General features: G+C 43.4%; 1 protein-coding gene across 1 annotated transcript; it reads right to left on the bottom strand.

Moving 5' to 3' along the window:
• Positions 1 to 32583: 32583 nt before the first annotated feature.
• LOC126252629 (prolactin-releasing peptide receptor-like) lies at positions 32584 to 137819 on the bottom strand. Its single transcript, XM_049953530.1, has 3 exons — positions 136785 to 137819; positions 32736 to 33073; positions 32584 to 32692 (listed from the first exon to the last, which is right to left on the bottom strand). The coding sequence occupies exons 1-3, from the start codon at positions 137115 to 137117 to the stop codon at positions 32584 to 32586; spliced, it is 780 nt and encodes a 259-aa protein (XP_049809487.1). The 5' UTR covers positions 137118 to 137819.
• Positions 137820 to 144179: the final 6360 nt, after the last annotated feature.

Below are 144179 nucleotides of genomic sequence, written 5' to 3'. Positions count from 1 at the left end.
CCACGAAGATGACGGACTACAGACACGAAATTTAACTGACATGAAGAAGATACTGTCATATGCAAATGATTAGCTTTGCAGAGCATTCGCACAAGGTTGGTGCCGGTGGCGACACCTACAACGTGCTGTCATGAGGAAGGTTTCCAACCGATTTCTCATATACAAACAGCAGTTGACCGGCGTTGTCTGGTGAAACGTTGTTGTGATGCCTCGTGTAAGGAGGAGAAATGCGTACCATCACGTTTCCGACTTTGATGAAGGCCGGATTGTAGCCTATCGCGATTGCGGTTTATCGTATCGCGACATTGCTGCTCGCGTTGGTCGAGATCCAACGACTGTTAGCAGAATATGGAATCGGTGGGTTACGGAGGGTAATATGGAACGCAGTGCTGGATCCCAGCGGCCTCATATCACTAGCAGTCGAGATCTTCTCCGCATGGCTGTAACGTCACGTGCAGCCACGTCTCGATCCCTGAGTCAACAGATGGGGACGTTTGCAAGACAACAACCATCTGCACGAACAGTTCGACGACGTTAGCAGTAGCATGGACTATCAGCTCGGAGACCACAGCTGCGGTTACCCTCGACGCTGCATCACAGACAGGAGCGCCTGAGATGGTGTACTCGACGACGAACCTGGGTGCACGAATGGCAAAACGTCATTTTTTCGGATGAATCCAGGTTCTGTTTACGGCATCATGATGGTCGTATCCGTGTTTGGCGACATCGGGGTGACGCACATTGGAAGCGTGTATTCCTCATCGCCATACTGGCGTATCATCCGGCGTGATGGTATGGGATGCTATTGGTTACACGTCTCGGTCACCTCTTGTTCGCATTGACGGCACTTTGAACAGTGGACGTTACATTTCTGATGGGTTACGACCCGTGGCTCTACCCTTCATCCGTCCCATGCAAAACGCTACATTTCAGCAGGATAATGCACGATCGCATGTTGCAGGTCCTGTACGGGACTTTCTGGATACAGAAAATGTTCGACTACTGACCTGGCCAGCACATTCTCCAGATCTCTCACCAGTTAAAAACATCTGGTCAATGGTGGCCTAGTAACTGGCTCGTCACAATACGCCAGTCACTACTCTTGATGAACTGTGGTATCGTGTTGAAGCTGCATGGGCAGCTGTACCTGTACACGCCATGCAAGCTCTGTTTGACTCAATGCCCAGGCGTATCAAGGCCGTTTTTACGACGAGAGGTGGTTGTTCTGGGTACTGATTTCTCAGTACGACCCAGTACGAAAGCGGCTTCCTTCTGTACGCCAGTGCGAACTTTAATTTGGCAGCCTTATGTTGCTCTTTCAACATTTCCTTAACGGTCGATATTCGTCCATACCTTCCTTTGAGACGACAATGTATAGTCAAGCTGCTCATGCACAGCTGACGGGTGTTCCTAATTTCTGTGCTGGTCGTAAACGAGTCTTCATAACTGCACTGGAATACACTAGTGTCTTGATCCTTCATCCAACATCCTCTTTGTGCAGTCCTAAAGCATCGACTGCACACAGACCAGTGCAGCGCCACGAAACGGCATCAAGAAGGCGGTGACCCACGCGCCACTAGAAAGAGCGGGCACCGCCACACCTCCACGAAGACAGAGTTCAGCGCCCCCTGTCAACACTGATGTCATCAACCGCTCATCGCTGGTCGGCCCCAGTTCAGTCGCAGACTTCGAGAGCGTCAGTGCTGAGTAATAGGAAGACGTTACGTAGCTGCGTAGTGCGAGTAGAAATGTGAGTGATGCTGCATGTAGGAGGCACAGGAAACACAGGAGAAGTTAAGCTCTTTTCTTATTAGAAATAAATTGTTCATTTCTTCAAGTGTTATGTACAAATATATATATATATATATATATATATATATATATATATATATATATATATTCACGGTGTTCTTATTTCAATTTCCAGGAGTATATATATATATATATATATATATATATATATATATATATATTCATACTCCTGGAAATTGAAATAAGAACACCGTGAATTCATTGTCCCAGGAAGGGGAAACTTTATTGACACATTCCTGGGGTCAGATACATCACATGATCACACTGACAGAACCACAGGCACATAGACACAGACAACAGAGCATGCACAATGTCGGCACTAGTACAGTGTATATCCACCTTTCGCAGCAATGCAGGCTGCTATTCTCCCATGGAGACGATCGTAGAGATGCTGGATGTAGTCCTGTGGAACGGCTTGCCATGCCATTTCCACCTGGCGCCTCAGTTGGACCAGCGTTCGTGCTGGACGTGCAGACCGCGTGAGACGACGCTTCATCCAGTCCCAAACATGCTCAATGGGGGACAGATCCGGAGATCTTGCTGGCCAGGGTAGTTGACTTACACCTTCTAGAGCACGTTGGGTGGCACGGGATACATGCGGACGTGCATTGTCCTGTTGGAACAGCAAGTTCCCTTGCCGGTCTAGGAATGGTAGAACGATGGGTTCGATGACGGTTTGGATGTACCGTGCACTATTCAGTGTCCCCTCGACGATCACCAGTGGTGTACGGCCAGTGTAGGAGATCGCTCCCCACACCATGATGCCGGGTGTTGGCCCTGTGTGCCTTGGTCGTATGCAGTCCTGATTGTGGCGCTCACCTGCACGGCGCCAAACACGCATACGACCATCATTGGCACCAAGGCAGAAGCGACTCTCATCGCTGAAGACGACACGTCTCCATTCGTCCCTCCATTCACGCCTGTCGCGACACCACTGGAGGCGGGCTGCACGATGTTGGGGCGTGAGCGGAAGACGGCCTAACGGTGTGCGGGACCGTAGCCCAGCTTCATGGAGACAGTTGCGAATGGTCCTCGCCGATACCCCAGGAGCAACAGTGTCCCTAATTTGCTGGGAAGTGGCGGTGCGGTCCCCTACGGCACTGCGTAGGATCCTACGGTCTTGGCGTGCATCCGTGCGTCGCTGCGGTCCGGTCCCAGGTCGACGGGCACGTGCACCTTCCGCCGACCACTGGCGACAACATCGATGTACTGTGGAGACCTCACGCTGTACGTGTTGAGCAATTCAGCGGTACGTCCACCCGGCCTCCCGCATGCCCACTATACGCCCTCGCTCAAAGTCCGTCAACTGCACATACGGTTCACGTCCACGCTGTCGCGGCATGCTACCAGTGTCAAAGACTGCGATGGAGCTCCGTATGCCACGGCAAACTGGCTGACACTGACGGCGGCGGTGCACAAATGCTGCGCAGCTAGCGCCATTCGACGGCCAACACCGCGGTTCTTGGTGTGTCCGCTGTGCCGTGCGTGTGATCATTGCTTGTACAGCCCTCTCGCAGTGTCCGGAGCAAGTATGGTGGGCCTGACACACCGGTGTCAATGTGTTCTTTTTTCCATTTCCAGGAGTGTATATATATATATATATATTCTGCAAATCACATTTAAGTGCCTGGCAGAGGGTTCATCGAACCACCTTCACAATTCTCTATTATTCCAATCTCGTACGGCGCGCGGGAAGAATGAACAATTATATCTTTCCGTACGAGCTCTGATTTCACTTATTTTATCTTTGAGATCGTTCCTCCCTATGTAAGTCGGTGTCAACAAAATATTTTCGCATTCGGAGGAGAAAGTTGGTGATTGGAATTTCATGAGAAGATTCCGTCGCAACGAAAAACGCCTTTCTTTTAATGGTGTCGATCCCAAATCCTGTATCATTTCTGTGACACTCTTTCCCATATTTCGCGATAATACAAAACGTGCTGCCTTTCTCTGAACTTTTTCGATGTACTCAGTCAGTCCTATCTGGTAAAGATCCCACACCGCGCAACAGTATTCTAAAAGAGGACGGACAAGCGTAGTGTAGGCAGTCTCCTTAGTAGATCTGCTGCATTTTCTAAATGTTCTGCCAATAAAACGCAGTCTTTGGGTAGCCTTCCCCACAACATTTTCTATGTGTTCCTTCCAATTTAAGTTGTGTGTAATTGTAATACCTAGGTATTTAGTTGAATTTGCGGCTTTTAGATTAGACTGATTTATCGTGTAACCGAAGGTTAACGAATTCCATTTAGCACTCATGTTGATAACCTCTCACGTTTCGTTATTTAGGATCCACGGCCAATTTTCGCACCATAGAGATATCTTTTCTAAATCGTTTTAAAATTTGTTTTGATCTTCTGATGACTATTAGTCGATAAACGACAGCGTCATCCAAGCAACCGAAGACGGCTGTTCATTTTGGATTCCTGCATTTGGCCATTGCAACTTTTCTCCTCCCTTGTTTGTGTTGGTGTGACTCCCTCAGTAGCCAACATAACTCTTCACCCAGAGATGAATCACAGATTTGCTGTGTTCTAGGGGACGGCAAATGCCACTGATACAGTATCCATCTTCATAAAGCGCAAGAATGCGACCTTAATCAAATTCTTTCAAGTGTGACATATCGCCATGACGCATGTAAGTACCTACTGACGAAACAAGAGGAAACGCAGTGCCGCACAAGGTGGAGAGCAGTTTCTTTACTGCTGAAGCCAAATTCATTGACTACTACGCACTTCGGAAAGATTCATAAATACCTTCCTCGTAAGTATTACTTCAAATGTTGTGTAAATGTATTTTGTCTTTAAACATCACAGCTAGTAATAAAGTCAGGCTTTTCAGAGACTGAAAGTGAAATTTAGTGAATCAGGTCATATTGCTAGAGCTATCGCATGCTTTTAGTCAACTGTGTCACTCGATGTTTCAGACCATACAAGTCGATAACAGGACCGGACTTAAGTGAAAGAATGGAGTAGTGAATTAAGCGGTAAGTCGAAACCTATAACTGTTGGGTTCGAATTCTGCTAGTTTTAGAAATTTTTATTCGTTGTAAACAAAGAATTATTAGTTTAAGAGGAGAACGTAGTTGTGGCATTCAAAGTATTCATAGTGTTGTGTACATTTGAGTGTATGGACTCCAATTCTCGCTCGAGCAATGTGTACACAAGTAGTCTCCACTGGCTTCCATATTTTAAATACGCCTCAGTTTGAGGATGAACTCAGCATTCAATTGATTATCTTATTCTAGTTTTAGCAAAACCGTGGGGGTGAAGCTGATTCCTGCACGTGGTGCCCCTGCATAGGTATCTGAAATAGGTACTAAACTGAACATCAGCATTCCAGAAGCACTTATGAGTTCAAACAAGACACGTTTAAATAATCGGTTCTTTTTAGAACCTGTTCTGACAGTTATTTCAGTAAATACTGAAGGTGTGTCACAACCTAAGCAACAGCTGCTTCAAGAACTTTGTCGTGAACAGAAGTGTGACGTACTGTGCATACAAGGAACTCACAGAGATACCCAGCAAAGACGACCGAAAATACCTGGTTTGCACCTAGCTGCAAAAATACCTTATGCTAAATATGGATGTGCTATTTTGGTCAGGCCAGAAATCCAAGTCTTGTGTGCCTATTGTACACATGACAATAATATCGAGGTCATCACCTTGGAACTCAGCAACTATGTGATCACGTCAATGTACAAGCCTCCTTCCGAACAATTCTCCTTTGTTCCCCCTAAAAACTTTGATTCGCGGAAGATATCTGTGGTAATAGGGAATTTTAATAGCCACACCCATGCCTGGGGATACACTCGAGAACATGAGAATGGTGAAGCCGTTATAACTTGGGCTGAAACTAACTCCCTCTCCCTCATTCATGATAGTAAACTACCTCCATCCTTCGACAGGGGAAGGTGGCAACGAGGGTACAACCCTGACCTTTTATTTGTGAGTGAAAATGAAGCGCAACAGTGCCACAAATAAATGTGTCATCCCATACCTAACACACAACATAGACCAATAATGTGCCGACTTCTTCCCATCATAGGACCCCGAGAAATTGGTTTTAGACGAAGGTACAATTTCAAGAAGGCAGATTGGCCGAAACTTTCTAAAATGCTGGACGATAAAATTCATACAATTAAGCCGGCGCCTGAAGAGTATGAACACTTTGTTGAGCTTGTTAAATTTTGCTCGCGAGCATGTATCCCGAGAGGCTGCAAGACAAACTACCTGCAGGGCGTAACTTCAGAAACAGCTACATTGCTCGAGAAGTATTATACCCAATACAATAAAAACCCATTCAGTGAGGAAACCTCCCAAATAGCTAGTTGTGTCCTCTCCTCAATCTCCGAGGCAAAGAGAACACAGTGGGAGAAACTGATGGAAGACTGTGATATGAGTAGAAGTAATCACGAGGCCTGGAGGCTTCTAAAACGCTTGAATAATGACCCTTCACAGGCGAATATGCACGCGAATGTCCAAGCTGATGAAATTGCACACCAGCTCATACAACGAGGCCTGGTAAGAAGACATGTGAAAGACGACCTGCCATTTACCGAGACTGAGATGGATCTCGCTCTGAGTAAGTGCAAAATGGGAAAGCGGCACGCCTTTATGATATAAGAGTTGAGTAGATAAAGGACTTTGGGCCAATAACAAAAGCATGGCTGAGAGACCTAATGAGCAACTGTGTCCAATCCTGCAAGATTCTTAAACTCTGGAAGAAAGCCAAAGTTATAGCTATCCGCAAGCCAGGCAACGACCAAAATGATCCTAAAAGCTACCGCCCTATATCTCTCCTATGTCATCTGTATAAACTTCTTGAAAGACTTATCCTACACCGACTATCGGAGAAGCTAGAGACAATATACACTCCTGGAAATGGAAAAAAGAACACATTGACACCGGTGTGTCAGACCCACCATACTTGCTCCGGACACTGCGAGAGGGCTGTACAAGGAATGATCACACGCACGGCACAGCGGACACACCAGGAACCGCGGTGTTGGCCGTCGAATGGCGCTAGCTGCGCAGCATTTGTGCACCGCCGCCGTCAGTGTCAGCCAGTTTGCCGTGGCATACGGAGCTCCATCGCAGTCTTTAACACTGATAGCATGCCGCGACAGCGTGGACGTGAACCGTATGTGCAGTTGACGGACTTTGAGCGAGGGCGTATAGTGGGCATGCGGGAGGCCGGGTGGACGTACCGCCGAATTGCTCAACACGTGGGGCGTGAGGTCTCCACAGTACATCGATGTTGTCGCCAGTGGTCGGCGGAAGGTGCACGTGCCCGTCGACCTGGGACCGGACCGCAGCGACGCACGGATGCACGCCAAGACCGTAGGATCCTACGCAGTGCCGTAGGGGACCGCACCGCCACTTCCCAGAAAATTAGGGACACTGTTGCTCCTGGGGTACCGGCGAGGACCATTCGCAACCGTCTCCATGAAGCTGGGCTACGGTCCCGCACACCGTTAGGCCGTCTTCCGCTCACGCCCCAACATCGTGCAGCCCGCCTCCAGTGGTGTCGCGACAGGCGTGAATGGAGGGACGAATGGAGACGTGTCGTCTTCAGCGATGAGAGTCGCTTCTGCCTTGGTGCCAATGATGGTCATATGCGCGTTTGGCGCCGTGCAGGTGAGCGCCACAATCAGGACTGCATACGACCGAGGCACACAGGGCCAACACCCGGCATCATGGTGTGGGGAGCGATCTCCTACACTGGCCGTACACCACTGGTGATCGTCGAGGGGACACTGAATAGTGCACGGTACATCCAAACCGTCATCGAACCCATCGTTCTACCATTCCTAGACCGGCAAGGGAATTTGCTGTTCCAACAGGACAATGCACGTCCGCATGTAACCCGTGCCAACGTGCCAACGAGCTCTAGAAGGTGTAAGTCAACTACCCTGGCCAGCAAGATCTCCGGATCTGTCCCCCATTGAGCATGTTTGGGACTGGATGAAGCGTCGTCTCACGCGGTCTGCACGTCCAGCACGAACGCTGGTCCAACTGAGGCGCCAGGTGGAAATGGCATGGCAAGCCGTTCCACAGGACTACATCCAGCATCTCTACGATCGTCTCCATGGGAGAATAGCAGCCTGCATTGCTGCGAAAGGTGGATATACACTGTACTAGTGCCGACATTGTGCATGCTCTGTTGCCTGTGTCTATGTGCCTGTGGTTCTGTCAGTGTGATCATGTGATGTATCAGACCCCAGGAATGTGTCAATAAAGTTTCCCCTTCCTGGGACAATGAATTCACGGTGTTCTTATTTCCATTTCCAGGAGTGTACATTCCACAGCAGGTTTGATTCAGACAGGGAAAGAGTTGCACATCTCAAGTGTTGAAACTTACACAGCACATCGCAGATGGTTTTGAAAGGGAAGAGATCACAGGAGCTGTATTTATAGATCTAACAGCAGCTTACGACACAGTTAATCATAGAAGACTTCTTATGAAGCTGTACAATGACACTAGAGACTACCAGCTAACCCGTTTCATAAGGAATCTCCTTGAAAATAGAAGATTTCTTGTTTAATTACAGGGCAAGAGAAGCAGATGGAGATAACAGAAAAACGGATTACCCTACGAAAGTGTGCTTGCCCCAGCTTTGTTTAACATCTACACAAATGACCTGAAGGAACACAGAGCTTCATCTATGCAGATGATTGTGCTATCACCGCCCAAGCCCACTGCTTTGAAACTGTTTAAGAGAATCTGTCCAAAGCATTGAGAGAACTGTCAGCTTACTACAGGGAAAACCAATTGAGACCAAATCCTGGAAAAACAGAGACTTGCGCTTTCCATCTTAAAAACTGGCAGGCAGCTAGAGTCCTCAAAATCACCTGGGAAGAAACATCACTAGAACACTGTATGTATCCCAGATACCTAGGGGTCACCCTTGACCGTGCATTAACATATAAGAGGCACAGCCTAAATACCAAGCAAAAGGTGGCAGCCAGGAAGAATATCATCAGAAAGCTAACAGGCACAACGTGTAGAGCACACGCCAACAGTGTGAGAACCTCTTCCCTTGCATCGGCTTACTCTACCGGAGAATACGCAAGCCCAGTGTGGTTCAATTCTTGCCACGCCAAAACCGTAGATGTCGCTCTTGATGCACACGGGTGCCTGAAGCCTACTCCTCTGGATAAACTGTACAGCCTCGAGGGAATTGCACCCCTCGACATCCACAGAGAGGTAGCAGCAAAAAGTGAGAAGAAAAAATCAGACACATCTGAAACTCACCCCCTATATGGTTATCAACCAGCAAACCTACGACTAAAATCGAGAAAGATCTTCCTCAGATCTACCGTGGCTCTAGTTGGGGCACCACAGCAATGCCGAATACAACTATGGCGTGCAAGGCTTACCAGTACTGTGGGATGGATTACATCAAGCGAAAGACTATCACCCGGCTACACAGGGAATTGCAGTACATGGAGATCCCTCAACAGACTACACTCGGGTGTCACGAAAAGTAAGAGCAATTTGCCTAAATAGGGTTTCCTAGAGGAGCCGCCACCCTGTGAGTGTGGAGCAACGCAGACGACCTTCCACCTGCTCCAGTGTGCCCAATGTCCAGCAAATGCACAACAGAAGGCCTGCTACATGCAACGCCAAATGCTGCAGAGGTCGCTAACTTCTGGACGGCAAAAGTGTAAATACACTACTGGCTATTCAAATTGCTACACCACGAAGATGACGTGCTACAGACGCGAAATTTAACCGACCGGGAGAAGATGCTGTGATATGCAAATGATTAGGTTTTCAGAGCATTCACACAAGGTTGGCGCCGGTGGCGACACCTACAACGTGCTGACATGAGGACAGTTTCCAACTGATTTCTCGTACACAAGCAGCAGTTGACTGGCGTTGCCTGGTCAAACGTTGTTTTGATGCCTCGTGTAAGGAGGAGAAATGCGTACCATCACGTTTCCGACTTTGATAAAGGTCGGATTGTAGCCTATCGCGATTGCGGTTTATCGTATCGCGACATTGCTGTTCGCGTTGGTCGAGATCTAATGACTGTTAGCAGAATATGGAATCGGTGGGTTCAGGAGGGTAATACGGAACGCCGTGCTAGATCCCAACGGCCTCGTATCACCAGCAGTAGAGATGACAGGCATCTTATCCGCATGGCTGTGACGTATCGTGCAGCCACGTCTCGATCCCTGAGTCAACAGATGGGGACGTTTGCAAGACAGCAACCATCTGCACGAACAGTTCGACGACGTTTCCAGCAGCATGGACTATCAGCTCGGAGACCATGGCTGCGGTTACCCTTGACGCTGCATCACAGACAGAAGCGCCTGCGACGGTGTACTCAACGACGAACCTGGGTGCACGAATGGCAAAACGTCATTTTTTCAGATGAATCCAGGTTCTGTTTACAGCATCATGATGGTCGCATCCGTGTTTGGCGACATCGCGGTGAACGCACAACGGAAGCGTGTTTTCGTCATCGCTATAGTGGCCTATCACCCCGTGTGATGTTATAGGGTGCCATTGGTTACACGTCTCGGTCACCTCTTGTTCGTATTGACGGCACTTTGAACAGTGGACGTTACATTTCAGATGTGTTACGACCCGTGGCTCTACCCTTCATTCGATCCCTGCGAAACCCTACATTTCAGCAGGATAATGCACGATCGCTTGTTGCAGGTCCTGTACGGACCTTTCTGGATACAGAAAATGTTCGACTGCTGCCCTGGCCAGCACATTCTCCAGATCTCTCACCAATTGAAAACGTCTGGTCAATGGTGGCCTAGCAACTGGCTCGTCACAATACGCCAGTCACTACTCTTGATGAACTGTGGTATCGTGTTGAAGCTGCATGGGCAGCTGTACCTGTACACGCCATCCAAGCTCTGTTTGACTCAATGCCCAGGCGTATCAAGGCCGTTATTACGGCCAGAGGAAGTTGTTCTGGGTACTGATTTCTCAGGATCTATGCACCCAAATTGCGTGAAAATGTAATCACATATCAGTTCTAGTACAATATATTTGTCCAATGAAGACCCGTTTATCATCTGCGTTTCTTCTTGGTGTAGCAATTTTAATGGCCAGTAGTGTAATTCTTTTGTAAATATATATACACACGACATGTAAATATTGTACGTTTATTTTATACATTGTAAATGCTTCTGATACGAATAAATAAATAAATAGCAGAACCGTACCCACAGGTATGAAACATGGTTCCAGCTAATAATTTCCACAGCAACAGGGACACGACTATAGTCGGTTTAAAATTACTTGACAGTTGATGTCTGTCACTTTTCGCTACAGTGTTGCCAAACCGGCTGTCGGCTACTGCTCGGTTACAGGTAACACACAATCACGGCAAATCACTTCAGAAATGCTGTTGATGCGGAGCAATGTTTGAAGTGGCCGCCGCAAGGTAAGTCGGAAACGCGAGATGCTCTGGCAATAACTGACTTCAAGTCGAATGACCGAACTGCGACAAGAGATTCATTTTGTAGCCCCGAATTTAAACTCTCGTCCTAAGCTAACAAAAACCTCGTGATGTGCGTTGGAACCGCAAAGTGGTGGTCAACAATCCATGAAGAACTAAAATCACGTTCGCTTTGTTCGCGGCTATGAAAGCTAACCTCTACGAACAAACCAAGACAGAAAAAGGTCAGTTTCAGCTTTAAAAGCGAACTGTAACTCATTGCTTTCATTTGTTACGTAAAACTGGCTACACGGCCTGTCACGTTACCAACTGATGAGCCGTTCTCGTTGGCACTTGGTTGCAGATTATAGACGACACAGGCAGAATCCAGACGAAAGAAGAACGATAGGTAGAAAAAAAAGTCAGTATGATGAAGAAAATTGTGGTGTCACCGCTAGACACCACACTTGCTAGGTGGTAACTTAAATCGGCCGCGGTCCTGTAGTACATGTCGGATCCGCGTGTCGCCACTGTGGGATCGCAAACCTAGCGCCACCACAAGGCAGGTCTCGAGAGACTGAGGAGACCTCGTCCCCAGTTGTACGGACAACATAGCTAGCGATTGGACGTGCTAAGCCTTGCTCTCATTTGCCGAGAGATAGACAGTAGAATAGCCCTCTGCTAAGTTAAATGGCGACCACCTAGCAAGGCGCCATTTGTATCAGTGCCAATAGCTTACGAGTATGCAGGAGAGATGTATTCCAACAAGAGAATAAAGTTAAGTATTAAAAAGGCTACGTATTTTTCTTTAGTGCATTTATAAGTCTCATGTTCCAGACTTCACGCCCGTCTGCGTTAGCCTTGCGTGCCCTATCGGCTACAGCATTGTGTCTGGGCTGTATGGTCTAGACACAACATTATTGGCGACGAGAAAAAGAGTTTGTATTGATTCGTTTGTGTCATGGCTTCGCCACAATCTCCGGATGTACTGTCCGAATTTTTTCGCTTGCAGAATCAGCAGTCGCAGGCGTTATTGGATGCCCTGGGACAGCTCGTCCAGGGTCAACGTGTGCTGCACAACGATGCGGCGGCCGCCGCTTCATCGCTACCGCAGCCACAACACGCCATTGCACCGCCGTTCCGTCATTTTGACTCATCCTTGGAGTCCTGGCCGGAATGGTCCCGCCAGTTCAGCTTTCATCTAGCCGCCTACAGAATTCAAGGTAATGAGCGGCAGCCGTTTTTGCTTTCTTGTGTCGGTGTGTGCACCTACCGTGTGATAGTGCAGTTGTTTCCCCGGCGCGACGTAGCAACTCTGTCCTACGAAGAAATTTTGTCGGCGTTAGATGCCTATTTCAAAGCAACAGTAAATGTTGTTGCAAAACGGTATACGTTCTTTCGTACAACACGTACGGCCGGTCAGACTAATAGGGAGTGGGTTGCGACATTGCAAGGACTTACTAGGGAGTGTGCGTTTGAATGTGAATGTGGCCTCCCTTATTCGGATACTATGGTGCGTGATGCAATTGCACAGAACGTTTCTGATGTTCGCATACGAGAACAGATTTTGAAACTAGTAAATCCCTCCCTTCAACAAGTGATAGACATATTGGATAGGCAAGACACACTTGACTCTGCTCAGGACTCATTTGAAACTTCGCCAGCAGTGTGTCACATTAACCGGCCCGCCGGGCCCGCTGCACGGGACGCTACGCGGCCCTCGCGCCCGTCACAGCAGCGGCAGCCTACCTTGCAAACACGTGCGCCGCGTAAGCAAGCAACTGTAGTGAAATCATGCCCGCGGTGTGCAGCTAGACATTCACGTGAAAATTGCCCGTCACGCCAAGCTATTTGCTTTTACTGTCAAAAGAAAGGACATGTTCAAAGTGTTTGCCAGAAAAAGCTTAGATCAGACAATCACAATAATTCCAGGCCCTTTGCTTCGCGCCGGAATCGAACCCAGGACAATCAGGCTCGTGGACCTTCGCCCATGGACATTCATGTAGTTCATTCCCACCCGTCCAGTGACACTTTAGCTAACGGTGACTGTGTTCGTCCCACAAACAGTGTGCGTCGACGTCGCCGAAAATCCCGTGAAGTCGCAAGTGCTTCTGTACCTGTATCAGTTCAAATTGCACGTGACAGTCGCTCTTGTCGTCAGCAGGACAATAAACTTTTTGTGGACTTAGACTTTGCAGGCAAAGTGATACCCTTCCAGCTCGATACCGGAGCTGCAGTTTCATTGCTCAATCACGACACGTACAAACAACTGGGCAAACCGCCATTGCGTGCCGCAAATGTTAAGTTACATAGTTACTCTGGACAGCATATACCTGTGTTAGGACAGTGCAGCCTTCTTGCCACATACATGGGACAGACAAAACTTGTATCATTTTACGTTCTTCGTTCTACTTCAGTGAACTTGTTTGGTTTAGATTTATTTCAATTGTTTAATATGTCTATAGTAAATCAGGTCCTATCAGTGAATCAGACTGTGCCTTCCGCCAGTGTTTCTAGTCTTTGTGAAGAATTTGCAGACATTTTTGCACCGGGCCTTGGTTGCGCTAAGAACTATGAAGCGCATTTGGAACTGCAAGAAAACGCGCAACCGAAATTTTTCAGAGCGCGCAATATTCCCCACGCATTGCGTGATGAGGTCGCCAGAACATTAGCCGATTTAGAATCTCAAGGTGTAATTGAACGTGTGCAGGCTTCTCTCTGGGCCTCACCCTTAGTAATTTTGCCAAAACCTTCCGGTAAACTGAGACTTTGTGTGGACTTCAAGGCAACAGTGAATCCACAACTTGTGACTGCCACTTTTCCTTTGCCCCGCCCGGAAGATCTTTTTGACAAACTGTGCCCGGGAAAATATTTTTCCAAATTGGACCTAGCAGATGCGTACTTGCAAATACCTGTGGACGAAGAATCCCAGCGCGTCTTAGTGGTTAACACGCATCTTGGCTTGTATCGCTTCAAAAGACTACCGTTCGGGTGTGCATCCGCCCCTGCTTTGTTTCAGCAATATTTACAAACTGTGTGTGCGTCGGTCCCTACTGCTGCGAACTATCTGGACGATATTGTGATCTCAGGAAAGACAGAAGCCGAACATTTGCAAAATCTCCGAACATTATTTCAGGTCTTGCGTCAGAATGGTCTTCGCTTGAGGAAGGACAAATGTGTGTTTTTTGCTCGTGACTTACCCTACCTGGGGCATGTCATAAATGCCCAAGGTATACATCCGAGTCCAGAGCACCTCCGTGCCATACAGGATTTACCTGCACCGCGGAACTTGAAACAGCTACAGAGTGTGTTGGGTAAAATTAATTATTATGCAAAGTTTGTGCCGCGCGCTTCTTCCATTTCAGCTCCGCTTCATCGCTTACGCCGTAAAGGTGTTCCGTTCGTCTGGACGACGGAATGCGACCGCGCCTTTCGCCAGTTGAAATCGGCGTTACTTTCAAATACGTGCCTTACGCCATTCGATCCCCGAAAACCTCTTTTGTTGATGGTAGATGCCTCGGATTTCGGGATCGGTGCTGTGCTTGCGCACAAAGATAGTTCGCATGATCGCCCTATTGCCTTTGCGTCCAAATTGCTCTCATCTGCGCAAAGAAATTATTCCCAGATAGAGAAAGAAGCTTTAGCTCTCGTGTTTGGTGTTACAAAGTTTCATGATTTCTTGTATGGTCGTCACTTTACAATCGTCACGGACCACAAACGTTTGACATCGCTTTTTCATCCGAACAAGCCTGTACCTCCACGTACAGCGCAGAAATTCATTCGCTGGTCTCTTTTTCTCTCGCAGTACCGCTACGATATCTTGTATCGGTCCACTGCTAAGCACGGAAACGCTGATGCGTTGTCCCGTTTGCCTGTTGCTGAGGATAAAGCATTCGATTCTTCCGAACTTGCTTGCATGTTCATTGATTCGGAAACCGATGACGTGGTCGAATCGTTTCCGATTGATTTTCGTCGTGTAGCTACAGCCACAGCTGCTGACCCTGTCCTTGCTACTGTTTTGCGTTTTGTTGCTACGCAATGGCCCTTGTCAAAGTCATGGATCGAGGATCCTTTGGTTCGCCGTTTTTTTGCTCACAAGGAGAGACTTTTTGTACGACGTGGTGTTTTGTTGTTGCGTTCCGATAATGATCAATCCAGAGTCGTGGTCCCCCGTTCGTTACAGTCCTCTGTCTTAAAGCTTCTTCACCAAGGACATTGGGGTATAGTGCGTACGAAACAACTTGCTCGTCAGCACTGTACTTGGTTCGGAATCGATGCTGAGATTACGAATATGTGCTCCTCTTGCGTGGCGTGTGCCGAACAGCAATCCGCACCGCCGCGGCAATTCTTTGCATGGCCGAAAGCCACTTCCCCTTGGCAACGCTTGCACATCGATTTTGCTGGTCCATTCTGGAATGCTCGATGGTTGGTTGTGGTCGATGCTTTCAGTAATTTTCCTTTTGTTGTCCGGATGTCTTCCACGACGTCTTCTGCCGCAATCCAAGCCTTGTCTGCTATCTTTTGCATTGAAGGTCTTCCGCAGACTATTGTTTCCGACAATGGCCCACAATTCATGTCCGCAGAATTTCAGTCCTTCTGCGAGGCCAATGGTATTCAACATCTGACATCCGCGCCGTTTTCGCCTCAGTCAAACGGTGCCGCTGAACGATTGGTCCGGACTTTCAAGTCACAGATGTTGAAATTGAAAGAGTCGCATTCTCGGGAGGACGCTTTGTTGCTCTTTTTGTCTTCGTATCGCTCTCAGCCCCGCGATGGTCGCTCGCCGGCTGAATTGCTCCATGGTCGTTCTCATCGCACCTTGATGTCTTTGCTGCATCCGCCACATCAGGTTCCTGTGCAGCGGCAGACTCCTGCTTTTGCTCCTGGCGACGTTGTCTATTATCGCACCTATCGCGGTTCACGGCGTTGGCTCGCAGGGCGCATTCTTCGCTGCCTCGGCCGCGCGATGTATTTGGTTTTGGGGGCCTCTGGTGAGGTGCGTCGGCATCTCAATCAGCTGCGCCTCTGTCGTCGCCTGGGTTCTGCCGCTCCCCGTCTGCTTTCAGCGACGGAGCCGTCCGGTCAGCGCCTTGGGGACCCATCTACTGGCTCGTCTCATCCCCAGGTGTTACCGACGCTGCCTTCCCTTTTGCCTCATGGCGTCGCGCCGCCGCCGCAGCCGCCGCCGGCGCCGCCCGCAGTGGACGCTTCGCTGCAACCGCCCGGCGCCTCCCAGGGTCACGCGCCGCCGCTCGCTTCCCGTGACCAGCCGTCCTCCGCCATGGACCTCTTGCCCGCTCCGGACCAGATGTCGTCATCGCGTGTCGGATTCCCCGACGCAATGGAGGTCGACCCTTCGGCCCATCCTGTCTCATTACGTGCGCATACACCGCATGTTGACGTGCACCCTGGACTAGGTTTTCAGGCGTTTCCTAGCTCCCCTCGGACCGAATGGCCGGGTGCGGGTGGCACAGCCTCGCCTGTTGTTAGGCTCCCCACCTCATCGCATACGTCCACATGCGGTCCTCCCCACGGCGGGCGGAAGCCTTATCTCACGACCGTTCGCCGATTTGCGGGGGAGGAATGTGGTGTCACCGCTAGACACCACACTTGCTAGGTGGTAACTTAAATCGGCCGCGGTCCTGTAGTACATGTCGGACCCGCGTGTCGCCACTGTGGGATCGCAAACCTAGCGCCACCACAAGGCAGGTCTCGAGAGACTGAGGAGACCTCGTCCCCAGTTGTACGGACAACATAGCTAGCGATTGGACGTGCTAAGCCTTGCTCTCATTTGCCGAGAGATAGACAGTAGAATAGCCCTCTGCAAAGTTAAATGGCGACCACCTAGCAAGGCGCCATTTGTATCAGTGCCAATAGCTTACGAGTATGCAGGAGAGATGTATTCCAACAAGAGAATAAAGTTAAGTATTAAAAAGGCTACGTATTTTTCTTTAGTGCATTTATAAGTCTCATGTTCCAGACTTCACGCCCGTCTGCGTTAGCCTTGCGTGCCCTATCGGCTACAGCATTGTGTCTGGGCTGTATGGTCTAGACACAACAAAAATGACGTGGCAAGGAATTAGAAATAAAAAATTACATTTAAATCGATTAATTAAATAAGAATGATGATCAGAGTCGCTTGATTAGATTTAGAAATAAAAAAGAAACCCTGGCATTTGATGACATTCGAACCTACGACCTATAACATTAAAACTTTTTACGCTAACCCTTTCGCTTTAGTACAGCCCTGAGTGATGCTATTATATTTTTGACTGTAACCATGCAGTTCGCAATGATGAACTGCAGCCTCATATAACACGGTTTCACCCAGTGTCGTCCGAAATTCATCTAATGTAAGCCATCTCTGTGATTATGATAACCGCATAGGTGACGCTGAATCGCGTCTTGTGCGGAAGCATCCAATAGTGTTTAGTTAGTGCCGTGTATGAAACGTATGTATTTCATTAGCATCGTTATTTGTGTGTGTTGTTTGTGGCGTGATTATCATTTATGATGAACTACGAAGTAAAAGTGCCAGACCCATGATTCGGGACCCAAACGCATCAACAAAGAATGCCGGACAAGGAACTGGTAGTGAGCTGACGAATTATTGTGGCAGTTTGGCAATGGTGAACGGTCCGTGCATGACGCTGAGCGCTCTGATTGGACGAAACCAGTTCCAATGCTTCAAGTGTCCTCGAAGGAGAGTGTTCATCGGAGGCGAGGGTATCATCTGGAGTGCCCCAGGGAAGTGTGGTAGGTCCGCTGTTGTTTTCTATCTACATAAATGATCTTCTGGATAGGGTGGATAGCAATGTGCGGCTGTTTGCTGTGGTGTACGGGAAGGTGTCGTCGTTGAGTGACTGTAGGAGGATACGAGATGACTTGGACAGTATTTGTGATTGGTGTAAAGAATGGCAGCTAACTCTATAGATAAATGTAAATTAATGGAGATCAATAGGAAAAAGAATCCCGTAATGTTTGAATACTCCATTAGTAGTGTAGCGCTTGGCACACCTAATTTTCAATATTCGTCTGTTGCACCACATCTCAAACACTTCGATTCTCTTCTGTTCCGGTTTTCCCACAGTCCATGTTTCACTACCATACAATGCTGTGCTCCACGCGCACATTTTCGCAACTTTCTTCCTCAAATTACGGCCGATGTTTGATACTTGCCAGGAATGCCCTTTTTGCTAGCGCTCGTCTACTTTTGATGTCCTCCTTGCTCCGCTTATACTATTTGAAATAGGTGACGTCAAGAGAATCATCTGGAAAGAATGATCATAGCAATTAACGGAAGACATTAACATCGTGTAACCTTTGATTCGGCATTTACCAGCAGTTTCAGCGTTCGACAAGCGTCATTTCTAAGTGGAAGAGACTGAACTAATGCAACGCGATTTCTGCTATCAAATAACGTCTTCATCAGTTAATTTAGTTTTAATGTAATATTAATGAACAGTTAAGAGACGTCCGATACTAACTCGAAAAGTTAAGATAGATATGGAAAGAAATTACTTAGATAGATTAGTTACTTGCCAACGGCCTTGCCGCAGTTGTAACACCGGTTCCCGTCAGATCACCGAAGTTAAGCGCTGTCGGGCTGGGCTAGCACTTAGATGGGTGGCAAGTGGGGTGCACTCAGCCCTTGTGAGGCATGTTGAGGAGCTACTTGATTGAGAAGTAGCGGCTCCGGTCTCGGAAACTGACATACGGCCGGGAGAGCGGTGTGCTGACCGCATGCTCCTCGATATCCGCATCCAGTGACGCCTGTGGTCTGAAGATGACACGGCGGCCGGTCGGTACCGTTGGGCCTTCATGGCCTGTTCAGAAGGAGTTTAGTTTAGTTTTAGTTAGATTAGTTACTTAGAAATGGAAAGAACTAAATAATTTAACTGTTTAAGGGCAGTTGCTTCTAAAAATGGCCAAGAAAGAATTAAATTCAATTTCACGCCCTTCTGGGCCTAAAATTGAAACTGGATGACATTTGAAGAATATGTGTACCAGGCTCCCATCATGGGGTGACAGCAACAGCGGACGACGACGATCGACAAAGGCGAATTGCGCTCGGGTATTCGAAACGTGTGACGTCACGCCATTGTGCGGCAGCACGCCTAAACGGAATTTTGATGCAGTCAGTAGAGAGCCAGGGTGAGAATCGGACACTCGAAAAAGCTACTATCCCCGTTGAAAATGTCCTCTGCAGATGGGAACGAAAAGTTGGTCATGAATGCGAAATCAATTCGACCACGGCATAATAGCTCGAAACATTTTATTGTCAACACCTCTCCTACAGATGCCAGCTACCGGAACTTCATGAAACTACAGGGACTGCAGAGGGTCACGATGCCCCACAACAAGTTCTTTCATTTTTCAACAGCAACTGGATGAGGAAAAAAAAAGTTGGTTTACTTATTGAGTGCCCCTCGTATTATACGGTCCTGTCACGTTAATGTGACCACCAGCCTTCAATGTGCAACAGCCACTCACAGGCAGCAAGTGGCAGCACTAGCAGTGGAGGGTATACAAAGCGTGTCGGGGGATCGCGGAAAACAATGCAGTCGTTGTTGTAATGTGGAAACAGAGCGATTTATCGGACGTCCAAAAGGACGTGCCGAGGGCGGAAGCATTTCCGAAATGGTTAAGTTTGTAAACTGTTCGCGTTCTGCCATGGTTAAGGTATATTGTGTATGGCGCTATCGAAAACTGGTGCCGATGCAGCTGGGTTGCACCACAGGCCATAGGTGACAGGGGTGAACAACAGCTGTGGAGATGTGTACGGGCGAGTAGACGAGCAACTGTTGAGCGACTGACTGCCCGGGTGAGACAAGGGGCTGCTAGCAGTGTGTGCTCAACGATCGTTCAACGAACGTTGCTGCGCATTGTAACGCTGCGCATGTGTAGGTGAGTGATTCGGTCATCCAGTATTGGTACGGCGTAGGAATGAAATTGTTGCACCACTGAACGGTACCAGGCCCAGGGTTCAGGGCGCGCTGCAGGAGGTTCGGCTAGGCGACCGGTACAGGCGAGTCCAGGTACAAAGATGAGCAGCTTTGCCAAAAATGGGAAGATAACAAAGCTGGAAATTTGGTAGGCTGTTGCTCGCATGGCCTTTGTGCAGACGATGCTTCAAGAAATGGCGGATGTCAGACAAGCTGAAAGATGGCTTTTTGTAGCTTCATAAGAATCTACAATAACTGACAGTCAAGTATTAAAGCAAATCTGAATACATCAGCGATCTCTGATAAATGAGGCACATTCAATGACACAACAATGTTTCCAATATCTTTAAAACTACAGGAGTTAATATTTCACAGTGAATGAACATTTTCACAATGAACCTCTGAATTAACAACTTTTAAGCGGTTCAGGTGATTATAACATACGATACTCACAATCAGATGATAGCATAGCTGTCATCTCTGAAAAGTATGGATCTGTATCTATTTGATTTCTTGATTTATTAGATTTTTATATCTCTTCATTATGCAAATATTTGTGAGAATTTGTAACATTTTCCTCTTGTGTAAGCCGACTATATGTTTGAATTACCTGTCTGACAGACACAATCTGGACTTGTACGTATTTGTGGCATGAGAAATTGTCGGGACATGTATTTATTAGCGGATTCTGGGTTAGTCTGGATCTGTGTTTATTTTGTGGCTGATGGGTCAATCAGGACTTTTATTTATTGATGGTTTAGCAAACAGGTCGGATTTGTAATTTTTCGTGGATATTTAAACTGGGGCTTATTTTGAGTATCGGCGCAGACGATTTACAAACTTTACGATGTATGTGGACTCGTGAGTCAGTCTACAGACGTTTAAATTTTTTTAAGCACGCTTGGCGCTGGTTTTTACTAGTGGGACCAAACTGACAATTATGGTTTACAGTATGTAACAGTAGCTAACGTTGTGATACTTACAAATAAACTCAGGTATTCTATCGCAAATAGTTTTTCTCGACTAGAGTAATTTATAATAATTTGTTGTCCCCATCATAGCATTTACTTATTGTACACTTCCAGGAAATTGCGTGCTAGTATTTTATTTATTATTCTGCCTGTAGCTGATGTAATTACCCTATAGACAATGAAGAACTGAGAAAAAATAGTGAGGTTGCATTTTATTTCTAACAGCGTTATGATAGCCGTACATTAGGTGATATTTTTATTATTGGCAGCCACAGATGCATTACAAGGTTCAGACGGAAAATGCATTGCTGTTCACCCATTCTCACGATCCATAGCTGTAGGTTTACATTGTTGCTGGTAAAAGTTAGGTGCAAGTCTTACATAGACATCAACGATGGAGTCTTCCCCACTTCAGCCACTATAGCGCCATGGAGCACAATTCAGTACACACCTCAAAGAACAGTAGTTTGAGCATAAAGTGCCAACGCATCGCACAACCAAGTCAGGTACCTGCATTGCTTAGCAAGACGCTGGACCACCGCATGTAACTCGTGATGTTTACAGGTAGCCAACGGTGTCGCCCTGAGAACCACATTTATCGAATACGGAAGTGGCCGGACTAGCATTCACATAACCTCTGTCCCACGCCATGGTTTTTGTTATCATAGACACTGTAACGCCGGAAATGCATATCCTCCTATTTCCATCTATTGTACTATAAATTATATATTTATGCTTTTGTGTCGATGTATAATTGGTTAGTTTTGTAAATACTATTTCTATTTTTACGCTGGGTCTTGCCTAGGGATAACTATGCTATCGAACGACTACATCGATAGGTCGTGTGGAGAACCAAACTGTTTAGCATCTTTGGTAGTGTTAACTCTGCCGCGTGGAGCGCGGGCAGAGCAGAGTCTGGCTAGAGTAGGGCGGTGGAGCAGGTGTGTTTTGTGACGCTCCCGCGAGTTGCCGCGCTTTCGGGGTTTGGCAGCATGTAATTGCGCTCGACTTGCTATGATAGTTTCTGACACGGTGTCGCGGACGGGAAGCATTAGCTGGCGCACATCAAGAGCCCGTTTCGCCTGGTGACCATGTCGAGAAGAAGGCGCGCCAACATCCAGCTTCTGCAACAGTGACGGCCGACAATGAGTCACTGTCGCCACCTTCTCGACAGATGACTTCAAACCTTCAATCAACCAACAAGGAAGACTGGAAGCACGTAAAGTTTTAGAACTGTATGGCAGACCTCAGCTTTTCAAACTGTTCAATTTGCCTCACAAAATTACAGCAACGTAGCATGAACCTTTGTTGCTCATTGTCCCAATTGCATTACCAAGCAGGGTCCCTTCCTTTTCCGGAATGAACCCGAGTGTCGTTGAAATTCAAACACCAGCATTAAAGTAATATCATTCCATTTCACTGCTTTAATTTCAAAGTTCAGTTAAAGTATTCATAGCTGGCTACAATATTTAGATTACACAAGCACAAATTAAGAGTGCGAATTTTGTTACCATATTTTAGCTTACCTGTGACTGCAGCTCAGCTTGGTACGTACTAAATTTTACTATTGTTAATTGTTCAGAATCATTTAATTCAAGTTCAAAGTTAAACCTCTTATTTCTAAATTGCGTAGATTCAAGCAGCTTTAGAAATGATTGTTGAGGTAGCCCAAGACTAACCTTATTTTATTGAATTTCGTAGTGCTTCAGAAACAAAGTTCACTATAAATATGTCACTAAATTAACTTTCAATTTTCCGGTTTTATTAATTCTTTTGCTAAATTAAGTCAGAGTGTAGCGAAATTTATTACTTATGACTAACATTCAGTTTTCACACAACACGTGTCAACCTTCAGTTGCCACGCTTTTAGTACTAATTATATGTGTATTAATCTTTCATCTTCAATTATTATAGCAGTTGTCCATAGGACTGACAACCGTAATTTTCCTCAAATCTCAAATGTCTAATTAACGCCAGTTAATTGTTAATGTAACGACCGCACATTTACTTTCTTTATTAATTTTACCCTTTTCGCAAAATTAATTTCCACCAATTTCATTTGCATTTTCCCTTTCATTTAGATGTAACCCTTTTCTCCCTCTTTACCGACAAATTAACTTCTGTGACGATTGCTTTTCCCAAATTTCCATTAGGTGCACGTGGTTTAATTTTTCACTGTCATTAAGGTCGATAAGTGAGGTGGAGGTTACAACTCCCCAGTCTCACTTGGCTCCAAACACTATCCTGCGTTCCCAGTAGGCACCCCTATGTTTGACAAGACCCTGACATCAGCAGGATGTGCCTAAGCAGGCATTGACAGTAGCGCCAGCAATAGCAGTCAGCTTCGACACAGAGGCTCCTACTTTCCTATCAGGCAGTTCCAGCAGGTGACAGTCCCCATCTACAATATGGGGTTGGAAGGTTACACCACTGCAGGTGCTAAGTCCGTGGTTTGACTGAGTGGGGTCTTCCGTTGGATGGGCCATGATAAACCTAGAGCCGCCTGATCTGGGCCTAGTTCATCAGCAGCCCTCTCCTTGACTTCCTATGGACATCATCCTTCATAGCCACCGACGATAAATCTTCTAGTCCTTCCAAGCTCAGACACAGACCTGTACGTTCCTCATTATAGCCGGCCGCGGTGGTCTAGCGGTTCTAGGCGCTCAGTCCGGAATCGCGCGACTGCTACGGTCGCAGGTTCGAATCCTGCCTCGGGCATGGGTGTGTGTCATGTCCTTAGGTTAGTTAGGTTTAACTAGTTCTAAGTTCTAGGGGACTGATGAACACAGATGTTAAGTCCCATAGTGCTCAGAGCCATTTGAACCATTTGAGCCTCATTATACTATGTGTCACTTTTACCTTGTGGCAGAAAATCTATTGTAGGAACTGCTTATTGAGGTTGGGTTGTCATTAACACAGCGTTTAATCTTTACTTCCTGTTCTTTCGAAGAGAATCATTTCATAATACTGAGTCCAAATATTCCGATAAACTGTAGGAGGAGTGGCTAATAAGATACTCTTTTAATCTGGTATTGAATTCTAAGGTTTCCAATTTTGTACTCAATGTCTATCTTCAACCCAGAGCAAAACTTTGTACCATTATGGGAAACGATATAAAGAGATTTCTAAGTGTAAAGCAGACAGAACTGACGTTTTTGATCAATTTATTCACTTTCTGATGCTACACTAGTTTTATGTTCTTCTGGGTGGCTGTAAGTTTCTCACAGTTTCATCTATTGTGTGCCCAACGATCTCTGCATCTGCTCAAGCTGTTCTTTGTGAACCAGTTGCAAGCCTCATGTACTATTCTACTGGCTGTATCTGGTATGGATGTGTTTGGGCCCTTTATCGACATATACCTGTTTCAGCAAACATGACAGCTTTTGAAGAGTCCTCCGAAGGCAATAGTAAATCATTTATATACTTTGAGAGAAGAGAGGACCGAGCGCCAGATTTTTGTAGAACACGATATTTGATGTTTCCCCATTCTGGAACTAGTTTCATTCCTTTTGTATCATTTGCTAATATGACCCTCGTGATTCTATTGCTAACAAGGGAACCTCCCCATCGCACCCCCCCTCAGATTTAGTTATAAGTTGGCACACTGGATAGGCCTTGAAAAACTGAACACAGATCAATCGAGAAAACAGGAAGAAGTTGTGTGGAACTACGAAAAAATAAGCAAAATATACAAACTGAGTAGTCCATGTCCAAGATAGGCAACATCAAGGCTGATCTAAGCTCAGGTGCGCCGTGGTTCCGTGGTTAGCGTGAGCAACTGCGGAGCGAGAGGTCCTTGGTTCAAGTCTTCCCTCCAGTCAAAAATTTAATTTTTTTTCAGTTTATGTGACAAACTCTTATGTTTTCATCACTCTTTTGGGAGTGATTATCACATCCACAAGAAAACCGAAATCGGGTAAGGTAGAAGAATCTTTTTACCCATTCGCCAAGTGTAAAAGTTAGGTGGGTCGACAACATATTCCTGTCATGTGACGCACAAGCCGTCACCAGTGTCGTATAGAATATATCAGACGCGTTTTCCTGTGGAGGAATCGGTTGACCTATGACCTTGCGATCAAATGTTTTCGGTTCCCATTGGAGAGGCACGTCCTTTCGTCTACTAATCTCACGGTTTACCGGTGCGGTCGCAAAACACAGATACTAAACTTATTACAGTGAACAGAGACGTTAATGAACGAACGGACAGATCATAACTTTGCGAAAATGAAGAAATTAAAATTTTCAATGAAGGTAAGAATTGAACCAAGGACCTCTCGTTCCGGAGCTGCTAACGCTAACCACGGGACCACGGAGCTCCTGATCTCACGTTAGCCTTGATGTTGCCTATCATACGCATGGACTACTCAGTTTGTATATTTCGCTTATTTTTTCATAGTTCCACACAACTTCTTCCTGTTTTCTCGATTGATCTGTGTTCAGTTTTTCAAGGCCTATCCAGTGTGCCAACTTATATCTAAATCTGAGGGGGGTGCGATGGGGAGGTTCCCTTGTAAGATATGACTCCTTTTATGCAACAGGAACGGCTGCAAAGAAGTAATATTTTTCATACCAATGAAAAAGTTCGTATCCAAAGTTTCCTAATGAGTATGAGATTATTCAACAAAATAAGCAAACAGCATAACTATTTATAATAAGTTAACGACTCCGCGCAAAGTGTTTCGCCCACGTCCAGAAGACTCATTGAGAACAACTCTTTTCTACTCTGCCGAGTTACCTGCTTCGTTGTTTGCTGGTAAAGGGCATTAGGGTGAATTTCTCCTCAGTTGTCTAGCGTACTGACTTCCTCAGTCTGGAACGGATGCCCTCCGCAAGACAATAAGCTGAGGGCAGATTACGTAGCCGCAATTTGCATCGTGACGTAGCGTCCGCAGACACTTGCCGGGTTTCTGAGCTTGTGCATCGCTTCAGCATCCTCTTACGTACTCAGGAAGGGAATCACATGTCTCGTATCGCAGATAATGTCACCTGAGTTAATCGGAGCCGGTAATAAGAACGGATGGCACAGAAACACTCTGCACTCCTCAAAGAGGACGAACATGACCATGAACTGCAATAACACAGGAAAACAAAGCTGTTTACACGAAAGTTTGTGAAGTTACCCCGGTAACAGGATAATATTAGCTTCCACCTAACAATTTTCTCAGTTAATACCGTTGTCGATGACAAATTTAAACAATATGAATGGCAACGGTTTCCAGTTACACGTTCACCAAATAGCACACTGGTGCCGGCACGTGTGACCGAGCGGTTCTAGGCGCTTCAGTCTGGAACAGCGCGACCGCTACGGTCACAGGTTCGAATCCTGCCTCGGCCATGGATGTGTGTGATGTCCTTAGGTTAGTTAGGTTTAAGTAATTCTAAGTTCTAATGGACTTATGACCTCAGATGTTAAGTCTCATAGTGCTTAGAGCCATTTGAACCATTTGAAGCACAATGGTGCAAACACAAACGGCTGGTTACGTTGCAGTGAAAGGTAGTGCCGTGGGCTCGACGAAACGCAAAATGTAGCAATATTTCATCGCACGTACGGTTGTATGGTGATATAAGGACGCTGTTAAGACTCGTACATTTCTACCTACACTACTTGATCCAAAGTATCCTGACACTCCTGTGTAATGCGGAATTGACCACTAGATGTCACGAGTGTTGACCCACCAGTATATAATGAGGCGACGAGTGTTGTGTTGTCAGTAGAGAAGCAACAGTAGAGTGAGTCCTTCAGGAGAGCTCAGTGACGTGGAACGTGGACTACTCACTGGAAGTCTTCTGGGTAACAAATCCACCACGGACATTTCAACCATTCCAAAGCTACCCAAATCCGCTGTTGGTGAAGTCACTGTGAAGTGGAAACGTGGAGGAACAACGACAACAAAACCAAGACCTGGTAGACCAGATGTACTGATGAACGGGGACATTTAGTAGTGCGTAGGATGGTTGAGAAAAATCGCATGAAAACAGTGGAAGGAATCATTCATGAGTTACAGATTACTACCAGCAGGCCAGCTAGCACAGTGACTGTACGTAGGGAGTTAAAAAGGATGGGCTACAATGGTGAAGCAGCTCCTCCTAAGCCACACATTTCTGAAGACAGTGCTAAGCGACATTTGAGGTGGCGTAAAGGACGACCACACTGTACACTGGATGACTGGAAAAGGGTGAGTTGGAGTAATGAATTACGCTATAGCCTGTGACAATCCGACTGAAGGGCTTAGGTTTGTCGAATGCCCGGAGAACGTTACAAGCCACCATGGGCTGAGCCAACAGCGAAGGTCGGGGGAGATGGTGTTACGGTATGGACGTGTTTCGCGTGGTTAAGATGTGGTCCCCATACTGCGCTTAAGCAAATACTAAATGCAGAAGGATATGACCACACTTATGTACTGTGCACAGTAGAATAACACTTCTGAGATGATGGCTGTATCAGCATGCCAAGGAACAAGGTCATCAAGCAGTATCCGTGATGCAACGGTTTGTGGACAATAACATTTCTGAAAAGGACCAGCCTGCATAGATTCCCGTCCTGAACCCAACAGACCATCTTTCGTTAGAGGCAGAACGCCGACTTGGCTCCAGACCCAAGCGTCCAGCATCATTACCCTCTCTGGTTTAGGCTCTTGAGTAAAAATGGGCTGCCATTCCTTCACCGACATTCAGACACCTCATTAAAAGCATTCCCAGCAGAGATCATGCCATTACTTATTAACGTCCACTGCTAGGTGTCCAGATAATTTTCATCAGACAGTGCATACACCGTTGCCCACATTTGAAAGAATGTAGAACTAATCGGACAGACAAGTGGCCAATAATTTTCCGTTTTCAGCATACTCCCTAAGCTGCATAAGTCCGTGTGAAGAACAAGCTGGACCCTTCAGCGTCGAGCTTTACACTTTCCACCTTCTTCAGCACAGGACTAAAAATTATCATTTTATGTCTATAGAGTGACACGGTGATTGAAAATTTATACCAAGGCTGGGAATCGAACTCGGGTCTCCTACTTACAGGGCAGCTGCGCTAGCCGCTAAGCCAGCTTGGCACAACAGTTCGCACAGCTGTACAGATTCTCCTTCGATATTCTCACTGCCGCCGCGGTTTACTTTAAATTCCTCCTTAGACACGAACGGAATTACCGAGGCTCCCCACGTTCTGAAACAGCACCTCAGCACCGAACGAAAATGAGGGATCCAGCCTGAACACTGGAGCAGCTACTTATACAAATGAAATGACACAGTTTCATAGACTTCAGTTGTTTCGTGCAGATGTGATTTTATCTACCGGGTGATCAAAAAGTCAGTATAAATTTGAAAACTGAATAATGTAGAGAGAGAGGTACAAATTGACACACATGCTTGGAATGACATGGGGTTTTACTAGAACCAAAAAAAAAAAAAAAAAAATACAAAAGTTCAAAAAATGTCCGACAGATCGCGCTTCACCTGATCAGAATAGCAATAATTAGCATAACAAAGCAAGACAAAGCAAAGATGATGTTCTTTACAGGAAATGCTTAATATGTCCACCATCATTCCTCAACAGTAATTGTAGCCGAGGAATAATGTTGTGAACAGCACTGTAAAGCATGTCCGGAGTTATGGTGAGGCATTGGCGTCGGATGTTGTCCTTCAGCATCCCTAGAGATGTCGGTCGATCACGATACACTTGCGACTTCAGGTAACCCCAAAGCCAATAATCGCACGGACTGAGGTCTGGGGACATGGGAGGCCAAGCATGACGAAACTGGCGGCTGAGCACACGATCATTGCCAAACGACGCGCGCAAGAGATCTTTCACGCTTCTAGCGATATGGGGCGGAGCACCATCCTGCGTAAACATCGTACGGTCCAGCAGGTGTTTATCAGCCAAGATGGGGATGATGCGATTCTGTAACACATCGGCGTACCTCTCACCCGTCACGGTAGCAGTTACAAAACCATAATCACGCATTTCCTCGAAGAAAAAATGCCTGATAACGGTAGATACCGTGACTTTCTCGTCGTGCAATGGAGTTTCCACGACAGTTCTAGGATTTTCGGTAGCCCAAATTCTGCAGTTGTGGGCGTTGACAGACTCTCGGAGCGTGAAATGAGCTTCGTCTGTCCACAACACGTAACTCAACCAATTGTCATCTTCCGCCATATTTTGAAACGCCCACACCGCAAATGCCCTCCGCTTCACTAAATCGCCAGGTAACAGTTCATGATGCCGATGGATTTTGTACGGATAGCATCGGAGGGTACACCTAAGTGCCAACCAAACAGTAGTGTATGGAATGCCGGTGCGACATGCGACTGCACGACCGCTGACTTCCCCGTACATAGACGAACCCGCTACAGTCTCCATTTCTTCCTGAACTGTCTCAGCAGCATTACGCCTTGTGCTCGGTTGGCCACTACGGGTCTATCGTCTAAACAACCCGGGGCTTCGAAGTTCGAAATCATTCTCGCCACAGCTGCATTTGTCAACGGACCTTTACCCGTTCGAATCGCCTTCCTATGGCGATAAGATCGTAACGCTGAACTAGCACATTCCCCATTCTGATAATACAACTTAATTAAAAGCGCCTTTTCAGGTAACGTCAACATGCTGCGACTGCTGGCGCGTCTGATTCTCTCTCTCATTACAGCTGCTTTTATACACGATTGTCATACAGAGTCACTGACGTTTTGCTGTCCAGCACAATCTGTCGGACATTTTGTGAACTTTTTTTTTGTTCTAATGAAACCCCATGTCATTCCAAGCATGTGTGTCAATTTTTACCTCTCTATCTACATTATTCCGAGGTTTATTAAGTTTTCAAGTTTATACTGACTTTTTGATCACCCGGTATATAGACTGAAGCAGCGAGTGAAAATTTGTACCAAGGCCAGGAATCAACTGCGACGGCAGAGAGAATTTGGATCGAGGAGGGAGGTGTGCGAGGGTAATCGGCGCAATTGTGCGAAAAGCCGTGTCAATGTAGCTTAGTGGCTAGCGCGCCTGCCTAGTAAGTAGAAGACCGCAGTTCGATTCCCGGCCTTAGTGCTAATTTTCACTCACAGCTTTAGTCTATATAAATAAAGTAATATGTGTACGAGACCAGTGAAGTGTTTGAAACGGTGTCATTTCATTTAATTAATTCTTTTCTGTTATGATTTAAGTGTTATGTTTCTAATGACACTGGTTCTCTCCAGTTAGAATTGCCTACATTTTTTTCGTCTTGGTCTAGTGAAACGGCTAACAACGCACAACCCATATACATCGGTAACTATGATACCCAAGCCTTGAGAGGTTATGTGAAATGGTATTTCGTATATAATTATAATTTCCTCGGTCTTCTGCTGTACAGGCGAATGGTACAAGGGCTGGATGAGTGACAGCAAGGTTTCGGGCGAGTTCAAGTTTACTGTCGGGACTGTATCATGATGTGTCTGGAATGGAGCCAAATACGTTGTCCCGTGCCTCTTTAGACGGACACGGAATTCTAACACTAAAGCTCTCCGTGTTAAATGACGCCTCTCCTGTAGCGCCTGCCACTGGGGTCAGATGAGCATCTCTGTAACGACCTCGCACTTACTAAACGATCCAGTCACTAAAATCGGTGCTCTTTTTTGGATCTTCTCTATTTCTTCCGTTAAACCTAGACTGTCTCGTGAAGTCAAGAACAGGTCACACGAGGATTTTTCTTACATCCAAAGCTCCAGATGTCAGACACTCAGCTCAGTACCAAACGTCGTATGTCGCTAGAGGATCAACCAAAACACCGATTTAGTTCGTACTTTGTGCCGTCGTCCAGTGGAACATGTGTAAATGGTAACTGAAAGTAACATCAGAACTACGGAGCACAGGAAATGCATGCCCGTGCTTCCAAGATTGTGGCTCCTCCATTATGAAGAATATGACAGACAAGAAAATCATTTATACTGTTTTTTTTGTAATCAGTACATGCTACAGAGGTATTACGACATTATGGTTTCGCAAAGACTTTGTGTGCAGTCAGAGGTGTTGCTCTTTGTGTGGATTATATTGTATATACGAAGGTGTTTATTATAAAATTTATTTTGCCATCATTACACTCTCTCTCTGTCTCTCGCGCACTCTCTCTCTCTCTCTCACTCACTAAGAAAATGTACATATTTATGAAACTTAGTACTGTGACCACATATAGGGAAAACGTTTTAAAAAATTACTGATCTGCTATGTAGTTTATCACTGAATCTTTTTTCAACTTACTTTTTGTTTTGTACAATAATTTCGAGCTGCATCATTAAACACCTTTGACTGCGGGCAAATTTTTGTGAAACCATAACGTTGTGATATCTCTGTAGCTTGTTTTGATGGCAGAAACAAACAGTGTAAATGATGCTTTGCTTGTGTGTGCTATTCTGAGTAATGATGGAGGCACAATATTTGTGAGCAGAAAAACAAAAATACCATCTCAAACACAGCACATAGGAAAATTCCATTTTGTCCTACTTCGCAGTTGCACTATAGCCTCATAAAGACAACTACAACGCGAGACAGGCAGAAAATCAGATATGAGAATGTCACAAAAACATTTATGTAAAAAAATACATTTGGAAATGAGAATCGATTCTCGAAACGCTTTGTGCTAAGCATTAAAAAATTAATGACAGGTGCAGTTTTTCCTTCTTTAGATTCTGAAGATTTCAGTATATGAAGAATACCAGATCTACATCCACCCCTGGCAGCCGAAGAAGGCGCATGAAGGAGAGCGAATGGAAGGGCTAGAAGGGGAGATGGGAGGCCCTAAGGAAAAAAAAAGTGGTCAGTGTGACAGAATGTCAATCCTAAGGGCCCGGGTTCGATTCCCGGCTAGGTCGGAGATTTTTTCCGATCAGGGACTGGGTGTTGTATTGTCCTCATCATCGTCATTTCATCCCCATAGACGCGCAAGTCGCCGAAGTGCGTCAAATCGAAAGACTTGTACCTGGCGAACGGTCTACCTGACGGGAGGCCCCAGTCACACGATATTTTTACCAGATCCATGAGGAGTAAACTGTGCAGTTTTTCATTATGTAGATCACGAAATTTTCGATATATGAAGAATACCAGATCTACAAGGAATGTCAGTTATGGAGACTGACCTAGATGGAGGGAGAGAGGTCCAGCAGGTTCTCGACAGTCGAGAAGTGGACGACCTCGCCAGAGGCGCAGTAGGAAACGACTGGGACCGCGACGACGCCGACGTCGGACTCTGGCAGCAGCGTCTGCGCCGACTGGCCGGGCTCGCAGGCGCCGGCGACGACGTCGTCGGCGTGGGCGCCGCCCGCGACCCCGCCCCCGCAGCAGCAGGGCAGCAGGCGGCGGAACTCGCGCCGGAAGTTGTCGTTGAGCCAGGCGTAGAGGAATGGGTTGTAGCAGGCCGAGCTGGTGGCGAGAACGTGCGCCACGAAGAAGCCGAGGTGGAAGAAGCGCCAGCGCGTGGCGCGCGCGCTCAGGTCGGCGGCCAGGTTGAGCAGCGCCAGCGGCAGCCAGCAGGCGGCGAACACCGCCACGACGGCCACCAGCAGGCGCAGAGTGCGCCGCGCGCGCGCGCGCGCCGCCTCGCGCACCGCGACGGGCGGGCTGGCGGCGCTGGCTGCGCGCCGGTCGCGCTCTCGCGCGCGCAGCCGCAGCCAGACGCGGCCGTAGCAGAAGGCGGCGACGGCGAGCGGCACGGCCAGCTGCGCGCAGAAGGTGGCGGCGCCGAAGGTGGCGCGCGCGCGCGCCGACGGCCAGTGTTCCTCGCAGGCGCCGTCGGCCGGCCGGTGCTGCACGTGCAGCGCGTACGGGAGCGCGCCCGCGCACGCGCACAGCCACACCGCCGCCACGGAGAGCAGGCAGCAGGTGCCGCGCGGCCGCGCGCGCAGCGGCTGCGTCACCGCCACGTACCGGTCCGCAGCCACCACCGCCAGCGACAGCGACGACACGTACACGCTGGTGCCCTGCACACACACGCACACACATAACAGGCACATGCGCGCGCTCCACTGTCACGACAGCCACTCTCCTCCCTGCTCCACATCAGCACTTGACATCACAGTAACATCCACCACACCCAGAAGCACAAGAAGGACTGGAAGCATTTTGGGCCGCACACAGACCATGAACGAAGCGCTAAGACACAGATGTAGTCTTTCGACCCTACTGTTCCATCTCTACACCGAAGAAGCAATGATGGAAACAAAACAAAGCTTCAGCAGAGGAACTGAAGTTCAAGGTGAAAGTATGTCAATAATGCAATTCGCTGATGACATTGTTATCCTGAGTCAAAGTGAAGAAAAATTAAATGATCTGCTGAATGGAATGAACAGTCTAATGAGTACAGAATATGGACTTGAGAGTAAATCGAAGAAAGACGAAACTAATGAGAAGTAGCAGAAATGAGAACGGCGAGAAACTTAACATCAGGATTGATAGTCATGAAGTAGATGAAGTTAAGGAATTATGCTACCTAGGGAGCAAAATAATTAGACAGATGGAGCAAGGAAGACATTAAAAGGCATTCCTGTCCAAGAGAAGTCTACTAGTATCAAACATAGGCCTTAATTTGAGGATGAAATTTCTGAGAATCTACTTTTGTAGCACAGCAATGTATGCTAGTGAAATATGGACTGTGAGAAAACTGGAACACAAGAGAATCTAAGCATTTGAGATGTACTGCTACAGACGACTGTTGAAAATTAGGAGGACTGATAAGGTAAGGAGTGAGAAGGTTCTGCGCAGAATTGGAGAGGAAGGAATGTGTGGAAAACACTGATAAGGAGAAGGAATAGGGTGATATGGACATCTGTTAAGACATCAAGGAATTACTTCCATGGTACTACAGGGAGCTGTAGAGGATAAAAACTGTAGAGGAAGACAGAGATTGGAATACATCCTGCAAATAACTGAAGATATACATTGCAAGTGCTCATCTGAGATGAAGAGGTTGGCTCAGGAGAGGAATTCGTGATGGACCGCATCAAACCAGTCAGAAGGCTGATGACTCAAAAAAAGAAAAACCACACAGTGGGCACCAAATTTATTCTGGCAAGATTACAGTCAGCTCGCTGACATGTCTGTTATAGATCAGAAATGACGTCTGTTTCTCGTTTTAAACTAATGAGTGCCACCTACAATGTTACCGCGCAGGGTAGCTGAGCGGTCTGAGGCGCATTGTCACAGTCTGCGTGGCTCCCCCCGTCGGAGATTCGAGTCCTCCCTCAGGCATGGATGTGTGTGTTGTCCTTACTGTAAGTCAGTTTAAATTAGATTAAGTAGTGTGTAAGCTTAGGTACCGATGACCTCAGCAGTTTGGTCCCATAAGACCTTACCACAGCCAGCCGTGGTGGCCGAGAGTTCTAGGCGCTTCAGTCTGGAACCGCGTGACCACTACGGTCGCAGGTTCGAATCCTGCCTCTGGCAAGAATGTGTGTGATGTCCTTCAGTTTGTTAGGATTAAGTAGTTCTAAGTTCTAGGGGACTGATGACCTCAGATGTTAAGTCCCATAATGCTCAGAGCCATTTGAACCATTCTGAACCTTACTACAAATCTCCCTTCTTTTTTTTTTTTGCCTGCATTTTATCTCTGAACTCACTGCTTTGGTATATTTGGAGACTCCACTGACCAGTCCTTCGCCACTGTCCATTTAACCAAAAACTAGTCACTTGAGTCTTACGTTGGGTGCAAGTGGCCCATACTAGTGTAGAATTGCGTTTTATTGGCAGGGCACTTAGAAGATGTAACAGACCTACTAAGGAGAGTGCTCACACTACACTTATTCGTCCTCTCTTAGAATACTGCTGCGTGGTGTGGGAACCTTACCAGATAGAACTGACGGAGTACATCGAAAAAGTTCAAAGAAGGGCAGCACGTTTTGTATTATCGCGAAATATGGGAGAGAATGTCACAGAAATTATGCAGGATTTGGGCTGGAAATCATTAAAAGAAAGGCGTTTTTCGTTGCGACAGAATCTTCTCACGAAATTCCAATCACCAACTCTCTCCTCTGAATGCGAAAATATTTTGCTGACACCGACCTACATAGGGAGGAACGATCACCACGATAAAAAACAGATATCAGAGCTCGTACGGAAAGATATAGGTGTTCATTCTTTCCGCGTGTTATACGAGATTGGAATAACAGAAAATAGTGAAGGTGCTTCGATGAACCCTCTGCCAGGCACTTAAATGTGATTTTCAGAATATCCATGTAGATGTAGATGTAGAATGGAGAGCGATTACTCGAGATTGCAACTGAGGAGTTATAGTATTGCCACTCCATACACAGCTGTTACGAATAACTGTTGTTATTTATCAATATGCTCACCAGTCACCATTGATGAGTTCGGGTCTCAGAAACATGTTTGCTGTTAAATACGCCATACTTTGTGTCAATGCATTTTCACTGTACACAATGTGAGCCCTTTATGTATCTTCGATAACAACTGTATTGCAACAATTGGTCTATAAGACCACAAATATGTTTTTTGATGATGACATGTCACAGACCACTCTGACATATTTTAACATTTCAAGATGTACTTGAAAAGGCTATAATGATGAAAACATGATTGTGTAAAATATATGAACAATTAAGTCAAATGGTGGAAATTTCTCTCAAAAAATCTATATATCTGTGGTCCCCCAGGAAGGATAGATCATGTTGTTTGTCTGTTAGCACTGACAACTCTACGAAAACGCTGCTGCTGTGGGTCATTAAGTGAAGATCGTCGGCCACTGCGCTGCCGTGGTGAGAACTAATGCCCGAAATTTGGTATTCTCGGCACACTCTTGACACTCTGGATCTTGGAACATTCAATTCCCTAACAATTTCCGAAATGGACTGTCTCATGTGTCCAACTCTAACATTACGCGTTCAAAGTCTGTTAATTCCCGTCCATGCAGCCATAATCTGCTCAAAAAACTTTTCACATGATTCTCTTGATTACGAATGACACATCTGCGAATGCACTGCCCTTTCATACCCTGTATACGCGATACTACCACCATCTGCATATGTGCATATTATTACCCCATGACTTTTATTTTCTCCTGCGGCCTTTTCCTCAAAAAAAAAAGCTCTGAGCACTATGGGACTTAACATCTGAGGTCATCAGTCCCCTAGAACTTAGAACTACTTAAACCTAACTAACCTAAGGACACCACACACATCCATGGCCGAGGCAGGATTCGAACCTGCGACCGTAGCAGTCTGTGGAATTGCATCACTGCCACTGATTTCGTATTCTTTGATTTATAGTGTTTTTTTTTAGAAGTATATGTCGCGTCAGTTCTTTCGGACATGTCTCGAAGGACAGGCACAACTTTGATCCATGTGTTATTACTAATTAGACCCAAAAAAATTACAGACATTAGCTGTGAGCGGGAATTGATTGAAATCGGTTAGGAGAATTCAACATTAGTGTCAGACTGGGATTCGAACCCAAACCTCTTGCTTACTAGGCAGATGTTTTGACCACTAATAATCCGAACACAGTAGTCATTGCAACTGCGTGGACTACCCTAGCACGCCAATCGATTTCAATGAATTCCCGCTCGCAGCCAATGTCTGTCATTTATTTGTGTCTTTGTTTACAAGTGCTTGCAACGCAGTAAAGCTTACGAAAGTTGTGTGTAGATCTATTACTACAATCTGCGCAAGCCTCCTTCCAGTAAAGTATAATTACTACACTTTAATAACATGAGTTTAGTTGCGATCTAGCAGTAACGTCATCCAAGGTATCCCGTAATGCGGCGTTTGACTGACATGGACCTTACGGTGGCTGGGTGCGAAGTGAATTCAAGTCACTGCCTCTCCGGCTGTATTTATACAGGGTGTTACTACAAAAAGGTACGGCCAAACTTTCAGGAAACATTCCTCACACACAAAGAAAGAAAATATGTTATGTGGACATGTGTCCTGAAACGCTTACTTTCCATGTTAGAGCTCATTTTATTACTTCTCTTCAAATCACATTAATCATGGAATGGAAACACACAGCAACAGAACGTACCAGCGTGACATCAAACACTTTGTTACAGGAAATGTTCAAAATGTCCTCCATTAGCGAGGATACATGCATCCATCCTCCGCCGCATGGAATCCCTGACGCGCTGATGCAGCCCAGGAGAATGGCGTATTGTATCACAGCCGTCCACAATACGAGCACGAAGAGTCTCTACATTTGGTACCGGGGTTGCGTAGACAAGAGCTTTCAATGACAAATGAAAGTCAAGAGGGTTGAGGTCAGGAGAGCATGGAGGCCATGGAATTGGTCCGCCTCTACCAATCTATCGGTCACCGAATCTGTTGTTGAGAAGCGTACGAACACTTCGACTGAAATGTGCAGGAGCTACATCGTGCATGAACCACATGTTGTGTCGTACTTGTAAAGGCACATGTTCTAGCAGCACAGGTAGAGTATCCCGTATGAAATCATGAAACGTGCTCCATTGAGCGTAGGTGGAAGAACGTGGGGCCCAATCAAGACATCACCAACAATGCCTGCCCAAACATTCACAGAAAATCTGTGTTGATGACGTGATTGCACAATTGCGTGCGGATTCTCGTCAGCCCACGCATGTTGATTGTGAAAATTTACAATTTGATCACGTTGGAATGAAGCCTCATCCGTAAAGAGAACATTTGCACTGAAATAGGGATTGACACATTGTTGGATGAACCATTCGCAGAAGTGTACCCGTGTAGGCCAATCAGCTGCTGATAGTGCCTGCACACGCTGTACATGGTACGGAAACAACTGGTTCTCCCGTAGCACTCTCCATACAGTGACTTGGTCAACGTTACCTTGTACAGCAGCAACTTCTCTGACGCTGACATTAGGGTTATCGTCAACTGCACAAAGAATTGCCTCGTCCATTGCAGGTGTCCTCGTCGTTCTAGGTCTTCCCCAGTCGCGAGTCATAGGCTGGAATGTTCCGTGCTCCCTAAGACGCCGATCAATTGCTTCGAACGCCTTCCTGTCGGGACACCTTCGTTCTGGAAATCTGTCTCGATACAAACGTACCGCGCCACGGCTATTGCCCCGTGCTAATCCATATATCAAATGGGCATCTGCCAACTCCGCATTTGTAAACATTTGCACTGACTGCAAAACCACGTTCGTGATGAACACTAACCTGTTGATGCTACGAACTGATGTGCTTGATGCTAGTACTGTAGAGCAATGAGTCGCATGTCAACACAAGTCAACATTACCTTCCTTCAATTGGGCCAACTGGCGGTGAATCGAGGAAGTACAGTACATACCGACGAAACTAAAATGAGCTCTAACATGGAAATTAAGCGTTTCCGGACACATGCCCACATAACATCTTTTCTTTCTTTGTGTGTGAGGAATGTTTCCTGAAAGTTTGGCCATACCTTTTTGTAACACCCTGTATACAGGCGCAGAGGACAGCCAAGGGAACGCCTGTTGTCATCCGCCTTATGCCACCAGTAGTAGCCCCTAAATGGCCGCTTCCACGGACACATAATATTTTATAACAATGCCATGAATCAATTTAGAATCTTCGTAATTTTTGTATGAACGGCTAAAATCATAGAAAAAGTTTTAGCTCGCCTGCATTTAAACTTTCCAGTCCAGAATTTTTTGAACGGAACTGACAATAGAACATGAGCTCTGAACTATGAGTTTAAGTGAACTTACATTTGTTTTTATTTACATCCAAGTCTTGAAACTTGTCATAGCGCTCTTATTTAATAGGTCTCATTACGTGTTGTAATCAGAACTTTCTAGCATTAATATAGCAGATACATAATTTAATACAAATAAGGACGTTTTTGTTCCAAATTTAGTTTTCAGTAAATTATTCGAAAACCATTGGAGGTAGCTTAATGGGGGTCACGTAGTTCCTGTTTTTATGCTAAACTGAAGCGTCATACAAATTTTCATATTTCTAAGTCTAATATTTAGCACCTTCAATTTTTCTTAAAAACGTGGATTCTGACCAAAATATTGCTTTAATCACGTTGACACTTATACCAGTTAATTTTGACATGCATCTGCACATTATAGCTTTATTATTTAGCACCACTTATTTTTTTCTTAATGCCATGTATTTAGAGAAAGATACTTATCCGATTAATCTCAGATTTGACAGTTTAAACATTAATATGCTAAAACACATGCTGACAATATTAGGAAAAGCAATTTTAACTTTTAATTTCATTCTTAAAATATGGGGCAATGCTCATGTACTACGCACAGACGCTTATAGTGACGTGGTGCTACTAGCAGTGAACTGGGGTAAGTCCCGGCACACTCGCTCGCCTCTGTGTCTCTCAAACAATACAGCGCTTGTTTCGCCACAGTATGAATGTAATGAGTTTTAAATTGTGTAATTGTGAATATTTTTAAGGAACGTGTTCATTGCATCACTAAAGCGAATAATCTTTCCAATGACACATGTGCTAGAACATCCTACGTATCCGTCTGTGGCAGCTTTCGTAAAAAGCTAAGTGACAGCTGACCATGTAGCCGAAACAGGTCTGGTTCAGCCGTAAGGCAGCTGCTGGTGGGATAGAAACAGGACGGACGTATCATATTGTGAAAACGCAGAAAGATCGCTACGTCGCTATCTTCAGTTATTCAGATGTAAAGAACATATTTACCGTCTCCAGGATAAGGCGCATTCAAGCCAACGTTGCGGGATTCCGTAGCTAATGGATAATAATAATGACTTAAACAACAATAAACATTCTTGTCGGTCGCTTTTAATGCAGACATAGGCGAAAATCATAGTCTTGACACTATTTAATTTTTAACTACTGTGAATCCCCGCAGGTGTACTGTCGGATATCCGCATCTGCGCCGATTTTTGTCCTCAAACTTAATAGGAACGTTCTATGTATAGTTGTTCACAAAACGCTATTTCAGCGCTGTGGTATCCTACGGTGGTCCGATGCATGTCCCTAGACTTGATTCAGGTACCAAAAACTGGAGAGTCTTCAAATGGTTTAGATATCACTGAGCACTATGGGACTTGACATCTGAGGACACCAGATTTTGAATTTTGGACAGGTCAGTATCATCTCAATTGCTTTTCCCGAAACTTGCATATAATTTTATACACAGTATATTATACTTCAAGCTAAACTTTATGAAAATGAATTACTAAAATAAAATGTTTTAGTCTCGATGTTATAATCGACAAGTACTAGTTCTAAATGTAGGGTTAAAATTATTTTTTATAGAAACATTTGAAATTACGAACTACTGGCACACTTAAAATTTATTTATTAATTACGCAATGCTGTACTTGTTACTATGGTTATTTCTGGATTAATTTATGAAATAATAATCGAAAGTAATAATATAACAGAAACTAGTAGAAATTCATTTGTTAAGAAAAATTGTAAATCCTTTGGAATATAGTTATTTTCGCAGAGTGTGAGAGTCGAAAGCATGCCTCTGATGTGATCGGACGCATTTCTGTATTTTGTGCGAACAATGTGCTCTCGGCTTTGTTAATGTGAAAAATCAAAAGACTCTACTGTATACTGAAATGTGAGAAAATGTAATTACGTAAAAACAAAAATTCTGTAACAACGATCTTAAAATTTTAGATCAATCCAACCGCAAGGACCTAAAATGTGACATTTTGAGTTTCGAGAATTAGACTCCTAGACAAAAAGAATTGGAGCCAACTTTGCGTGACAAGCTAAGTAACCTAGAAAGCTTATTCTAGTCTTCGCTCCTCTCAAATCTTCATAAAAGACTAATGCGGACAATAGATGGAATTAGCAAGGAGGGGGGAGATTAAACCGGTAACGGCGCTGTTTATGTAAATGCGACGGCTATTTTGTTTTTCAAGGTCCGATCTGTCGCGGAATAGAAACCACAGTGACAATTTAAAATGTTTTATTTGTAACATTTTATACCACCCACCTACTTCTCTACGAATTAGCTACTTCGACTTAGACATTTGTCCAAAATCGACATCACAGAAGACAGCCGCCTGTGCTTTCTGCCAACTCTCTACGCTGCTCTGCACCTCTTTCGTTGTCTGTGTGCTCAGAACTGAAAAGTGCGACGTGACGCGATCGACAGGCGTATCAGAGCTACTGCGCAACACATCTGCGCAAAGCGTCATCGGATTTTCAATGTGGTTTAATTTTGCGACCGTTCAGGCCTTGAAAAACGAAATAGCCCTCGTAAACAGTAGTATCAGCAGTCGCTTGTTGTTTTCTTCTTCCCAACAATCAGGTTGTAAAAACTTTCTTATTGGTAATTAGAACCGGTCAGTTTTCTGAAGTGGCGCTTAGAACGGTCTTAATAAAGTATTTATTTTCTACTTTGTTTCAGCGTCGATTCGGGAAACAGCATAATCCTCAATTTTTGGAAACAAATCAGATATGTTCAAACAGGGATATGTTATTATTATTATTATTATTACTCGAAAAGCTCCCAGAGTGGAAGACGCTAAGTAAAGATGGTTCATTTCCCGTTCTTCTTGTTCTTCTGGTTCTTTTTATTTGCCCATCAGTTTCTCATTGTTTGCGAGAATTTAGCTCTTCTTTCATCGCTCCATTTTGTTCCGGTTCTTCGGGCTTTTGTCTCTGGTTTAACCTCCCATTTTTCTACTTTTATTCTAAAATTGTTCCTTACGTCTATTTCTTCTTTGGTGATATTGGCTAATTCCAAGTCTTTGTTAACATTTTAGATCCATTCTCCTCCATTAGCGAGGGAATCTACGTATTTTACTATTCTTTCTGTTAGTCTGTGTTCGGGAAGCCTCGTTATCTAGCCATAGAATATCAGGCGTCTTTTCCTCATATCCGTCTCTGTATTAGACTATTCTTCAATTTTGGACGTTTCCTGTAGTCTATATCCATTCTCGGTCTATCTTGGTTCCAAAATTTTTCTAATTATTTTTCTTCCTTCTTTCTTCAGATTTTCTATATCATTTTTCCTGTTTAGTGCCAAGGTTTCGCTGGCGTATAGCATTGACGGTTTAATTACTGTTTTGTAATGTCTAATTTTGGCATATGAGGATAAGCATTTTTTATCATAGAGTTTTTTCACTAATCCTATACCTTTACGAAATTTTTGTATTCTTTCTTGTTGTGCATATTTTCAGAGATAATTTCTGCTAGGTATTTAAAGTGTGATGCTATGTTAATTTCTCCATATTTGGTTTGTAATTGTAAAATTTCTAAATTTGTTGTTTTAAACACTGTATTTTCAAACAATATCTCCAGGTTGACTTTCTCTGCACATTTTTTTAGAGTTTCTATATGTTTTATAGCCATCTCACAAGAATCTGCCATTATTGCGAGATCGTCCGCAAAGTCTAAGTAGGGGATTAGTAGGTTATTTTTTTGGTTCGTAATGAAATTGGTTTCCAGCAATTTTCTTCTTCAGGTTTCTTTTCCCAACCTTCCACGATTCTATCTAGAACTACACTGAACAGCAAAGGCGATAATCCATTACCTTGTCTAACCCCAGGTTTTATCTCGAATGGTTTTGAAAGTTTTCTCATAAATTTCACTTTGGATGTTATTATTCATTCTCCACACAAATGTCAGATTTTGAACTTACACTTTTTTTTTTTTTGAGTCCTGTCCATACCCCACTAACTGTCGGTCAACAGTGAAGATTTAATTAAAGAAATAGACAACATACTTAACCCAGTAGCATGGCTTAAGAAAAAACAAAGCAATGAAGTATACTACTGGCCATTAAAATTGCTACACCACGAAGATGACGTGCAACAGACGCGAAATTTAACCGCGTTGACGGCACTTTCAACAGTGGACGTTACATTTCGGATATGTTACGACCCGTGGCTCTCCCCTCCATTCGATCCCTGCGAAACCCTACATCGCTTGTTGCAGGTCCTGTACGGACCTTTCTGGATACAGAAAATGTTCGACTGCTGCCCTGGCCAGCACATTCTCCAGATCTCTCACCAATTGAAAACGTCTGGTCAATGGTGGCCGAGCAACTGGCTCGTCACAATACGCCAGTCACTACTCTTGATGAACTGTGGTATCGTGTTGAAGCTGCATGGGCAGCTGTACCTGTACACGCCATCCAAGCTCTGTTTGACTCAATGCCCAGGCGTATCAAGGCCGTTATTACGGCCTGGGGTGGTTGTTCTGGGTACTGATTTCTCAGGATCTATGCACTCAAATTGCCTGAAAATGTAATCACATGTCAGTTCTAGTGTAATATATTTGTCCAATTCTTCTTGGTGTAGCAATTTTAATGGGCAGTTGTGTAGTAAATGAAGAACAGTTGCAATTCTAGTAATGATTTGTTCGACACTAGAATCTGGAGCGCCACAATAACCAAAGAAGTGGAAATGTTCTCTTATCTTGTAAGTGAGATTACAAAGAATGGACGAAGCAAGGCAAGTATCAGAAGTAGATCGCCGTAGATGAAGAAAGCTGTCTTCGGCAAAAGGTGTACTGGTACCAGATAACTGTGTGCAAATGAAGAAGAACCTGCTGAAGGCCTAGGTCTGGAGATCGGCGTTGCACTGTAGTGATAACCTCTGCCTGTGTGAGTTGTGGTCAGCCGCAACCTTGTCATAACAAGCAGACGTTAAGGCCAGTGCGTCTGCCGCTGCAGAGCCACACACCTCTATTAATTCACAACATAATCTGCGGCTAAATTCTACAGAGTGCCGTCCACTAGTCGCGCTTATGCTCGGTAAGCAGCAGACGTCGCCATTGCGTCTCGTTGTCAGTTTGGAGGCAGCCAATGGGATACCACAACATGCAGTAAATTTTTGTGCTTACGACAGTTTGTTCAAGAGTGTGGAAGGTGTTTCAAGGCTAAAGAAAGCACTAAGTGAACACTGCCCCAAGAATTACGTGTAAGCAAACTATATATCACAACTACAATATGACAATATAAATGTACTTATTGTTTCTCTTGTTTCTGACAACGTAAGCATTGTGATTGAAAAATTTAAAAAAAACTTTTCCGAACATTAAGAAACTAATGCTGTTATGAAAAAGCAAACCGTTTGGCAATTGACGTATGTTGTCAAGGTTCACTTTTGTGTTCGCCAATATTTCGAACGAAACACGTTTTCTTTTGTTTCCACATAAAAACAACTAACAGGTATTACGGAAACACAACCACGCTGACAACGTTAAACTAGTGTACCAGAGTAACGAAGGATTAAAGTGGTTGTTACGTTAGTACTCAATATTTTCCCACGATCGAACGAAAACATAGTTACGTCACTGGCAATACAAATCAGCTCTTTCGCCATCATAACTTCCCCGATCGGTCGCAAGGAACGTTAACAACATAGAGCGCTAACGACACCTCGTATACTTTAACCAAATCAGCATACATTTTGTAGGAGTTTCGTATATGTTCCACAACAACTTTGCGAATTTCAATTAAAAATGCGCTATTATCTACCACGAATTTACATTTCTGTTGCGCTGACATCACAATGAAAGTTCGTCGGAATGCAGTTGATGCCGTACAGAGGCAACTGTAGTTCCGAATTTACACTGACTGATGACCTCAGAAGTTAAGTCCCATAGTGCTCAGAGCCATTTGAATCATTTTACACTGTTGAATTCCTAATTTTCCTTCAATTGGCTCAGCAGCGCAATTGTCTGTTTACAGCAAAATGTTGTCAGCTAAGGGGCAGCGCGAGTGTAGCTGCGGTGTGCTGAGTGGGAGTCTGTCCTAAGGGCGTGAAAGGCGGTTTGTGAACGAGAAGGCGGCACCTGGCGCAAAGGGCAAAAAAAGGAACGGCAAGGCAATTTTCTGGTCGCAGGTCGCTTCTTGAAAAGGCACAGTGGGGGCGGAGTTTCACCGCCACACATTCACTGGGACTTGGAAGTCTCTTCTTTACATTTCCAAGAAACGCTAGAGCCCACGAAGGGCTTTATAACCTTCTCGGAAAGCGGCTGCCGAAAGTACGTAGCTGCCACACATGCCACTGGACAAACTTACAAGCTTAAACCTAAGTGTGGAGTGGTCGTGCGGTAGCGTTCTCGCTTCCCACGCCCGGGTTCCCGGGTTCGATTCCCGGCGGGGTCAGAGATTTTCTCTGCCTCGTGATGACTGGGTGTTGTGTGATGTCCTTAGGTTAGTTAGGGGACTGATGACCATAGATGTTAAGTCCACCTAAGTGTGGAGTTAAAATTTTGTATTTGTTGGGATCCACAGGCTCCAGATGTTTAATATGCCCGTAGAAGAAATTTGCGTAGTAATATTTTATCTTAATGTGAGGTGTGGAGTTAAAATTTTGTATTTGTTGGGATCCACAGCCTCCAGATGCTTAATATGCCCGTAGAAGAAATTTGCGTAGTAATATTTTATTTTAATGTGAGGTGTGTAAAGTGTTAGTTATACGTTCAAATGGCTCTGAGCACTATGGGACTTAACAGCTTTAGTTATACGTGGACGCATGCAGACAACGTAGTGCTTTTCCATGTTGGTCTTACAAGTGCTGCATGGTGACAAGTAGCCGAAATTAGCTAATCGCACAATTAAATAAAAATCACGTTACAGCTTACTAGGGACCGTGTTTACGTTTATTAACTGTGAACTGCTGGATCACTTTCGCAGTGACAATTAAACGACACATTTTAGCATAAGTGCATATACCGGTATGTTACACGTTAGTTTTGAAGTTCACGTCTTTAATATCAAAGAAAAAATGCATATTCTGTCATATTTGTTTCATCCTTTGAGTGAAAATAGAAAAAATACAACGTTTACAAAATGGAAGCCTAGTTGATACCAGTCTCTTCCGTGCAGTTCTGCAGTTTAGACCTTCGCACTTTTACTCGCTATTTATCGATCTCTTCTTCCGCTGTCACTTAGTAGGAATATCTATGTAGTGAGCATAGTGGACTACACATGTCGGCAACATTAAACTGCGATTGTCACGTGACTTCCGTATAACGCTGTTTACTTACATTTTGCACCAAGACAAAAACGTTTGCCCTGTTTTTACACATTTATTTATCAGTAGCAGCAGTCGTGAATCACTGTTGTTACTATAGATGCAAATCCACATACGCCATAGGGGGAAACAAATATTCGTAGCCAAGCACAACGAAGGTCTAATCACGGTTATCATACTAGTTAGAGGCGGTATACGAAATGTATTGACACACAGTCTATAAATAGTTAATACTGTAGGGTTAATTTATATGACTGTAGCCGGCCGGTGTGACCGAACGGTTCTAGGCGCTTCAGTCTGGAACCGCGCGACCGCTATGTTCGCAGGTTCGAATCCTGCCTCGGGCATGGATTTGTGTAATGTCCTTAAGTTAGTTAAGTTTAAGTAGTTCTAATTTCTAGGGGACTGATGACCTCAGATTTAAGTCGCATAGTGCTCAGAGCCATCATCCATATGACTGTATAGCTGTTTACTGACGAGACAATTGTTAGATAAATCTGATAGTGCGCTGTAAGTCAAACTGTTCAATGTACACAGATTTCAAAAAGTGTTAACCGGCAGGTAAGATTTGTATCTACGAGGTCTGTTCAAAAATTCCGGAACATTCGTAGTTTCGCGCCAATCGTGTGTTGGAGCGAAATGCGGTTGGCAGCCCTGCACACGTCTGTGTTTAATGTGTAACTGCCGGAAGTTTCATTGTTGTACGTCTGTTAGTTATTGTTCGGTGCTGTATTGAGTAGAAAATTGTGTCGCACAGTTTGTGAATTCCGAGATGGCAGAGTTAGAGGAGTAAAGTGTCTGCATTAAATTTTGCGTGGAACTCAAGAAGATGATTATAAACTAGAATTCACGATACGACATTTATTTACATCAGGAATACAACAGATGGGGACTACAAATGAGTCTAACAAAAACAGAGTATCTTGTGATGCTAAATTTGACGTGCACATCAATGACAAAGCAGTTATGAGACAGGTAGAGAAATTTAAATATCTCGAGGCACATATCGATAAAAATGGATTGGGCCATGCATAAGTAAAATATGGAATACAGCAAAGCAGAAAAGTGTTAGGGTGTATGAATTCTTTTTGGTGGGATAAGAATATTTCCAACAGCAATAAGAAAAGTGTAGGTAAGATAATGGTTGAATCAGTGCTATGCTATGTATCAGAATTATGGATCTTAAATGCGGATCTCAAAAGAAGACTAATAGCTGTGGAAATGGATTATTTGCGTAGGAGTGGCAGAATATCAAGAATCGAAAGAAAAACTAATGAGGAAGTAAGAGCTAGAATGAAGGCAAATGATACAGTGATAGATAAAATTGAAAGAAAATCATCAAAATGGTACGGCCATATGATGAAAATGCCAGATCATCGGTGGCCAAAGAAGGTTTATGTATGGAAACCATCCGGCAGACGTTCTTGGACAGACCACATAAATGGAGTAATGGAACATCGCAGCATCGACAAGGAAGATGCGCTGAATTAAGAGGCTTGGTGGAGGATAACAGGAATACAACAAGATGTTGACATAAAACTTTTCTGGGTATGGTACCGCGTCATAATATATATATATATATATATATATATATATATATATATATATATATATATATATATATATAAAAACTAGACCATTAGACCCAGAAGAAGGCAGGCCGCTGCAACCGTGGCCGAACCTTTGGTTTTTCTCCAGCAGAAGTAGCCTCTTTTTTTTTTTTTTCTTTTTTACATTATGACGCGGTACCATACCCAGAAACTTTTATGTCGACTGACTCTGGCCGCGGAAGCCTACGCAATTATATCAACAAGATGGTGTTATTAATTAATGTTTGTGTTGATTAATCGTGTAATAATAATAATAATAAACTCAAGAAAACGTATACGGGCAGACACCAAATGATACAGGAAGCCTACGGTGATGAGTGCTTTAGCCGTACTCGGTGTTACGAATGGTTCGCACGGTTTAAGAATGGCCGGACGGAAGTTAAAGACAACCCTCATTCAGGACGTCCTTCGACGCCTACCGACGACGCTCATGTGAGGAACGTAAGCGAAATTGTGCGTGCCACTCGAAGACTGACTGACTGACAGATTGCAGCTGTTTCATGTCACGAAATATTGTCAGAAGCTAACGGCCTGAAACCTGGCGATACAATTCATGGCTCCTGCGTCAGTATAACGCATCCGCACATTCATCCCTGTAGGTGTGTGACTACTTCACATAAAGCAAAATCACTGAGCTGCCTCATCCTCCGTACTCTCCAGACCTGACCCCTGCGAACTTTTTTTTAAAATTCGCAGACGGCGCTTCGCGCGATCCAGCAAGAGGCGTGCCAGGACTGCTTCCGGAAGAGAAAATGACGTTGGGAGCGATGGAGGAGTTATTTTGAAGGAGACTACGCACAATAAGTAAAAGGTAAGGGTAGAAAAATTTTGTGGAAAATTATCGGAATTTTTTGAACAGACCTCGTACATCTATACCTACATGACTATCTACGTGCAGCCCGGCCGGTTGGCCGGGCGGGAAGGAGCGCCTGGTCCCCGGCACGAATCCGTCCGGCGGACTTGGGTCGAGGTCCGCAGAGCCGGCCAATCTGTGGAGGTTTTTAGGCGGTTTTCCATCTGCCTCGGCGAATGCGGGCTGGTTCACCTTATTCCTCCTCAGTTACACTATGTCGGAAATTGCTGCGCAAACAAGTTCTCCAGATACGCGTACACCACCATTACTCTCCCACGCAAACATAGGGGTTACACTCGTCTGGTGTGAGACGTTTCTTGGGGGGTCCACTGGGGGCTGAACCGCACGATAATCCTAGGTTCGGTGTGGGGCGGCGGAGGAGTGAAGTGGACTACGGTAGTTGTCGTGGGGTTGTGGACCACTGCGGCTGCGGCGGGGACGGAGCCTCTCCGTCGTTTCTAGGTCCCCGGTTAACATACAATACAACACAATCTACAGTTCATAATTAAGGGCCTGGCGGAGGGGTTCATCGAACCATGTTCCACTCTCGAACATCGCCTGAGGAAAAGGAACACTTGAATTTTATCATACGAGCTCTGGTTTGTCTTATTTTATTACAATGATCATTTCTCGCTAGTTACGTGAGCGCCAACAAAAGCTAGTGATTGAAATATCCTGAAAAGCTCCTGCCACGACGAAAAATGCCTTTGTTTTATTGATTGCCACTCTACATCGAGTACCATATTCGTGACACTCTCTCTGTTTTGCTGTAATACGAAACGAGCTGCCCTTCTTTGAACTTTTTCGATATCATCCTCGATCCTAGCTGATGCGGATCCCATATCGCGCAGCAATACTCCAGAAGGGGACGGACAAGCGTAGTGTAGGCAGTATCTTTAGAGGATCTGTTGCAGCTTCTAACTGGTCTGTCCATGAAGGTACAATAAGGGGAGCTGTAATTATGTCACAAACTGGAAGCCGAGTTCCGTCATATTAGTTGCCACAAACATTAGGTTCTGATGGAAATGTTTTAATCACAGCAGCCGTCCTGGGTCATTTACAGAAGTACTAATTATTCTGATTATGGTCTCAAGTGTTACGGAATCACATTTTATTCGCAAGTGGACCGTTCAAGCGATATATTCGTTTATTTAGATGAATTTTGGTTCCGCTGTAATTTTACTGTACATAGTGGTTTTATTTCCGCCATTTAACTTTACATTTCCTATCAGTCCAACTCGAAACTATCGCTGGGTGAATGCTGTGAGAAGGAAAGACTGGAAACCGACTAAAACATAACTAAATATGTTCAGAGCATTTTCGAGAACAGATCGTAGACAGAACGTCAATTACTTTAGTCCGTGTTTAAGAAAATACCGGACTACGAAAGCAGCCTTTTCATATGACAAAAATCTCTTCTTGGTTATTCTAAACGTGTAACAAAAAGGAAATTTCATTAACGTTGCAAAATGCGTTGTATTACTGGATCAAATATACTCTTAAGACCAGAAAAATGTCTGAATATGCCTTATTAAGCATTGTAACATTTTCTATACAAAACAACTGCTGTGTGTGCACGTCGGAAATTAAGAACAAGAAGTAATCGTCTGCTAATGTTGCGGAGCATCTAACATGGCAACGCTGGCTTCAAAACAACGTACAGTCTGCATCGTCATCTTCCATTATTACACCTCCATGGTTCTGCCAACTAATCGCAGTCTTTGATTCGCTGTCACCGAGCGATGTGGCGCAGTGGTTAGAGAACTGGACTCGCATTCGGGAGGACGACGGTTCAAACCCACGTCTGGTCATCCAAATTTAGGTTTTCTGTTCAAAAATGGTTCAAATGGCTATAAGCACTATGGGACTTAACAGCTGAGGTCATCAGTCCCCTAAACTTAGAACTACTTAAACCTAACTAACCTAAGGACATCACACACATCCATGCCCGAGGCAGGATTCGAACGTGCGACCGTAGGTTTTCTGTGATTTCCCTAGATCGCTCCAGGGAAACGCACGATTGTTCCTTTGAAAGGCACGGCCGATTTCTTTCCCTATCCTTGACACCATCCGATCTTGTGCTCCGTCACTAATGACATCGAGGTCGACAGTACGTCAAACGCAGTTTTCATTCCTTCCTTGGTTCGCTTTGCGCACAACATTATCTGTCTTCATTACAACTTAAGTTATTCGTAACTACAATGCATAAAGTACTTAAGTGTTATTCACATTTACGTGATTTATCGTGCAACGTAAAACATTGGGTTCCTTTTAGTATTCATGTGGATGACTTCATATGTTTCATTATTCAGAGTCAGCTGCCACTTTTCACACCATACAGATACTTTGCTATGCTTTGCAAATGCGTTTGATCACTTGATGACTTTACGACACAGTCTAAGTGATTTTATTCGTGTTATTCACTTCTCCAAACCATTTCGCTTGTTTTAAAGTAGTCATGAAGATCATATGATGTGGTGAACGATTAGGCACGACTCATATTTTAGTTTGCCAGGATGAACAAAAATTTAAAAGATTGTACCAGAAAATAGAAATGGAAGAATTTTGCTCATAAAAATATTTCAAAAAGAAATTAATCGCTAATTTTCCGCAGGTTATAGCTCCAAATTCGAATTTTTTGGGACACTTTCACTCTGGTGTACTAAGAACATATTTCTCAATGTCACCGAAGCGCCATTTATTAAAACAGACTCGGCAATATGATCAAGTGCAACATCTGAGATGTTCCATTCGTCGCAAATAAGCGAAAGTCCCTTCTTCTCTTCAAAGGTTTAAGGTTTTAGCCAAGTTCGTTGCAGATGTTGAAAGCAAATTGTTAAGATACATATGAATACAAAATTCACGACACTTTTAAAGGAGACCTGCCGTAAATAGCGTTGCAGCTACGTTCAGTATTTGCATGGCGTCTCTGGAGAGTCCTTAACGCTGTAGTACGGTCACGTGACATTGGAGGTAGTGTATAAATGTTGTCGATAAAAATTCTGTTCTGTGCAACTGTATGCTCACTGCATAGATGATCTTACCGTACTCTGTTCTGTAGCCAGAGAGCTCGCTTGAGAAATGATACAACAGTCAGATGTCACCGAAACACGAAGGCAAGAGAAAGTGGAGCGGCAAATTATTCGCTTGTAGGAACAGAAAGAGCGTGACTGATTTCATTCATTTGTAATAAGTAGTTACAACAATCCAAATTTTATTATTATTATTACTATACAAGCCCTCAGATCTTCAGCGATGTGTAACGAGCCGCGATATACGTTGGCAGAAGGTAAGCAAATAATAGACTGTATACCGTATCAACCAGTAAACTAGCAATAAGGTATTCTTGCTACTGCCTGCTAATTTTAATTAAGTACTTTGGAAAAATTTGTTGCCATTTTAGTTATACTGAGTAGCTGCTGTTCATTTCCTATTGTTAACTTAATATTCCCTAGGTTATATTGCTATTTTTCAAAGAAAATGGTTATCCGCATCTGTAAATATAGAGCTCTGTCTACAGTACATTATAAATTGCCATGTATCTTCAAAACGAACGCTGCTACTTGCTATGTTGCTAACAGAAATTTTCGATCTTTGAATCTAGATATTCAGATAATTTGCAGAACGAGAGGCTAATTTGAGGTAGCCTACGTCATTAATTTTCTTCTTAACTGGCCAAGATTCTCAATTTCTTGCGTTCTAGTACTTGGTAGTTTCTTGAATGTCTTTCCATCAGAGTTGATAGTTTCTCTCTGAGTCGTAGACAGGGAGGCAAAGTCTACATGAAAATTACTTTTGTGCCTTACATTTTGATTATGTAGATGACAGTTCAGCTGAAATTGATTTTTATTGGCAGGACTAAAAACCATTAAGTAGTGAACGTATGGGGAAGTGAGTGCAAGAATTCCAAGATTCTTAAAAACTCTTTTGCAAGATGCACAATGTTTCTACTGCCTACTTCTGCAGATTAAACATTATTTATTCTTGTACTATTTTATTTTTGCCCCAGAAGACAATTCCATAACACAACGAATAGTAAAAATATGTAGAATAAACCAACAAATTTGTCTTCAGATAAACGCATTGAGTGATACCTCTAAAAATAAAACAAGCTTATCTGAGCTTCGTGTTTAGTTTATCATGTGTTGACTCCACGTTAACTGGTTATTCAACTAGAACGCAAGGAATTTTACACATTACAGTGCACTATGTGTATGAGGTTTAATGTCTATTTATGACGCTATAAAGAAGTTTTTTTAGCTTGTTTGGTACCGCATAACACTAATATTTGTGAGATTGAGACTTAAACTTCTAAGAAGCACTTGTAGGACTGCTGAGCTGTTATCTGAACTGTGTCTAGCAAAGTTGAGTTTGGACTTTTGATTATTATGCTTGTGTCAACAGCTGCCATAACAGTTTTTGAGCCGTCCTTTGAAGTTGGAAGATCATTTGTGTACGTTAGAAACAAGAGTGGACCCAAAGCAGATCCTTGTTAGATCTCACACACGTTATTACGCTACCCCATTTTGAGCTCAGTTTAATGTTTGTGACTGTCTGACCCTCTGATTTCTATTATAAAGTTAAGCTCCATCCATGCAACAGGTATGCTATGATGCAGGCCTTACTCTTTAGTTTGTGAAGTAAAATTCTGTGATCCACACAATCACAAGTTTCGCCAAGATAACGAAAAATACCAACAGGGTACTTTTTCTTGCGTAACTCTGCCTGGACTACATTTGTAAGCTATTGCATTGCTTTCTCCGGGGATAATCCTTTTCTGAAACTAAACTGAGAGGCAGTTGACAATTTGTGCCCAGATAAATGAGTATTCTGTCATAGACCACTTTATTTAACATTTTTTAAAAGACTATAAAGACTGAAATAGTTACGTAACTAGAGGTGGTTTGCTTTGCTTCAGCTTATCTGTCTGTCATGGAATGCGCTCTGATTGATTACAAATACAAGATAAGGGGAAGTCTATGAATTCAACACGAAATTTTTAATTTTCTGCTAGAGATAACATCATTGTCATCAGATATACAACTTTTAGTTACACGAATTTTGTACTCTCCTTACGGGTTGTATTTTTGAAGGAGAAAACAAGTTGTTTTCGTAGCGTCTGCACAATCAAATCTAATGCATCTGTATTTGATTGTATATCAGCGGGTTCAACGCTTGCTGCTACTCTAAGAAACTAATAATTTGAAAGTGTTACCATTTCTACCAGAGCTATTTTCCGTTGTTTCAGCTTTATTTAGGTCGCTATTTATGTTTGTAGCTTGTTTCATAACTTTCGAGAATTTTTTGTCTCACTGTTGGAGTATTTTATTTGGAGTTATTTACAGTATTACTGGTATTGGAGTTTCAGTTCTTGACTACAGCTTGTCTTACGAATTAGGTACATCTCTCTGTTCTTAGCACAAGATACTTTTAGCCAAAGTGTTATCCATCCTTGATCGTAGTTTACTACTCTTGTTATTTTAATGGGATAAAAAGGCTTAGAGTGCTGTAGGAATATGTTTAACTCTTCATTATTGTGTTGGAGTTGCACACGCAGCAGTGGATGTAGTTCTCAACATTGTCATGAGATTGCACATAATTTGTACTTGAACATTTCGGCAGCTATTTTTTTAATTATTATTATCTGTAGATGACGTTACTGTAGCTAATGTCAGTTTGGCTTCGTTTGTGGAGAAAGAGAGATGTATTTTTCGTCGCTGGTATTTGTCAAACCCGAATTTTGCTGCAGCCAATGTACACTGGACCTAATATGAAGAGAAGCGAATTCCTAAAGACTTAAGGTGGTAGAAATTTGTATCCAACGCAAAGCAAAAGTCATCAGGTAGATTTCCAAGAGATCTTCGTCTCAGGCAGAAAAGGAAATTTAACACAAATTCGAGTGAAACTGTCTCTAAAATAAAATAATCGGAAAGCAGGTGCATGGTATGTCTTTGATCCAAAGATAGGAACACCAGACATCAGTGCCGTATGTATAGTAAATTTTTGTGCTTAGAATACATTATTCCAACGTATGAAAGATGTTTTCATAATGAAGAAGATATTGAACGAACACTGTTTGCTCCAAATATTATACGTAAGAAAACTATACATTATAATTAAAATTAGAACAATATCAGCGTACGTATTATTCGTCCTTTTTTTACAATAATATCATTATCAGTGTAAATTACAAAACTTTTCAAAACTTCATGAACATACTGTAATGCTGTTACGGAAAAATCAAAACTTTCTGTAATTGATGTATGTTCTGCAGGCTCATTAATCATAATAGGGGCAGTTGTAACTGATTAACCAGGACTCGAACTCATGTGTATAAAACAGCTTCAAACGTCTGATTATTTTACAGAGGACCTGATGTGTTGAGTATTTGAGGTTAGACTCGAAACGAGGAAAAGTTTGAAATTGTGTCTAAAGTTTGTTGGATGTCGATAAGTGTTCTCACTATCGAATACTGAGTGAGCACAGTCCGGCTAATTCGCGCTCCGTTTTAAGCAAGAGGTCCCCGAGAAGAGAAAATTCCCCACCCCGGCCGGGAATCGAATCCGGGACCCCGTGATCCAGAGGCAGCAACGCTAGCCACTAGATCACGAGCTGCGGACTTCAATGTTTATAATATCTCCATGTCGTATAATGATATAATTTTGCGTGTACGTTCAGCGGTATATGTGGATATTATCTGCAAAATGAATTGTGAATAGAATTAATAGTAAGAAGTAATAAATTAAAACGTCATGCCTTATGCTGAGCTTTACTGTACACATAGCGAAAATATGCTAAGCGATAAACTTTTTTTCTTTCATCACTTTGTGGTGGTTGTCAGCGAGAAAAAGTTTCGTAAAGGATTGAAACTATTTGTGAAGTTTCATTTGGTTCCGAAATTTACACCGTTTTCTAATTACTTTACTAAGGGTTTCGGTCTGAATTGCAGACTGGCTTTGTAAACAACGATTCCATTTACGCAAGACATCCACACTTCGTTTCGTGTTAAAAAGTATTTCAAAAATTATTCTAACCACCAGCTAACTTCAGGGAATAGGTCTGGTACATAACAGTATTGCAGGAAACAGTATGTTCTGCAAGAATAAGTGAACGGCTCTTCCATAAGAACTTTGTTTGGTGTCTGATGTGGGAACACTGGATTACTTTACCAAGGAATAGCGACTTGACGATGTTGAAGACTCACATTCTGTTCCAGTAAATAAGATAAGCGTTCGAAATGTTGGGTAATGTTTTGTTTGTGACGTCATCTCAAAACGAGCGAGGAAGTTACAGATTTCCGATATTCTTCTAATGACAGTAATGAATTGAAGTTCTGACTTCTAACGCCGTTGAAGTTGAAAGAATCTTTTCAGAATTAAAAAATGTTTTGGCTGGCAAATTTATTCCGGAGACAATAGAAAATATTTAGTAATATATGGTAATTTACGTGGTTAATAGATTGTAGCGAGGTGAAGATTGGCACGGTTGATGTTCGAAACTGATAATAAAGTTTTGAATTTTTAAGAAACTCTTATCTTGTTCACGTTCGTCCCTCTTAAGCTCAAACTGGAACAATTTTTAGCGTAGTTTTCCCGTATGTTGTACATATAGTGACCAGCTGAACGCGTTAATATGATATTTATACTGCTTAAAGTTTGATTTATTTTAGTACATATCAGTTAGCCATCTTTGCTAACAGGTTTGTGACGTACTCAACTGGAAGAGATCATGAATGCAGTAAATCGTTACTAAGCAACCGTAACTTTGGAATCTGCGCAACACTATGGGGAATGTAATAGGGCATGGTAAATAAATAAGCAGATGAGTAAAAGATACTAAAAATAAAAGCCCTCATTTATGTATAGCTCAATTTAGCTTTTTCATTTGTTGAAATAATATAAATATATACCTACAAGCATACTCCGCAACGGCGAGCCGCAGAGGGCATATGGTGTACCAGAATCACTTTATTCATTTCTTATGCTATTTGTCAATGCTTCCACGCGAAGAAAGTTTCTCCTTTTGTATAGGACCAGTTTCTCTTATTTCACCCTTGTGGTGGTTGGACGATATGTAAGTTAAAATAAATAATACAGTGCTCGCCATTAAAGTTATGATATCAGGACGGATAGTAATAATTAATAAATAAATTTTGTTTGTTGTATTTATTCACTATACTAGGAGGGATTGAATCTCTACGGGATTTGGGCATATACTGGGTGCGAAATTTAGCTCACAGAGCCGCCACTTCTTGCAGCAACAGTCGCTTTATTGTGCCTTGGTATGGAGTGGAACTGAGCTTGGAAGAGAGGTACAAGCAAGTCATTCGTGCTGTTTCAGCTCTGAGAGACAGTTCGTCAATCGTAGTAGCTGATGAGAGGCGGTGTGTCAGTTTCTCGTCAGCCTGGAGGTGCGAGGTCCGGAGAACGTAATGACCAGGGTAAGAGTCGAACACCGTTCTACGTATATGGAGCCAGGCCAAGGCGGTACAGGCAACATGCAACATACAGTCCTGTGTTATATGGTTTACAGATAACGCCACAGAGACTTCTAAGTCAGGAATGAAATGTCTAGTGTCCAAATTACTGTCTATGCAAACCAAACGTGATCTGTTGTGTACCCATTGGTACCCTATACGCACCTGCACTGGGTTATGGGTCCGTATGACGATGACGAACGCAAACGGGATAGGTTTGTTATTATCGGGACCCCCATACATGTGATGCTGCAAGCAGAATGGGGGTTCGCCCTAGGAGACAATGTGGCGTCACTCCTCTGTCTGTCACTCTTGTCATTGGGTGCAACACTGCCCCTGCTCCTATGTCAAAGGGAAGCCGCAACAATAGTCGTACTGACAGTCCGTGGTGCCCCAGCTGTCGTGGATACTTGTCTTGCTGCAGACAAGCCCATTTCCTGGCTCAAAGTAGCTGACACGCTGTGCGATCCTGTGCAGCTGAGGGAAGAATATCTCTATCCTCTCAGGCGCTAGTCGCGTGCGGCCTTAAAGATGCTGATTGAAATTGACTGTGCCCTCCTGAAACTTATCATTCAGTGTTTCCGCGACAGTCGCTGTATCATGACCAAAGAGAGCAGCAACATCGCAGATCGATAAACCAGACCACTGTATCGAGAGGCCATAGTGTCGACTTCCGACTTATGGTGGCAGACGTGGCACAAACGAGGCATAGTTCGATATTCTCAGGAGCAGTCAACATTCAAATACGCTTTCTGTGTGGGAAATCCGCTCCGTAATCTCTGCTTACCAGCAGAATGTAGAAAGCGTTAGTGCTTACTGTTTCACTTCATTTTAATTTGACATTTATTGCATAGCTCTACGCTGTTGCAATTTTTATAGCCAGCAGTATACAGAGTGAATCTCTGATGTATACTTGTGTTGACTTACTAGTGTCTGTTACAGGGTGTTTTCTTTCAGACGTATCACACCGTACACCTCTCGCCACTTAGTGGACGTGTAGTTGGGGTAATGGCATACCAATTGCAGCCTTGATCGCCAATGAACAGCAGTCAGCCTCAAGGGCGCCCATACTGTAGTTTGCAGGGGGTGGGGGCGAGAAATGGGGCTGTGGAGGATTCTTAAAATCTTGGAACACGAATGGTGACTTGTAAGTTGCTATAAAAGTGTTCAGTTCCAACTCTGTTAAAAACCTGCATAATACCAACTTTGTAATAATTTTCCTGGAAGAAAATCACGTGGCTACACTATTTTTTTTTCCTTTCCCTGAGAGGTAGTGGGAGCCCCCCTCCCCCTTTCTTGCTCCCAGTATGGGCACCCTTGCTCAGCATGGGTGCATGAACCAGGTGTGGAAGTACATACCCTGCAACGTTCGCTTAACGGTCGTCCACGAGACACCGCTGGTGGCCCCGTGGTTCATCTGCGCGGTCAGGTGCTCGATAGTTGCATGTCTACTAGGCCGTACACATCTCCGCAGCCGTCGCTCACCCATCTATGTGGCCTGTGATGCACCACAGTTGACTCCGCGCCGATTTCGGATACCGCCGTTTTGCCATGCACGGTATTCTTTCACCGCGGCGACACCCAGACAGTTTACGAAGATAGCCGTTTCGGGAATGTTTCCACGCTTGACCCGAACGACAATGATCATGCCCTTATGGACTTCAGATAAATCTCCCCCTTTCTGCATTTTGACAACTCCGCTGTTTTTCCGGGTCCCCCCAACACGCTTTATAAGCCCTCCACTGCTAGTGCTGCCGCGTGTTTTCTGTAAGTGGTTATTACACGTTGACGTCGCACATAGGCGTTGGTCACATTTATGTGAGTGGACCGTCTACAGGGTGTTACAAAAAGGTACGGCCAAAATGTAGTGTCACCGCCAGACACCAAACTTGCTAGGTGGTAGCCTTTAAATCGGCCGCGGTCCATTAGTATACGTCGGACCCGCGTGTCGCCACTGTCAGTGATAGCAGACCGAGCGCCACCACACGGCAGGTCTAGAGAGACGTACTAGCACTCTCCCCAGTTGTACAGCCGACTTTGCCAGAAGGGGATCACTGACAATTACGCTCTCAATTGCCGAGACGATAGTTAGCCTAGCATTCAGCTACATTTGCTACGACCTAGCAAGGCGCCGTATTCAATTGATATTGAGATTCTATTAATGTATCATCAAGAGCGATGTTCTACAAATGTGGATTAAAGTTAAGTATTCCAGAAGCTACGTACTTTTTTTTATAGCATTCATTACGTATCCTGTTTCAGACCTCACGCCAGCCTGCGTGAGTTTAAGCGCGTGCCTTTCGGCTTCCTCTCATTGTGTCTAGGCTGTCTTGTCTAGACACAACACAAACTTTCAGGAAACATTCCTCACACACAAAGAAAGAAAATATGTTATGTGGACATGTGTCCGGAAACGCTTACTTTCCATGTTAGAGCTCATTTTATTACTTCTCTTCAAATCACATTAATCATGGAATGGAAACACACAGCAACAGAACGTACCAGCGTGACTTCAAACACTTTGTTACACGAAATGTTCAAAATGTCCTCCATTAGCGAGGATACATGCATCCACCCTCCGTCGCATGGAATCCCTGATGCGATAATGCAGCCCTGGAGAATGGCGTATTGTATCACAGCCGTCCACAATACGAGCACGAAGAGTCTCTACATTTGGTACCGGGGTTGCGTAGACAAGAGCTTTCAAATGCCCCCATAAATGAAAGTCAAGAGGGTTGAGGTCAGGAGAGCGTGGAGGCCATGGAATTGGTCCGCCACTACCAATCCATCGGTCACCGAATCTGTTGTTGAGAAGCGTACGAACACTTCGACTGAAATGTGCAGGAGTTCCATCGTGCATGAACCACATGTTGTATCGTACTTGTAAAGGCACATGTTCTAGCAGCACAGGTAGAGTATCCCGTATGAAATCATGATAACGTGCTCCATTGAGCGAAATACAGTACATACTGACGAAACTAAAATGAATTCTAACATGGAAATTAAGCGTTTCCGGACGTCCACATAACATCTTTTCTTTATTTGTGTGTGAGGAATGTTTCCTGAAAGTTTGGCCGTACCTTTTTGTAACACCCTGTATATCTTTGAACAGTACGCTCTCCGGAAGCCAACAAGCTTCTTGTAGCGTATTACACTGCCGTTGGTTCCGTAAACTTACAGTGAGTAAAGGTAACATTCGGCCACCATCACATTTTTGCTCTGTAGCATCATAACTTTATTTTTTAAATTTTAATTAGTGGTAAGGTCTTATTGGACCAAATTGCTTAGGTCATCGGTCACTAAGCTTACACACTACTTAATCTAACTTAAACTAACTTACACCCATGATAGAGAGACCACTCGAACCTCAGACGGGGAGTAACTTTATTCTTGACGAACAAAAAACAAAAAATAATGAAGTATTGTATTAAGGTCGATGTCCTGTAAATAAATGCATGGACTTTTCTTAAAAAGCCTATAACAGTTGTTAAACAATCCGATTTAAATGAAACACTGTTCGATATTCGGAGTTGGCAATGTAGCACTTAATTTGATCCTTCACGGCAAGTTGAATACTCTGAGTTAGGAGTCAGTGTTTGTTTTCGAGCGCGGTCGACTGTCCAAACGGTACAATGCCACGCAAAAATAATACCGGTTTTGATGTAACGACAGCTTATCATTTTTCACTAAGCGAAAGGTGAATCGCCGGCCGTTGTGGACGTGCGGTTCTAGGCGCTTCAGTCTGGAACCGCGCGACCGCTACGGTCTCAGGTTCGAATCCTGCCTCGGGAATGGATGTGTGTGATGTCCTTAGGTTAGTTTGGTTTAAGTAGTTCTGTTCTAGGGGACTGATGACCTCAGATGTTAAGACCCATAGTGCTCAGAGCCATCTGAACCATTTTGAAAGGTGAATCATATAGACAAATCGGTGCTACGCTCAACAGTGGTAATTGTACAGGGTTAAGAGTACGGTGACAGATATCGTCCGACGGTTCTAAAACGAGGACCGTATAGACTCTTTACCTTAAAAGGGCTAACCGAAGAAGCTGGATGCACGTGACAAGTCGAATTTAATACCAAAAATAATAAAAATATTATCCTACATTCAGTAGACCCAGATTAGGATGTGAGCTGCTAAACGAGACCAGAAAAAAGGAACGTCCTCAAACGATTTGCAGTGCATTGAAAGATAGTGACTATAGTGGAAGAGTGGCTAGAAAGGAACCGTATGTGAATGAACGGAACCGAAAGAAGAGATTGGACTAAGGTGATGACTGTATTAGGAGGCATCGTGAACGAGTCATTTCACCGACGAAAGTAAATTTAACATTTTTATGTCGAATGGACTAAGGTTGGCGTCGGCAGAAGAAGAGTGAAGAGTTTACTGTCACATATATTAAGTCGATTGTAAAGTATGGAGCTGGCAGTGTTATTGTCTGGGGCTGCATATCCACATTTGGACGGAGCGAATTAGTGTTCATCGACGGTATTACGGGCAAATATGTCTATATGAACGTATTAAAATGCAATTTGCTGAAAAAATGGGGATACTATACACGTTCACGTTTTACTAGAACAATGACCCGAAACATAAGGCTCGCATTTTGCAGGGATATTTGTTGTACAATTGCCCGAAAGTCTTACAACCACGACCCCAATCACCTGATCTCCACCCTACTGAGAATGTGTGGGTACAACTAGAGCGACGTATTAAAAAAACACCACTATCCTAAAAGAAACTTCGAAGCATTCGTTAGAAGAAGATTGAGTGGGCCCATGTACTGACTATTTAAAAAAGGTCATTAGTAGTACGCCCCAACGTTTGCAACAAGTGATGCAACAGAACGGCTACCTGACAAGATACTGAAACACAAATTTTCCATAAAAATTTCTCTTCAAGTAATTAGTTCTGGAAAGTGTGCGAACATTAAAGTAACGTAAAAATAGGACCTAGTTTTATCTAAATCGTATTACTAAACAACTTTTGTAACTGACGTTAGTAAAGATTATCCTATTATTCACAATATATAAAACTTCATACAGCACTTGGTTATGTTTTCTGATTGTTTTGTTAAGAATGAAGTTATGAGACTACAAAGTAAAAATCTCATAGTGGCTAAATATTAACGTTACTCATTGTATTAGAAACACTCTCCCTGAGTAAAACAACACGGAGATTTTTCTTTGAATCTTATCCTTTTTTCTATCTCTGTTTCAAGGATAGGAAAGGCTACCAGCATGAGGAACGTTCCTTAAAAACTGGTCAAAGATGGGTTTTTGTACGTGACGTACGTAGTTTTCTACGTGATCGATAGGTGATTTGTCTGTCGGACGCGCAGACAGGGAAGACCTGGCGATAAGCCATTTATTTTCCGCTCCTCGCCTCTCGCCGGTTCAGGGATTACACTTGTAGATAAATGTGTATTATTTCAACAAATAACACGATAGCAAGATTACATAAACGCGTAGTATTTTTTATTTTATTTTTATATTATTTATTTTGCCGTACACATTAACTGCGCTCAACATGCTGTTGCTCAGCCGCCAAAGAAGACGTCGTTTCCCCAACAATGCGTCCACATTTTTTGATAAATGTTGCCGAGCGTTGTTGTGGTGACATATAGCATGTGAAGTTGCTTGAATGCCGTACAGAGCTTTAGGTTCTAAAACCTTCCAAACGAGATGGAACTATCTAGATCTCTCTCTCTCTCTCTCTCTCCCACAAACACACACATTGAGGTCCAAAATGATGTTTTGTACGCAATGGTTAGAGGTATGTGGTGATGGAGATATATGCGCGGTAATCATTGCTTTGAGGATAAAAGCCTTCGTCGAGGCAGATATCCCAGGACGCAACTACCGATACCCGCAGTAATAATTAGTCTCTGGCACCGTCGATATTACGATTCTACATGAGATCAATGACAGCGATTACGTGAACAGCAAATGAAAACCGGGCATCTAAAGGTATTTGCGAATGTTTGTGAAGCCCACACTCAGCAGAAGTCCTTTTTCGTCCTTAATTTTTTTTATTTTTGCTTTTGTACAGCGTCAATTAATTTAAATTCTGTTTTAATAATCATTTTTGAACTGTAAAAAAATTGGTTCATCCTGTTATTTCATCTTAATCATATACCTTTATAGGCATCCTTCCTGGTGTTTGATTAATCTGAATATCCTGTTTTATAGATTTATGATGTGCCAAGTTAGTACAAAGAGACACCATTTAAGTTGTTTTTGTGTAATTGATTCCAATGTCCATAAGCACTGGGACTTAGAACTACTTAAACCCAACTAACCTAAGGACATCACACACATCCATGCCCGAGGCAGGATTCGAACCTGCGACTGTAGCAGCAGCACCGTTCCGGACTGAAGCGCCTAGAACCGCTCGGCCACAGCGGCCGGCTTTGTGTAAATAATGAGAAAGTTTTCTTAACTATTGCAAAGTGTTGTCGTAAAAGTTTGCTTACTTAAAATTAAATCAGAGTTTAGCCGAGCTACTAGAATCTGTTAAATGACTAAACTGAGTTAGTTCAAAGAATAATAGCTTTTGAAAGTAAATTCCAGTAATAAAGAGTTTTTCTTGAAATGAAATGTTCAGTATAAAAAGTGCGCGCTTTAGTATCTAAGTATTTTAGCATTTAAGTTTGTTGATTATGGAAAGTGCTTTCTAACGGTCCCCCCTGGAGAAATTTTTTTAGCGTCCTTGAAGTTATCTACTTGTCTTTTTCTCCTTTCAAAAGCCTGTATAAGAGTGTACTCCAACATTGTTTTCGTGGATTAACATTTATTTGAAGAAGCAACTTAAACAGTAGCAAGAAAATAGGCAAAATTCATATTCCCGTTTATCCAATACTTCACTATTTCACTGCCTGGATAGGCTTGCGGCCGACAGCATACATTTTAAACCACTACATGAACTTGGAAGTGGGTTGTCCTTGCTTCAATATAATATTATTCATACCGCGTTTCTTTTGAACCGCTGGGTAAGATCTTAGGAAAAGAATGAATAGATTTACTTTTCCATTAGACACAACACACGGTCAAATCCTGTAAAAAGGGTAATTTTATTGATTAAGTTGTAATGGTACTTTGACTTCCGCGCCTCCGCCAATACAAAGTTATATTTTACGATCGCGCACGCAGAAGAGCGCTGCGCCAGCGACCGATTTTGTAAATAATTTTGTTCTTTTTTTACTTTTGCGTAGCTTTTTTGTTTTTAAGAACGAATGGATGTCTCTCTCTCTTGTCTTGATACGAAAGACGTGTATTTTCCCGCTGTGTTGAATGTGCTTTTGGTGAAAAATTAAAATTACATTACAAGGCGATGTTGTTTCAATAGATAATGAGAAGATAATAATAAAAAGGTAACACCACAATTGGCGTCTTAGTGACAGGACTTGCAATCTTCGGATTTGATACAAGTGCAGTTCGGATTTGATACAAGTGCAGTTCGGATTTGATACAAGTGCAGTTTGGATTTGATACAGGTGCAGTTATTATAAATTTTGGACATTTTATCTAATTTTAACCACTTAATAGCATCAGAAAATGAATTTGGACTAAGTCTCATTCATTTCAATTGTAATGTTACGTGCATGAAATTTACAACAATATTGTTTTCCCTGTTATTAATTTGTGTTAATTTTCATTTTCACGCTGAGGAAATTAATTTGGTAAAAAAAAATGGGAAAAGGATAACGTTCCATAAAATAATTTGCACGGACGCGAAAGAAAAATTTTGGATTGAAAACTATATTTGACGCTACATTTGCAACATAAGACTGAAAAAAATTGGTGAGTACAGAAATTTACATTTTTCCAGTTTCAAGCAGCCATCTGTACTTCCTTTATTCCGATCCATTTATTTCGAAATTTTTTTTTCAAATTGTAGTTAAAATTGATTTACTACTATTATTGGAGATGGTGAGTGAAGAGCATATTCACAGTCATTTATTTGTGAGAGGGAAATTTTAGTACCAGTTTAATAATTCCATTTCTAATTAGAAATCATATAGAAATATCCATTTCCATAAGAGAAATTTCAGATTTTTACATATCATATTTAAAAAAAAATTTTTTTTACCATTGGAAAATTTTATTTGCAATTAATTATGAAAATCGCAAGATGGACGCTAGACGCGTAGAAATTGTTTCCGCGGACGAGCTTAGTGAAAGTGACACATTGCAAAACTTGTCCGACAGTCAAATGAATATTGAACTTAATAGGGAGGATGTTCAAGACATAATTTTACCGGATCGATTAAGACAACAACCCCTATATTTAAACAGATATACAGGCGAATGGAGAGTGAGTACTACGCGACAAAACGTGACATTGACAACGTCAACTTCAGAACCAGACATCAATCAGGCACGAAAAAATGACGAAACTAAGACACAGGACTCTGACATGCTCAACCAGATCCTGAAGTTACTTGGTGACCAAAACAAAAAATTTGACACTTTAGACAAAAGATTTGACACTAAATTCGATGAACTGACACGGGACATAAAACAAAATTTTGAAAAACAATCGAGACAAATTGCCGACTTGACAGAAACCACCAGTAGTCTTGGAAGGAAATTTACTGATTTATCAGACAAGGTTACGAGACAAGAAAAGGTATTTGTGGAATTCAGTGACGAGACAAAAACTGACTTACAACGATGTAATGAGAAATTGTTAACAGTAGTTTTTGAACAACAGAAAACCAGCACCCAAGTTGACGAATTACGACAGTCACACAATTCCGTAAAAACAAACCAAGAACACTTAGACCTGACGATTACAGACCTTTCAGACAGATTAAATGATGTAACATTGGAGCAGAAATCCTTACAGGAAAAGTTAGAAAAGCTTGAAGACAGAGCAGATGTAGCATCTTTAAAGAATGACACAATTCTAGCAGAAAAACTTGTACATGAATGCAAATTATGTGATGATTATTTAGATGAGAAGTTTGAGACAATGACACAGATCATTTTAGATAAGACAAAGGAACAAGTAAAGGGAGAAACAGATAATATTCAGAAAGAGGTACGTAAACTTAAAGAGAATGTAATACCAGGTTCGTCAGTGATACCGAAACCCATAACAGACAACCAAAACATACATGAGAATCATAATAATGCTAGACCCAGCACACAGCCGAAAATAGAATTACCAATGAGTGACACAAATCCCAATGAACCATTTTCAATGCTACCACAAGATCAAAATTACTATCAGACATCACCACATACTATGCACAGTTTGACACAAAATACAGGACCCATAATACCATCGGGAGTAGCTGATGAAACATTAGTACGACATGGATACTTTCAGACATTTTCATGTGATGAGAAAGACAAAGTGCATCCGATTGTTTTCATCCGCTCTTTTGATGGTATTTTCCCGAGACATTGGTTGGAGGCCGACAAAATTCGATATGTTACAAATTTGTTACGTGGAAGAGCAGCTAAGTGGGGAGCAGCAATTAAAAGACAATGTTTAACATTTGAACAGTTTGAACAAGCATTTCTTGAGGAATTCTGGTCGATCACAGAACAGCAAAGTTTAAAACGAGAAGTATACAATCCAGAAATTTACAACCCGAAGAAAGAGACTTTACGACAATACTTTGAACGCTACCTAGACAAAACATTATATTGGACAAAACCAGCAGATTTACCAGACGTAATTAGAACACTTAAAAGCCACTTACCATTTCCTTACCGTGATAAATTAATCGGAGTGTCCGAGGACAACATAAAGAATTTTTTCAGTTATGTTGATGAGATAGATGTTGTTTACAGAGATGAGATCAGGAATTTCAATCAATTGTATCCGATCCATCCAAGCAATTCGCGTACGCACAACAGAAATGACAGAGGCTATTGGAATCCGCCTCCGACACCACAACAAAACACTCAAAGAAACAATTCGCACTACACTGGGACAAATCCATTCAATATTAGGAGAAACAACTCGCAGCATTGGCAAGGAAACAGTAATTAGTACTATAATGGTTATCCGAACAGTAATTACAATCAGAACAATAACAGTTATATTCAAAATAACAACAGAAGAACGAACCGAAATTATAGAGATCAAAGAAGAGACGATAACAGGTACCATCCAGGATATTTTCAGAGAAACAACATCCAACAACACCCAAACATGTATTGCAGGAATAACAGTAATGACAATACCAGTTACAGTCATGGGCGAAATAATGTATGGGGAAATCACAATGGACAACCGCCACGACACAGGCAATACAGCAACCCTCAATTTGTACCTAACGGAACTCCCAATGCGACGCGGGGTAATGTCAACAACCAAACAGCTGATACTTGGGTGACGCGCGACAGAAATATAAATATTATTGAGTTGGGCAATGAACCCAACCCGCAGCAACAACCGAATTTGCCGGAAAACGAACGACGACCGAGCTAAGCGCTCGAGTTACGGTCAATAGGGAGCAGAGCGCAACGGAACCGACGATTTGTTTTCTCCGATATGATGACAGTAAGAAAATAGAAAAAGAATTATATCAGGATGTAGATTTTAATAGTACCAGTAAAACAAAGAAGATTATTCAGGCTATAACACGAGTTATGATTGGTAGTTATGAAGTGGAAGTAATGTTAGATACAGGAGCAGCAGCAAGTGTCATTTTAATGTCCTTATATAATGAACTCAAACAAATAATGAACATACAAACATTGCCAGTACAGAATTGTCACATTATAAGTGCCACCGGTAACAAATCAAAGAATGTGAAATTTCAAGTGCTAATTAACTTCACATTTTCAAATATACCACTCAATTACAGTTTTCTGGTAGTAGACAAATTAGTTATGCATTGCATATTAGGAATTGAGTTTTTGAATGAATATCAAGCAATCATAGATTTAGGGAAAGGGAAATGTCATTTAACCGTAAACCAACAACAACTGACAATAGAGTTAACACAGGGTAAAAACTTAAACAGTAAACAAGGTAAATTTGAACAGTTACATTTTCTGTATCCACCAGCAATAAACATATGTGATTTAACTTTTAATGAAGCTATATCTCAGGGAATTAAACCTAATAATTTATATGAGAAATGCACAGAATCTGAATATCTGACGAAGGAACAACAACTTGAATTACTTGAAGTTTTGCAGCAATTTGCTGAGGTATTTGTGGAGAAACCTGCAATTATTAGAGGCTATACTTATGAGATGGATGTTAAACCACACAAAACATACTGTAGAACATATTATAATATTCCTTGGTCAAAGAAACCCGCAGTTTTGAAAGAGATTGAAAAAATGCAAGCTTGGGGTATCATTGAAAGGTCACATTCACCATATTGCAGTCCGATCCTAGCAGTTAATAAAGAGGATGGTAGTGTAAGGTTAGTGCTGGATGCACGAGAAATTAACAAAGTTATAATCCCAATCAACACACGACCTATTAATTTGGAAGAACAACTTTTAAAATTTCATAATGTACAGTATTTAACCAATATCGACCTCCGCTCATCATTTTGGCAGGTGAACCTCCATAAAACAGTCGTAAATACACTGCATTTCTATGTGAGGGGCGTAGTTATCAATTTTGTGTTCTACCCTTTGGTCTACGAGTGAGTGCTGGAGTATTTATTGAAGCCTTAGATGCTGTTCTTGGACCACAATTGTTATCGCAAATCACAGTTTATGTTGACGACATTTTCATTGCCACCACTACTTGGGAAGAACATGTAAATCTTTTGAAGCAACTTCTGACTAAATTTTCTGACGCAGGTGTCACTATCAATTTATCAAAGACGAAATTAGGGAGGAGAGAAATCAAATTCCTTGGTCACATCATATCAACTGAAGGCATTTATCCAGACTCAAGAAAAATTGATGCAATAAAGAATTTTCCATCCCCACAGAATCGTAAACAACTCAAAGCCTTTCTTGGTCTATCTTCATTCTTCAGGAAATTTGTACCCTACCACCTTCTTAACAGTCCACATCTTCTATCTTTACTCAAAAGAAATAATATTTGGAAATGGACAGAGTTCTGTCAGACAGATTTTGAAGCGATTAAGAATGCTTTAGTTAATGCACCGTTGTTATGTCATCCTGACATGACGTCAGACTTTTGCCTAGTAACAGATGCAAGTTCCTATGGGCTCGGAGCATTTTTATTCCAAATTCATGTAGAAAATGAACAAACAGTCATCAAACCTATAAGTTTTGCTAGCCGCACGCTCACTGAATGCGAAAAGTCATATTCAGTGACCGAGCGCGAAACACTTGCCATAGTATGGGCGTTTCGCAAGTTTCGCTACTTTCTATGGGGAAAACGTACTAAGCTTTATACTGATCATCAAGCTCTTTCTTTCCTGCTATCATGCAAGTTATTACATCCACGTCTTGCACGCTGGTGTGCATCACTACAAGAATATGATTTTGATATTATATATATAAAAGGAGAATCCAACATTATAGCTGATGCTCTATCTCGTTTGCCACAAGGCCTACAAGAATTTTCAGATGTGACAGAACAAACATCAGATTTTAAAATTTTACTCATGTATGACGGTACATTTGCACCTTACTACAAAAACATGTGCAGGAAGTTAGCCATATTGCAGGACAATGATCCCAGGTGGATCCAGATAAAGAATAAATTACGTGCAGGAACAGACCCACATCTTGAAAAATATTACACGTTGCACAAAGAAGTATTATTCCACCGACGAAACCCTGAATCACAGCATTGGTGTGTTTGCTTACCTGAAGCTCATGTTGATGATTTTATTTTATTTACACACAGAACTTGGGGACACTAAGGTGTAACCAAATGTACAGATAAGATTATACAATATTGCTACTTTCCAAATTTAAGGCGAAGAGTATTGAGTAATATTAGGAAATGCATCATATGTCAGAAAGCCAAATATTCTAATCGCACAAGCATGAATGAATTGCACCCAATCATACCTAAGAGGCCATTACAGCTAATTTCTTTAGATATTGCAGGACCCTATCCACAAGCACGTGGAGGAATGAAATACATCCTTGCTGTGTTAGATTTTTTCACAAAGTATTTAAAATTATATGCTTTACGTTCAGTTTCTACCACTGCTATTACCAGACGTCTATTAACAGATTATTTTGGAAGAATAGGAAAACGTAAAGTTATGATCACGGATAATGCAGCATATTTTACCAGTTTAAAATGGAAGACATTTATTGAAGAACAGAATGTTAAACATATTTTAATTTCAAGATTTCACGCAGCAGGAAACCCAGTAGAAAGAACATTTCGAGAATTTGGACAGTTTATGAGAACACACACACCAGAGAAGCACACAAAATGGGTAGAATACCTAGCACCATTTGAACAAATAGTGAACAATTTAACTCACATTTCTACTGGATACACACCAACTGAATTAATTATGGATAAAACAGAAAGAAATGAATGGACAGACCCTCTACCTAAACTTACAGCAACAACAAATCATGTTAGTTTAGAAGAAAAGGTAAGACAAGCTTACACAACATTATGTGACAAAGCTAAGGAAAGAAAGCAGAAATATGACAGAGGTGTCAGGAAAGCACAAACATTTCAAGTTGATGAGTTAGTTTTACTAAGAACACATCCTAAACCCACAAAACTGAAACATTTAAACAGGAAATGGCAGATCTTATACTCTGGACCATACCGAATTGCAAATATTCCACACCCTGGCTGTTATTCATTAGAATATCCAGTAACACATAAACCCAGAGGTCTACATCCACACAGACATTTGAAAAAATACATACAGTAAAATGTTAGCCAATGAGAAGAAGATAATTAATATGATATACAGTTATGATGAGCCTACATTTAAGTTATACAGATACTTACAATCTAATGAATGCAGGTAAGTCTAGAAAGCAATGTGAACCATCCAATAGCTAATAAGATATTTGGTTATAAGAGGAGTTGCTATTGAGGCATATACACATTAGAGGAGGCATATACACATTAGAGGAGGCAGAGAACTGAACAGAATTATTTTCTTTAGGAGGCATGTGATAATAGTAATGTTGATATGAGTGATGTGAGTGACTGAATGAGATGAGTGAATGTAATTTTAGTTTAATAAGAGGATAAATAGTAATATGGAGAGAGGTAAAGTGGTGATGAATAATAGGAAAATATATATATATATATATATAATGCTGAGGAATAAGTATGTTATTTTGTGAAGAATGAATAATGGATAGGTGAGAATGTTATGAGTGATTGAGAATATGTTGAGAGGAGAGAAACTAGATTTGAACGCTATATCACATGTACTCTTGGAATACAGAATGAAAGTAGTGGAAAGAAAATTATTTATTGAAAGATTGGTATGCCTGAGATAATAACTTATGTGGTGTCTTATATATCCTTATAACTAAAGGTGAAAGTATAGATTTATGTGGAAAGAATTATTTACAGCAGCCACTGTTGGAAATATACCAGAAGATTTAAATCTATAACACTTTAACACTAATCTAATGGGAACTTGTAATGAAATTTTTGGAGTTATGTAGGCTTGACACTTCAGATTGGAAGAATTATTTAAGAGAACATATTTAGCAGTCATCTAGTGACATAATTAAAGCTCGTCTACTGAACTGAACTAATGCACCATTAAATAGAAAGGAGAATAAGGAGAAAACAAAACGTCACAGTCCTCTGTTGCGGCTCATACTCTCATCCCTCCCTTAGAAAAATTTATACATGTTGATAAAATATTTGACATTATATAATTCGTGATTATCTGACAGTATGGAGAGACATACACACACATTTATTTATGAATAGAATTTTACAGGTACCACAAGGTAAATACAGAATGGATATACAGCATGGAACGCAGCAGCAATTATCTAAGAAGATTTATTTATCTATTAAGTAAAACATTTATTTATATTATTTGATACTCATGAAAGGAAGGAGATGAACTACACAAACTTTATAGGAACATGATTGACTTGAACTATATATATATATATATATATATATATATATATATATATATATATATACTTACCACACTGATGTACATACTTGTAGGATCCTAAGATATTTAGAGGGGCACCACTCTTAGAAATGGTGATAGAGGGGTACCATTCTTAGAAACAGCAGTAGTGGGGACACCACACTTAGAAACGGTATTAGGTATAGGAACTTTTACATTATATTAAGTTAACATGTATTTTATTTATCATATTTTATTTTGTGTAGTCCATTGTAGGGGATGACTTTACTAGTGTTTATGAAGTAGTCAGCAACCATCCCATGAACCTATCCTCCTACAGAGGGCTGTCTTGAAGCTTGAAATATGTGTAAATTTTATTCCAGGAGGCAAGATGAATTTTAAGTTGAATATTCTAGCGAGTTGCCACAATTATCTTCAAATGTTGCAAGTGTAATGGAAAAAAAAGAGCTAACAAATAAAATAAATAAAATGTATATTGCAATCTGAATGTAATGTAATTCACATGTCAGCACAATGGTATTGAATGTAACGTAAAAATTTACTATATTTTTCATTTAATTCTGTATATGTACTGTATGACAACAATGTATCTCATGTAATGATTAATTGTAAATATTTGTATATTTATGTACTTCCTATATCAAGAAATGTATTTTAAGGAGATGTTAATGAGCTGCAAAGGACTTGTGCATGTAGCACATGATTCATATAAATGGAACTGCAAATGCAAAGAAGAAACCAACATGATGGAACACTGGTCAAGCAATATTTACGTAGTGTCAATATGCTTTGAAGTGTATGGTGTTGTGGAAGCCGGCAGGTCTTCAGGTTGGTGTAAAAGACAAGCTCATCACCTGTCGTAGGCAGTGAGGTGTTTCCTGTGCCCTCATTGACCATTTATACCCCGGTAGACGCCACCAAAATTCGACTGCTGGAGATCACATTTTCGTGTTGACACATTGAACAAACTTTGGATTTTTTTTCAAGTCACACACAAGAGATCCAGGCAGTACACACACACTCAGAATCCGATACTACGTTTAAAGACATTGGAGCAATATAATAGAAACATTTATTGTTCGAATTAATTCCATTGTAAACACGAATCATGTGAACTGAATTCAAACGCTGTGCTAAGCAACGATAATACGCTGCAATTCAAAGACATTAATGTTACGACTCCTAAAGAAGGTACACACCAAAAAGACTGTATACAAAGACTGATATGCAAAGAACATTGTGCTCAGAAATATTTTTTTTGTAATATGTAAATTTCTTATTTTCTCATATATGTATGTATCTATGTAAATTTTCTATACTGCCACGCTCGCTTGCGGAGCGTGTCAGTAGAGGAGGCATTGTAATGGTACTTTGACTTCCGCGCCTCCGCCAATACAAAGTTATATTTTACGATCGCGCACGCAGAAGAGCGCTGCGCCAGCGACCGATTTTGTAAATAATTTTGTTCTTTTTTTACTTTTGCGTAGCTTTTTTGTTTTTAAGAACGAATGGATGTCTCTCTCTCTCGTCTTGATACGAAAGACGTGTATTTTCCCGCTGTGTTGAATGTGCTTTTGGTGAAAAATTAAAATTACATTACAAGGCGATGTTGTTTCAATAGATAATGAGAAGATAATAATAAAAAGATAACACCACAAAGTTTTCTTATTAATAGGACTATTCTCCTATAGTGTACTTTATATAGTAAAGGGGTTATACGCGGCAATATAGAGACAGGATTTTTGTTATTTAAGTGAAAGCATACTAAATTACAGTAGTAGTGGTAGGGTTGTAAGCAGCGTATGGAAATCAGTGAAAGCCTATAAAATGACTTTTATCTTAATAATATGAATATTTATATAAATGTTTGGAGAGAGAGAAATTTATTTTTCCAGAATGTTTCAAATTGATTTTTGATTGAGATTTTTACTTTAAGTCGTAACTGGTACCTGAATTTTGGTTGCTGCCGCCTTGAATGATAGGCTTCTGCACCAGTTGGTGACATATTATAATTTGGAGGAAGTTATTGTTCTTTAAGGTTTAAAGTATGACTCTGTTGGTTACTTGGCCGTATTGCGGATAGCTTTGAGCCCATGTTTTCGTAGCTTTTCATACCTAAGGGACCACTGTTGTAAGTAAATAAGATCAAACAGCAATCTGCTTTTCGTGAGAAAAGGAGATTGCTTGGCACACAAACTTCCTTCAATCTACACGTCCTGCTACATCAAAATTGGTCAGTGGAGTTATGCACCATACTATTGTACTAGAACATAATCAAATTACTGAAATTAATAAATTATGAGAGGTTGTTACGTATTGAATGAAAACTATAGAGAATGCATTTCCTTTCCTCTATTTTAGTGAACTTTGTACACTTACAATTCTGTCGATTGGTAGCCGGCGACGACAATGAAGTTCACCTCCTGGTCTGTTCTTCACTTCCAGACAATTTGTATACATAAATGTTTGGCAACTATTACATATACTTTACTCGATTTTATCACTGAAACAGAAATTTTCATTAAATGTAACAATACGTTCTGAGCGACGGCCTAGCAACTCGCCCTCTTTCCACAAGATACAGATTAACAGTACTCTTTTTTTTAATAAATAATTTTTTTTTCAATAGTCCGTACTCAAAGATTCACAACTACTATCGTTGCGGGGATTGCGCTCTAAAGAGTTTCTTGCTGTCCAGCTGCGCTTCATTTCACTTCAAGTACTTCTTGAATCAAATTTACATTTACGGTATTTACATATATTACTGAGCTTCTCAGAATAAAATTAGGCACAAATTAGTAAAGAAAATGTCAGTCAGGCTCGCACAACATGGCTGCATTTGAATGGTCACCGTTCAGAATACAAGTCCGTTAGCCTTACCACCGCCTTAGCCACCATGCGCAATCTTTTTACGGCGTGGTTGTAATTAAACTTTCGCTACTTGAACCAGTTACACGGAAAACTACACTACTGGCCATTAAAATTGCTACACACGTAGATGACGTGCTATAGACGCGAAATTTAGCCGATAGGAAGAAGACGCTGTGATATGTAAATGATTAGCTTTTCAGAGCATTCACACAAGGTTCGCGCCGGTGGCGACACCTGCAACGTGCACACATGGGGAAAGTTTCCAACCGATTTCTGGTGAAACGTTGTTGTGATGCCTCGTGTAAGGAGGAGAAATGCGTACCATCACGTTTCCGACTTTGATAAAAGTCGGATTGTAGCCTATCGCGAATGTGGTTTATCGTATCGCGACATTCCTGCTCGTGTTGGTCGAGATCCAATGACTGTTAGAAGAATATGGAATCGGTGGGTTCAGGAGGGTAATACGGAACGCCGTGCTGGACCCCAACGGCCTCGTATCACTAGCAGTCGAGATGACAGGCATCTTATCCACATGGCTGTAACGGATCGTGCAGCCACGTCTCGAACCCTGAGTCAACAGATGGGGACGTTTGTAAGACAACAACCATCTGCACGAACAGTTCGACAACGTTTGCAGCAGCACGGACTATAAGCTCGGAGACCCTGGCTGCGGTTACCCTTGACGCTGCATCACAGACAGGAGCGCCTGCGATGGTGTACTCAACGACGAACGTGGGTGCACGAATGGAAAACGTCATTTTTTCGGATGAATCCAGGTTCTGTTTACAGCATCATGATGGTCGCATCCGTGTTTGGTAACATCGCGGTGAACGCACATTGGAAGCGTGTATTCGTCATCACCTTACTCGCGTATGACCCGGTGTGATGGTATGGGGTGCCATTGGTTACACGTCTCGGTCACCTCTTGTTCGCATTGACGGCACTTTGAAGAGTGGACGTTACATTTCAGATGTGTTACGACCTATGGCTCCACTCTTCATTCGATCCCTGCGAAACCCTATATTTCAGCAGGATAATGCACGACCACATGTTGCAGGTCCTGTACGGGCCTTTCTGGATACAGAAAATGTTCGACTGCTGCCCTGCCCAGCACATTCTCCAGATCTCTCACCAACTGAAAACGTCGTCAATGGTGACCGAGCAACTGGCTCGTCACAATACGCCAGTCACTACTCTTGATGAACTGTGGTATCGTGTTGAAGCTGCATGGGCAGCTGTACCTGTACACGCCATCCAAGCTCTGTTTGGCTCAATGCCCAGGCGTATCAAGGCCGTTATTACGGCCAGAGGTGGTTGTTCTGGATACTGATTTCTCAGGATCTATGCACCCAAATTGCGTGAAAATGTAATCACATGTCAGTTCTAGTATAATATGTTTGTCTAATGAATACCCGTTTATCATCTGCATTTCTTCTTGGTGTAGCAATTTTAATGGCCAGTAGTGTATTTACCGCGTGGGTAAGAGTAATGCGCCAACGACCTTGTCGCAGTGGTAACACTGGTCCCGTCAGATCACTAAAGTTAAGCGCTGTCGGGCTTGGCTAGCACTCGGATGGGTCATTGTCCTGGTCTACCGAGTGCCGGTGGCAAGGGTGGTGCAGTTAGCTCTTGAGTGGCCAGTTGAGGAGCTCTTGATAGAGAATTAGTGGCACTGGTCAAGAAAACTGACAACGGCCGGGAGAGCGGTGTGCTGACCACATGCCCCTCCGTATCCGCAGCCGGTGACGCTTACGGGCTGAAGATGAGACGGCGGCCGGTCGGTACCGTTGGACCTTAAAGACCTGTTCAGGCGGTGTTTCTTTGTTGTTTGAGTGGGAATGATGTTCAGACTTTGCGCCTCAGGTTTAACGCTGTCAGTAGTGTTAGTGTCATCACTTACCGTTAGGGTGGTTCACAGCAAATGGATTGTCACTGAATTTTGACAAGATCCAGTACATACAGTTTAGTACCTCACAAAGGATACATGACTCTATAAGTATAATGTATTCAAGCAATGAAATTAAAGCTGTAGACAGTGTCAAATTTTTAGGGCTACAAATAAACCACAACCTAAATTGGAAACTCATTCTCTAGACTTAATGAAACTCCTTAGTTCAGCTACATTTGCAGTACGCATTGTAGCAGAAACAGGTGATTTAAAAATGAAGAAGTTACTTTATTCGGCCTACTTCCATTCGCTATTGAGTTATGGAATCATCTTTGGGGAAACTCCTCTCACAAAAGGAACATTTTCGAAATTCAGAAACGAGTCATTAGAATTATATCTGGTGTCAGTCCTAGATCATCATGCAGAGACCTCTTTATGAAACTTGGTATTCTAAATACTACTTCTCAGTACATATACCCATTAATGTCCTTTGTCATTTCCAATGTGTCTCTTTTTATACAAAATAGTGCAAAACATGATTATATTATCAGAACCAAAAACAATCTGCATAAGGACTATAAAAGCTTAACATTAGTAGAAAAAGGAGTCAAATACATGGGTACTCATATATTCAATAACTTACCAGAGCATATCAAAGGTATTGTTAGTGATAAAGATCGGTTTCAGAGTGAATTAAAGAACTTCCTGTTGGTCAACTCCTTCTACTCCATCTCGATGAATATCTTCACAAGTATTATAGCTCATAACTCTGTCTGCATTAGAATTGTATTTATCCATGTACCTGAGTAAAAAAAAAGTAAAGCCTATGACACTCTCTCCACATCCCGGAGACTCCTCTCCAAGAGATGCATGGGAAACGATAAATGTAATGTAATGTAGGCGCCGGTACTTGTACGGCGACACAGGGTCGAAACACAAGCATCGGTGTGTATTACAGTCAACATGGGCGTGGACAAAGTGACTAGTTCACTCGTAAAACTGTTTTATCAAAACAAAAGCAGTAGTTCTGCTGCTCTTCTTCACTGTCGACGCATTAAAGGAATACGGAGAGGTCCTCTTTCCGCAGCGGGGTTGAAGAACATGATTCGGCAGTTCGAATTAACTGGCGTTTTGAAAATTGCTCCTGGGGGAAGCTGACGGCCCATTTCGCCACAAATTGTCGATGAAGTTACTGTTGTCATTGCTGAGAATGCTGGACGAAATGTGCGAGCTTCAAGCAGTACACGAACTGTATCATGACAGCTGAACATTTCGTAATCCACCGTTAAAAAAGTACTGAGCAGAAATGTAAAATCTTATCTCTAGTGCGGTTCCAGGCTGTCGTGGATGCAAATGGTTGTCACATGGACAACGTTTGTAACATGGAACGTAAACACAGTACGCGATTGACAAATGTTACACTTTCATGTGGGAATTAAAATGTGCTTTTTTTTTAATGGTGTATCAGTTACTCCTCTTTCGCATGTCCTTACATACGTTCCGGCCGCTGTGGCCGAGCGGTTCTAGGCGCTTCAGTCCGAAACTGCGCTGCTGCTACGGTCGCAGGTTCGAATCCTGCCTCGGACATGGATGTGTGTGATGTCCTTAGGTTAGTTACGTTTAAGTAGTTCTAAGTCTAGGAGACTGATGATCTCAGATGTTAAGTCCCATAGTGCTCAGAGCCATTTGAACCATTTTTGAACATATGTTCCCACAAAGTTTAATCGTTCTACGATCGCTGGTTTCCGTAGTGGCCCTCTCAAGTTGGGAAAGTTTGATTGTGACCACCTCGTAAATCGAGAAGTGTAGCACGGTGGGATGATAATGGTGTAACGTACATTCCATGGATAACATGTAACAGTATGCAAGATGTGACGACAACTTGTAGTACACCTTCATTTAACTTCACAATGTTTCTGAAATTTTCCTCGGCTAGTTTCAACTAACCCGTTTCTCTAATTACGACACGTAGTTGTAACTTACAAAATACATCAATAATATCACAGTTTTAAACTCCGCGATCAGCCCCAGAGGGCCACGCGATACCGATCATCTGCCACGCCATCTCATGACACATGACGTCATTCGAACGCGGTGTGTGAGAGGTGGGGACAGCACTCTGCCGGCCACGGTCATTGTCTTCTTTTCGTTCAGGCTGCAGTCCGGTTAACATCATGGGACTGACAAGAACCTGGTTCAGTCCTCCCACCGAGGAAAAACCCCTTGTAGCACCGGGAACTGAACCCCGGCTGCCAGCCGGAGTGGCCGAGCGGTTCTAGGCGCTGCAGTCTGGAACCGCGTGACCGGTACGGTCGCAGGTTCGAATCCTGCCTCGGGCATGGATGTGTGTGATATCCTTAGGTTAGTTAGGTTTGAGTAGTTCTAAGTTCTAGGGGACTGATGACCTCAGAAGTTAGTGCTCAGAGCCATGTGAACCATTTTTGAACCCCGGCTCCAAACGCCACAGTCAGACTCACTCAGCTACGGAGGTGGATGAAATGAATTGACAGTATAGCCGGGTTCCCACAGGAATGAACTACTTAAACGTGCATTACCCCACCACCACTAGCGTTTAGTCAGCTCACATGTGGAAGCACCGTACTTGTACACTGTCATGCCAGCTTTTTTTAAGTTAAAAAAATTAAAAGGGGTTTAACTTTCTCGCACGATGTCGCCTTTCCCACCATGCCTACAAGTTTTAGCACTGCCGTTAGGTGGGTCTGCTCTCAATCTACTCTGGTTCGTTCGACAGCACACATCTAGAATCCGTTGTTTATGTACGTGAAAAGTAAGCGCCATGTCAAAATAATGGGCTTTGTCTTCAACCAATACATTCTAAAGTGAAAAAAATGTTATAATACAGTGCGACCTGTCATTCTAGCATTCACGATCTCCTTCAAACCACTTATTTGCATAAGTATAGCACGTAGTCGTTTGAAGATACGAAATTATTACATAGTTTGGTGAGTGAGAGAGTGAACTTTGTTGAGGTTCATATTAGTGCCCACCAATCAACACTGTAAAGGTATTTTTTATTTCAGTGTAATACTAACATTTTTTTTGCTTTAATCACTGAGTGTAAATATTATGGTGAAATGAAAATTTATTTGCAGCCTTAGAGATTTAAAACTACTATTGATGCTCATTAAAATCGTATGTAAATATGAGGCGTGCTATTGTAAGAGTGCACCGGCTTGAAATAAAAATAAGTCGATTTTTCTTAGCAATTTTATTTTTACATGAAATCCTGTACTTTAATCAACTTTTCTACATAATTCAAACGAATATTAAGGCACTTATCATACTGTACAGCCAGCTCCGAAAGCTATCCTCGTAGAAATCTGCCCGCTTGAACATAACTTTCGATGATTTAAACGTTCTGTAACAACTGCATAAAGTACTCTTCTTGGCACCTGAGGAAACCCATCACATAACGTCGAAATCGTAAAGCGTCTGTTCTCCCTCATTTTTTCGTTACCTTTCTGCACCAGATCGTCAGTACTGAGTTAATGGCGCCCGCTTTGTTTCTCATCATGCACTTTCGTACGGCCATCTTTAAAAGTTCTCATCCATTTCCATATCATCCCGTCGCTAGTAAGTGATATTCAAAGCTGGTTGTACACAACGATAAATGTGTAAATATTGATGGTCATTATGTAGAAAATTAGATTGTAGTACAGGCTTTCATGTAAAAAAATTGCTAAGAAAAGTCTACTTGTTTTATTTTTATTTAAAAACGTTACTTACTTAAAAAACACGCCAGCGATCGAACTGGCGCTATCATTGAGTAATGAGTGTTGTGCACAGAAGTGTGAAGTTCGGTTAGAGAATTAAGCAAAGTACTAGAAAACACGTATATTTACAGGGCCTGCGACCTATCAAACCCTTGAATAACTCTGAAAGATAAAAACAAAGCTGAACTGTTGACACAAAGATCTTACTTTCCGATGTACCTTCAATGTACTGTGGATAACATAAAAATTAGGAACAGTGCTCTTCGGAATGCGATACGTGTATTGCAGTGTCTCCAGTTGCCAGATACGTACTTCAGTCTTATTTGCAGCTTAATGCGAGCTGGCACGACATCTCGATAAGTGTGTTAGATTTTTGTACAGAGGCAGAATACGGTTCAAAAAGATTTCAAAACTGATTTTACTCTGTCGAAAATCACTCTGATGTGTGATATTACCATAAGTATGCCGTATGACCTATGCAGTCAGAAGGCAGATACCTACCTTATTAACTTACAGCATGTTTCCAAACGATTCTTATGGAATCCCGGTTTCCATACCATACATTGTGGGTTCGTGTTTTCTTCGTCAACGACTCTATGAGCTCTTTCCGTTGGGAAGTTAGGGAGATATGCGCAACTCTCACATAAATAATTTCACTTGTCGTCATTTTGAAAGTCGCTTAAATAACTGTACTAATTTCGACGTGTGGAAACGCTGACTTGCATGTGAGGATAGCGGTGGGGGCATGGACGTGTTAAGAAATTCATGCCTCTGGAAACTCGACATATGGCAAAATTGGCTTGGAGATCCCCCCTCCTCCACTCTCCCTCTGGCGTCGTTCGGCCGCCTATTTGAAGCCATTTCGGTGACCTGCGCGTCGGTGATGATCAAATGATCATGAGAATATGATAACACAGAGTCCACCAGCGGATAAAATCTCCGAGAATCCAACCCGGGCCGGCCGAAGTGGCCGTGTGGTTAAAGGCGCTGCAGTCTGGAACCACAAGACCGCTACGGTCGCAGGTTCGAATCCTGCCTCGGGCATGGATGTTTGTGATGTCCTTAGGTTAGTTAGGTTTAACTAGTTCTAAGTTCTAGGGGACTAATGACCTCAGCAGTTGAGTCCCATAGTGCTCAGAGCCATTTGAACCATTTTTGAATCCAACCCGGCACCCACTGATCTACAGGCTGCGACGAGCTGCGGACACACAAGTGGATAACAGGCTGAAGAGGTTTATAAAAATTTAATAGCCAGAAACACGGATAAAAGACTTGCGGATGGGGGAGAGAGACTAGCGGATAGCATTTTCTTGTCCGCGGAGACAGCTAGAAATGACGTTTGGCACTCGATGATGTCGACTATTAGACCGTGAAAGCCACGATGCATGGATATAAGTCCAATTATTTGTTATCCATCATGCGTAATACACTCCTGGAAATTGAAATAAGAACACCGTGAATTCATTGTCCCAGGAAGGGGAAACTTTATTGACACATTCCTGGGGTCAGATACATCACATGATCACACTGACAGAACCACAGGCAAATAGGCAACAGAGCATGCACAATGTCGGCACTAGTACAGTGTATATCCACCTTTCGCAGCAATGCAGGCTGCTATTCTCCCATGGAGACGATCGTAGAGATGCTGGATGTAGTCCTGTGGAACGGCTTGCCATGCCATTTCCACCTGGCGCCTCAGTTGGACCAGCGTTCGTGCTGGACGTGCAGACCGCGTGAGACGACGCTTCATCCAGTCCCAAACATGCTCAATGGGGGACAGATCCGGAGATCTTGCTGGCCAGGGTAGTTGACTTACACCTTCTAGAGCACGTTGGGTGGCACGGGATACATGCGGACGTGCATTGTCCTGTTGGAACAGCAAGTTCCCTTGCCGGTCTAGGAATGGTAGAACGATGGGTTCGATGACGGTTTGGATGTACCGTGCACTATTCAGTGTCCCCTCGACGATCACCAGTGGTGTACGGCCAGTGTAGGAGATCGCTCCCCACACCATGATGCCGGGTGTTGGCCCTGTGTGCCTCGGTCGTATGCAGTCCTGATTGTGGCGCTCACCTGCACGGCGCCAAACACGCATACGACCATCATTGGCACCAAGGCAGAAGCGACTCTCATCGCTGAAGACGACACGTCTCCATTCGTCCCTCCATTCACGCCTGTCGCGACACCACTGGAGGCGGGCTGCACGATGTTGGGGCGTGAGCGGAAGACGGCCTAACGGTGTGCGGGACCGCAGCCCAGCTTCATGGAGACGGTTGCGAATGGTCCTTGCCGATACCCCAGGAGCAACAGTGTCCCTAATTTGCTGGGAAGTGGCGGTGCGGTCCCCTACGGCACTGCGTAGGATCCTACGGTCTTGGCGTGCATCCGTGCGTCGCTGCGGTCCGGTCCCAGGTCGACGGGCACGTGCACCTTCCGCCGACCACTGGCGACAACATCGATGTACTGTGGAGACCTCACGCCCCACGTGTTGAGCAATTTGGCGGTACGTCCACCCGGCCTCCCGCATGCCCACTATACGCCCTCGCTCAAAGTCCTTCAACTGCACATACGGTTCACGTCCACGCTGTCGCGGCGTGCTACCAGTGTTAAAGACTGCGATGGAGCTCCGTATGCCACGGCAAACTGGCTGACACTGACGGCGGCGGTGCACAAATGCTGCGCAGCTAGCGCCATTCGACGGCCAACACCGCGGTTCCTGGTGTGTCCGCTGTGCCGTGCGTGTGATCATTGCTTGTACAGCCCTCTCGCAGCGTCCGGAGCAAGTATGGTGGGTCTGACACACCGATGTCAATGTGTTCTTTTTTCCATTTCCAGGAGTGTAGATCGATTGCTTACATAAAGTTGATAACAGGGACTACTGCAGGCTGGAATAAGTTCGTAATATTTCAGTTAGATTTCGATTACACACACGGCAGTTCTCACAATACCATAATTTTAATCATAGTATTCCCATATATTTGATACCAGACAAGCTACCTAACAAGAGAATAACAAAAAACCGTAATATAGGAACTTATCTGGAACCATTATTTAGCGCAATTATTGTATACGCCTGACAAACATGTATTACAGGCGACTGAAGATATTGCACAAGTAAAAAGAAGACAAACGTGTGTGCTACGAAACAAATAACTTTCTATTTGTTTGCATAGACGAATCATATCTCCAAGAATACAGAAGCAGCAAAATATGACGAAACTAAATACATTTGCTCATGTGGATATCTGTGAGTGAATGAATTCAACACACATGTCCAGTTGACAGTTTTGGCCGGCCGTAGTGGCCGTGCGGTTCTAGGCGCTACAGTCTGGAACCGAGCGACCGCTACGGTCGCAGGTTCTAATCCTGCCTTGGGCATGGATGTGTGTGATGTCCTTAGTTTAGTTAGGTTTAATTAGTTCTAAGTTCTAGTCGACTGATGACCTCAGAAGTTAAGTCGCATAGTGCTCAGAGCCATTTGAGCCATTTGACAGTTTTGTGTTGACAACAGAATAATGCTAGCTTTAAAGGAAAACAGGAGAACACGCAGTTCTTATCCTCAGCATCATTTGATCATCACCAACGCGCAGGTCACCGAAGTGGCCCCAAATAGGCGGCCGAACGATGCCAAAGGGAGAGGGAAAGGGAAGGGGCGGGGATTTCCCAGCCAATATTGCCATAAGCCGAGTTCCCAGGACAGTTTCGTTTCATTAACCCGTCTGACATGGTGATGTGCATAAGTCGTACTACATAATTTGGTTAACTTAGTGCAGACAATGCATGTATCAGGTTACATCGATACAGAAAATTTAATGCAAGTAAGTGGCTGTATTTTAATTAATAATGAGCTAATTAATACAATCAGATTAAATCATTAATTACCTCATATAGATTTATTACAGGAATGCCAGAAAAGTCAGTCGCACATACTGAAAGTGAAGTACAGACATTTGAAAATTATTTTTATAGTTGTGAATTTGAGGGTAAAAGCAGTTATTCTTACTTTGAAATGCAACTCATGTTGTTGCGAATCCAGTTGTTAGACAATTATAAATAAATATTCCAAACCAGTAGAACTGTTCCAGTGTGAGGCACGCCTGCGAAAACTACGCCCTTTTAATGTATGTTTAATTCTGGTCTTTGGTATAAATAAATAATGGCGTGTAACGAGGGCCTCCCGTCGGGTAGACCGCTCGCCTAGTGCAAGTCTTTTGATTTGATGCCACTTTGGCGACTTGCGCGTCGATGGGGATGAAATGATGATGATTAAGACAACACAACACCCAGTCCCTTAGCAGCGAAAATCTCCGACCCAGCCGGGAATCGAACCCGGGCCCTTAGGATTGACAGTCTGTCGCGCTGACTACTCAGCTACCGGGGGCGGACCTGGTCTTTGGTCAAAAGTCATGTTAGTCAAAATACGTTCTGGCTCATGATCAGTCACAAGCATTGAGTTATCTGTAAAAAGAACCTCTGAAGATCACTGTTGTTACTACTCCCGTATGGGCATCGGGTTAATTTATTATTGCCGCCTGCGGAAGCCTTTTCTTAATAATTGAAGGTTGGCACATGTTTTTCACGTATGTTTCGTGTGGGAAGTGGCCAGAAAGTCGCGCACTGTAGGTCAGGCTGGAGATAGTAAACACAACATTCTCCTACCTAGCCACCAGCGACTGTGCTCACAAGACGGTTGCAGTCAACACAAACAAATCGACATTCACCGCAGTTCTCCAGCGTCGGGCCAAATTTTCTGTATTATGTACACTGGTTTCCAAAATTAAAGCAAAAAACGGAAATTTTACAAGGTTGCATTTATTGTGCCACAAAACAGTACAAACAGATGACAGTAAAATTGAAACAATGTAAAGAATACAGAACGTAAACAACTGCAACATGCATAACGGTAGACAAAAAATATTCTTCGATTTTTCCAGCTTAACGGATTTGCACAACATTCTGACAATTGTTAAAGTACTCAGTGACCACCTCTGGCAGCAATATAGGTCTGACAAACGACAGGGCACGCTGGCAATGATGTAATCAGTTTCACGTTGAGGCAATAACGCCCATTCGTCCTGCAGACCAGCTCATAAGTCTTGGAGAGTGATTGGTGGATGCTGACGTGATGCAAGCCGTTTCCCTAGTGCATCGATTGAAATCGGGAGCGCGATCAGGCCACGCCATGCGTGTAGTATCTTCTGTTTCCAAGAAAATATCAACCACCCTTGTTCTATGAGGTCGAACATTAATGTCCATCAGTACGAAGTCTAGGCCCACAGCACCTCGCTACAACCGCAGATGAGGTCCCAAGATCCTTCACGATACCTGACAGCAGTTAAACCTTGTCGATTCACTAGTACAATTTCATGAAGACACGCTCGAGCGGTAAAGATAATCCCTGCTCACAATGTTAGGGATCCTCCTTGATATCGGTCTCTTTCCACAAGGTTTGGGTCCAGAAATCGTGTTCCACGTTCCCTCCAGATGCGAATACATCGAGAATCACTCTCCAGACTAAATCTGGACTCGTCTGTGAAAACAACATTGGTCCACTGTTCGACCGTCCAGGTGGCATTTTGATGACTCCACTCTAGACGTTCCCTTTTGTGAAGACGCGTCAGAGGCAGTCACACAACAAGTCTCTGACAATAAAGGCCACTGTTGAAGCCTTCTGTGCACCGTTTGCCTCGATATGAAACGTCCAGTGGATGCTGTGAGCTCGTATGCCAGTTGCCGTGCAGCACTAAGGCGGTACTCTCGTGCCCTTACAGCCAAATAACGGTCCTCTCTTCTGAAGCTACGCGTGGTCGGCACTGTCCTGGTCTCCAGGATACAGTTTCGTTCTCTGTCAACTGTCACCACATCCGAGAAACAACAGAAGCCATCGGACCACGTCAGTTTGCGACTGTCCTTTCTGTCTACGGCCCTTCACCGCAGAGAGTCTGGTAGGCATCTTCTTTGTGCCATACTGCACCGCCAGTGACTGCGTACACAGCGGTGTGGATGTGGGACTACCCGACGAACACCCGTTTGATAGGTGCCCTGACGTCATCGCTCGTGTATTTATCAATTGACCAGAATGTCATCTTCTGTGCAGAACACGATCGTACGGACATCTTGTTGACAGTTTGTATGATTATAACGTGAATCAGACACAGGACGGGGAAATTTCGGTTTGTTGCTTTAATTTTGGACCCCAGTTTAGGCTACCTCCCCGTCTTTAGCTGCGGAGCTGGCTACTGGTTTTACTGCATCAAAGCATCTGCAGTTGAATGTTGATTCTTTAAATAATTAAGACAACGCAAATATCGGAAAAACTCACTGTATTATCGATCTGTTGCAAATACGTACTCGCTATTTGTCTTGAGTCAGGTCTACAAGTTTGTAACGTCTTTCACTTTTGTTTATTTCTGTTTTCTCTGGCCGGCCGCTGTTGCCGAGCGGTTCTAGGCGCAACAGTCCGGAACCACGCGGCTGCTATGGCCGCAGGTTCGAATCCTCCCTCGGGCATGAATGTGTGTGTTGTGAAATGGTTCAAATGGCTCTGAGCACTATGGGACCTAACATCTGAGGTAATCAGTCCCCTAGAACTTAGAACTAATTAAACCTAACTAACCTAAGGACATCACACACACCCATGCCCGAGGCAGGATTCGAACCTGCGACCGCAGCGGTCGCGCGATTCCAGACTGAAGTGCCTAGAGCCGCTCGGCCACAACGGCCGGCATGTGTGTTGTCCTTAGGTTTAAGTAGTTCTACGTCCAGGGGACTGATGACCTCAGATGTTAAAGTCCCATAGTGCTTAGAGCCATTTGAACCATTTGTTTTCTCCGGTGATAAGTGAAAACGAATCAGTAACAGAGAGGTATTTTTCCTAAAGTGAGCCCCTAATCGCTGACAAAGATACGAAATGAAAAATAATAAATGTGTAGCGCTTACTTCACGAAACTATACAATTTATCATCGTGGGTATTAATATACCGCTTAGGCTGTATTTAGTCTTTTTATTTCTAGATCACTACCGGTCTCGTGGCAATAAAAACCACATCTTCGGATGAACATATAACTAAAACATTAGAGCTGAAGGTGGCTTTTAGAGCCACGAAACCGTTAGTGATTTAGAAATAAAGGACGAAATTCAACTGAAGCGGTATATTAATACCCAAGATGACTACTCATAGCTGTGGGTGCCCCATCTACAAGGTTGTCTGCAGGAAACGATTTGCAATACATCGCATGCGCAGGTTGTGTGTAACAAACATAATACGTGGACGACGGAGGATTGTCCAATATGTGCATTGAGCCCCGTTATAGCTCACGTGTTCACCTCCACTTCGCCGAGGCCTGCTGGCTCTCGCTCTTAAAGCTTTCACGTCGCTTTACGCTCTTCACAAACTGAGCTTGGCGTAATAACTGATCACACCACAGAGCGCGCAGCTAGGCCTAAGTTGCCGGACGTTATCTATTGTGACCTCCAGAATGACGAGATCACCCCAGGAAATGCCACTAAAATATTCCCTGACCATAATGCTGCCGGCCGGTGTGACCGAGCGGTTCTAAGCGCTTCACTCTGGAACGGCGTGACCGCTACGATCGCAGGTTCGAATCCTGCCTCGGGCATGGATGTGTGTGATGTCCTTAGGTTAGTTGGGTTTAAGTAATTCTAAGTTCTGGGGGACTGATGACCTCAGCGGTTAAGTCCCATAGTGCTCAGAGCCATTTGAACAATTTTTTGGGCCTAAGTTTCCGTAATTGTGGGGCACAAGCGGTATACGCTCATGAGCAAACACATTATGGCCACGTGCTCGGTAGCGATCGGTACACTTTCGGAACGCAATACAGCAGGTCTTCTCCACGGCATGGACCTACCAAGTGATATTTCTGGCTTTCGTAGCCATCACATCCAGCCCCAAGATTCTGTTCTCAGAGCAGAAGAGTCTGTTGCACTATGCATGTGACGCAGTCAGTGGGGTGAGGCCTAGTAGCAGATGGTACCTTTCTCGTGGAAATCACAGCCAGAATTGTAGTCTATCAATGTGATTAGCTTGCATGTTCAGAGGCTGCGCGCCAAAATGCTAACTTCCTTTTTTTAATATTGTAATGACGGTGCATGAAACTTACTTAAAATTCTGGAGTAAGTATCTCTAAATAGCAAGCTATCGCCTACTTGCTTCTAGGTCAGAATTACGTTCATAACTAACAGCAAAAGCTAAACGAAAAGACAAATGAAGCTCCTAGGGTGTCTTCGGAACTTCGCCTAGAACAGGCTCCCAAGTGAAGTAGGGGCACTGCCTTATCAGATTGGAAGGGGGAGTCATGATGGACAGACTTCCTGTTTCGCGAGAATAGTTATGTTTCAGTTTTATGTAAATTCATCGGGCAGAGACGTGTTGTCTGGAGCAACTGGTCGAATCTTAATTTTGCGCAGGTCTAACGAACTTGAAAGTTTTAAGAATCCGGAAAACGTAATCAATTATTGGTGTCGTAACATAAAGTCGCCCCCCCCCCCCCCCGAACCGTGGACCTTGCCGCATATAGCCGAACCGTAGGTGCAACCACGATGGAGGGGTATCTGTTGAGAGGACAGAGAAACGGGTTGTTCCTGAAAAGGGGTAGCAGTCTTTTCAGTAGCTCCAGGGACAACAGTCTGGATGATTGACTGAACTGGCCGTGTAACTTCAACCAAAACAGCATCGTTGTGCTGGTACTGCGAACGGCTGACAGCAAGGGGGAACTACAGCCGTCATTTTTCCCGAGGGCATGCAGCTTTATTGTATGGTTGAATGATGATAGCGTCCTCTTGGCTAAAATATTCCGGAGGTAAAGTAGTCCCCTCATTCGGATCTCCGCGGGGACTACTCAGGAGGATGTCGTTATCAGGAGAAACAAAACTGGATTTGTACGGATCGGAGCATGGAATGTCAAAACCGTTAATAAGGCAGGTAGGCTAGAAAATTTAAAAAGGAAAATGGACAGTTTAGAACTACACATAGTGGGAATTAGTGAAGTTGGTTGGCTGGTGGAACGGGACTTCTGGTCAGGTGAATGCAGGGTTATAAATATAAATCAAATAGGGGTAATGCAGGAGTAGGTTTAATAAGAAATAAAAAAAAATAGAAACGCGGACAAGTTACTACGAACAGCGTAGCGAACGCCTTAGCCTTGTAGCCTTATAGACCCGAAGAGCACGCCTACCGCAGTAGTCCAAGTTTATATGGCAAGTAGCTCCGCAGATGATAAAGGTATTGAAGAAATGTATGATGAGGTAAAAGAAATTATTCAGATAGTTAAGGGGGACGAAAATTTAATAGTCACGGGAGACTGTAATTCGGTAGTAGGAAAAGAAGTAGAAGGAAAATTAGTAGGTGAATATGGACTGGGGGTGAGGAATGAAAGAAGAAGCCGCCTGGTAGATTTTTGCTCAGAGGATAACTTAATCATAGCTAACACTTGGTTTAAGAATCATGAAAGAGGGTTGTATACACGGAAGAGACTTGGAGACACCGCAAGGATTCAGACTGATTACATAATGGTAATGCAGAAATTTAGGAACCAGGTTTTAAATTGTAAGCCATTTCCAGGGGCAGATGTAGACTCAGGCCACTATTTATTGGTTATGAACTATTTATTGGTTAAAACTGAAGAAACTGCAAAAATGTAGAAATTTAAGGAGATGGGTCCTGGATAAACTGAAAGAATCAGAGATTATACAAGGTTTCAGAGGGAGCATTAGGGAACGCTTGGCAAGAACAGGGGAAACGAATACAGTAGAAGAAGAATAGGTGCTTTGAGAGATGAAATAGTGAAGGCAGCAGAGGATCAAGTAGGTAAAAAGACGAGGGCTAGTAGAAACTCTTGGATAACACATGAGATACTGAATTTTATCAATGAAAGAAGAAAGTATAAAAATGCCGTTAATGATGCAGGCGAAAAGGAATACAAACTTCTCAAAAAATGCGATCGACAGAAATTTCAAAATGGTTAAGCGGGAATCGCTAGAGGACAAATGTAAGGATGTGGAAGCATATATCACTAAGGGTAAGATAGATGCCGCCTACAGGAAAATTAAAGAGAACTTTGGAGCATAGAGAACCACTTGTATGAATATCAAGAGCCCAGTCCTAAGCATAGAAGAGAAAGGTGGAAAGAGTACATATAGGGTCTATACAAGGGCGATGTACTTGAGCACAATATTATGGAAATGGGAGAGGACGTAGATGAAGATGAAATGGAAGATATGATACTGCGTGAAGAGTTTGACAGAGCACTGAAAGACCTAAGTCGTAACAAGGCCCCGGGAAGAGACAACATTCCATTAGAACTACTCATAGCCTTGGGAGCGCCAGCCCTGACAAAACTCTACCATCTGGTGACCAAGATGTATGTGACAGGCGAAATACCCCCAGACTTCAAGAAGAATATACACTACTGGCCATTAAAATTGCTACACCATGAAGATGACGTGCTACAGACGCGAAATTTAAACGACAGGAAGAAGATGCTGTGCTATGCAAATGATTAGCTTTTCAGAGCATTCACACAAGGTTGGCGCGGTGGCGACATCTACAACGTGCTGACATGAGGAAAGTTTCCAACCGATTTCTCATACACAAACAGCAGTGTGACCGGGGTTGCCTGGTGAAACGCTGATGTGATGCCTCGTGTAAAGAGGAGAAATGCGTACCATCACGTTTCCGACTTGTCGGATTGTAGCCCATCGCGATTGCGGTTTATCGTATCGCGACATTGCTGCTCGCGTTTGTCGAGATTCAATGACTCTTAGCAGAATATGGAATCGTTGTGTTCAGGAGGGTAATACGAAACGCCGTGCTGGATCCCAACGGCCTCGTATCACTAGCAGTCGAGATGACAGGCATCTTATCCGCATGGCTGTAACGGATCGTGCAGCCACGTCTCGATCCCCGAGTTAACAGACGGGGACGTTCGCAAGACAACAACCATCTGCACGAACAGTTCGACGACGTTTGCAGCAGCATGGACTATCAGCTCGGAGACCATGGTTGCGTTTACCCTTGACGCTGCATCACAGACAGGAGCGCCTGCGATGGTATACTCAACGACGAACCTGGGTGCACGAATGGCAAAACGTCATTTTTTCGGATGATTGGTTCAAATGGCTCTGAGCACTATGGGACTCAACTGCTGAGGTCATTAGTCCCCTAGAACTTAGAACTAGTTAAACCTAACTAACCTAAGGACATCACAAACATCCATGCCCGAGGCAGGATTCGAACCTGCGACCGTAGCGGTCTTGCGGTTCCAGACTGCAGCGCCTTTAACCGCACGGCCACTTCGGCCGGCTTTTCGGATGAATCCAGGTTCTGTACAGCATCATGATGGTCGTATCCGTGTTTCGTGACATCGCGGTGAACGCACGTTGGACGCTGATTTATCTGGACCTATGTACCTAAATTGCCTGAAAATGTAATCACATGTCAGTTCTAGTATAATATATCTGTCCAATGAATACCCGTTTATCATCTGCATTTCTTCTTGGTGCAGCAATTTTAATGGCCAGTAGCGTAATAATTCCAATCCCAAGGAAATCAGGTGTTGACAAATGTGAAAACTACCGAACTATCTGTTTAATAAGTCACGGTTGCAAAATACTGACACAAATTCTTTACAGATGAAAGGAAAAACTGCTAGAAGCGCCGCTAGAGGAAGATCAGTTTGGATTCCGTAGAAATGTAGGAACACGTGAGGCCATACTGACGACTAATCTTAGAAGAAAGGTTAAGGACAGGTAAATCTACGTTTATAGGATCTGTAGACTTAAAGAAAGCTTTTGACAATGTTGATCAGAATATTATCTTTCAAATTCTGAAGGTGGCAAGGATAAAATACAGGGGAGCGAAAGGCTATTTACAATTTGTACAGGAACCAGATGGCAGTTATAAGAGTCGAGGTTCACGAAAGGGAAGCCGTGGTTGGGAAGGGAGTGAGACAGTGTTGTAGCCTATCGCCGATGTTATTGAATATGTATACTGAGGAAGCAGTAAAGGAAAGAAAAGAAAAATTTGGAACAGGAATTAAAATCCAGGGAGATGAAATAAAAACTATGAGGTTTGCCGATGACATTGTAATCCTATCAGAGACAGCAAAGGGCTTGGAAGAGCACTTGAACGGAATGGACGGTGTCTTGAAAGGAGGATATAAGATGAACATAAACAAAAGCAAACGAGGATAACGGAATTTAGCTGAATTAAATGAGGTCTACATCTACATGGATACTCTGCAAATCACATTTCAGTGCCTGGCAGAGGGTTCATCGAACCACCAATGATGCTGAGGGAATTAGATTAGGAAATGAGACACTTAAAGTTGTAGATGAGTTTTGCTATTTGGGGAGCAAAATAACTGATGTTGGTCGAGATAGAGGGGATATAAAATGTAGACTGGCTATGGCAAGCTAAGCGTTTCTGAATAAGAGAAATTTATTAACATCTAGTATAGATTTAAGTGTTAGGAAGTCCTTTCTGAAAGTATTTGTATAGAGTGTAACGATGTATGGAAGTGGAACATGGACGATAAATAGTTTAGAGAAGAAGAGAATAGAAGCTTTAGAAATGTGGTGCTATAGAAGAATGTTGAAGATTAGATGGGCAGACGAAGTAACTAATGAGGGCGTACTGAATAGAATTTGGGAGAAGAGGAATTTATGACACAACTTGAGTAGAAGAAGTCATCGGTTTGGTAGGACGTGTTCTGAGGCATCAAGGGATCACCAACGTAGTATTGAAGGGATGCGTGGAGGGTGAAAATCGCAGAGGGAGGCCAAGAGATGTATACTAAACAGATTCAGAAGGATGTATTTTGCAGTAGTTACTCGGAGATAAAAAGGCTTGCACAGGATAGAGTGGCACTGAGAGCTTCATCAAACCAGTTTTTGGACTGAAGACCACAGCAACAAACAAGGTAAAGTTTGTAAATATCTTCATAACGTGTGATTTCTTAAAAGCAGTTACTGCTGTTTGTAACTTTCAGTTTTTTGTTGTTGTTGTTGTTGTGGTCTTCAGTCCTGAGACTGATTTGATGCAGCTCTCCATGCTACTCTATCCTGTGCAAGCTTCTTCATCTCCCAGTACTTACTGCAGCCTAGATCCATCTGAATGTGCTTAGTGTAGTCATCTCTTGGTCTCCCTCTACGATTTTTACCCTCCACGCTGCCCTCCAGTACTAAATTGGTGATCCCTTGATGCCTCAGAACATGTACTACCAACCGAACCCTTCTTCTGGTCAAGTTGTGCACAAACTCCTCTTCTCCCCAGTTCTATTTAATACCTCCTCATTAGTTATGTGATCTACCCATCTAATCTTCAGCATTCTTCTGTAGCACCACATTTCGAAAGCTTCTATTCTCTTCTTGTCTAACCTATTTATCGTCCATGTTTCACTTCCATACATGGCTACACTCCATACAAATACTTTCAGAAACAACTTTCTGACACTTAAATCTATACTCGATGTTAACAAATTTCTCTTCTTCAGAAACGCTTTCCTTGCCATTGCTAGTCTACATTTTATATCCTCTCTACTTCGACCATCATCAGTTATTGTGCTCCCCAAATAGCAAAACTCCTTTACTACTTTAAGCGTCTCATTTCCTAATCTAACTCCCTCAGCATCACCCGACTTAATTCGACTACATTCCATTATCCTCGTTTTGCTTTTGTTGATTTTCATCTTATACCCTCCTTTCAAGACACTGTCCATTCCGTTCAACTGCTCTTCCAGGTCCTTTGCTGTCTCTGACAGAATTACAATATCACCGGCGAACCTCAAAGTTTTTATTTCTTCTCCATGGATTTTAATACCTACTCTGAATTTTTCTTTTGTTTCCTTTACTGCTTGCTCAATATAGAGATTGAATATCGTCGGGGAGAAGCTACAACCCTATCTCACTCCCTTCCCAACCACTGCTTCCCTTTCATGCCCCTCGACTCTTATAACTGCCATCTGCTTTCTGTACAAATTGTAAATAGCCTTTCGCTCCCTGTATTTTACCCCTGCCACCTTCAGAATTTGAAAGAGAGTATTCCAGTCAACATTGTCAAAAGCTTTCTCTAAGTCTACAGATGCTAGAAACGTAGGTTTGCCTTTCCTTAATCTTTCTTCTAAGATAAGTCGTAGAGTCAGTATTGCCTCACGTGTTCCAGTATTTCTACGGAATCCAAACTGATCTTCCCCGAGGTCGGCTTCTACCAGTTTTTCCATTCGTCTGTAAAGAATTCGAGTTAGTATTTTGCAACTGTGACTTATTAAACTGATAGTTCGGTAATTTTCACATCTGTCAACACCTGCTCTCTTTGGGATTGGAATAATTATATTCTTCTTGAAGTCTGAGGGAATTTTGCCTGTCTCATACATCTTGCCCACCAGATAGTAGAGTTTTTTGTGTTCTGCTAAAATAAATACAAGTGGCATCTCTGAAAAAGAAGTGAACGAACTACTTAATTACATAACGTCAGTTCCTCTTTAACAGTTTGTTACAGCCACAGGGCAACGGATCTACGACCGTAGTGCTGCTCTATGCACAGGAGACATCTGTAGAAGTCTGCGAGTTGGCCAGACCATTAGAACTCTACGCATTTCACTCAGGTTGGTGAAAGGGACTAGGCATCTCACGTGTAATGCAATCCCAGAAGAAATAGGATCTTTATCATGTGATTGGTAGGCGTCAGCTGTCTCAGATGTCTACACACTGGTCACGCATTTCCCATGAATTCCAACCAGTGTTAGTAGGCGCTGAGTTGGCTCCCAATAGTCACAGGTGAGCTGTGTCAGGTTCAAGCCAGGTGAATTTGGTGGCCAAGAAATCAACATGAGTTCACTATTTTGCTCCCCAAACTATTGTAGCACAGGGGGTTATCCTGCTCAAAGATGCCATCGCCATCATGGAAGACATGAGGGATGTAAGTGGTCTCGTAACGAACGTAAAACGTGTACAGTTTAGCCATTGACTTTCTTCCAATTTTTTATACACATATTTGATTTCAAATTTCGACGTCATATGAATGAAACCTTGTGGTGAAATGTTTGTAATTATTTTATGTCATTTATTTGTCATAATTCTCATAGCTCAATAGTGATTGTTCTCAATAGTTCATTGAAGAACGTAAAGATAATTATATTTCAACACTTCTCAGTGAGACTTATATGGGAAGGGTGGGAGGGGGAGCTATGGCGCACCCGAAAGAAGTATTTGTAAAAAGATGTCACTTATTTCCGATACAATGGAAATGCTTTTGAGTTAAAGGGAGCGCCAAATCTCAACGCAAAAGCGACAAACTGTGCCTGTATCTACACTGGAGTACTCAGAACTCGCCTAACTATCCATATCATGGCAAACAGGTCAACCCCAAGGATTCAAGCAAGAAACAGCGAAGAAATGTTCCAGAAACAACTAACGACGGTTGATGAATAAGCATTCCCTACCACTACAACATAGCAAGTAGAGGTTCAATCGACAAAGGTGTCGATAATCACTATGTAACAATATAAGTTAAACTCCAACAGAAAGGCGCAAACTACGTACATACAACATCGTACCGAGCACTAAGGGGGAATTCTTGTAACTTGCAAGGAAAGTAATATTTGGACGCATGCGTTTGAGCTAGGTGTAGTATTGCAAGAGAATCCCTCCATAACCCATTGCAGCTTGTCCTGAAATTAGGTATAATGGCAGTGTACTCAGATCATGGTTTTGTGCCACACCAAGAGAAAGTCCATTGTGAGACGTATGTTCCGAAACATTACTATGTAACGAGCTGTTAAAAGTTCATAGTTCACGACACGCACCACATTCACATTTCAGTACGAACATCTTAATGAATTTGATTAGTTACAAATATCACACATTTATGTATCATAGCTGCTTTATTTAGAGGCTACATTTCTCATAGTCAGCCCTGCGATAGTAGTTAAGAAATTCGTCCGCAGCTCGTGGTCGTGCGGTAGCGTTCTCGCTTCCCGCGCCCGGGTTCCCGGGTTCGATTCCCGGCGGGTCAGGGATTTTCTCTGCCTCGTGATGACTGGGTGTTGTTTGATGTCCTTAGGTTAGTTAGGTTTAAGTAGTTCTAAGTTCCAGGGGACTGATGATCATAGATGTTAAGTCCCATGGTGCTCAGAGCCAGTTAAGAAATTCATTCAGTCAGTCGTGGCAAATTTTACTTAGAGAATGTCTTTCATGCTAAAAACAGCCCTCAGTTTACTAAGACATTGTAGATAATTTTATCCTGAAGTCTAGTAAGCACTGATTTATTATTCAGGCACGTTATCGCAATTCGTTATCCCTGACTCATAGACGCGGTGTTGCTGTTGCGGACTGTTTGTGGAAAACTCTTTCTCGCCCTGTAGAACCGAAGAGGAAACTGAATTTTCAGCCATATGGATCACTGTTTTATATAAATGAGGCACAGCTACATCCTTTCCTGAAATTAGTTTGTTCGGAAAACGTTTTATGATGTGCTCACAAAAACTAAGATTACTGTCTTTGGATTTGCGTGGGGTTTTTCTTTTCGCTATGCAACGTGTATCGTGTCATTTCATTAAAAAATTGGTATATTATAGCCGAACATTCGTGCTTGACAGTTATTAGTCACAGTTTTTACGATGTTTATAAATGAAGCACCATGATTCATTGAACGTAATTTGCAGGATGACCTCATTGGCTGTTTCACGTTTTGTGCAGTTAGTAGCCACATGTTGCAGCGTTTCAACTGAAGCTAACGTACCAAAGTAATTTTCATTGTGGTAGGTAGGCTGTATCTCTTCAGTGAGAGTAAATGTATTCTATGTGTTGGTGATAAGCCACACGTTATAAGTTTCTGCACGCCATCAGAGTGCAGCGTGACAAGTCACTACACATAAGCAGATCAAAATACTGAAACAAGGTTTTTAGCAAATAATAATAGTATGCAAAGAGATGAGTAGTTCTCTGTAAAAAATTCTTACCTGTTTTTACCTCAGTGCTATAATGCAGGTCAATGTTTACAATAAAACTTGTCGCAAAAACAGCAGCAAGTAAAAATATATAGTCGCTTTTGGCAAGAAGTTTTAATATACTGCGAGAGCGGCTTCATTGTTGCCTATTATACAGCCATTGAGAAAAGCATTCGTACACAGAAAACGAGATTTGAGTTCTCTGTATTTCATATCAGTTTCATCAAAAATGTTACATGCAACGGGTCAAAAACATTGTTCAATTTACTTAAATTGATTTAAAATCACTGGATGTTCAATGCCAAATAAACACAAAAACATAGTGGTTTACACAGCAGTTCATCAGTAAAGAAATATGGTAGTACACATTATCTTTACAGCTGAAAATATTTTTACTATTTGAGTTTCCCACTTTTAAATCATCAGTCGCAATCGATTTGGTCTGAACTGTGCAAGTTTGCGTGTTTTATGTTAATGTTCCTCCTTTTGTACTGCAATATTGCTTTAAGGTCTGATTTGCACCCTCTTTTGTAATTTACTAGAGATGTTCAATAATGTTTACAGTGATTCCTCTTACTCGCGACTCATACAATTAGTGAGTTACAGCGTCATTTTTTAATTCAGTATCAGAATTTTCGTTCTCTTTTTATGTGTACATCGAGCCATGGGTCATGGTCGATATTTATATACGTTTATTACTATTCTATTATTTTAGGTGTTGTATTGCACAGTCTCACAGACATCTATCAAAGATCGTTTGTATGACAGTCGCCAGCCTTAGTCTGATAGTAGTAATATTAGACTGAGATACTTACAAGAAAGCACAAGCATTGATACTGGTAAACGAAACATTTTATGGTGTTTCTTCCAATGCTTGTGCTATCATACTATTTGCACACCGTTAACATACTTTGCTTATTGGAAGCTATTTTTATGTTAGTGTGACGTCTGCGAGATACGTCATGTTGCATGTTTTTATCCTTAACGATTTCAGGTAGAGGCGATGAACATAAAAGCCGTGGCATAGGACTGTCAAAGCTCTCAGACATCCCATTCTCGCATTAAAATACAATGGGCTCTACTTCAAGCACACGTATTTTTGTAACAAAATTTCACCCGTCAGAGAAGCATAAGTTTCCACGAAGAAATCTAAGATCTTGTAAATCGGAATGGTTTGTGGCTTATCCGAAGCTGCATTACGAAGAAAAGAATGACAGTGTTTTCTACTATGACTGCCATTCGGTTCGTCAACTTAGTGAACAATGGAAGAGCACAGAAAGAGAGGTTTCTGTAACTGGAAAAAAAGCTACGGAAAAGTTCAAGATACACGAGAAGAGTCTTTTCCAAAGAGAGTCTCTCGCAGTTCTTCAGCAACGTGGAAATAACACACCTGTGATTGCCCAAGTCGCGCGACATCTTCTGACCGATCAGGATAAAGCTAGAACTGCTTTACTAATAGTTTTATGTTCACTCAGGTTCCTGGGTCGAACAGGAAACGCATTGAGAGGTCATGAAACGGCCTGTGGGAACCTCATGACACTTCTCGATGAGAGGAAGAATGATGTGCCAGAACTGAAGATATGGCTGAAACGCATGACGCTTGGTTGGCGTACTGGAAATTATGGCTCACATGGTCCAGCGACAAATTATGCTGCAAATAAAAAGTTCCCAATCTTACGGAATAATGACTGATTCAACGACGGACGTGGCTGGCCAGTAGCAGCTCACTCTTTGTGTTGACCCAGAGACGCTCGAAATAAAAGGCCTTTTTCCGGGTTTACATAGTCCGTCGGCCTCGCAAGGCACAGACGCTGGCAACTTCCATTAAAGACATCCTTCTAAGACTGTCACTAGAAATTGAGTTTCTACGCGTCCACTGTTTCGATGGTGCAGCTAATATGTCTGGTCGGAACAAAGGCTTGAAGGAAATCATTCTTCAAGACCAACCAAAGAGTTATCACATCCAATGCAGCAATCACTGCTTGGATCTGGCACTACAGGAAGTTTCAGGAAGTTGTGATCCATTGTGCATTGCACTGGTAAATGTGAAAGACGTCTAGAATCCGCAAAAAGGAAAAATATGTATGCAGATGTTGTGCTACCATCTGGTGTCGATGAGACGAACCCAAAGATTATCCTAAAACCTAAATATGAAAGACCCAAGTACGAGGGTTTTCCAGAAAGTAGGTTCCGATCGGTCACGAAATGGACACCACAGTGAAAACCCAACGAAGCTTTGCACAGTGTTTCTAGTATGACCGTCGATCGCATCAAGACGCGCTTTTCAGTTGTGGGCGCACTGTGAGCTAGTAAAGGCGCCTAGAACGACGTCTCCCGCCAAGTAGGAGGGCCCGCTGAGAGGCTTCGCCTTAATGAATGCAGCCCACCTGACACAACTGCCACGCTCTTCCTTCTTCATACCAATTCTCAGCTGCACTCTGCAGGGGCAGTGAAGACGCTCCTGCAGCCTTTTCGATGGGAAGTGTTCGATCACCCGCTACACAGCCCTAATTGGCTCGTCCTGAGTATCTTCTCTGTTCGCATGAAACGCTGGATACGAAGACAAGACTTGAGCGCAGGCTACGCGCTATAGATCAGCGTAGAGAATTATCGGAAAGCACAGGCTGCCGCCTTTTATGACGATGGTGTTGGAAATTTGGTATAACGCTACTACAAATGTCTAAGTCGGAGCGGCGACTATGTAGAGAAGTATCTGGAAAGTGTAGCTGTTGTTGTTGTTGTTGTGGTCTTCAGTCCTGAGACTGGTTTGATGCAGCTCTCCATGCTACTCTATCCTGTGCAAGCTTCTTCATCTCCCAGTACCTACTGCAACCTACATCCTTCTGAATCTGCTTAGTGTATTCATCTCTTGGTCTCCCTCTACGATTTTTACCCTCCACGCTGCCCTCCAATGCTAAATTTGTGATCCCTTGATGCCTCAAAACATGTCCTACCAACCGATCCCTTCTTCTAGTCAAGTTGTGCCACAAACTTCTCTTCTCCCCAATCCTATTCAATACCTCCTCATTAGTTACGTGATCTACCCACCTTATCTTCAGCATTCTTCTGTAGCACCACATTTCGAAAGCTTCTATTCTCTTCTTGTCCAAACTGGTTATCGTCCATGTTTCACTTCCATACATGGCTACACTCCATACAAATACTTTCAGAAACGACTTCCTGACACTTAAATCTATACTCGATGTTAACAAATTTCTCTTCTTCAGAAACGATTTCCTTGCCATTGCCAGTCTACATTTTATATCCTCTCTACTTCGACCATCATCAGTTATTTTACTCCCTAAATAGCAAAACATCTTTACTACATTAAGTGTCTCATTTCCTAATCTAATCCCCTCAGCATCACCCGATTTAATTTGACTACATTCCATTATCCTCGTTTTGCTTTTGTTGATGTTCATCTTATATCCTCCTTTCAAGACACTGTCCATTCCGTTCAACTGCTCTTCCAAGTCCTTTGCTGTCTCTGACAGAATTACAATGTCATCGGCGAACCTCAAAGTTTTTACTTCTACTCCGAATTTTCTTTTGTTTCCTTTACTGCTTGCTCAATATACAGATTGAATAACATAGGGGAGAGGCTACAACCCTATCTCACTCCTTTCCCAACCACTGATTCCCTTTCATGCCCCTCGACTCTTATAACTGCCATCTGGTTTCTGTACAAATTGTAAATAGCCTTTCGCTCCCTGTATTTTACCCCTGCCACCTTTAGAATTTGAAAGAGAGTATTCCAGTTAACGTTGTCAAAAGCTTTCTCTAAGTCTACAAATGCTAGAAACGTAGGTTTGCCGTTTCTTAATCTTTCTTCTAAGATAAGTCGTAAGGTTAGTATTGCCTCACGTGTTCCAACATTTCTACGGAATCCAAACTGATCTTCCCCGAGGTCCGCTTCTACCAGTTTTTCCATTCGTCTGTAAAGAATTCGAGTTAGTATTTTGCAGCTGTGACTTATTAAACTGATAGTTCGGTAATTTTCACATCTGTCCAACACCTGCTTTCTTTGGTATTGGAATTATTATATTCTTCTTGAAGTCTGAGGGTATTTCGCCTGTCTCATACATCTTGCTCACCAGATGGTAGAGTTTTGTCATGACTGGCTCTCCCAAGGCCATCAGTAGTTCTAATGGAATGTTGTCTACTCCCGGGGCCTTGCTTCGACTCAGGTCTTTCAGTGCTCTGTCAAACTCTTCACGCAGTATCTTATCTCCCATTTCATCTTCATCTACATCCTCTTCCCTTTCCATAATACTGTCCTCAAGTACATCGCCCTTGTATAAACCCTCTATATACTCCTTCCACCTTTCTGCCTTCCCTTCTTTGCTTAGAACTGGGTTGCCATCTGAGCTCTTGATATTCATACAAGTGATTCTCTTCTCTCCAAAGGTCTCTTTAAGTTTCCTGTAGGCAGTATCTATCTTACCCCTAGTGAGACAAGCCTCTACATCCTTACATTTGTCCTCTAGCCATCCCTGCTTAGCCATTTTGCACTTTCTGTCGATCTCATTTTTGAGACGTTTGTATTCCCTTTTGCCTGCTTCATTTACTGCATTTTTATATTTTCTCCTTTCATCAATTAAATTCAATATTTCTTCTGTTACCCAAGGATTTTTATTAGCCCTCGTCTTTTTACCTACTTGATCTTCTGCTGCCTTCACTACTTCATCCCTCAGAGCTACCCATTCTTCTTCTACTGTATTTCTTTCCCCCATTCCTGTTAATTGTTCCCTTATGCTGTCCCTGAAACTCTCTACAACCTCTGGTTCTTTCAGTTTATCCAGGTCCCATCTCCTTAAATTCCAACCTTTTTGCAGTTTCTTCAGTTTCAATCTGCAGTTCATAACCAATAGATTGTGGTCAGAATCCACATCTGCCCCTGGAAATGTCTTACAATTTAAAACCTGGTTCCTAAATCTCTGTCTTACCATTATATAATCTATCTGATACCTATTAGTATCTCCAGGATTCTTCCAGGTATACAACCTTCTTTTATGATTCTTGAACCAAGTGTTAGCTATGATTAAGTTATGCTCTGTGCAAAATTCTACAAGGCGGCTTCCTCTTTCATTTCTTCCCCCCAATCCATATTCACCTACTATGTTTCCTTCTCTCCCTTTTCCTACTGACGAATTCCAGTCACCCATGACTATTAAATTTTCGTCTCCCTTCATTACCTGAATAATTTCTTTTATCTCGTCATACATTTCATCTATTTCTTCATCATCTGCAGAGCTAGTTGGCATATAAACTTGTACTACTGTAGTAGGCATGGGCTTTGTGTCTATCTTGGCCACAATAATGCGTTCACTATGCTGTTTGTAGTAGCTAACCCGCACTCCTATTTTTTTATTCATTATTAAACCTATTCCTGCATTACCCCTATTTGATTTTGTATTTATAACCCTGTAATCACCTGACCAAAAGTCTTGTTCCTCCTGCCACCGAACTTCACTAATTCCCACTATATCTAACTTTAACCTATCCATTTCCCTTTTTAAATTTTCTAACCTACCTGCCCGATTAAGGGATCTGACATTCCACGCTCCGATCCGTAGAATGCCAGTTTTTCTTTCTCCTGATAACGACGTCCTCTTGAGTAGTCCCCGCCCGGAGATCCGAATGGGGGACTATTTTACCTCCGGAATATTTTACCCAAGAGGACGCCATCATCATTTAATCATACAGTAAAACTGCATGTCCTCGGGAAAAATTACGGCTATAGTTTCCCCTTGCTTTCAGCCGTTCTCAGTACCAGCACAGCAAGGCCGTTTTGGTTAATGTTACAAGGCCAGATCAGTCAATCATCCAGACTGTTGCCCCTGCAACTACTGAAAAGGCTGCTGCCCCTCTTCAGGAACCACATGTTTGTCTGGCCTCTCAACAGATACCGCTCCGTTGTGGTTGCACCTACGGTACGGCCATCTGTATGGCTGAGACACGCAAGCCTCCCCACCAACGGCAAGGTCCATGGTTCATGGGGGAAGAAAGTGTAGCTATCTCTTGCAAATAAAATGTTTCTCATTTTCACTGTGGTTTCATTTAGCGACCGATCGGAACTTACTTTGTGGACAACCGTCGTATCTCAAGGCGAAGAAAAATACCAGCGAAATTGCAACACACAGAAACACCGTCGGTTCCCAAAGAATTGGGAAAGATTTGTTTGAAATTTTTGATCTCCTTCTGAATGAGATTGATCGAAGGTTCAACCGAAAGGATCTAAAGCGACTATCTCATCTTGAAGAAATGCTTATTACGTCCTCCCAAACACATTCTCCATCTACACGACGTTTGGAAGAATTGCTTGGACTACAAACAACACACTTTAACCTGGACAAGCTCTTCATGCACAGCTCGAAATGCTGCGAACCATTACGACTGGTATACAACCATGTAATTTATTCTCTATTGGAAGAAAAGTTGTTGCTGAACCTGGTAGGGTTAAAGAACTTTTGAGGAAGTAATTCTCCTCATCATTCTGATTCTGACAGTTCCAGTGTCTTCAGCATCCTCTGAGAGGTCATTCAGCGCCTTGAGACGACACGAAACTTGCCTCGGATCAACAATGATTCAGTCGAGATTCACCCATCTATTCCTCCTACATGTTCATCAGGACAGGCCTGGCAAAATTAATCTTATGGAGGTCATGAAAGAATTCGTTTCACGAACTGTCGAGAGGAAAACTACATTTGGAAATGTACGTAAATTTTTTTAGTTTAGATAAAAACAAAATAAATGCCTTCTTTTTCAAACAAATTAAGTTCTTCTTCTTTCACTAAGGTGTGATGCACAATGTTTGGAAAATAGTAATGGAAACAAAAGGTTTATTTCTGGCTGACTGGTATTGCACAGTCCCGCAGCACGAGTATAAAGGGGCCAATAGAAAATGGCGAAGCCCGTTGATGAAGTGTAGTATACAGAGTGAATATTAATCAAACCGACATACTGCAGGGATCGATTCCTGATTGAAAATGGAGAAAAAAAGAACCTATTACGAACATGTATCCGAAAATGGGTGGTGTATGTGCAACGACAGCAAATCGTCCCGGAATACAGAGCTGCATCACATCCACGTCACAACAGATGTTTTAAGTGGCCTGCATGGGATGAAATGCACGCGGATGTCATACAGGATACTCGTAATCGTATTTTGCCTTACACAATGTTGGCGAGCCACTTACCTGGAGCTTGTACTAGGGTTTCAATATCGTGTGGGATCTGGACCTCCAAACGTAGTGTGCGCATAGTCTGCCGCCTCCCTGCACGTTCGTCTGTCTGAAAGGGCCCATGATCATGGAAACGCCCTAGAAGGGCTTGAAACATTTCATGATGTGGTTGGTGCCTGTGAGGGTACTTGTTTTGGTGTAGCCATGCTGCCTCTCGACCGTTTCCATCTGCTGGGCCGGACAGGAACAGAATCTCGGCATGTCCCCGACATGAATACCGGACCATTCTGCTGCTTGCAGTACCCTGCGTCAATCGCACAGCGTGCAGCACACAAGGGACACACGTCACGTAATCAGAGAAACTGTCACTCGCCAGTGCCATCTACTGCGGCAACGCTGCTGTTCCAGACACAAGCTCATAGGACCTTTCTTTCTTCCTCCATTTCTAGTCAGGAATTCGTCCCTGCAGTTTGTCGGTTTTATTAATCTTCACCCTGTATTATTAATTTCGCGTGAACATTACAAAAATGGTTCAAATGGCTCTGAACACTATGGGACTTAACTTCTGAGGTCATCAGTCCCCTAGAACTTAGAACTACTTAAACCTAACTAACCTAAGGACATCACACACATTCATGTCCGAGGCAGGATTCGAACCTGCGACCGTAGCAGTCGCGCGGTTCCAGACTGTAGCGCCTAGAACCGTTCGGGCACCTCGGCCGGCGTGAACATTACACATTGCTTCATTAATAACAGGTACATAACATACAGACCAGTGGTTCGTAATCTGCGGGTAATTACTCCTGAGGGATAAAATGAAATTTTGTGAACGGTATAACGAAAAGGATGTGATCGTGTGACAGTCATAAAACTACACTGACAGTACAAAAAAATCGCAAAGCCAAAAAATAATTTATGTACAATACTGACCTACCGGGATTAAATTTGTCTAGGTAATACATTTATGTGATTAACACAGAAAGATCACATGTTAATGTACGCGCGAGCCGGCCGGTGTGGCCGAGCGGTTCTAGACGCTTCAGTCTGGAACCGTGCGACCGCTACGGTCGCAGGTTCGAATCCTGCCTCGGGCATGGATGTGTGTGATGTCCTCAGGTTAATTAGGTTTAAGCAGTTCTAAGTTCTAGGAGACTGCTGACCTCAGATGTTAAGACCCATAGTGCTCAGAGCCATTTTGTACGCGCGAGATAAGCAATTGCAAATGTGAAATGCTGGTGCATTAATACCCTGTGTAACTGTCAGAATGATGAATTCAAGCATGCAAATGTGCGTACATTGTCTTATACACGTGACATATGTCAGTTTGTGACATAGAGTTCCATGCCTGTTGCCATTATCGGTCAATACATTTGCGGTTAATGCTGTTTGTCGCGCGACTGCTATGGTCGCAGGTTCGAATCCTGCCTCGGGCATGGATGTGTGTGATGTCCTTAGGTTAGTTAGGTTTAAGTAGTTATAAGTTCTAGGGGACTGATGACCACAGATGTTAAGTCCCATAGCGCTCAGAGCCATTTGAACCATTTTTTGCTGTTTGTGGAAGACGCTAGAGTTGTCATCCCATAATGTCCCGTACGTGCTCCATTGGAGACAGATCTGGTGGTCGAGCAGGCCAAGGGAACATGTCGATACTCTGTAGAGCGTGTTGGGTACAACAACGTTATGTGGGTGAGCGTTATGTTGCTGGAAAACACGCCTTGGAATGCTGTTCATGAATGGCAGCACAACAGGTCGAATCACCAGACTGATGTACAAATTTGCAGTCAGGGTACGTGGGATAGCCATCCACATCTACATCTACATCTACATCCATACTCCGCAAGCCACCTGACGGTGTGTGGTGGAGGGTACCTTGAGTAGCTCTATCGGTTCTCCCTCCTATTCCAGTCTGGTATTGTTCGTCGAAAGAAAGATTGTCGGTATGCCTCTGTGTGGGCTCTAATATCTCTGAGTTTATCCTCATGGTCTCTTGCCGAGATATACGTAGGAGGGAGCAATATACTGCTCGACTCCTCGGTGAAGGTATGTTCTCGAAACTTCAACAAAAGCCCGTACCGAGCTACTAAGCGTCTCTCTTGCAGAGTCTCCCACTGGAGTTTATCTATCATCTCCGTAATGCTTACTAAATGATCCTGTAACGAAGCGCGCTGCTCTCCGTTGGATCTCCTCTATCTCTTCTATCAACCCTATCTGGTACGGATCCCACACTGGTGAGCGATATTCAAGCACTGGACGAACAAGCGTACTGTAGCCTACTTCCTTTGTTTTCGGATTGCATTTTCTTAGGATTCTTCCAATGAATCTCAGTCTGGCATCTGCTTTACCGACGATCAACTTTATATGATCATTCAATTTTAAATCACTCCTAATGCCTATTCCCAGATAATTTATGGAATTAACTGCTTCCAGTTGCTGACCTGCTATATTGTAGCTAAATGATAAGGGATCTTTCTTTCTGTGTATTCGCAGCACATTACACTTGTCTACATTGAGATTCAATTGCTATTCCCTGCACCATGCGTCAGTTCGCTGCAGATCCTCCTGCATTTCAGTACAATTTTCCATTGTTACAACCTCTCGATATACCACAGCATCATCCGCAAAAAGCCTCAGTGAACTTCCAATGTTATCCACAAGGTCATTTATGTATGTTGTGAACAGCAACGGTCCTATGACACTCCCTGCGGCACACCTGAAATCACTCTTACTTCAGAAGACTTCTCCCCATTGAGAATGACATGCTGCGTTCTGTTATCTAGGAACTCTTCAGTCCAATCACACAATTGGTCTGATAGTCCATATGGTCTTACTTTGTTCATTAAACGACTGTGGGGAACTGTATCAAACGCTTTGCGGAAGTCAAGAAACACGGCATGTACCTGGGAACCCGTGTCTATGGCCCTCTGAGTGTCGTGGGTTTCGCACGATCGTCTTTTTCGAAACCAGTGCTGACACGTGTTCCAAAATTCTACAACTGATCGACGTTAGAGATATAGGTCTATAGTTGTGCACATCTGTTCGACGGCTCTTCTTGAAAACGGGGATGACCTGTGTCCTTTTCAAATCCTTTGGAACGCTACGCTCTTTTAGAGACCTACGATACACCGCTGCAAGGAGGGGGGCAAGTTCCTTCGCGTACTCTGTGTAAAATCGAACTGGTATCCCATCAGGTCCAGCGTCCTTTACTCTTTTGAGCGATTTTAATTGTTTTTCTATCCCTGTGTCATCTATTTCGATATATAGCATTTTGTCATCTGTGCGACAGTTTAGAGAAGGAACTACAGTTCAGTCTTCCTCTGTTAATTAGGGTGCTCCTGCCGTCATACGAAATCGCACCCCAGGCAATGACTCCAGGTGTCGGTTCAGTATGCCTAGCCCGCAGACAGGTTGGTTGCAGGCCGTCAACTGGCCTCCTAACCAGCACACAGCTATCACTGGCACCGAGGCAGAACGAACTTTTATCAGAAAAATAAACAACCCTTCTTCCCGACCTTCAATGAGCTCTCAGGGTCAGCAGAAACCACGCTGTAGGACGACTGGCTCGGAGCTGTCCTTGTAGTAACGGATTTGTAACAGTTCATTGTGTCACTCTGGCGCCAAATGCTGCTCAAATTGCTTCTGCAGACGCAGTACGATGCGCCAGAGCCGTAAGCCGAACACGATGGTCTTTCCTCTCGGTAACGCCACGTCGCTGTCCGGAGCCTCGTCTTCTTGCCACCGTACGTTCTCGTAACCACCGCTGCTTGCAGTCACATACAGTGGCTACATTCCTGAAAAGAGTTTCTGCGGTATCGCAGAAGGAACATCCTACTTCTCGTATCCCTATTAAACGACCTCATTCAAACTTACTATGTTGATAATGGTATCTTTGTCGCCTTACAGGCATTCTTGACTAAAGTCAACTCATCGTGCTACTAAATTGTTTGTAAATTTGTGATTACTTCTTAAGTAATGCCCAGTTCGTTGTACTCGATGGTGAGTGTTCATCGGAGGTGAGGGTATCATCTGGAGTGCCCAAGGGAAGTGTGGTAGGTCCGCTGTTGTTTTCTATCTACATAAATGATCTTTTGGGTAGGTTGGATAGCAATGTGCGGCTGTTTGCTGATGATGCTGTGGTGTACGGGAAGGTGTCGTCGTTGAGTGACTGTAGGAGGATACGAGATGACTTGGACAGGATTTGTGACTGGTGTAAAGAATGGCTGCTAACTCTAAATATAGACAAATGTAAATTAATGCAGATGAATAGGAAAAAGAATCCTGTAATGTTTGAATACTCCATTAGTAGTGTAGCGCTTGGCACAGTCACGTCGATTAAATATTTGGGCGTAACATTGCAGAGCGATATGAAGTGGGACAAGCATGTAATGGCAGTGGGGAAGGCGGATAGTCGTCTTCGGTTCAATAGTAGAATTTTGGGAAAATGTGGTTCATCTGTAAAGGAGACCGCTTATAAAACACTAATACGACCTATTCTTGAGTACTACTCGAGCGTTTGGGATCCCTATCAGGTCGAATTGAGGGAGAACATAGAAGCAATTCAGAAGCGGGCTGCTAGATTTGTTACTGGTAGGTTTGATCATCACGAGAGTGTTACGGAAATGCTTCAGGAACTCGGGTGGGAGTCTCGGAGGAAAGGAGGCGTTCTTTTCGTGAATCGCTACTGAGGAAATTTAGAGAACCAGCATTTGAGACTGACTGCAGTACAATTTTACTGCCGCCAACTTATATTTCGCGGGAAGACCACAAAGATAAGATAAGAGAGATTAGGGCTCGTACAGAGACATATAGGCAGTCATATTTCCCTCGTTCTGTTTGGGAGTGGAACAGGGAGAGAAGATGCTAGTTGTGGTACGAGGTACCCTCCGCCACGCACCGTATGGTGGATTGCGGAGTATGTATGTAGATGTAGATGTAGTTCTTATAGGACAAAACTGCTTAGGTCATCGGTCCCTAAGCTTACACACTACTTAATCTAACTTAAACTAATTTACGCTATGGACAACACACACACCCATGCCCGAGGGAGGACTCGAACCTCCGACGGGAGGAGCCGCGCGGACCGTGACAAGGCGCCTAAGACCGCGCGGCTACCCCGCGCGGCTCATGCTACTAGCGCAACTCTTATGCAACTGTGCGAAATTTGAAGAGATATCTTTCAGGTGTAGAAATACGCCAGCCAACTTTCCTTTATGTCGCACATCTCGTTCTTCCTGCTGCGATTTTTGTCCGTCAGTGTACATTTTTTTAAAAGTCAGTGGTGTCATGTAAGTTATCAACAATTGCATTACAGCGTGGCATTGTGCGGTGGAAGTTCCTACATAGTCCACCCACTACACACACACTTTGTGGTTTCTACCACACATCGATGATGATAATAGTGTGACGTATACGTAACAAACTTTAATATCTGATGAAAATATGTTCTCCAAGTGATACTTAGTTGCCACATTAGAGTAGAAATTGGTTCACACTCGCATTGAAACAGACGATTGTAGTAGCTGAGAGCCCAAAACAACAGTAACTACATAAATGCTACTGTAGTGTTGTACACAGTATTATTATTCTGATTACTTTTTTAAATTCCGAATTTGGCTAATTATAGACTGCTTAGGACATAAGACAAAGGAACAACCTTTTTCTTTTTACGTTGCCTAAACTTCTTCATGCGTTGGCTGATGGTCTGCCCTGCCTCTTTTCATTTGACTTCACCCTCCTAGGTTGTGAATTCCGTTGTTGGACAGGAAATTTCTCAGTATTGATCAGTGTCCTGAAACTTTCCCTGTTCTGCATGGTATCTTCCGCGATGCTAATTTTTGTCAAGTCCTTTCTTGTCTCTTACAGCCATCCGTGGTGTTTCTTTTTTTTTAATTAGGACATTAAATTAAAAATTTTCTTCGTTAGCCTATTGTCATTCCTTCTGAAAATATGACCGTAAGACTTCAGTCTCTTTCTTATTGTGCTTGTGATTGTTTCTCTGTTTCTGTACAGATCTTCATTTCTCCTCTTCGTCCAATTGGTATCTTTGTTCTTTTGTGGTCCTACAATTTTTCTGAGTATTCTCCCTTCTTTCTTTTCCAGTTTCTCGTGTTCACCGTTTTTATTCATTGTTATGCATTCCGATCCATAAAGTGCTGATGGTTTAATTACTGTTGCGTAGTATTTAATTTTTGCCTGGAATGATACTGATCTATTATTATATTACTTTTGGGCGAGTTTGTATGCTACTTCTCTTCTATCTTTCCTTACTTCTGGTGCTATCCAACGCATTTGATTGTATCCAACTTATCAACTCCTGTGATTTTTCCGTGTTGCGTTTGTATATTTTTACTCTGTTGTGTTTAAGTTCAATGTATTCCATTTTCTCATTTGATATTAGTAATCCGGTTTTAGCTGCAAGTTTATGAAGTGTTTCTAACATTTATTAATTATAGAGGGCAGCAATCAGTCGTCCTTCTTTTGTACGTTTTATTGCGCAAATCCAGATTTCGGCTAGTGCCTAGATATTATCAAGGCTAAAACTACAAACGTACATGGTCAGATAATGCAATAAAATGTTACAACTCATAACATAACCGCTGTGGCTTGTATTTTAGTTTACATACCAACATTTTCTAATCTCGATGCATGTTAGTTCCCTGTTGTTCGGGCGTCAGCCATAGTTCTCTATATACTATTGAGTAAAGAAGGTACGTTGTGTGGGGAACACATCGATTGGTCGTATTGCGCCCTCTATATGAACTACTTGTATAGCACTTAAAGGAAAGTAAGAAATTCGAATACGCATGGGAATTACACAAAATAAACCATAAATAAAATTCTTTGCATTGCTGTCCTACTTATTTCACATTTGCCAGTAAACATAGAAAATATGAGAAAATATCCAGGTTCACTCCTTGTGAGTCAGTTGTTTTGTTCTTTAAACACATATGTATTTTTTTAATTATTTATAAGACACAGGGAGGCACCTTCTATATGCAACTATTAGAATTGATCTGATTTAAATGTTTTTATCTTTGTACTATTTTCTCTCTTTAGTTAAACATCATGATAAGTGTGTTGTCCCTCTTATCTACTGAATAGTTCATAGATGGCGCTAAATGTCAGCCAGATGGATGGTTGGAGTGACTTGGTATTCCGCTACAGATGTAGAGAGTACTAGACTCTGTGTCGCTTCAAACATATTTTACTTATAAATACAATGAAACCAATACACCGAATTGCTGTTATTAACGATGTTCCCGGACTAGGAAGAGGTAACATTTGGACACTGTTCTCTTTGTTGTTGTTGTGGTCTTTACTCCAAAGACTGGTTTGATGCAGCTCTACACGCTACTCTATCCTGTGCAAGCCTCCTCACCTCCGTATACTTACTGCAACTTACATCCTTCTTAATCTGCTTACTGTTTTCATTTCTTGGCCCCCCAGTACTAAATGGGTGATCACTTGATGCCTCAGAATTTGTTCTGCCAACCGAACCCTTGCTCTAGCCAGGTTGTGCCACAAATTTCTCTTCTCCCGAATTCTATTCGGTACCTCCCCATTACTTACGGGGTCAACCCACCTAATCTTGAGCATTCTTCTGGTAGCTGTTGTCTTAAAAAGGGAGCAATGTTGCAGAAGAACACAATAAACTCAGTATTAGTGTGGTGAAGTGGGTATGGTATTAGACTCATGCAAAGGGTCATGCGTTCGAGATCCATCCTGTAAATTTTAATTTGTACGCTTCTGACCATTAAAATTGCTACACCACGAAGATGACGTGCTACACACGCGAAATTTAATCGACAGGAAAAAGATGATGTGATATGCATATGATTAGCTTTTCAGAGCATTCACACAAGGTTGGCGCCGGTGGCGACACCTACAACGTGCTCACATGAGGAACGTTTCCAACCGATTTCTCATACACAAACAGCAGTTGACCGGCGTTGCCTGGTGAAACGTTGTTGTGATGCTTCGTGTAAGGAGGAGAGATGCGTACCATCACGTTTCCGACTTTGATAAAGGTCGGATTGTAGCCCATCGCGATTGCGGTTTATCGTATCGCGACATTGCTGCTCGCGTTGGTCGAGATCCAATAACTGTTAGCAGAATATGGAATCGGTGGGTTCAGGAGAATAATACGGAACGCCGTGCTGGATCCCAACGGCCTCGTATCACTAGCAGTCGAGATGACAGGCATCTTATCCGCATGGCTGCAACGGATCGTGCAGCCGCGTCTCGATCCCTGAGTCAAAAGATGGGGACGTTTGCAAGACAACAATCGTCTACACGAACAGTTCGACGACGCTTGCAGCAGCATGAACTATCAGCTCGGAGACCATGGCTGTGGTTACCCTTGACGCTGTATCACAGACAGGAGCGCCTGCGATGGTGTACTCGACGACGAACCAGGGTGCACGAATGGCGAAACGTAATTTTTTCGGATGAATCCAGGTTCTGTTTACAGCATCATGATGGTCGCATCCGTGTTTGGCGACATTGCGGTGAACGCACATTGGAAGCGTGTATTCGTCATCGCCATACTGGCGTATCACCCGGCGTTTAGGTATGTTTAGGTATGTTTAGGTATGTTAGGTATGTTGAAGCTGCATGGGCATCTGTACCTGTACACGGCATCCAAGCTCTGTTTGACTCAATGCCCAGGCGTACCCAGGCCGTTATTACGGCCAGAGGTGGTTATTCTGGTAACACCACTCGGTCACCTCTTGTTCGCATTGACGGCACTTTGAACAGTGGACGTTACATTTCAGATGTGTTACGACCCGTGTCTCTACCCTTCATTCGATCCCTGCGAAACGCTACATTTCAGCAGGATAATGCACGACCGCATGTTGCAGGTCCTGTACGACCCTTTCCGGATACAGAAAATGTTCGACTGCTGCCCTGGCCAGCACATTCTCCAGATCTCTCACAAATTGAAAACGTTTGGTCAATGGTGGCCGATCAACTGGCTCGGCACTATACGCCAGTCACTACTCTTGATGAACTGTGGTATCGTGTTGAAGCTGCATGGGCATCTGTACCTGTACACGCCATCCAACTGTAAACAATAATGGTCCTATCACACTTTCTTTGGCACTCCGAAAATTACCTTCACATGTGACGATTTTTTTTCCGTTAACAGCGACATACTCAGTTCTGAATGCAAGGAAGTGTTGAATCCAATGACAAATCTGGTCCGATACTCGGTAATCTCGCATTTTTTCCACTAAACGGTGGTGCGGGACGGTGTCAAATACCTTTCTGAAGTCAAGCCACACGGTATCAACCTGAGCGCCGTTGTCTACAACGTTATTGACCTCATCGGGGAGCAGAGCAAACTGAGTTTCACATGATCTCTGTTTTACAAACACATGTTGATCTTTATAGAGGAGATTTTCACTCTCCAAAAACGTCAAATTCTTGAGCATAATTCTACAACAAACTGACGTCGTCGATATAGGAATATAATTATGTGCCTCTGTCCTATGACTCTTCTTAAAAACAAGAATGACCTCTACTTTCTTCCAAACGATAAGTACCCTTCGTTGCTCAACGATCTACGATAAGTTACTCCTAGAAGGGGAGCAAGTTCTTTCGCATAATCTTTGTAGAATCTTATAGGTATAACATCTGCTGCTAACGCCTTTACACTACTAAACAACTGTAGTTGCTTCTCTGTTCCTCGATCGGCTACCCGAATATTCGCCATTTCGACGTTCGTACGATGGTTGGAAGGAGAGACCGTATTATGATCTTCCGCAGTGAAGCTATTTTGGAAGACGGAATTCAGTATTCCGACCTTTTGTCTGTGTCATTTTCCGTTTCGGTGCCTGTGTGGTCACTGAGTGAATGAACAGAGAATTTCGAACTGCTTACAAATTTTACGCGAGACCAAAACTTCTTAGGGTTTTGACAGAATGGTTGACAATATTTTACTTTCAGAGTCATTGAACGCTTCTCTCATTGTTCTAATTAAGCTTATTCTCGGATTTCGACTTCTCTAGAATGCATGTTTAAGCTCTCTTTATGTAACAGGTTTCTAACATGGTTATTAAACCAAAGTAGTTCGTTCCGACCACTTAAAACCTTGCTCGGAACACACTTTTGCAAGGCTCATTGAACGCTGCTTTTGAATTGTTTCCATTCGTCATCCATATCTTCTCCTCAGCAATGAGTATTTGATGTTGACTGCTAACATACTCTGCATCTACATCTACATCTATATCTACATTTATACTCCGCAAGCCACCCAACGGTGTGTGGCGGAGGGCACTTTACGTGCCACTGTCATTACCTCCCTTTCCTGTTCCAGTCGCGTATGGTTCGCGGGAAGAACGACTGCCGGAAAGCCTCCGTGCGCGCTCGAATCTCTCTAATTTTACATTCGTAATCTCCTCGGGAGGTATAAGTAGGGGGAAGCAATATATTCGATACCTCGTCCAGAAACGCACCCTCTCGAAACCTGGACAGCAAGCTACACCGCGATGCAGAGCGCCTCTCTTGCAGAGTCTGCCACTTGACTTTGCCAAACATCTCCGTAACGCTATCACGCATACCAAATAATCCTGTGATGAAACGCGCCGCTCTTCTTTGAGCGGCAGCAAAATGCCTGTCGACAGTGATCAACGCAGCTACCAGGTGTTTACGGACAACAGCCGATTCTCCTTGTGTCCGCTCACAGCAAATACAATCCCTACCCATATCGTACTGTGGAAAAAAACTAATTACGATCTCAAATGATACAAACAAAGCAGTCAGGAGTAACTGAGAAAGTACAAACAGACCTCCCGCAGAAGAGAAAATAACCCAACTGACGCGCTACTGGCGTAAAATATAAACGAGGTGAATAAACAAGTACTAAATCAGCTCTGCAAAGTTCTCACTATAGCATAAGATTGCAAACTCCTAAAACAGAAATATATTTCTCTACTGAAAATGGATGTACCAACAGTTAATTGTTACTAGAAACTCTGTTTACACGAAAGATACTGCAGGAAATAAATATCCAAACTCTAAAGAACTGATTTAAACTGTTGACTGTGTACTAACACGAAATTTAGTCTGGTGACATTGCGGTTCTGGCACCAGGAAGCTACATGAAAAAGTTGCCTCACACAAAGATATGCATTTGACAGACATTACTTCGAATAGACTCATGGCGTGCTTATAGGTAGTTCAAATGGTTCAAATGTCTCTGAGCACTATGGGACTTAACATCTGAGGTCATTAGTCCCCTAGAACTTAGAACTACTTAAACCCAACTAACCTAAGGACATCACACACATCCGTGCCCGAGGCAGGATTCGAACCTGCGACCGTAGTGGTCGCGCGGTTCCAGACTTAAGCGCCTAGAACCGCTCGGCCACAGCGGCCGGCTTTATAGGTAGTCCTCTGTCACCTATAGTGGTCACCTATAGTGTCCAATATGTACACAGTAGACTTTAGGGACAAGACACTAGACTGAGCGCCATTATAACCGTTAGTCTTTTACAGGTACGTTGACAATACAGCATAATTTGGCCTCGCGGGAAAGATGAGCTTCAAATTTCTTGCAACATCTGAATATTCTATCCACAACCAAATTTGGTTTACCATGGAAGTGGATCAAAATGGTCAGCTGCCATTCCTGGATGTTCTGGTAGAGAGAAAACTGAACGAAACACTGGGACACGGCGTCTGTCGGAAGGAAACCCACACGGACCAGTACCTTCACGCCTCTAGCTGTCATCAGTCGTCACAGAAGGAAGGAATACTGAACACGGTGGTCCACAGAACTCGTGTGATCTCCGACGAAAAAAGCCCAAAACGGTCAGCGACGTGGTCCAGGAAAACGGCTATAGCGACCGCCAAATTCGACGCACCTTCAAGCAAAAGACCACACCACAGTCAACACCTGATGAAGACCAACCGTGAAAGATAGCCTACATTGCATACACGGGCAACGTATCTCGAAAAATGGATAGAATTTCACGACGGCAAAGTATCAAATGTGTGTACTGCCCACTGGCAACGACCAAATCTCTTTCAGAGACAGTAAACGATGACTTGCGACTTCGGAAATCTGCGGTGTATTAGATACCACTGCTAGTGAGAGAATTCATATCTCAGACAAACCATTCACACAACTAGAGAAAATGCGTGGAACACAAACGGCACACTGACCTCCCGCAGCCCACAAAATCAGCAATTGCTGAACATTGCCTTGAAACCAACCACAAAATGAAATACGAAGATACAAAAATTCTGCACAACTCATCCCAGTATTGAGACTAACATCGAAAACTGGTTACAGGAGAACCTCATTAAAAAGGATAACGGATTTCAGCTTATTCAAGCGTGGGCTATGGCACTGAAAATTTTCCAGACGTGGTGGAAACGGAACACCGAGCACGGCGAGGGCAAGCGAAGATTGAGGACCGCCACTCGATTCCCAAGCGTGAACTACCCACCACCAAGGCCACCACATCGTGCGGTCCATACATAGGGTCAATGGATGGCACATATATCGCAGTTAGTGGTACAGGATGTCAGTCAGTAGGAGTAAGCTGATGATGACAGCATGTTACGCAGTCGCAAATTCGTTCCACAACGAACAATCAATCCAGCTGCACACCCAACCGACTCTCAGGCAGCATATACGTCAGGAAAACTTACAATCACACATTAGTTTCCTCTAAGGGGAGGGAATGCAAGTCAAGAACACACATATGGACTGAAATCTACGCAAAAATCTCGGAGTACGCCTGTAAACACCAGTCTACTCAGAATTAAGATGGAATATCACTAACTGTGTATAAGTGACAAGCTGCTGCTGCTGATCTCCGTTCTGCTAGAAGGCTGGAAATCTTCTAATGACTTAGTGTTTACAACAGTCACGGAACCAGGTAAAAAAAACTCAAATACAGCGAGAGAAAACTGTGCACAGATATTTTAAAAACCTACGACCTGTTTCTTCTGCTGTGAACTCCTGCACTAGTCTAAAATACTAACAAAAAAACCCTAAGTATAACGTTATACAAAACCATAATAACCACTATAGATGAATGAACACCTACTGCAAGTGCTTACGCTTCTTGCCTGGTGGGAAACTGAATAGGTATTTTAAAAATGGTAATCAGTTCCGACATATGCATCACTGTTCTTTGGTGGACATAATCACGTAATGCATAGCCCTTATTTGTCAAAAATATGCCTCCTGTCTACAGTTTTACAGTCCTCCACTATCACGCCCTTCCATTATTGATGCGGAAAGTTGTGAGCACATTTCTCTCAGATACATGTTTGCAACAATTTTTTCTTTTCTCACCACAAGTGTCTTGTCAGTTGAACACATGGCGTTCAGACAGTGTTATGCCTGTGACGCCATTAGATCCTTCGAAAAAATTAATTTGTTCTGATATCGTGGCATCACCACATTCCTTGCCGAGCGTGGGCAATGGGGGGGGGGGGGGGTGCGGGGGGGGGGAGGAAGCAGGTGCCTTGGGTTCCAGGTTTTCAGCAGTCACACAGAGAGGTGTTGGATTCTAATTACATAATGGCATAATGGCACTCATGCAAGCACATCAGATCACAAGTAAGTGTGTTGCATGTTCATGTGAACTACAACATAGCCTCACTCCCACAAAATGTGCAGACATAGTGGTACATGCAGATAAGTGCTACACGTGCAGCAAAAAGCATAAATGTGATGACTATGTTAGTATTGTGCTTCATGCTGACAACACACATGCAAAGTGCAGCTATGGCGGGTTCTCTTCAACACAATGCGGTACGGCCTCTTCCAGTTCGGGCGTACGGCGCCTCCTTGGAGTACCACAGTCACGCCTGCGGACGGTGAAGAAACCTCTTTCTCGAAGCCGTTGCGTAATTGTGGCGAAAACGGTATGCGATGGTGTCAGACGTTGTGGATAACGATCCTGATAAAGGCGACGAGCAGCTCTTCCATTAGCGTGAGCTTCGCCATTCAGAAGGATCATGTCGGTGTATTCTGCGAACGTGACTCAACCATAGCGCTCTAACACTCACGGACACGTGAATGAGACGGGAACCACCTCAGATAGATAGAATAGACGTCAAATCACGTCAGCCGATGCGATGTAACGACCCCCCACCATGACTACCCTGTTGCATACTTACCTAGCAAACATGTTTTCAAACAGCTGTAGCACGTAAACGATGTGTTTGCGAACATGAATTCCTATTCAAAATATTATGTACTTACTCCCCTCTAAAGGTTCTAGATGGTTTTAACGGGAATTTTCGAATACCCTGTATACCCAGAGCTATATGCGAGGGTGTATAAAACACCCAGAATTCCAGTGTAAACGATAAGTTACCACCATGACTCACTGGACCAAACAGCCTCACCGCAAGAGTCTTGTAGTAAGCGACTGTTTCTACAACGATGACGCTGGAAACGGGAAGAACATGTCGAATGAGCCATTACTTCCCGATAACACAAGTCCTTTGATTATTGGACGTTCAGGTTGTGGTAAAATTAATCTTGTTGTAACGCTGCAAGCACATCCCGTAGAAATCCGAATCGAGCATATTTATATTTTTACAAAAACTCTGTTTCAGCAAGGAGATTTTCACGGCATGGAGGGAGTAACATATCACATATTTCGGGAAAGCAGTGGCATTCCACCGCCTGAAAAAGTAAAGCCAAACAGTGTATTCATATTTGACGATGTCGCAGTGGAAAATCAGGAAGAAATCCATTGACAGACCTTCCTTACAATCTCTGATGCCTAAGTCTGGTGTCGAAACTGAATGGAGCAAACGGAATTATTCTTTTAAAAGTGTATTCACATCTGACCGTACTACTAAAAAAATGCTCGACCCTGAGTCGCAAATGAAAGACACTGAAATAAGCATCGATAGGTCAATGCTGTGCTTCATGGGATCCGTACCAGATAGGATTGACGGAGAACATCGAAAAAGTTCAACGAAGAGCATCTGGTTTTGTCTTACAGCGAAATATGGAAGAGAGTGTGACGGCATGATAAGCGAGTTTCGATTGTAATCATTAAAACGAAGACTGTTTCATTGCGACGAGATATTTTTGGGAAATTTTAAACACCAACATTCTGCGCCGCGCGGGATTAGCCGAGCAGTCTTAGGCGCTGCAGTCATGGACAGTGTGGCTGGTCCCGCCGGAGGTTCGAGTCCTCCCTCGGGTATGGGTGGTGTTTGTCCTTAGGATAATTTAGGTTAAGTAGTGTGTGAGCTTAGGGACTGATGACCTTAGCAGTTGTCCCATAAGATTTGACACACATTTGAACCAACTTTCTGCCCCGAATGTGCAAATATTTTATTCTCGTCAACGTACATAGGAACAATTGATCATCATAATAAAGTAAATAAGATCGTGTAGACAGATTCAAGTGTTTATTTTTCCCATGTGCTGTTAGAGAGTGGAGCGGTAGAGAAATAGAAAGTGGTTCGAGGAACCCTCTGCCAGGCACTTAAGAATGAACTGCAGAGCAGTCATGTATATGCAGATGCAAAGAACCAATAATGACGAAGCAGGCTTTTATCGCTGCAGAGGTTGCGGCCCAAACCTCGGGCTTCGCCTGGTGGCGTATTGGTTTTATCTTAGCTGACGTAAGCAACAGTACTTTTGTTGGTCTATCACTGTACACTTAAGCGCCAAAGAAACTGGTATAGGCATGCGTATTCAAATACAGAGACGTGTAAACAGACACAATACGGCGCTGCGGTCGGCAACGCCTATATAAGACAAGCGTCTGGCGCAGTTGCTAAATCGGCTACTGCTGCTACAATGGCAGGTTTGCAAGATTTAAGTGAGTTTGAACGTGGTGTTACACTCGGCGCACAAGCGATGGGACACAGCATCTCCCAGATAGCTATGAAGTCAGGATTTTCCCGTACGACCATTTCACGAATGTACCGGAATATCGGGAATCCGGTAAAACATCAAATCTCCGACATCGCTGCGACCGGAAAAGATCCTACATGAACGAGGCCAACGACGACTGAAGAGAATCGTTCGACATGAGGGGAGTGCAACCCTTCCGCAAATTGCTGCAGATTTCGACGCTCGGGCATCAACAAGTGTCAGTGTGCGAAACATTCAACAAAACATCATCGATATGGGCTTTCGGAGTCGAAGACTGCACGACACTAAGCTTTACGACTCGCCTGGGCCCGTCAACACCGACATTGGACTGTTGATGACTGGAAACATGTTGCCTTGTCGGAAGAGTCTCGTTTCAAATTGTATCGAGCAGATGGAAGCGTACGGGTATGGAGACAACCTCATAAATCCATGGACCCTGCATGTCAGAAGGGGACTATTCAAGCTGGTGGAGGCTCTGTAATCGTGTGGGATGTGTGCAGTTGGAGTGATAGGGGACCCCTGATATGTCTAGACATGGCACTGACAGGTGACACATACTTAAGCATCCTGTCTGATCACCTGCATCGATTCATGTCCATTGTGCATTCCGACGGACTTGGGCAATTGCAGTAGGACAATGCGACACCCCACACTCTTCTGAGTTCAAACACTTCCGCTGGCCACCAAACTCCCCATACGTGAAGATTATTGTGCGTATCTGTGATGCTTTTCAATGTGCTGTTCAGATGAGATCTCCACCGCCTCGTACTCTTACGGATTCATGGTATCAGTTCCCTCCAGCACTACTTGAGAGATTAATCGACTCCATTCCACGTCACGTTGCGACTATTCTGTGTGCTTTCAGGGGATTTACACGATATTACGCACGTGTACCAGTTTTTTGGGCCTCAGTTCATGGCCAGTACTTTGTAGGGTTTTATTTTGAATTTACATGCAGGCAGACAAGATGGACACATCAGTCAGAAATACTAAACGATACAATAGTTACCACAGCCTTCTTTCCGCGGCTACTCTGAACTCGTCTAGTTCTGCTAACGCTGATATGCCAGCTCCCTGAATCCGATGAATTGGTTGCAGCAGATTCTGCCATCAGAGCCTGCCTCTCTGGTATTGACTACAGTACAACGCCAGATGCAGTGCTTGCATTGTATGTGGAACAGGCATGAATGCAGGGTTCGGTTCTGGGAAGGGGAAAGGGGGAAGCATCGCCGTGTATCTTGGCGTTCCCTCCCCCTTTAAATACCACTTGCCACTATCCCCACATTTTATACGCCACAGATGCATAGGATTTGAACAATAATTGTAACAGCAATACAACGTCAAGTCACATTAATATGGCCACCGGCTGTATTCGACGTCGACGTGCAGTAAACACTCACAGACAGCAGGTGACAGCACTAGCAGTGGAGGGAAAGAAAGCATGTTGGGGGATGTGGAGAACAGGACAGTCATTGTCGCAATGTGGAAACAGAGCGATTTATCTGACATCCAAAAAGACACGATTATTGGCTTTTAGGCCAAGAGTGGAAGCATGTCTGAGACGGCTAAGTTTGTAAACTGTTCATCTGCCACAGTGGTTAACGTATACCGTGCATGGCAAAATGCCAGTATCCAAAACTGCCACCGAGGCAACTGTGGTACATGACACACCATAGATGACAGGGCTGATTGATGGTTGCGATGATGTGTAGGAACGAACAGACGTGCAAGTGTTGAGCAACCGGCCACTCAGATGAATCAAGGAGCTACCAACAGTGTCTCCTCAAAGTCAGTTCAGCTAACTCTGCTGTCTATACGCTTCTGCAGCAGGTTCCTGGTTCACGCACCCATGCTCACCGCCGTTTATCAGGGCCGAACGCTGGAATTTGCACGCTAATACAACAAATTCGCGACTACTGAGTGGCGACGGCTCGCCTTTCAGATGAATGACTTTTTGTGCTTCATCGGGGAGGTGGCGAATGGCGCATACATCTAAATCTACATACATACTCCGCAAGCCACCGTACCGGTGCGTGGTGGAGGGTACCCTGTACCACTACTTGTCATTTCCCCTTCCAGTCGTAAATAGAACGAGGGAAAAACGATTGTCTGTACTCCTCCTTGTGAGCCCTAATTTGTCGTATCTTAGCTTCCTGGTTCTTAGGCGCGAGGTATGTTGGTGGTAGTAGTGGTACTGCCACTCTTCCCTGGGGCACTCCTGATGATACCCTCGTCTCTGATGAACACTCGCCGTTGAGAATACTATTATTTAAGAAGTCTTCGAGCCATTTATACTGTGTAGAGCACAAGGGGTTATTTTTAGGAAATATGGTGCAAAATTGTGATTTTGTGTGTTTCAGTGAGCAATGCACCAGTCTCACGGCAGACGGCGGACGAAGGCTGCCCGGCGCGTTATGCAGGTGACACAATTTTGCAACGAGCGTCGGTATGTGTGTACGTGCGCGGCAGCCATCAACAGCCAGAACGCAGCATTAGCAGAATTATGCAACCGCGGGCCGCGTGCGGTGCCGTTGCGTTAGCCAACTCATCGAGAACCTTCTAATAAACACGGAGCCGCGTAACTGGGGGATTCAGCAGCGGTCTACACTATTTTAGGGCATCAAAGGTGGGCGTCGGCATTCGGTTCGACCGATTGGGCGTTCTGTCGCTGTCACGTCGTCATCAGTGACGCTGTCCCCGAGGACCGGCCGGTGGAGGGCGTTGCCGCGTCTGCAGGAGGCGCGCTGGGCCGGGCCTCGCGCCGCTAACCTCCTACCGCCTGCGCAGACGCTGACCGAGCGCGGCGTCGCGTTCCCCGGGATGCGTGCATCAGCACGTCTCCACCATGGCACGAGCGGTGGGGCTGAGCTACCGGAAAATGTATTGGAAGAACCAACAATGAAGAGGAAGATTGCTAAAAACAGCCCCCTTCTTCTACCCAACCACGCCCTACAAACCCGACCACGTCACCCACTCTGGTCATCCTATTACAATTGTTATGTACGAGGCGGAACTATGGGCCTCATGAAAAAAGGAGTGACCCAGCTGAGTCACGCAATTTGACTCTTAGTCTGATCACGAGGTGTGGCCATTAATTGCACGCGTTGATCACGTAGGCTGATGTGAGGATCAATGTCCTATATTCAAATGGCTCTGAGCGCTATGGGACTCAACTTCTGAGGTCATCAGTCCCCTACAACTTAGAACTACTTAAACCTAACTAACCTAAGGACATCACACACATCCATGCCCAAGGCAGGATTCGAACCTGCGACCATAGCGGTCGCGCGGTTCCAGACCGCTTGGCCACCCCGGCCGGCCTCTAGTTTTCATTGCAAACCTTTTCGAATTTCGCACAGTGCCTTACTTCATGTAAAAATCACAATAACTATGGCCATTAATGAAATGATGAGAATTCGATCATGAACGTGACAAGTAAAGCTATAAGTAAAGCATAAATGATTTTTTTTTTTACCAAATAGTTTCTTTAAAATCGTTTGAGAAGGTCTGGAAGGCGTGCGCCCCGATTCTGTCATGGACGGCCGGCCGAAAGGTTTCAGACACTATCAGCCTCCCATTCCAAACAAACGGATGAACTCGCCCAGCCCTTCGGACGAAAACTGGTCACTGCACATCAGCCACCGATCCTGTGCGGGCTATACTGTAGCGAATTTTAGATGGTTTTCAATAGAAGACTGACTGACGAGGATGGCTTGTGGGTACTGGAGACAGGTTTATGGCAGCGCAGCATCAGCACCAGGCTAGCTAGGGCTACCACTACTGGGAGGCCGGCATGAGCTACTGCCAACTTCCCAAACCATCTGCAGTGCAGCCACATGCAAGACTAACTCCCTGAATGTAGAAAAGCCTACTGAAAAAAATGGCACATCCTTGACTTGCATAGCGAAAGACTGCTGACCTGGGGTCACAACCATAGTACTAAGTGCAATGTTAATAATATTTAGTGCAGATTCAGATTTTGTATTGCGTAGACTATCATGCTGACAAAATAATGAGAACTTTTTCGCCATGGACTCCACCATGTAGTATAATTTCCACAGCAGTTTCAACTTTGCTTCATTATTGAAGCTGCTCCTGCAAGCTTTTAACCAGTACAGTGTACGTTACTGACATATGTACAAACCACGAATCCTCCTTCACGAGATTTTTTTGTATCTGATACATACCACTGGTCAGTGTGAAGAATGCCGACGATAGCCATTTAAACTCAGATCTTGTTTACTGAATTTACTAGTGTTGGAAACTTATGTATTTTCGACACCTTAACCACTTGTAAATGCAATAGAAGTCGAAACTGCAGCAAACTAGCGAGCCCCCCCCCCCCTTGCTTCACATGGGTAGCACTAAGTATCTGAAGCCAGAGAACTTTCTCACAAGGCAAGGCACTGTGAAGAATTGTTATTAAAGTTGAGAAAACAATATTAGGTAACTCAACATCATGAGTGTCATGTACAGCCCAAAAAAAAAAAAGACACACCCTTATGGAAAAGGACATTTTACTGAGATGTAATTTCAGAGATGGTTCATCATTGTAGGAGTGTATGATAGCAAATTCAGACCAAATGAGACACACATGTGTGTCCAAAGAGTTGCATCAATACACTGTGTGCCCCTTCTGGTAGCAATGCATACACGTATTTTCGCATCCAAACGATCATAAAGATTCCATACGGCACCTTGCCATAGACTGTCTCAAGAATAATGTGCCTTTTGTTACAATAAGGCAATGGCTATTACCGACTCAGGAGTACATGCAAGTTTCTACTTCATAATATCCCATATATAGTCAATTGGCAAAAGATCACGTGATGTTGCTGATCAGGGCTATTGTACACCATGAAGAACACATAGCTCAAGGATAACATCCTGTGCAGTGTAGTGGGCACTGGTTTTGGTACTTTATCTTTCTGCAGTAATACCAAACTGAACTATGGGTTGTAGCTGATGGATCTCCACTCCAGAAGCCTGGAATAGAACCTGCGTGTCGTGGCCGAATGCGCTCTGCAATAGGTAGCTTACCAGGCTTACACCATACACATGTATGCTCATCATTTGCTTACAAACAGAACCTACTCTCATCACGGCCAGCAACAGAGCACCATTCCACGATGGTCCAGTCGGCTATTTCAGGAAACCAGAGTAGCCATAATTGGCAGTGTCGTTGTGTCTGTGGTAGCCCAGCCAGAGGCACATGTGATCTTTGATCTGCTGCAAGCAGACCATTCACTGTGGTTCCTGATAACACAACAGATTCAACAGTGTCCTGCTGGAAAAGCACTTTTCTTAGGGGAGGCTCGCTCCCTTTCTGCCTTGCCATATTCAACTTTCTGTGGTTGTCAGTTCTACCTGTGGTGTCATGAACCACAAGGGGTTTGTGGTTGGCTCCAGGCACAGTCAGGCTGTGAGTGGGCACCTCTTCCTCGCTGGTGTGTTCTATCCAGACGAACTGGCTGGATGCTCTCAGGTGGATTAGCCCAAAGACAAGCAACTGAAAAGTAACCTGCTTCAATAATAGCCTGTAATTCCTAGAATTTCTTGCCATTTCCGACACTTAGTTTTGATACATTATTCGTCAAGCGAGGACAAAGAAATTTGGACACTGATATATGCTACGCCAATATATAATCACTTTTACTGCAGTGTTCCTTGGGAGGAAGGTTTGTGGCCCATCATATCGCAGACCTCCCCTGCCCTCCTTCATACACACCTGACATGAAACTTTATCGAGTACAAGAATTGATGAAAGGAGAAAATATAAAAATGCAGTAAATGAAGCAGGCAAAAAGGAATACAAACGTCCAAAAAATGATATCGACAGGAAGTGCAAAATGGCTAAGCAGGGATGGCTAGAGGAGAAATGTAAGGATGTAGAGGCTTATCTCACTAGGGGTAAGATAGATACTGCCTACAGGAAAATTAAAGAGACCTTTGGAGAAAGGAGAACCACTTGCATGAATATCAAGAGCTTTGATGGAAACCCAGTTCTAAGCAAAGAAGGGAAAGCAGAAAGATGGAAGGAGTATATAGAGGGTCTATACAAGGGCGATGTACTTAAGGACAATATTATGGAAACGGAAGAGGATGTAGACGAAATGGGAGATATGATACTGCGTGAAGAGTTAGACAGAGCACTGAAAGGCCTGAGTCGAAACAAGGCCCCCAGAGTAGACAACATTCCATTAGAACTACTGACAGCCTTGGGAGAGCCAGTCCTGATAAAACTCTACCATCTGGTGAGCAAGATGTATGAGACAGGCGAAATACCCTCAGACTTCAAGAAGAATATAATAATTCCAATCCCAAAGAAAGCAGGTGTTGACAGATGTGAAAATTACCGAACTATCAGTTTAATAAGTCACAGCTGCAAAATACTAACGCGAATTCTTTACAGACGAATGGAAAAACTGATAGAAGCTGACCTGGGGGAAGATCAGTTTGGATTCCGTAGAAATGTTGGAACACATGAGGCAATACTGACCCTACGACTTATCTCAGAAAATAGATTAAGGAAAGGCAAACCTATGTTTCTATCATTTGTAAACATAGAGAAAGCTTTTGACAATGTTCACTGGAATACTCTCTTTCAAATTCTGAAGATGGCAGGGGTAAAATACAGGGAGCGAAAGGCTATTTACAATTTGTACAAAAACCAGATGGCAGTTATAAGAGTCGAGGGGTATGAAAGGGAAGCAGTGGTTGAGAATGGAGTGAGACAGGGTTGTAGCCTATCCCCGATGTTATTCAATCCGTATATTGAGCAAGCAGTAAAGGAAACAAAAGAAAAGTTCGGAGTAAGTATTAAAATCCATGGAGAAGAAATAAAAACTTTGAGGTTCGCCGATGACATTGTAATTCTGTCAGAGACAGGAAAGGACTTGGAAGAGCAGTTGAACGGAATGGACAGTGTCTTGAAAGGAGGGTATAAGATGAACATCAACAAAAGCAAAACGAGGATAATGGAATGTAGTCGAATTAAGTCGGGTGATGCTGAGGGAATTAGATTAGGAAATGAGACTCTTAAAGTAGTAAAGGAGTTTGGCTATATGGGGAGCAAATTAACTGATGATGGTCGAAGTAGAGAGGATATAAAATGTAGACTGGCAATGGCAAGGAAAGCGTTTCTGAAGAAGAAAAGTTTGTTAACATCGAGTATAGATTTAAATGTCAGGAAGTATTTGTATGGAGTGGAGCCATGTATGGAAGTGAAACGTGGACGATAAATAGTTTAAACAAGAAGAGAATAGAAGCTTTCGAAATGTGGTGCTACAGAAGAATGCTGAAGATTAGATGGGTAGATCACATAACTAATGAGGAGGTATTGAGTAGAATTGGAGAGAAGAATTTGTGGCACAACTTGACTAGAAGAAGGGATCGGTTGGTAGGGCGTGTTCTGAGGCATCAGGGGATCATCAACTTAGTATTGGAGGGAAGCGTGGAGGGCAAAAATCATAGAGGGAGGCTAAGAGATGACTACACTAAGCAGATTCAGAAGGTTGCAGGTTGCAGTAGTTACTCGGACATAAAGAAGGTTGTACAGGATAGAGTAGCATTGAGAGCTCCATCAAACCAGTCTTCAGGCCGAAGACCACAACAACAACAACAAGATCATATGGGGTATCAAGGGAAATTTGTGACTAGAAGTAGCGTGTGCCTCAGGGAAGTGTGCTGGAACCCTTTCTGTTCATGTTGTATGTGAATGAACTGGTAGAAAATACTAACAGAAAATGGAAGCTTTTCGTAGATGGTTTAGTTCTCTATGATTAAGTACTGTTGAAAAAAGCTGCTGAAATATTTATTCAGATCTTTATAAGATTTAAAAGTCGTGAAAAGATTAGAAACTTGCTTAAAGTCTTCAAAAATGTGAACTGTGTACTTCACAAAACGAAAAAACTGAACTATCTTATTGCTACACCATTAAATAATGGCAAAAGCAAACATTCAACTCATAAAAATACATCAGAATGACAACTTGTGAGGATATGAAATGTAGTAGTTACATCAACCCAGATAGAGATGGCAGACTTTCATTCTATGGTGTATACATGCAGACTGATGCACCAAATGAAAACACGGGTCTTCTGCTCACTAGGTAGCCGTGCCAGGCTTTACACCAGCCTGTCACAGTGGCTTTGCACAACTGCAAGTAATATCCTAGCATGCCTTCCTCCTCAATACAAATTCCCATGAATGCCTCAGTCCACTTGGCATTCCCCTAAACTCGAACAGAATTGCAGAGGCTTTCCAGCTGCTTTGATTAAAGCACCTATGCCTGGGTTTCAGGCAGAATTCCCTGTATCGTTCGATGCTGAGGTGCTATTCCAATACAGCAGGAGAGCCTCTGCAGTGCCGTTCAGTTTAGGGGAAATACCAAATGTGCTGATGTGTGAATGGGAATCTGGATTGAGAAAGGACTCATGCCAGGACAGTGTGAGGAGTTGTGCAAAGCCACTGTGACAGGGTGGTGTAGTGTCTAGCACGTCTACCTAGAGAGCAGGAAACCCGGCTTTGAATCCCAGCCTTGGTACAAATTTTCATTTGTCGCTTCAGCTCCAGTGTTTGGGACCTGTGCAAAGTAGGACTAACAGAGGATATTGAGTGAATACGGAGAAGGGCAGCACAAATGTTCACGGTTTATTTGCGACACGGAAGAGTGCCACAGCGATATAAAAGGTGAACTAAAAAAATAGTTCAAATGGCTCTGAGCACTATGGGACTTAACTTCTGAGGTCATCAGTCCCCTAGAACTTAGAACTACTTAAACCTAATTAACCTATGGACCTCACACACGTCCATGCCCGAGGCAGGATTCGAACCTGCGACCGTAGCGGTCGCGCGGTTCCAACCTGAAGCGCCTAGAACCGCTCGGCCACAAAAGCTGAACTGGGAGATGCTTGTATATAGTACTAACTATCAAGTGAAAACCTACTAACAAAGTTTCAGAAACCAGCGCTCTTCGATTAATTTTGTGACTGACAGACGTGTGCGGTAGGAAGCAGATTTGCTGGCTCATACATAACGTGCCATGTGCTCATGCAGCAAGGCTCTACGCAGGGTCTGCCATGGCGTGCCAAACCACACACGAGCACGATGTGCAAGCCACGTGCAGATAGATGCTTAGCCTGTCTAGGCTACGCTCTGTCCTTCTCTGGAGTACCTGGCACAGTGTGAGCTATCATTTAGTACTGCAGTGCAGCATGTTTTGGTCAGCATGACTTTCTCAGTTTGGAAGAATTGCTGTGTTAGAGATGTTTATCCTTCGCTATTTGTTCGTGGTATAAACAAAGTTCAGATTTGCAGTGGCTGTTTGCCCAAAAAGAGGCAGGTAGTGATCAGTCGTTACAAGCGTTCAAAATGAATGGAAATGACAGGAAGAAGGATGAGAATTCTCAATAAATATTATGCAGCCGTATAATAGACAGGTACCTCAGATTTGCTATGGAACTATATTGCAACACGTGGAAAGAATTTGAAGATTTAATTGACGATGAAAGAGCAAAAGATTGCACTGATCAACAGACAAGTTTCATTGTTCTGTACATCAGGAAGCACTCTGCACTAAATTTGCAGGCATGGAGAACGTTTTGGAATTTTGTGGTATGAATAGTAAATTTTCTGAAGTTGCACAGGTTATTATACTGTAAGTTGCAACAGTTTTCGATGGAACTGTTTGAAGAGTATGGAGACTTTATATAATACCCCAAAGTACGTTGGTTAAGTCAAAGGACATACCTGAAACAATATTTCGATTTAAAACTCGCTATTGTTGAATCTTTGAAGGAGAAAGGAGAGCAAGGACCAAAACTGAAATGGATTGCACACTGCCTACACTGTAGGGTAAAAAACAAATATTTCTGAGTTGATGGGAATGCATTAAAAAAGAAAATCGCGTTATGTGACCAAATACTGGCAAAATCGCCGTCCTATTCCCTAAACTCACTGGCATAAAAGAAAACATGGGTTTTGAAGAAGTCATTATGGCCTTGAAAGTATTACAAGGGTAGCTTTCTAAACGTTTTTAGCGCACTGCCAATCTTACATCTGTCTTTGAGATCTCAGTTTCAGTTGACAGCGCCACTTTGCATGTGTGGATATAACTGGTTGATATGCAGGGTAATTCCTCTTTAAAACGCAAGTTCTTTTACTTTAAAAAGTCCTTGAGGTCGTCATTATTTTCCTCAAGAAGAGTTTCCATGCCTCCGTACTGAGGTTGCAAATGTAATAAAATATTTCGATCAACATACGAGCGGTGTTCGAACAGTTATGTAACACATTTTTTCTCGGCCAGTTTCCGTTGAAAAAAATGTGGAATTTGTTGTGCAATGTGGTGGAACATACGTACTTCTACCCCTATAGTTTCATGAAGTCATGAGAAGTGGCAGCAGCATACACACCGTAGCCTAAAAAATGGCGTTTGTAACGGTGGTGCATTCCAAACAGAGAGCTGTAATTGAGTTTCTTTCGGCGGAAAACCAGATATTCATAGGCGCTTCCAGAATGTCTACAGACACTTTACAGTGAACAAAAGCACATTGAGCCTTTGAGCAAGGCGTCTGCCATCATTGCAACAAGGTCACGCAAACCTATCTAATATCCCGTGTCTTGGTTTGCTGCACACAGCTGTGTTACCCGCAGGAAACTGAAGAAACAGCTACAGCATGTTCGGCGCCACCCTAGAGGAGCTCACAAAACTTCATCTAACTGTTCTTTCTCATTCACAATACAGTCCAGATCTCGCATTTCTGACTTCCGTCTGTTTCGCCCAATAAAGAATGCATTCCATTGGAATCAGTACATGGATGATGGGAAGGTTATTGATGCAGCAAGACGTTGGTTATGACGTATGCTATTATAGTGGTACCATGTGGCCATACAACCCATCGCGCTAAGGTGGCATAATGCTGTAACATTGTACAGAGATTACATTATGAATGAAACATACACAACACTGGTGTCATATGCTTAATTCATAACGTGTCAAATATTCTACCAAGAACTGATGAGTCAATCAATCACTGGAGATTATGTTGAAAAACTTGGTTTTGTAGCCAGATGATTAGGGAATAATATGGTGTACTGGAATCCTGAATAAGTCCAACCTGGTTTCAGCAAGCAGGTGTGTTCCATTACTTATTGAATGCCCCTCATACATTCTGTAAAGAGGTTTTTTTCGATTATGAAACTAAGTCACTATCATGTGGCAACCTGAGTCTAAAAATCTGTGAAATTGTCTTTGTCCGTCTGTATGATGTTAATTTGTACCAGATAAAAATTATACAGGGTGATTCAAAAAGAATACCACAACTTTAGGAATTTAAAACTCTGCAACGACAAAAGGCAGAGCTAAGCACTATCTGTCGGCGAATTAAGGGAGCTATAAAGTTTCATTTAGTTGTACATTTGTTCGCTTGAGGCGCTGTTGACTAGGCGTCAGCGTCAGTTGATGCTAAGATGGCGACCGCTCAACAGAAAGCTTTTTGTGTTATTGAGTACGGCAGAAGTGAATCGACGACAGTTGTTCAGCGTGCATTTCGAACGAAGTATGGTGTTAAACCTCCTGATAGGTGGTGTATTAAACGTTGGTATAAACAGTTTACAGAGAATGGGTGTTTGTGCAAAGGGAAAAGTTCTGGACGGCCGAGAACGAGTGATGAAAATGTAGCACGCATCCAGCAAGCATTTGTTCGCAGCCCAGGAAAATCGACTCGCAGAGCTAGCAGAGAGCTGCAAATTCCACAATCAACTGTATGGAGAGTCCTACGAAAAAGGTTAGTTATGAAACCTGAACGTCAACTACCCGAGGCGATGGATCGGCCGCCAGGTAGCCCGTGAGAGAGCACTTCATCACTGGCCTCCAAGAAGCTCTGATCTTACCCCCTGCGATTTTTTCTTATGGGGGTATGTTAAGGATATGGTGTTTCGGCCACCTCTCCCAGCCACCATTGATGATTTGAAACGAGAAATAACAGCAGCTATCCAAACTGTTACGCCTGATATGCTACAGGGAGTGTGGAACGAGTTGGAGTATCGGGTTGATATTGCTCGTGTGTCTGGAGGGGGCCATATTGAACATCTCTGAACTTGTTTTTGAGTGAAAAAAAACCTTTTTAAATACTCTTTGTAATGATGTATAACAGAAGGTTATATTATGTTTCTTTCATTAAATACACATTTTTAAAGTTGTGGTATTCTTTTTGAATCACCCTGTATTATGCCTTCAGCGTGCTAAAAATAACTACATAACACAGAAAATTTGTTTCTCTTTTGTGATCTGTTGTTGAGCAGTATGAAATATAAAAAGTTACAATGAACTGAATACCCCTGGCTGCATACAGGCGTTGATATAAGTCAGTGGGGTCAGTAGAAAATGTGTGCCCCGACCAGGACTCGAACCCGGGATCTCCTACTTACATGGCAGACGCTCTATCCATCTTTTTTTTTTTTTTAATCCATCTGAGCCACCGAGGACAGAGAGGACAGTGCGACTGCAGGAACTTATCTCTGGCACGCCTCCCGTGAGACCCACATTCGCAGCTTATTGTCCTGCACTACATTCATAGTGCCCCTGCCCTTCATACTCATTACTCGCGGCTTTACTGCCGATTCTCGTAAGAGTTCGGGCACTGTTTGTGCATCTGCAAAGAAGAAGATGGTCAAGTGGCCGGTGAGCCTTAACTATATATATGTACATATATGAAGATGGTATCTGTTCTTTCGGACAGATACGATCTTCATAAGGCTCACCGGCCATTTGACCATCTTCTTCTGTGCAGATGCACAAACAGTGCCCGAACTGTTACAAGAATCGGCAGTAAAGCCACGAGTAATGAGTATGATGGGCAGGGGCGAATCTAGTGCAGGGCAATAAGTTGCGAATGTGGGTCTCACGGGAGGCGTGCCAGAGATAGAAAGTCCGAAAGAACAGATACCATCTTCATATAAATATAAAAAGTCTCATACAGTGCGACTGCATTGCCACTTAATGCAGCACTTTCGCAGTTTCCTCCTCATCCGCGTCTGCACACACACACAGTGTAGCACAGAAGTAGAGGCAGTGTGCAGCCAGGTATAGAACTGTGCCACTCATGTGAGGGCATGGCCCAGATGCCAAATTCTCTGCCCTCCCTGCTATACAGTACGCTGCTTGTGCCTGTAGAACAGTCATCGCAGGAAGCGCATGGACTCCAAGGGAGAACTGGGAATAGCTAACACCGAGTCCCTGCCACTGGACATGCTGAAACACCAATGGTAAACCTATTTTAATCAAAGTATAAGCGAGGAATCAAGGTATCACAACCATAGGTGGAAGCACAAGCGGCCAAAGACACTATTAGCTAGGGCATAGCCACCTATGGTAAACTAACTAACACACACTAACAAGCGACAAACGTCGGCAAGCCCCTGCATATCAGCAACATTGACTGGTAATTACCAGCTGCTATTAGAGCCGTCCAACAGGCCACAGCAGGGACACCGACGAGCTAGCCCACCGATGCACAAACTATTCGCCAACAATACTCTACACTGTGCATCCGACATATGACCTATCGGAAACAAAAACTATAATAAACCTAACTGTTGCAGGTTGCTGACGCTGAACGAGAGCTCTACACCGGCACCTAGCGACAGCCTCCGAGCAACACCACTGCACAACATCAAAGGTATCGACATGCATGATATCCACTACTAGCAAAGCCTATCTATCCTTGCATGACCTATCGCAGGCAGCAAGACATCCGCTACTGCTCTTACCACCCTTGGCTCTTGCCTTAGCACTTTTTTTCCTCTGCCCTTCAAACCGCTACCCTTCGTTCGACTTCGACCCAATCTACCTCCAGATGAGCGCGTATTAATGGTTAACCTTAACTAGACGTACGCAAGCAGCGCAGTACCCACACCCTGTGACACCTCACTTTAGTGAAAACTAACCCTTGTGCAGAGATGGCAGTAGACCTATTGAGTTGGCCATCATACCGGTGTGGGTGTGGAGGGGCTCCACCTCTATTTTAAAAAAAAGGAATCAAGAATAAAAATAGTTGAAATGGCTCTAAGCACTATGGGACTTAACATCTGAGGTCATCAGAACTGTGTAAACCTAACCAACCTAAAGACATCACACACATCCATGCCCGAGGCAGGATTCGAACCTGCGACCGTAGCAGCAGCGCGGTTCCGGACTGAAGCGCCTAGAACCGCTCGACCACAGAGGCCGGCAATCAAGGACATACTACAACCTCCTACACATCACACCTGTAGGAACCGCAAAGCAAGAGTAGTGTAACTGGAGCCGGCATGTAGGCATTTATAAATTCTTCTTGTGCTCCATACGTGAATGGAATGGGAAGAGACCTAATAACTGGTTCAGTGGGAAGTAGCCTCTGCCTCGCACTTTGCCGGCTGCTGTGGCCGAGCGGTTCTAGGCGCTTCAGTCCGCAACCGCAGGTTCGAATCATGCCTCGGGCATGGATGTGTGTGATGTCCTTAGGTTGGTTAGGTTTAAGTAGGAGGACTGATGACCTCAGATATTAATTCCCATAGTGCTTAGAGCCATTTCAACCACTGGAACCTTGCACTTCACATGGGTTCGCAGAGCACAGATATATAGGGTGTTACAAAAAGGTACGGCCAAACTTTCAGAAAACATTCCTCACACACAAATAAAGAAAAGATGTTATGTGGACGTGTGTCAGGAAACGCTTAATTTTCATGTTAGAGCTCATTTTAGTTTCGTCAGTATGTACTGTACTTCCTCGATTCACCGCCAGTTGGCCCAATTGAAGGAAGGTAATGTTGACTTCGGTGTTTGTGTTGACATGCGACTCATTGCTCTACAGTACTAGCATCAAGCACATCAGTACGTAGCATCAACAGGTTAGTGTTCATCACGAACGTGGTTTTGCAGTCAGTGCAATGTTCACAAATGCGGAGTTGGCAGATGCCCATTTGATGTATGGAATAGCACGGGCAATAGCCGTGGCGCGGTACGTTTGTATCGAGACAGATTTCCAGAACGAAGGTGTCCCGACAGGAAGACGTTCGAAGCAATTGATAGGCGTCTTAGGTAGCACGGAACATTCCAGCCTATGACTCGCGACTGGGGAAGACCTAGAACGACGAGGACACCTGCAATTGACGAGGCAATTCTTCGTGCAGTTGACAATAACCCTAATGTCAGCGTCAGAGAAGTTGCTGCTGTACAAGGTAACGTTGACTACGTCACTGTATGGAGAGTGCTACGGGAGAACCAGTTGTTTCCGTACCACGTACAGCGTGTGCAGGCACTATCAGCAGCTGATTGGCCTCCACGGGTACACTTCTGCGAATGGTTCATCCAACAATGTGTCAATCCTCATTTCAGTGCAAATGTTCTCTTTACGGATGAGGCTTCATTCCAACGTGATCAAATTGTAAATTTTCACAATCAACATGTGTGGGCTGACGAGAATCCGCACGCTATTGTGCAATCACGTCATCAACACAGATTTTCTGTGAACGTTTGGGCATGCATTGTTGGTGATGTCTGGATTGGGCCCCATGTTCTTCCACCTACGCTCAATGGAGCACGTTATCATGATTTCATACGGGATACTCTACCTGTGCTGCTAGAACATGTGCCTTTACAAGTACGACTCAACATGTGGTTCATGCACGCTGGAGCTCCTGCACATTTCAGTCGAAGTGTTCGTACGCTTCTCAACAACAGATTCGGTGACCGATGGATTGGTAGAGGCGGACCAATTCCATGGCCTCCACGCTCTCCTGACCTCAACCCTCTTGACTTTCATTTATGGGGGCATTTGAAAGCTCTTGTCTACGCAACCCCGGTACCAAATGTAGAGACTCTTCGTGCTCGTATTGTGGACGGCTGTGATACAATACGCCATTCTCCAGGGCTGCATCAGCGCATCAGGGATTCCATGCGACGGAGGGTGGATGCATGTATCCTCGCTAACGGAGGACATTTTGAACATTTCCAGTAACAAAGTGTTTGAAGTCACGCTGGTACGTTCTGTTGCTGTGTGTTTCCACTCCATGATTAATGTGATTTGAAGAGAAGTAATAAAATGAGCTCTAATATGGAAAGCAAGCGTTTCCAGACACATGTCCACATAACATATTTTCTTTCTTTGTGTGTGAGGAATGTTTCCTGAAAGTTTGGCCGTACTTTTTGTAACACCCTGTAGATGCAGGAGTGTAGGCCTTGAGTATATGCTTTTCATTTGTCAACGTGAGTGAGTGACTTTCAGGATTGTCCTCAGTTCGAGTGAGGTACTGACCTGTGCCAGCACGACTACGCGGCAGAGGAAGGCGCCAAAGACCCAGCGGCCCATGAAGGTGTAGAGCGGCGTGAAGGGCACGCACAGCAGGCACAGCATGAGGTCGCTGAGCGCGAGGTTGCCGATGAACAGGTTGGTGAGCGTGTGGGCGGGCCGCGCGCGCGCCACCACCACCAGCACCAGCAGGTTGCCCGTCACCCCCACGACGAAGATGGCGCCGTAGAGCAGGCCGAGCAGCGCCTGCACCCAGGCCAGCTGCACCGGGTCCTCCTCGTTCACCCACAGTGTGCCGTTGTACTCCAGCACGTCCGCCAGCTCGAAGGGCGCCTCCATGACCTCTCACACCCACAGTTCACTCCCGTCACGAACGCACGATGCACGCTCCCAGCTCAACTACTGACAGTATACGAGCCTTCCTTGGATCACTGTGTGTCCCACATTGTCACCTCCCAAACATCTCTTTACACGCGAACACTTTTAGGACTCACAGGGAAGCATCAGTGGATTAATTAAATTGGGGTGAAGTGACACTACCGCCCTCCACTGCACACAACACACACTGCCCGTCAAATCACCGTATTTCCCACTGTCACGCTCTTAACTTCTCTTTGCAATTCAAAACTTTTGGCCTTTCATGAAAGTATCAGAGAATGGAATAAACTTGGGGTGAAAAGGACACTACTGGTCTATATACCGTCAGCCACAACCAAATACACACCACATGCTGGCTGTCTGGTCACTGTGTGTTCTCAGTCTTCATGAGCTAAACACCTCTTTGCAAGTCATCGCGTTCGGATCTGCACAATAGCGAAATGACAGTTCCTATTGTGCCACAACTAACAATGAAAGGAGCAAGACTGACGTAAAAAGGACACTACTGTGCAACGTACCCTTGCCACACACCACACGGTAGCTTCCTCCAGACGTAGGAACCACAACTCTTTTCAGTGAAACAGGAAGATCTAGAAATCATTTTGACTCGCTTAACCCGTAATCACAGCAACACTACATTTGCGGTATACTTATCACGATCGTGGGTAGCGTACATTGCTGTTTCTTTCATGATAAGTTACACTACGATGTCTTCACATTCAGAAAAAAATATGGGATATTTTTGTTATTTCTTACTGTTCAGAAACACCTGAAAGAATCAAAACACTTTAGCTTCCGATTAGTAACTTCCATTCGTGCATTGTTTACTTTCCAAACAATGCTGCTACAATGCATATCCGTCCTGCGATTTTATTATCGGTGTACGCCATCGAAACAGAGCTGGGCGTGCAGGTACTGAGCAAGAGAATCGAATCTGGTAGAGATAAAGTAGAGCATCTGAAGAGCCTCTCAGCTATCAAACAATCAATGTTTACGTGCTCTATCCACTGCAGCACATCCCAGAAAACTTCCCTTTTCTGTTAGCACTTCCTCCAAAAGAGACTTGGACCTTCACACGAATCAGTCTCACGCTAAGTATCACTATTCACTGATCGCAAAAGATACGAATGTTTGAAGCCAAACAGTGCGATCGTAAACGCGACCGCGACGTTCCGCAGAGCGTGGCGCGCGCTCCGCCTTCAACCGCACCGACGCACGACTGGTCGCAGACTGAGCGTCGTTTCTCCCCCAGGCGTGGTCCACAGCCCTGTGCTGCGCGCATGCGCGGCAGCAGGAGCCGACCGCAGCGCTGCCGGCGTCGCGCGGAGACTGCCATCAACTACGGCGCCTCTAGATGTCTGGTAGCGAAATTCACGCATCTCTTCTGTCGATGGATGCACTTCTTTAGACACAAACGGGCACACGGTGTTATCATTTGTACAATATCGAACTGCCATTCCTGCTGCACTAGTGATTCCCAATCTAGGGGTAATTACCCCACGGAAAGCATACAGTGTCGCTATAAATAGAAGTTGTCCTCAAAACGTTAGGAAGGTGTTCGTAAAAACGTTCTAGCAAACATGGGCCCGCGTTTGTGAGATAATTTCGAATTTTTTTAACAGTCACCACTGATTTCACCATTCAGTAATGTTCTAGTTAGTACAAATGTATTTAAAATGTAAACTTTTCGATTATGTTCCTACCTAATTGGGCTCAAACTTAATAAAAACCTTTCAGCGCCAGCCTCTCAACAGGTGCCACGAACAGCTCCAGAGTCATTCTTCATCTGGATTTTGAGGAATAATTTATTCAGAGTGAGAACCACAGTAATGTATAGTCAGCTGTATGTAGTTTGCGTTCCATAATAAACAACAGATATCAGAACGAGCATTTTGTCTAAACTACGTCTTAAATATACAGAATGTGAGGCCTGAGAGGGACGTTGTTTGCGTAAACCACGAGAAAGATAGGTTCATATACAGCAAAGCATTCCTGGTATATTTTCTTACGTAGTTTTGTAATACATTCTCTAAAGATTATTTAATAAATAATTAACAAAATGAAAATTACATCATCTCTTAAGCCTAGAATATTATAGAGGGTGGATGTTACATTGTTGCACACTATCGTAAATTTTACTACTCCATATTTTATTCTAAGGAAATAATTTACAGTTTATGGTATATCACATACAAAATAAGTACAAACTGTCCTGTTTTATACCCTACACTAACAGTATCAGATTAGTAAGAACTGCAAATTGGTACCAATTGCAACTATAAATTTTACGAGGTTTTAGTGATGTAGGTTTAATGTGAGCCCCTCCTGGAGCTGAGAATGACGTACATTAAACTTCCGAGCGCTGAAAAGGAAACTAGTTCAGCTGTGGTTTAGTCGTTTCTCTAAATTATTTTTATAAGTAACCTGCAGGATCATCACCACGATAATGAGCCTTTTGACATGCATAATTGTCTACTAGAGTTTTCATATAATAAGGAATTGAGATACGCAGCCGGCCGAAGTGGCCGTGCGGTTAAAGGCGCTGCAGTCGGGAACCGCAGGACCGCTACGGTCGCAGGTTCGAATCCTGCCTCGGGCATGGATGTTTGTGATGTCTTTAGGTTAGTTAGGTTTAACTAGTTCTAAGTTCTAGGGGACTAATGACCTCTGAAGTTGAGTCCCATAGTGCTCAGAGCCATTTGAACCATTTTTTTGAGATACGCACATCGAAGTTCCTCCTATCAAGTCTTCTATTAACGTTACCTGAATTTTTCTTCGCTGCTTAGCGGGACATAATAGTAACATTAAATAGAAAAACACCTTCTAATATTGTGCAAAATTATATTTATTTGCTTACGAACCGGATTTCGGCTTCTTATACCATCTATGGGCGACAAATGAGTGTCAGAAACACGGATAAAAATTACGTTCAACTTACACAGATATTATTTGTGCAGAAGATACGGAAATGACGTAGAGTGTTTACATAGGAAAAGATTACACTTCCTATGGAAATACTCTACATGATTTTTATATCTTCTTAGAGGCCGAATTTCATCTTCTTAGGCGTCGAATTAAAAAAAAAAAAAAAAAAAAAAAAACGGTTCCGTAATGAAATATTTAGTGATACACATATTTTTTTAATTTTAACCGAGAAGTCAAGCACCAATTTTCGTTGGTATATCTCTATTACTACTTTAATAATGATTTTTTTTTAAAAAAAAGCTTTCACCCCCTTAGCCGTTGAATTTTCAGAAACTCTGAAGCAATTTTTTTTTCTTCTGATCGAGAAACAGAATACCAATTTTCGTAGTTCTAGCTTCAAACTATCTTAATAGCGACATATTCTCAAAAATCCCTTAATCTCCTACTTCGTCCCCTTAGGGGTGGAATTACGAACAATCCCCTAGTAAGCGATGTGTACAGTACAAGATCAGCACCCTCTGCAAATTTCAAGTTTCTATCGTTCGAGGTTTGGGATTGGTGGTGATGAGTCAGTTAGTCAGGCCCTATTTCACCCTCCTAGGGTCGAATTTTCCAAAAACACGTATTTTTTTAAATTTCTAACCGTGAAGTCAAATGCCAGTTTTCATAGCTGTAGCTTTAAAAATGCGCAAGTAGTTCTTTAATAATGATTTATTTTTTAAAACTTTCGCCCCCTACTTCACCTCAAAAGTGCAGAAACACTTATTTCTTTTATTCTGACCGAAAAATCAAGTACTAATTTTCGTAGTTGTAGCTCCAAAATTACCTTAACGGCGACATATTTTCAAAAACTTTTCATTCCCTATTTCGCTCCCTTCAGGCTGAAATTTCGAAAAAATCCTTCTTAAACGATACCCACAGTGTAAGATCAACACCCTTTCCGTATTTAAAACTTCTGTCCTTCGCGAATTGTGCTGGGCAACGATGAATCCGCCAGTCAGGCAATAAAGAGATTATGCGACACCCAGATATATATAAGTGGAAATCAGTTTCATTAAGGAATACATCTAAGCTGCCTCCTAACGGAGCTACAAACTATGATTTAAACTGCGCTAAATAAAATGCAGTTTTCATGAACCATCAAAGGCTCAACACGTCTAATTTGCTGGAATTTCTTCCACTCACGTGTTTCCACTTAATACAGAAATCTCGTTGAGTTTTTTAAGTTGGGGTACTTTGCGTAATACAGGTTAATCATTGTAAATGGAGTGAAAGGATTAGTAGGTATGAGCTGTCATAGAATTCTGCTGAATTCATGATTCGGTAGCACTGAAGGATCCATGAGAAACATTCGATCTGACCGAATGCTTCCAACTGAAGCTCTTTCTTTGTTTAATGAAACGTAAGTCACTCACTTCAAGTTGATTCTGACATAACTTATCACAGGGTGTCTTGGTTAGAGGTATATGGAACGCCCGCTAAGATGCTTTAGAATAAGTTCAATTTTGAAAAGACATGACACACAGTTAAATTTACGAATAAGATAAATCATATACATATATGAGATCAGCATGTTGAGCGGCTGAAGGCCGCCGGATTAAATGTTCAAAATTCCAAATGTACTATGATGATTACTGAAGGCAGAAGGCCACAATGTTTTAAGATGCTAATAGGGCTGATGGCCCACAAGGTGCACAGAAAGAGATAAACACAATAAGATGGCTGAAGGCCGCAAAGTTAAATTCTGCAAATTAAGGAAATATATATTGCAACAATCGGTAAAACAATACATTAAAAATTTCCTTTTTGCAACAGCAACGGTGGAAAACCCACAATAACTTGTAAAATCTTTCAGAGGAAATTACAATAACATTTCAAGAGCGGAAGACGATAATGTTTGAACTTGAAGGAAACTCTGAGAACATGTTTCCAAGGCTGAAGGCCGACAATTAACCTTGGCAAATTAAAAATATAAAATACAGTTAAATTACAACAACATTGACACTGCCAAAAGGATAATTAAGAGAGCGGCACTGAGGAGTCTCCAATGGATCGGTCTGCGCTCGTTCACTTAGGCGAGACAGGTGGTGAGTCCAACTACACTTAATTCGTGCGAACCCGACCAAGGAACAGTCACGAACCTACCGACCACCAACCGCCTGCTTGCCGCGACGAAGTAAACGAGAATTCAAGCCCTCCCCCCCCTCCAAAAAAAATTACAAGTATCACTATCCCCAAATAAACGCGTATGTGAACTCAGCTGACAAAACTACACACCATGTTGGGCAGCAACAACAGGTGAGGAAAAGACACTGCCTAAAAATTACGTTAGTAGCCAGGGCAGTTAACCAGAACACTAACGGTCACAAGGCAGAAAACTCCGCTGGTGCACTTGACTATGGATGAATTAATTTGATCAGTTCCACTCGACGGCGGCTATCTCGAACACTTCACTCGTTGTTGCTCACAGGAAAACCTCCACAACAGCAACGCCGGAACCAACAACGTAATGCTCAAAACCACTCAACCTTCACGTCCTGGGCGGCGAGCGACGATGCTCGTACCGACCGGACAGCTCCACACAAGACTCCGACGCCGCGCAGAGACCGCCAGCGGCCCAGTCGACTTCGCCGCAGGGAGATGTCCTCGGACCAACCGACCGACCAACAATCCACCAAAAGTCAGGCTCGGCTTAAGTGATGCGTGGTGGCAACGGGCGGGCGGGCGATGTCCACGCAGGGCTCTCTGCTGCTGCAAGCCGGCGACTGGCTGGCCCGGGCTGCGCTCCAGACGCGTTGCAACTGACTGCCAGGGCCCAACTCACGACCCGAACTGCCGCCGTGAACTCCTCGCACGTTCCGACAGGACTCCACGACAGTTTTTTTTTCTTTATTGTCATTTTACACCTTACACAAGGTGGGCTGGCAGCGGCAACTTTACTCCGCTCTTCAGCCACAGGCAGTACAAAGAGAGAAAAACAATGAAGACACAGAAGTAACATAACATAACGGTGGACGAAAAACAGTAGACACAGTAATTAAAAAACACGAAGCCGTTCACACGCGAAGAGAAACAAAGAAACTGTACACGAACACCGATGATTGAGACGACACACGTGAACGAAGGAGCATGGGCGGCGAAAACACTGAAGCACAAACACGACGGCACACACACAAAACCGATGGCGATGATCTCCGGCGTGCTAATGTTCACGTGACGTGTGCGAGTCCGGGGACCTTCCAAAAGGGGAAAAAGGAGGGAGAGGGGAGAGTGGAGATGCCACTGGCAGAGGAGATGCGGGGAGGAAAGAAGGTATGGTGGGTAGGGGAAGCCCGGGGAGGCGGGGAAGGAAGGAAGGAGGGGGAGAAGGGGGAGAGGGTGCCCTAAGGCAAAAACACAGGGAGTGGAAGAGGAGGATCAAAGTTGATAGGAGGGGTAGATGGAGGAGATGAGGGCATCATCAGGGAGGGGGAGCTGGTGGAAGCCACCTTGGGAGAGGGTAAGGAGAGTGGAGAGATGGGGAGCAGGTGGGACGTACGAGGTGCATTCAAGTTCTAAGGCCTCCAATTTTTTTTCTAATTAACTACTCACCCGAAATCGATGAAACTGGCGTTACTTCTCGACGTAATCGCCTTGCAGTTTTTCACAACGCTGACGCCTTGATTCCATGGCAGTGGCGAAGGCTTCTTTAGGAGTCTGTTTTGACCACTGGAAAATCGCTGAGGCAATAGCAGCACGAGTGGTGAATGTGCGGCCACGGAGAGTGTCTTTCATTGTTGGAAAAAGCCAAAAGTCACTAGGAGCCAGGTCAGATGAATAGGGAGCATGAGGAATCACTTCAAAGTTGTTATCACGAAGAAACTGTTGCGTAACGTTAGCTCGATGTGCGGGTGTGTTGTTTTGGTGAAACAGCACACGCGCAGCCCTTCCCGGACGTTTTTGTTGCAGTGCAGGAAGGAATTTGTTCTTCAAAACATTTTCATAGGATGCACCTGTTACCGTAGTGCCCTTTGGAACGCAATGGGTAAGGATTACGCCCTCGCTGTCCCAGAACATGGACACCATCATTTTTTCAGCACTGGCGGTTACACGAAATTT

This window comes from Schistocerca nitens, chromosome 4 (genome assembly GCF_023898315.1).
Source record: "Schistocerca nitens isolate TAMUIC-IGC-003100 chromosome 4, iqSchNite1.1, whole genome shotgun sequence".
NCBI lineage: Eukaryota > Metazoa > Arthropoda > Insecta > Orthoptera > Acrididae > Schistocerca > Schistocerca nitens.
Note: the sequence above shows the minus strand (reverse complement) of the source record. Positions and strands in the feature narration are given on the sequence as shown.

Bases quoted from the DNA above. Each gene is read 5' to 3' on its own strand.
- LOC126252629 (XM_049953530.1), bottom strand. From the start codon at position 137,117: ATGGAGGCGCCCTTCGAGCTGGCGGACGTGCTGGAGTACAACGGCACA. The intron at 33,074-136,784 runs GTCAGTACCTCA...GTGTGTGTGCAG, and splicing joins GCGTAGTCGTGCTGGCACAG to GGCACCAGCGTGTACGTGTC. The intron at 32,693-32,735 runs GCGCGCAGCCAG...GCGGTGCGCGAG, and splicing joins CGCGCGCGAGAGCGCGACCG to GCGGCGCGCGCGCGCGCGCG.